At 41.0% G+C, this 101,425-nt stretch overlaps 5 protein-coding genes across 7 annotated transcripts in view; 2 read left to right on the top strand and 3 right to left on the bottom strand.

The window, feature by feature from the left end:
- Positions 1-7,899, top strand: part of LOC122780052 (scavenger receptor cysteine-rich domain-containing group B protein) — an 11,873-nt gene extending 3,974 nt beyond the window's left edge. Inside the window, exons 4-12 of the mRNA XM_044042824.1 lie at positions 924-962; positions 2,463-2,756; positions 2,875-2,940; positions 4,812-5,126; positions 5,538-5,600; positions 5,876-5,941; positions 6,047-6,361; positions 7,007-7,105; positions 7,203-7,899. Coding sequence (XP_043898759.1) covers positions 924-962; positions 2,463-2,756; positions 2,875-2,940; positions 4,812-5,126; positions 5,538-5,600; positions 5,876-5,941; positions 6,047-6,361; positions 7,007-7,105; positions 7,203-7,519 — 1,574 coding nt within the window. The 3' untranslated portion in view covers positions 7,520-7,899. The remainder of the gene's footprint in view (positions 1-923; positions 963-2,462; positions 2,757-2,874; positions 2,941-4,811; positions 5,127-5,537; positions 5,601-5,875; positions 5,942-6,046; positions 6,362-7,006; positions 7,106-7,202) is intronic.
- Positions 7,900-14,603: 6,704 nt separating this feature from the next.
- On the top strand, positions 14,604-27,395 carry ywhag1 (3-monooxygenase/tryptophan 5-monooxygenase activation protein, gamma polypeptide 1). The gene is made up of 2 exons (XM_044042825.1): positions 14,604-14,867; positions 25,281-27,395. Exons 1-2 carry the CDS (start codon positions 14,781-14,783, stop codon positions 25,935-25,937), a joined length of 744 nt encoding a protein of 247 aa, XP_043898760.1. The 5' UTR covers positions 14,604-14,780; the 3' UTR covers positions 25,938-27,395.
- A 9,038-nt stretch (positions 27,396-36,433) lies between these two features.
- Positions 36,434-41,374, bottom strand: hspb1 (heat shock protein, alpha-crystallin-related, 1). The gene is made up of 3 exons (XM_044041610.1): positions 40,873-41,374; positions 37,326-37,389; positions 36,434-36,923 (listed from the first exon to the last, which is right to left on the bottom strand). Exons 1-3 carry the CDS (start codon positions 41,258-41,260, stop codon positions 36,767-36,769), a joined length of 609 nt encoding a protein of 202 aa, XP_043897545.1. The 5' UTR covers positions 41,261-41,374; the 3' UTR covers positions 36,434-36,766.
- Positions 41,375-45,471: 4,097 nt separating this feature from the next.
- Positions 45,472-81,021, bottom strand: srrm3 (serine/arginine repetitive matrix 3). Of its 2 annotated transcripts, none has more exons than XM_044041608.1 (13): positions 80,716-81,021; positions 70,044-70,145; positions 64,786-64,878; positions 64,273-64,353; positions 63,722-63,790; positions 60,142-60,177; positions 59,826-59,876; positions 59,042-59,149; positions 57,382-57,544; positions 48,916-49,214; positions 48,571-48,822; positions 47,831-47,956; positions 45,472-46,336 (listed from the first exon to the last, which is right to left on the bottom strand). In XM_044041608.1, exons 1-13 carry the CDS (start codon positions 81,012-81,014, stop codon positions 46,081-46,083), a joined length of 1,935 nt encoding a protein of 644 aa, XP_043897543.1. In that variant the 5' UTR covers positions 81,015-81,021; the 3' UTR covers positions 45,472-46,080. The 2 variants fall into 2 exon arrangements, with proteins under 2 accessions (XP_043897543.1, XP_043897544.1); XM_044041609.1 differs by having other exon boundaries at positions 64,822-64,878.
- An 8,810-nt stretch (positions 81,022-89,831) lies between these two features.
- On the bottom strand, positions 89,832-96,434 carry micu2 (mitochondrial calcium uptake 2). 2 transcript variants are annotated; one of them, XM_044042942.1, is made up of 12 exons: positions 96,186-96,433; positions 95,107-95,236; positions 94,004-94,035; positions 93,831-93,906; positions 93,434-93,481; positions 93,186-93,268; positions 92,543-92,596; positions 91,897-91,994; positions 91,387-91,558; positions 91,191-91,299; positions 90,946-91,103; positions 89,832-90,330 (listed from the first exon to the last, which is right to left on the bottom strand). In XM_044042942.1, the coding sequence occupies exons 1-12, from the start codon at positions 96,384-96,386 to the stop codon at positions 90,229-90,231; spliced, it is 1,263 nt and encodes a 420-aa protein (XP_043898877.1). In that variant the 5' UTR covers positions 96,387-96,433; the 3' UTR covers positions 89,832-90,228. The 2 variants fall into 2 exon arrangements, with proteins under 2 accessions (XP_043898877.1, XP_043898876.1); XM_044042941.1 differs by having other exon boundaries at positions 90,946-91,299; positions 96,186-96,434.
- Between the last annotated feature and the right edge of the window lie 4,991 nt (positions 96,435-101,425).

Here is a 101,425-nt window from a genome sequence, read left to right as displayed (position 1 = left end):
TTCCCACAACATAAACCAGAGCACAAGCTGCGGGACACACAGTGAACAGGTATAAGAACAAGCCCGGGAGCTAAAACAGGTAGTTTTTCTGTGCATACAGTGAACATGTTTTGCTGTCCCAAACAAAAGGGACAAGTCTGTGAAATGACCTACGCTGGATGTGATGGCTAACAAAAAAACAAAAAAAGACAAATACAATGTCTTTGTAAGTAGTTGATACCTGAGACATTAGTCTTCAGGCATCAGAACATTCTCTATACAGGCCCAGAAACTTCTCAGGGCGATGTGGGTCAGGTTGAAACCTGATAGGTATGACGCAGAGCCAATTTGGTCATTTGTGCAAAAACTCACATATATAAACAAATAATGTTTGAAAAGAAAACTGTCATTTTAAATCGTTAAAAGGAAAGAACCAATTTTTGAAGGTACTTGGGTCATGAACCAAAATCCCTTTACATACTTAAATGAAAGCCATATAAAAAGTCTCTTTTAAGTTGAATCTCTATCTGTTTATCATATTTCTTTCAATCCTTCTGTCATTTACCTTTTATTTATTTATTTGTATGCTTGTCTTATCCTCTGTTTTACTTTGGTTTATTTCTACTTATTCACTTATTATCAGGATGTATGATCAATTCTAGCCTTAAGCCTTAAGTGCTTAACAGATAAAGATTGATTGATTGATTGATTGATAAGCATGCATTGCATTATTCCAATAAATGTCTTTCCAGCCTTTCCAACAAAAAATAAAGAAACAAGCTAACATATTTTAGTTGTAGCTGATGCAGAGAATAATCTTACCACGCCTCCTGTTGTGGATTCAGTCTTCAGTGTCTAGGGTTACAGGGAAATACAGTACATAGTATTTATAGAACCTATGGAACACCAAGATCTTCCATTTCATCCCCTCCCTTCTGTTTCAGACCATGGCGGGCAAACCTCAACTGGTACGCAATATCAAGGTAGGACTACGCCACACAGCCGCCGGCATAATGTCCTGACACCTATATGTTCACTTTAAACAAAATCTGCATCCAGGTCACACGATGGTAACATATCAGTGGCAGGCTGTGTGTCAGTAAAGGAGAGTACAGAGAACAGATCAGTGCCTGGGGCTCTTAAAACAAGGCCACTTTCTCCAATTCCAAAAACCCCCCTCTCACGCATGGAAAACTGTTGTGAACTTAAGAGTGCAGGGGCCCACATTGAAATCTGAAAATCCTCCGAGGTCCACACCCAAACTATAAATCACGTCATCAACACACGACACAAGGATCAATCCTTTAATAATCAGTCCACTTTAATTAATATTGAACGAGTGCAAATTGTGAAATGTTGGGCCTGTATTCTGAGCGGCTGACACTGGATACTCACACGTAAAATGTCACAATATTAAACCCAACATCAGCACGAAGAAGCCTTTAAAACCCACAAACACTGAGCGTATCGCAGACGACACAAAAGCACTTTGCATTACCGTAATTACGCGACGGTTTATGCTATCGGAAACTGTTTCCGAAAGCTGAGAAGTTGCAAGTCATTGGTGTGGTCATTACGGTCATTTCACTTGCACTGTTGCAGGAAGCTGGAGAAACAGCGTCTTTGTCACCAGAGAGGAGAGAGTTGGAAAAACGCCTGTGCATAGTTTGCATTTTTTGGCCTGTTTTTGGACAGTGAGACAAAGACTCAATCAAATGTTATTTTAAATATGTGTTGCACCATTCAAATTACAAATTTAATGTGCAAAATCTGGTGTTCTTGTGCTTTTTTCCTGAATAAAACTAAATATTATTAACATGCAGTAAAATGTAAATAACTGCCAGATATCGAAAGTTATTCTGGAAAAATGGGCAAAAGCACTTAGTCACAGGACATTTTCTGGCCCTTTTATGGTTAAAATAAGGAAAAAAGTCAAGACAGACATTTTGAGGCTTAGGTGTTAAAGCGGCCGTGTCAAACTCTAGTTGGACGGACCAGTAAAAAAACAGTATAATAACCTATAAAGAACTAAATCTGTCCCTTTGTTTTACATTTAATGAAGCATCTTTTTACATATGACAAACAACTGGAAATAAGATGAAAAGTAAGTGCACTTTCAACAATATTATGCCTAAGTTAACTGTTTACACATGTGCATTACAACTTACAGATCACAGTAGATCTACAAAGGCACAAAACATTTAGTCACAGGTATCTGGAACTGTATAGTATAGTACATAACATTATGATTAGATTCACAATTTCATCCTGCAAGTTGGATCAGACCCTCTGGTCGGGCCAGTTCTGGCCTGTGGGCCATATGTTTGACACCCCTGTGTTAAAGGGTTAACAGGCACAACAGCACAGATCAGCCGAACATGCCGAAACTCATCACCACACTCAGAGTCAGTTGTGTGGAGTAAAATGAATCTGAAAGAGAGAAGGTCTGATTGATACTGTATGCTTCTTTTTTCCCTCCAAAGTACGACTGGTGAACGGAGAGACCAGGTGTCAGGGAAGACTGGAGGTGCTTTACAATGGCCAGTGGGGCACAGTATGTGACGATGAGTGGGACATTGTGAATGCTAAAGTGGTATGTCAGCAGCTGCACTGTGGAATGGCAGTGCATGGTAAGAGTTTCGGACAAGGCAAAGGCTCCATCCTGCTGGATAACGTGAAATGCAAGGGGAATGAAATGGCCCTCAGCGAGTGCAGAAATGTTGGCTGGGGCAACCACAACTGTTACCACTTTGAGGATGTGAGCGTTACCTGCAAAGGTAAGGGCCTTTATACGACTTCTTGTTGTTGCTGAAGTAGGTGTGGTTCTGCTTTCCATTCCCATTTTATTTCATGTCATTTGAGTTGTTGCTTCTTTTTTTTTTATTTTGCTGCCAGAACCAACGAATATGGCTGGAAGAGGCTTTGGCAATTACACTTCCCCGACCTCTCAGAGCTCTTTACGTGAGTGGCCCCTACTTTCACATCTATCTAGGCAAACACACCAAGATCCACCTGTAACAATAATGACTACAAGGCTAAACAAGCTCCTGTCTCCTTGACCTCTATGCTGGCGTCCTCTACATCTATACATTTTTTTAAATGTATTTATTTTATGCAATGAAGACAAACTCTATTTACATCTAAATAGCATGTGCATATTATATATATATATATATATATATATATATATATATATATATACATACACACATATATATGTATATATACACACATACATATATATATATATATACACACATATATATATATATATTTTTTTGTTGTTGTTTAAAAAAAAGTTGTCAAGTATTTAGCATGATCTAGCCTTACACTTGAACAATAACACAGCTCTATTAATACTGGAGCGGAACCTTAATTAATGTTACTGGTAAATCCTGTGTTTGTCCTACTATTTCATTTAAAGAAATATCTGCTGTAAAAAACATCTATTATGCCAGGTTTATTCAAGACATGCTTGAGCATTACATACACATGTTGCATGGGTTAAACTCATTGACAGCTCGCTAATATATAAGACCAGCTTTAAGTCAAATTCCAATGATTATAGAATTTGACAGACAGAAAAAACAACAGAGCTGGAGGTGCCTAAAACTTTTACACAGTACCGTATTTATATATACGTTATATAGCATATACAGTAGTCCAAATGATCAAGCTAACCACAGCATGCATTTTGTGTTTTACAAAATGCAAACAAATAAACTCTTTTAAAGGGATGGTTCACACAGTTGAGTGTTCCAAAAACATGGAACACAAGGAATAACAGATTTTAGCCACTGAACAAAAAAAAGACTTGTCAATTTTAGTCAGGGGCCTCAAAGTGGCAGTACATATAAAAAAAAATTATAAATGGCATATTGATGATATGAGCTCATAACATCCACCGCAACTGTTGCTTTTGCCAATAAAAGTTGGGCTTTTTTTTTTTTACTTGACACTCTAAATTGACCCAGTGGGTTGAGGAAGGTCATGAAGGTCATCCGGTGTAAAAAATCTCAGCCACATGATTTGGCATGACACATGCAAATTTTAGACTACATCAAAGGGATTTTCTTTGGCGGAATGGAAAGAAATCTTTTGTACATTCAAAGAAAAACATGCCTCAGGCACACTCTTGAATTCCAGCCCCCCCACCCCCTTTGTTGTGTTCACACTATTGTTTTTCTTTTAAATTTGGTTAACAAGTGATTTTTTTTAAATGACCGCCCTCATGAAATCCACTGGGAATGCAAATTCCAGATTAAGGATTGAACACCTAAGAGTTTCTTTTGAGGGTGTGTTGTGTAAGCCAAGGCATACAGTGACAATATCTGTGTCTAATGACATGTCAGATGTTTTCTGAGCCCAAGTACGTACTGTACAGGCCCACACCCTTCTCCATTATCTGTATTAGCGTCTTCATTTACACTTCCGTTCACACACAAATCCTACAGTTACTGTTCCATAGTGTCCAAGTCAAAACCTTAGCGATGCAACGAACAACTATGTTCATTATCGATTACTCTGTCTATTGATCGAGTACATGTTTGGTCAGAAAATGTTGAAAAATGTTTGATCTGTGTTTACCAAACCTGGAAAGGACGATGTTCTTGAATGTTTTGTTTTGTCGACAAACCAAAATTATTCAGTTTTTAATGATTTCTTTGTTACATGAAGCAAAGAAACCACAACATATTTACATGTAAGAAGCTGTGGATAATAATCGAAAGAAAAAAAAACACTCGTACAGATTACTAAATGAATCATCTATTATTTTGATAACGATAACTAAATTTCAAAACTTTTCAAAATCTGACTTGCTCTCGGTGTAGGTGATGGCAGCATCAGACTGGTGGATGGAAAACATGCCTGCGAGGGCCGAGTAGAGATCTACTACCGTGGAAAATGGGGAACAGTGTGTGACGATATGTGGAGCCTCAAAAATGCCATGGTGGTGTGCAAACAGCTGGGATGCGGCGATGCCATCTCTGCACACACCAACGCCTACTTTAAACGAGGGACCGGCCCGATACACCTGGACAATGTTGATTGCAAGGGACATGAGTTGGAGCTGAGCACGTGCGAGAGCGGAGGCTGGAAGGTTCACAACTGTGGCCATCACGAGGACGCTGGAGTCACCTGCCATGGTACGCTGATCTCATTGTCACTGCATGGTGACGATTGTAAATCGACATCATTATTATCATCACAAATGTACCATGCTACTAGTTTCTGCACTGAAAACCACAAATGTCAATTTCATGGAGGCGGGAAGGGAAAATTCAATTCAAGGGATCACCAAAGACAGAGGGAGTCATTTTCAAGCAACAGTAAATGTCTGTGTTTGGGTTAAAGTCAATAATATAACCTTTAAAGTGTATTCAAAAATTAAGTGAAAGTGGGAATGTTGCCTAAGTAGTTGTTGAGAACTGTAGAACACCAAACACGAGGACGTGAATGCATGTTTGACAATTTCAAGACTTCTCTGAGATAAAAATGACAGTAGAAGTTCTGATGTAGATATAAAATGTGCTCATTTTCATTTCTGTCCACTTGAGGCTTCAGCACTCCGGAGGATCCTGTTTCCACTGAATACCAGACGGAAACATATACCACTGAAGGTAAACGACCACACAGTACAGCAAACGCAAATCATCATCAATCTAATCATTTCCTCCATTGAATCTTCATGTTCTTCCACTGTATAAATATATTTTTTTTAAGGAAATGATGTGTAGTTTAGCCAAATGACCATGAAACCTCAATTGTCTTTAGCTGTGTTGTAGCACAATGCCACAAATCACAGTGGTGGAGCAGCTCCATTGTCATCATAAACAGATACTGTGATGCCCTAAGTCGCCAAGTAATGTTGTCATGTGTGACATCTTTCCTCTAGCAACAGAAAGTACTTCAGTCACCACGTCACCAACCACAAAGTCTGTAACCAGAACCACCAAAGCAGGTACCGGCACCTACAAAACTACAGACTATAAATTAAAACCTGTTAACCTGTGTATATTTTATATAGAAATACTGCAGTGGTGTTTTAATCAATCTATTCCGACAGCTCCACCACCTGTTCGTTTAATGGACGGAGACCATCGCTGTATGGGTCGTGTAGAGGTCCAATACAAAAATGAGTGGAGGACAGTGTGCGATGATAACTGGAATATACTCAACGCCAAGGTCGTGTGTAGACAGCTTGGCTGTGGAAAAGCTATAGCAGCCATGCCCGGTCCAGTCTTCAGCCAAGGTTCTGGACAAATCTTGATGGACAATGTGGATTGCAGGGGCAATGAAAGGGCGATAACAGACTGCGACTTCCCGGGGTGGGGTCTACACAACTGTGGACATCCTGAGGATGCTGGTGTTATCTGTGAAGGTAAGACTTAAATGCAATGCCAGGCTCTTTTTAATCGTTTTAATCTGCACCTCAAGGTGGAGAGGTCTGTTTTAGCCAAGGACGATGCAGCGGAGGTTTGCAATGAGAGGATGTTCTTTATTTTCCGTGTCGATATTTACATGGAAAATCAAACACTGACACGAGTTAAAACAAAACAATGCAAAAAACCCAGAACAACAGCATACGCCTTCGTTTAAATAGCTCCCTTAACTGAGATTGGAGGTCTACCACCACATTGGTGTGTCTGCTCACTTCCCCAGTCTCCCGCTGTTGACAGAATATGGCTTACAGACACTGCCGCGTGTCACGTGATCGGCGTCACATGAGGTTGAGACGCTAAGTCATAGCATCACATGCTTTCAGCAGGTAGTTTGAATGGGCAAATGGCATATAACATGTGTGGGACAAGTAGTGCTATTAGCATTGCATTACAAAACCATTACCAAATCATGAGCCCTTGCAAAGTGCACTCTCTCCTTAAGGGAACCAAGTAAAAGCCTTCCTATATTGATCAGCAGGATAATTATAAAAGAGCCTGGCTAATGCCTCTGCGATGTTTCCTGGTATTTCCTGAGTATGCTCAGGGCACTAAAGGATCACTGCTTTTCTCCCTGCTCCCCTTAGAGAGTGAAAGCACAACTCCTAGATCACCCACCACGGTTACTGTAGGAGAGACTGAGGTCATAACCTATGGCCAACCCATGGGGAGGTCAACTGGTGAAGGTATAGCCCAAATACGTCACACGTCATTAAACACAAAATCGGCCAATTTGATATAAAATCACAGTGAATTTATGTGACTTTTCTTTCTTTTCTCAAGGAATGCTGAGACTGGTGGGTGGCCGGGACCGGTGTGAGGGTCGGGTGGAGATGTACCTGAATTATGCTTGGGGAACGGTGTGCGATGATGCGTGGGACCAGCGTGACGCTCAGGTGGTGTGTCGCCAGATGGGCTGTGGCGAAGTCTTAGAGGTCTGGAACGAGGCTTTCTTTGGTCAAGGGACAGGAGCAATCCTGCTGGACAATCTGAAGTGCATAGGCACAGAGGAGTCTCTGCTGCAGTGCTCTCATATCGGAAGGGATGTGCACAACTGTGACCACAGTGAAGATGCTGGAGTCACCTGCTCACTGTTATGATTTCAGTTTAACCACCATGGGTAGGAGGTTGTTGTATCAACTTATAGGACTTGTGTGCATAATGTAAATAACAGCTTTCAACCTGGTGTAGGAATACTCCTCCTCCACCACCACCACCATGATTACATATTATGACTATCTATGCCTATTAAGCACTTTATAAATAAATATATGACATAAAATACAATGTACACTGTTTGTATTTGATAACCTGAGAAAAGCAAACCTTTAAAAGCCTGAATGTCTTTCTTCTCCCATTATTTTTACATTTTCTACTTCAGACCCCAACTTCATAACAGATACAACAAATATACATATGGGGAAGAATGCAATAAAATAAAACATTGTTTAGTCACTGTCTGCATGTAATTGTTCAGCACCTGTGCCAGCAATGCAGTGACGGGTAGAGTGATACTCCTACACGTCACTGGGTGGCAGTCGGGAGCAAATTGTCACCAGTTCGAATCCCAGTTCAACTGAGGGCACTTCTGTTAGGACTTTGCTTTCAAAACTATGGCAGCTGGGATTGGCTCCAGCCACCTGCGACCCTCATGTGGACGATATAGTGGTAGACAATGAGTGTGAGTACGTGCAAGTTAAGCATACTGGTGTAAACAGTAGTGGGAACACTTGAAACAGTCACCACATATATATATACACATATATGTATATATATATATATATGTATATGTATATATGTATACATATGACCATTAAACAAGCAAAACTCATATCAGCCATTTCAAGTAAAAATGAAAGTTGAATTAATGAGAAGAAAGTCATTTTCAGGAATCAAGGATAAAACATGGGCATCACTGCGGTCCCTGCTTTATACTCTGTAACCCTTCAGTGAATCCTAGAACACATCCGGAGGGTACAAACTTAAATAGGAGACTGGGGATGGAATGGCCCAGCACTCATAGCTTGTGCTTCAGAATCATCCTGAACGCTCGCCATCTCTGAAGCAGATGTCTCAAACTCGTGGTTCGCAGTTTTGTCTTAAATCGATTTCATATGGCCCACCACTCAATTCTCATTATAATTAGCTATTTCACTCTGCTTTTGTTATTTATCGATTCATTTTGTCACATTTTTTTATTGTAAACTAAAATGTAGTTCCAAATAAAAAAACCCAAACACATATTGTGGAATTCTCTGGAATTTTGCCATGAATTTTTATTTAGTTATTGAGATGTTGAGCTCATATTGCGCACCCCTACTGAAGGTTCCTATTTTTCTCTTGACCCCTCCTGACCAGAGCAGACACTCATCGCCTCCCCAGGTCATGGAGTGATGTCTCTCAAGGTCCCAGCCACCTCCTCAGTCACTCATTTAGTAATAAATGAATGATCAATCAATCAATTATTGCAGGTCTATTAGGCAAGAATATTAAAGTTCATGCAGCTCTTTTTGAATGTCCTGCTGATAAGCACAAATCCTTTTAATGGAGCTTTTATAGTGAACAGTTGGAAGGCAGCAGTTGAGCGACATCTTTACTTTTGAAGGGGTCACTGACACAGAGATAATGTGCGTCTCTCAGATATAATTAGTGGACAAGACACTTCTGAAAGACATTATACATCGAAGTAATACCCTTTTTCCTGGTTGAATAAACATATACAGTATATGATTGGTCTTATCTTACTCACCCCATCTCATAGTGACGACAGCAAGCCTCAGTGAAGAGCTCGGCGTAGAACCCCCCATTATTCACGTCTGTCACAGCATTCTCTGCGTCCTTTATTGAAACCATGAAGACGATGCAGCCGAAGAGACGTTTTACTGGCTCTGGATACAAGAAAAAAACATTATGTTCATTTCCTCCATTTCCTTCACTTCTTTCTTCTCCTAAAATCAGAATAATCACATGTATTCATAGTGCTTATATCTCCCACTAAAGGTACTGGGAACAGCCACCTTTGGAACACTTGGATTCATTGTTTAAGCAGCAAAAGTTGTAGCAGCATTAATTATTCTGGATGTTTATTCTTAACGGATTAACTCTTATCTGATTGTGTAAGAATCCTTATTTTGTTTCTACATAAAACTGCTATTTATCTAAATCACGTGAGGATTCAGTTTGGACACAACAAAACTTTAGCTCTAATACAATTATGTGATGATTTTAAAAAGAATGGTTTCAGCTGAAGTATTTTCCCTTAACCCTTAACCCTTAAAGGAAATGCACAAGTGAGAAAGTGGTGGTCATGGTTAAATGAAGACCAGGACGACACGATCTTCAGAATGACTTGCCTCAAAAAAAGTCATCATAGTGCGTCTGCATCTCCATGTCACTGATGGCACCTAGTGGTTATAAGAAAGAATAGGAAAGAATCAAATCATCAGCTGTACAGTTGTCTACAGTAAGGAAAACTTACCAGTTCCAATAATAAACTTGAAATATTTACTTAAATGAAAAAAAATGCACAATTCAGCACAGATCATGATCAAAGTGATAGTGAAAAAACTAACCTAACCTATTATCTCACCTGGTCGAAAGTTGGTTTGGTGTGCAATCTGGAGCAGAGGTCTCTATGTCGACAGGCACCGAAAGAGCAGCTGACTCTGAGGAAAAGGATAAAATGATCATGCTGAGTGTTTGCATTTGATTACACAGCATTCATCGTAAACCAGTTACTTCTCCAGGGTAGTGGAACAAATAAGTTAAGATACAACTGAAAACTGCAGAGAAGATATTTCACTATGGACTCAAACAAGTTATGTGGGCCTGATAATTGCTCAAACCTAGCAGGCTTAAATACATCCCTTCTTACATCGTTTCCCTTTTTGATGTATTCAGCAATGTGGTAAATTGGCAAGTTCATAAGAATATTGTCATTTTGTCTAAGGATCAGGGCCGGCCCAAGCCTTATGGGGCTCCCCTCCCACCACCTCGGAGTAGCCTGTGCTTCATTATTATTGATACACAATGTAACACCAAAGTAAAATAACAAAAATGGCCCAGTATTAATTTGTACTTTTGTATTCAAAGTGAAACCCTAACTGTGGAGATACTAAACTTGAGTAAGAAGAAAAGTTAAGTAAAACATCTCAAGATATAATATGTCAATATGCTACTGGTTCGCTTACACCCTGGGCCACCTCTGTAGAGAATCAATAACCAAATATTCAATGTTCATTTGTTCATTCGTCTTGTGCTTTATCCTCCAAATGAGGGCCGTGGGGCCGCTGAAACTAACATACAAAGAATTACAATAACCCAGCTGAGATGTTATAAAAGCATGGATTAGTGTCTCTAAGACCTTGCGAGGGAGATGGGCCCTCACCTTGGCGATAAGCCTTAGTTGAAAAACTCTTGACTTAACGAGTGTGAATTCTTGGGGCCAGAGGAACCAATGCACCCACATCCACTCGATCGGGGTGACCAAACACTATGACTTCGGTTTTATTTTCATTTAGGTGAAGAAAGTTTAGAGTCATCCATGTTCTGACATCATTAATGAAAAGACTCCCTGTTTCCCCATTTGAGTGGTAGATACATTTGCACATTGTCAGTAAAACAATGGAAAAATACACCATGTTTTTGGGAATATTGATCCCAGAGGCAGCATGTAGATAGTAAGATGGACCCTAAAACAGCCCTGGGGTACACCACAAGTAAGGGGGGCCCTCTCAGACTGGTTTAGTAAGTTAGCTAAATCTTACTTAAAATTAATATATCGTTTCTGCATAACCCCTAACAGGTTTCATTGGTAAGATCGGGGACAGATTGTGAGCACAGATAGAAAAAGCCCCCGCGAGCTCTCGAACATGTGCCCTCTATTGACACCTATATTCTGTGTGCAAAAGACATCATGGTCTCAATGGTCACAAGTTCAACTCCACCCCTGGCTGATTGTACTCAATTCCATTGTAAGTCGCTTTGGATGACATGTAATGTGATGTAACATAAACCAATGGTGCATGACTGGGAGGTCCTATTAAGATAATAAATACATTTAAAAACACAACGTTGTGTGCTGTACATAGAAATAGATGGACAAATTAATAAACATTTTTTTGTTCAAACTAAGGTTGCACCAACAGCAAATTCCTAAAGAAAAAGAAAAGGAAATTGATTTAAAATCTCAAATAAAATAACCAATGTTATTTGGCTGAGGGGTCACTTTTAGATATAAAGGGTGAATAACAAACCGTGGTATATGATCAAGGGGCCCTATTAAGATCTATCAAAGAACATAACCAGAGTTATTTGGGTTCAGGGTTGAAATATCGAGATGAATAACATAGTAGTGGGGCCCCTGGGCCTGATAGGCCCATTCCATAATCCATCCTTGAGGCACTTTTACTTTTACACAATTTACTTTTTTTCCTGTGGGGGCAGCATTGAACCTTTCGGGAGACACAGCCTGCTGGAAATTATTAGAAGAAGAACAGTGACATATTAAAGCAACACCAACTGTTGCCATGACATCAAAGCAACCCATAGGCAGACATGCACACACAGATGGACATTCCTTGAATTCATTATTTCAATTTCTACTGCTTTATCCTCCACATGAGAGGAGTGGGAGCCAGTCCCAGCTGACACAAGGTGAAAGGCAGGGTACACCCCGAACAGATCACCAGATATTCCATATCTAACAAATAATGTGTTCCTGTTGCCTCTAAACCATCATATAATTAAACAATCATTTACATGTCAGTGGCTGTGTGTGCCATTATCTGAAACATGCATGTCTCCTTTCTTTGTAAATCTGGTGAGTCTCCTATTTTAATTTGCTGAAAGGAGACAAGTGTGTGACTGCAGGATGTCTTTCCTCCCAGGAGAGAATCAGACTGAGGTAATTGGCCTGTTTTTCTGCCAGTTTCATGATTTTCAAGCTACATTATTTCCTTCCTTAATTAGTCATTTGGCATTTTTTTTGCTTATACAAAGTGATTTTTTTAGGTTTGTACATGCATGAAGAAATATATAACGGCCAGTTGTAACATAATAAAGCATAACAAAATCAAGTGAACTGATGTGAGCTGGCCACCGTGGCAATATGGGATTATTAGTTTATAGGATTAAGATAAATAAGCAATGAGGTGGCAAAAATAGAAAACGTAGTCAGCAGACAAAATTCTATTATATTCTCTGCTGGTGACATATATATTTATACCAACGTGGTGTTTATACTTCTTAATAATGTTAAACTGTGTGTATGAAAGGTCTTTATTCTATTTGACAATGTTATGTACATGGTTGTTGTAGGTTTCCTCTTAACTGCTGACTGGGGAGCTGCAAACTTTTGTGTCGTTACAGACTCCAAAGCGTATACTTAACTTGAATAACCTGTTTATCTTACATGCTTTTATTGTTATGTGTGAGTGGTCTCAGGAGTGGAATGAGGCCATGTTTATCAGTTATGTGAAGATATAATGCTGCAGGTCTGGAATAATGTCCACTTTTGGCTGTTTCCTTAATTGTGCAAAATACCCGGTCAAGGCATAAGTGAACTAATGACGCTTTCCCATGATACAGTTCTGGCACAACTCGGCTCAATCAGGCACAACGTTTTCCATTACTTCATAGTACCTCTTCGACGGGGTCGTCATAGCATGGCTGCACGGAACTGTGGTGACGGCTATATGCTACACAAACATACAAACTAGTGTACGGGCAAGGGAGTTGTTTTCAGTGTACTGAATGATTAGAATCAAAAGATTTGTTCAACGAATCATTCAGTACTTCCTGCATGACCGGAGAACAGACTCTGTCTGTCACTGAATTGAAATACGGCTGTTGGACGTCATGCTCATTACTGCCAATCAGTGGCCGGCAGTCTGTTGACGTCACATTTTAGTATTGGCTTAGCTCGCTTTGAACCTTGCCAGAGCAGGTACCAAAAAAACACCAGGTACCATGTACTATCGCTGAAAAAAAAAAGTGTGCTAGAACTTCAAGGGCCCCCCTCAAACATTTGCATATATTAAAACAATCTAGATATCATTAGATATATAGTGTTTTTGTTACTTTTTTTGTCTTATTTTGTAGAGGTTTTTTTTAGTGCACATTTGCACATCTGTTCTATGTTTGTAAACCAAAATCATTAAACTGGTTTGCTTGGTTAATTTAAGTTCAGTATCACCACACCCGTGGTATACTTTGCATATAGCAGAACCTGATATACTATACTCGCGTGTCATGGTCCTGTAGTATCCCACTTCACCGTCGGGTGGAATTTTCCGGGGTTTAGATGTGTTTTGGCAAAGTGGGGAGTTAAGTTAATGCTTGATTTTTTCCCTGACTCTGTTTCTGTTTCTAACCCTAATTAAAAGTTATAGAGTTAATATGTGAATATTAAACCTGTAAAACATGTATCCCCTATAAATGAGTGTAAATATAATCTGTCTTCTCTTCAATCTGACATTTTCTTTTGGGATCCATCCATAAAGGGTTAGTTTGACTATCAGATCATCCTACCTGCATACATCTAAATCATTTTCTGATGGGGTAGGTTTTATCATTATATCGTCCTACCTGCATAAATCTATGTGGCAGCATATTCTGATGGGGTAACTTTCATCATAGCATCCTACCTGTATGAGTTTGAACATGCATGGCATCGTTTCCCGGCACTGCACCTTTAATGACTTTAAAAACAATCTTCTTAAAAGCAGAAAACTGAGAAATATAAGAGATAAAAGTACGCTGTATTATTTTCTGATGAGGTAGCACAGATCGATCTATAAATTTAGCCTTCGGTAGGGCGTTTCGACAAAGTAGTATGTATGTCAGAACACCTTTAACATTAACTATTCATTTTCAGGAGCCTTTCCTGCCAACATGGCGAGGTGAGCAAACTGAGTCACGTGACGCCCAGAGCTCTTTATGGAAAATGTGACAAGACACCATCAGCGCCACATAAAAGAGGAACACCATTGTCTTTGATGTCTGAGGTGTGGACCCACCTCTCTCTCCAGACTGTGGGGCCACCGGGCTGCACTGTCACTGCTCTCTCTCTCCGCGCCTCCCCTTGTCTCTCTCTCTCTCTCTCTCTGAGCTGCCTGGATCGTTACATCACTCGATAAGGCCACGCCCACGTGGGTGGTGACACAACAGAGGGAAAGTGGTAGGAGGGGGAGGGGCGTTCCGTCGGCAGGAACATAGACAGCAGGCAGCAGCTGCAGCGAGAGGATCCGCGATCTCCACTCTGCCTTCAAACATTCATATTACCACGTCCAGCTCCCAATAAACACACACACACACACGCAGGACAGCAACGCACAAACATACACTTACACGACTTCTAAAATGGTGGACCGCGAGCAACTGGTGCAGAAAGCCCGGCTGGCCGAGCAGGCAGAGCGGTACGAGGACATGGCAAATGCCATGAAATCGGTAAGTAGGCTCCCTCTGTCTGTCACCAGCTTTGTCTCATGTCGAACATCAAACATGTGTCAATGCTTTAAAATGTGTCAATGCTAATTACGCTAGCATTAGGACAGTGATTTGCAGATTATGGCTCACGGTATTCGGGCGTTATTTTAACGAAAGAGGATGAAGCCACACCAAATCGGTGTATTAAAGTAGTGATTAAAGACGATACTGGTGTGGAAGACACGGCAGTGGGTGTGAGAACTTGGCACTGTAGTATGATTTAGGCAGCATATTTTTTGAACGGGCCTAGCAAAGCCTGCGTTCAGAATTCAGCAGGCATTTCTGAGCAAAGTAAATGTGTAATTACTGGGATATAATAAGGTTCAGTTGACGAGATACGTTCACGGTTAATGTTTTTTTTTTTGTTTTTTTGCTGGCGGTGTGTCGCGGTGGATCGTGGTTGTCTGACATGCGGATTGCTTGATGTTGGGGCGGTGCCTTTGGCCGAGCTCCTCCACAAACGGGCAAGCTGCAGACACAAGACCAGTGCACCGAATAACGCACAGAAACACACACACACACACACACACACTGTCAACGACGCTGATTTTAAATCGTGTGTGTTTTGAGCAAAATGTGTGTTTTTAATTGAGCGTTTTAACGTGTCACGTCGAAAAAGATGCGCAGAGGACGAGCTATGTAGGTGGTACCATGGTGATGATAAAGATGTGGCAGGCTCATGATGGGATGGTCGTGTTCCGGTTTTCGTGATGCTGAGCACTAATACTGAGCAAGCACTGTGTGATCGGTAGTCCTCATGGTTACCAGAGCCCGATACGACCTCATTTATGTGTTTATGTCCAGGTTAGGCATTAAATGGTTAGGGATAAGGTTTTGGCTTGGCTGTCCAAATCAATGCAAGCAAATGCATGGTCCTAACAAGAATAGCTGCGCAAACCTGTGTCTGGGTGTGTGTGTATGTGTTAGCACCTCTTCTCAGCTTGCTGCTGGAGGCACACCGTCCCTCTGTCTTTGCTTCACGCTGCTGGCGCATTGCAAAGAGCGTTGCCGGCTGAAGGTTGATCGCAATCTATTTGCGCAAAGGCAAGAAGAGCGCAAGCTACGAAGCGTTCACCTATCATACGTGGGTGTTGGTGGTTGCCGCACAAGCATAGAGCCTTCCAGAAAGCTCTGTAGCTGTCATATTGCAGCAAATGCCAGGTTCTTTTCTTTTTTTCTCCTTTTTTTTTCTTTTTTGATCCGGGAGTTGTGGCATGACGGACTTGCCTGTGTCAATCAATGCCATGCAGCAACCGCATCCCTGCGTCCTCGACCTCCTCCTGCAGGTTTCCCCACACAGAGGCGTGCCGCAGCATCTGCCAAGATGCAGCACAGGGCCCACCCGTAGTGCACCATTTCACAGACTGCCTTTCATCACAGCTTCACAACGCCTGCATCTTTACTGTATCGTCATTCTGTGGACAAAACCATCACACAGGAATGGTCACTTTGGCAGGGGAGGTGTAGGGATGCTGGGGCGTGTGAGGAGGCCCTCTCTCTTGGCTCCTTTTATTTTAACTCTGGCCTTAATATCATTGTGGAGGCTCAGGTGGTCACTTACAGTGATTTCTATGTGTCAACGTGGAAATCTCTAGTAGCATTACTCAATCTGGTTTTATTTTATTTTCAAATTTTGGTAGGTTTACTCTCGTATTTCCATAATATTCCATATCTATTAATGAACACAGATTTCCTTTCTGTATTTTTGAGGAGTAATGCCTGCCTCTGTGTATAATGAAATATGGAAGTGAAAGATACATCAACTTCACCTCCAGAAACCACCAAGTAAGCTGTCAGTGTCTTTAAAAGGCCTTACTGTATGCAACTGCTCTTTAGGACCAGGATGTAGCAGTTACACTGGAGGGGCCATAGCTCCACCCCTTCCAATTTATGCCTAGTCAGAGAGAACGAGAGAGAGAGATTGAGAGAGAGAGAGCGCGCTGCCCCTCACCCGGCCTGTCTCTCTGCAGCACTGGGCAACGGGTGTGTCTGCTGCCTCGCCCATCATTTGAGGGGAATCCCTTGCCACTGCAGGCATGGTAACCGTGCCAACGGAACCAAATACCCAGGATCACGGAACGTGGCGCTGCACCCATCCTCAGGAGGACTGTAACGCTTCAGAGAACAGGAACCAGGCACGACCACAATGAATGATGATGTTAGCGGGCTGCAGTTAGCACTGTATTTTTACCTCTGCCCTTTTGTACAATTACAGTGAAGAAGATATACAAACGGCATGTTTTGCCATTATTGCTGTTTTTAAAGCATAAATAACTGAATTTTATTGCTTTAAGAGGAACTTGGGAACAGTTATCAGATTCCTTTCACTACTTGTAACTAAACTGGGGGAAAAAAAATCAAGGTTTAAGTCTGTGATCTCATACCAACACTAAGTGAGACTGCCCTTTTATTGTCAGATTTGTCTTCTTCCTGCACTACTGGTCAGTTATGTAATGCGTATAGTGAGTGAGCAGTAATGCAGAGCCAGTTGTGTTACCGTTTTGCCTGTTATCAGTATGATGGTTTCTTGGTGCACACAGTAAATCATTTATACATCCCGCAGATAGAACGTACTGTATGTACTGTACCCATATTGAACCACTTAAGAAAAGAGCATTACTAATCATTTGCTATCCATATAAAAAGATATCAGTGCTATGATATGCACATTTAATGAAACTATTACATCATATACCAGCCACATGGGCACTTGACAGTAACAGTTCACCAGTATCTCCTAAAATATCACAAGTGTTTGTACTTGCTGTAGCCCAGTCACTTCTTACATCTTACTTTCTTTCAGAGAATATTTAAAAAAAAAAACTGCTTCTTAGACAAACCTTTTCCATTTTTTCCATTCACAGATGAAAACATGTATCAACATGTAGTTTATGTTTAACGATACTAATTAATAGTTTTGATAATAGCACTTTTTTGAGCCATCTGCATTTTTTTCAGGTTACATTGAAATTCTGTGAATTAATGGTTTACTAATAATGATAATATGTCTAATTTTTTTGGGATGCTTTACATTTTTAATTAAAGGTTTTTTTTCTCCATTAATGACAACCAAAGTACATATTTGATTACTTAAGTAAATGCAGTACCCATGCATTTCTGCTTTATAACAGTTTGCATCAATGACTGCTAAAACACTGATTTGCTCAGATTACAGAAGGCATCAGTGTCCCTCTCTCTCATTAGCTCTTTTGGCAAAATAACACGGTTTAACTCAAAATGTCTGTGTCTTAGGAAGCGCATGGCACAGAGAGTAGAGCTGCAGCTAACAATTTTTTTCATTATCGATTAATCTGTCGATTATTTTCTTGATTAATCTTTTGGTCCATAAAATATCAGAAAACCTTAAAAAATGTTGATCGGTGTTTGTCAAACCTGGAAAGGATGATGTTCTCAAATGTCTTGTTTTGTCCACAAACCAAAATGATTGACTTTTAATGATTTCTTTGTTATCCAGAGCAAAAAGTTTAAACAATTGATTGAATTTTAATCATAAAAAAAGCTTCAAACCGATTCATCGATTATCAAAATAGTTGTCGATTTAATTCAGTAATCGTTTCAGCTAACAGAGAGCATCACACTTGATGAACTGAAAGCATTATTTAACCATGGTAAAGTTTATTAAAGTGCTTTAGCACACACACCATCAGCTCCATAGTATATACATTTTAAATCCACTCACTTTGCAGCAAACACAGTGTGGATGGGTTTAGGTGCAATTTAGACAAATGATATTCAGGATTGGTCACCATGTAGTTTTATTTCACACCTGGGACCATATTGACAGTAATTTACACTGCACATGTCTGAAAACAGGGGGAAAAAGCAGTAACCATGGTAACAGCCAGGTACAGGGTAACGCAAACTTGCATTCTCTGCACAGTTTGCATTATCTGCGTCAGGCTCAGGTCTGGTTCGAACACCTCAGATTCCCTTCTGGGCTCTGTTGGTACTTGTCGTGTCGTGTTTGGACAAGAAATGTAGCCCTAAGCATCAGTAGTGTGAAATGAGAACAAAGTGATCATTTTGTTTACAGAAAGTCACAACCTGTACACCTGAAGTGTCAGAAACAACACCACCCTCCATCATCAAATTGTGTCTGGTCATCCATTATCAATACATTATCTATGATGCTCATTGTCGTAGTACGGTTACAGCCCACACACCATCTGGAGTAAAAGGTACTGTTCTCAGTCGAAATGCTAGCCTGACTCAGGTAATTACCATTCCAAACTGTACCATACTGAACTGTACCACTATCAAAACACATATGTGATAATATCGCAGGCCCCCAACCCCCAATTAAGTTTGCCATGCACTGAACCTGGGGAAAAAATTGGAATTCTTTCTAATAGGTCTCCATCAATTTTATTAATCAACTATTTTGATAATCGATTCATTGGTTTGAGTGATATTTTAATAATAAAAAAAAAGCTTTCTGATTTTTCACCAGCTTAAATGTGAATATTTTCTGGTTTCTTTGCTCCATATAACCAAGAAATCATTACAACTGAATAATTTTAGTTGGAGGACAAAACAAGACATTTGAGAACATTTGATTAATCAATTATGAAAATAATTGTTAGTTGCAGCCCTAGTTTCCAACTAAAGTGCCATATAATTGTGGTTTAATTGCTCAAAACCTGTAAATCATATGAATATCTAATTATCCAACAGCCTATATTTAAATCAATTTGAAATAAGCCGTTAATAAATCAGATCGTAAACAGATTAGTTCAAGTGTTTACCCATGCGTGCACAGTCAAGGATATAGTAAATGCTCTGTATCTGTGCCAGTAGTGAGTGATCCTGCAGGGCCCACAGGACCCAGAACAAGTGTGGGTGGGAAAGAGTGATCATCATTTCTCACTGCAAGACTGCAGAAATGTTATATAGAATAATATGCCAGGCTGTTACTGTTTGTTGTAATAGTAATATAGCTATTATTATACCGTAATAAACGTAGTTGTCCTCTATGTCAATTTGAAATAACCAGAAAAACTCCCATCAGTGCTTCAATGGTTTGAATCGCCAGGTAACACTAATTCATAATGTATTCAATCAGCCATAATTAAAACACTGATATATTTACTGCCATGAACTTTTATTAACACATAACACATAATTCTAAGGAAACCAGGAAAAGAAACAAAGCTGTGCTTCTAAAAGCCAGTGTTTCTCTCTCGTATGCACACCCGTGTACACAATCCTAGTGAGTGATAGAGCCTGAGTGACAGGTGCACATGGGCCCAGCCGGCAGCACGAGGAGTTCTGAAGGGGCAAACCCTCTGTTGTTGCTTTTTTGTCTTCGCTGTGCAAGATTAATGTATAGAAAAAGAGAAAAGTCTCAATCAGCTGTTTTTACATGCCTCCCCCTGCTAATTTTGCCCGAAAGACTACTTTTGGCTTCTCCCTTAAGGGGTCGCCACAGGGGAGCATCTGCCTGAAATTATGGATTCACAATTTTAAACAGTGTATTTTATTTCCGTGTTCTTTTGTAAGCACTCTAACTGATAGAAATGGACGTGTATTGTGTTGTGTGCAGGGATGAACCCCATCTCCACAGGAATGGGTGAGAGTGGCATGGTGCATCTTATTGGATGAAGCTTTAAAATTACACTATTTTTATACTCGCACAATGTGCCTATTATATGATAGGGAGTTTTTTTAGTCTGACACCTTTACTGAGATTTATTTTAGAAACAATCAGTGTACCAAACTAGGGAATGGGGTTATAGCCCCAGAAAAATGTTCTTCCTGTTCTAGTTCATCATCATCATCATCTTATAGTTTTTCTTGTCCTGGAGTAATAGGGTGCATCAAAACTTTTGTTTCTTTATTTCTCAGTCCACCTTTATTTCCCTGAGTCCACCTAATGTCATCTCAGGACACTCCAGGGTTTCCTGAGATTTATCTTGACTCAGTGATGAGTCACAAAGGCACTAGGAGAGTTACCCACCATTTCCACCTACATACAATGTAAGAGCCGTATATTTGCAGCAATATGTGCACAACCAGCCTTTTACTGTACCTTATTATCTCGAAGTTTTGTAAAGTTTTAAATGATGCCTGCGACTTGGTAGTCGGCACTGCCCTCTAGAGGGACTATTGCATAAATGTCCATGTAGTATGTAGGGCAGTGACGGAGATCACATTTGGGATGGACTGACGTAAAACTGACAAATGGAGTATAAATGGGCCTTTAGTCATGACATAAAATGCGTCATTGTGCAGAAAGGTCAGCACAGACACACAACTAAAAAGTGTTGTACTGGAAAACAGAGAGGGTCATGCGGAGCTGATAGGCTTCATCAGTATTGTGTCTACTCCTTTGGCGATATGGCAAGCCAATGCATTTTCTTTCACAATTCAAGGAGCAAAGTATCACTTGTCACTACATTTATTGTTCATAGAAGAATGGCTCAAGTTGCTGCTTGATAGCTGCTTTGTTGGGAATTGCATGCACCTGAATGAGCTTATTATCTAGAATGTATGAAAAGAGCAGTTTCCTGAAAACAGGTGTGACACTCGACGTGACACTCGGCTGCGGCCCTGAGACACTCGGGTTTCTCAGAAGTTACTCACTTATCTTAGGACGTTTTAGGATCTAGGATTCTTAGTTTTGATTTTTATTCAGCTAACGTGGCTTCATATTTTAATTCACAGAACTGTTATTATTCATTATTATTCATTCCACTATCTATTACGAATATCGCACTCATACACTGCCTTGTGTATCCATCCTTTTTTTATTATTGCTAAACCAGTCAGTCCCATTCACACCACCAGTGACGTCAGTTAATCCATGGCGCCTTTGTGCTCTGCTGCCAGAAAGAGAGTCAGCATGATGGATGGAGGGGGTTTCCACATCAGGTTAAGAGGCTGGGAAGTAATGACAAATGAGCAAAGAGAAGACGGAAGGAAGGAGTGGAACAGGAAGAAAATTGGGAAGCTTTTGGGGGTGTGGCAAACCTTATGTGAATGCTAACCTATTAAATGTAAATGGGGGATGGATGTATACTTGGAGGGCACTGAGTTCTAACGCACTCACTGTCTCTCCTCCGGATATCAACGGTCACACAGAGAGTAGAAGTTATTGATTGTCCTGACCGGCCTTTGTTTTCCAACACTCAGTTGTTTGGAAGTTTGACTGCCTTGTGTTAACTTGGGATGAGTCACGAGAGAGCAGGCGCAATTGATGAGCTCTATGAGGAGGACAGAGCTCTATTGTCATCCCTGCACCACAGCTTCTGTCAGAGGCTTTCTGCTCACCCTGCAGCCCTCTGAAACAATGGGATGTTTTTTACTGACTTCTCTGTTGCTCCTGTTACAAACTCCTGGTTGCATTTGCTGTAGCTCAGATCCCCGTTCAGGCTAATTGTATGCATTATGTAATTGGGTGACATTTCCTTGTTTGCTAGTACAGAGGTTAGCTATGACTAAATTTTATAACATTTTGTGTAGAACCACGCCTTGGTGTACAAGCACAAACCTCCTCCACCCTGCTGAAGGCTCTCTACAACACGAGTCACTAACCTTTGAGACTGAGAGCTACCCGAAGGATATAGAGGGCTACCATGTTCTTGCATTTTACCATTTGATTTATGAATATTATACACTTATCAGAATCAGAAATGTACGTTTAGCATTTGAAATAATGACCAAAAAAAACAGTTATTTGAAAAATCACACTTGTTATCTCAAAACTAGAGACAGTCTTTTCTGTCTCAGTCAGATCTAGGGCTGCAACTAATGATTGTTCTCATGATCCATTAATCTGTCGATTATTGTCTTGATTAATTGAATACTTTGGTCCGTTAAATGTCACAAAATGTTGAAAAAATGTTTCCCAAACCTCAAAATGGTATTCTCAAATGTCTTGTGTTGTCCATAAACTAAAATCATTCAGTTTTAATGATTTATTTGTTATATAGACAAAGAAGCCAGAACATATTCACATTTAAGAAGCAGAACATTCAGTTATCTTGTTTTAATTGTTAAAAAAATATTGAAAACAACGATTAATTTAGTAATCATTGGCCATTAAAACACTCATAATGTTTTTTTGCATCTTAAACGGGGAAGAAGATGCGTGGTTCATCATTTTAATTCAAAGAAAGGGTGAAGCACACTGATGGTGTGGCTGTTAAAGCCAAAGGTTTGGGGAAATAAAATTGCAGCTCGGGATAGTTCTACAAAACAAATTATTTAAAGTGTTGCCTTGTGTGGGGAACATGAAATTCCACTGTAATTTTCATTGCAAGGCACCTTCCTGCCATTTAGTTAAGTACAGAGGCATATTTAAAAAGTGTATATATTACAGAAGTGCGCATGACAACAGGTCAGTGACACAGTTGTCAGGCACCACACACAGTGTGGTCAAACGGTTGCTTGTGAGGCACAAAATGTGAAGTAGCTTGACCAGTGTAGCAGCTTTCCCCATATCATCAGCCATGTCAGCGTCCTACTGTCTACGTTCTACGTTTCTACTGTCTCCAGCAGAAATAACACGGAGCTCACAAACAAAGCAGATTTTGCAGTCACCATGGAAACAGGAGATCGCTTCCCTTGTACAGTGCAAATAATCCTTCAGATGAATAGTTCCACTGCTGTTAAAATCTACATGATGATTTTGCGCATTATCACTGAGCACATAGAAGTGAAGATGGGTGGAGAAGTGTGTGAGGCGTCATGAGATAAGGACATAATTAGTCATATAGTTTGTGTCAATAGCTGACGAGCCTACAGTGACCGTGATACACTGACGGGTCCGAGGATTTAACGCTCCACCCTGCTCGTGTCCTTTATGTGATAACAATCAGAATTGCGCCACCATGCAGTGCGGCTGTGTATGGACAATGTTTGTTTTGGGAGGAAAGAACTTAACACTAAGTGTCTCTTTTAAACTAGTGTGACCCCAGGTCACAGCATTTTTTTTTTACCACTAGGAAGCTAATACTTATAATTTAATAATAATTTTTGGGGAAAGCATTCATAGTTTCTTGAAGTATTTCCTGAACTACTTGCCTCTGCATTTTTCATTATGAAAAAAAAACCAATATCCACAGTTGATTGAATGATGTCCAGTAGCACAAAAATGAACTGAACTTTTCCAGGGTGAAAAAAAGTGTTCCTTCAGTTCACTCTGAAATCAAAGAATAAAGCACATAAATAATATAATATTCTTGAGAGACAGTAATCATGGGTTTTTCAATCCATTTTTTAACTAATTCAGTAGCTGAATAACAAAGCCAACAAATTCAAAATTTGGTTCAGAAACTTCCTCAGAATACTTTTGCTGAAATTCTCTACACATGCTCTCCTCCTGCTTTTACTTTCTGTCCACTTCATCCAAACCACCTCCAGTTGGCGTAGCAACTGACTTTGTTGTTGTAGCTAACAGGATTAGTCATCAGGTTATGTAGGAAGTGAAGCAAAACTTAGAGATTAAAGCTGTGAGTTTTAAAAAATCCATAAAATAAAAAATAAAAAATAAAAAAATAAAAGTACATTTTTATTTACCTTTTTGTAAGTTCAACACTTACACAGTATTTAATGCACTGATTGTATTTTTTTAACAGATTTAAATAAAGTGTCTAGAAATGATATACAGCATGTATCAAACACACGTCGTTTTATATATTTGAGTAAAAGCATTGAGAGGAGCAGTTTCATGTGACTGGCTGGGGCGGGGCCCCCCGTTCATGGAACTAAAATCTGTCCGCTGGCGTTACACGCAGAAAAGGTCTGTAAAGATGCGTCTGCTGCACAGTCCCCGAGGGGCATAAAGGATTAAATCCTCCGGTCAGACACGGGCCTGACAACACAAAACAAAAGCAGGCTTTCAGACCTTTACAACAGCCTATCAGGAGTGACCTCAGAGGATGATGTCAGTGTGCTAGGGGGCGTGTCTTAGCCTCCTGAGTGCAATGACTGTTGTCTTGAGTTGGTTAGTTAGTTAGTTAGTTAGTTAGTTAGTAGACTTAGTTTGCAGTCATCTGTGGCAGAGTTTTAGATTTGTATTATCTTGAAAAGAGAGAACAGGAGACATCTTAATGTTTTTGTAGGGATTCAAATTTATTTATTTGTTGCCTGTGGGAGACTGTGTGGCCTTGGAGGTTTGTGCTCTCCGAGTGCTTTCTCTAGTTTAGTTCTGTAGCATTTGATTATTGTACCTTGACATGAATGGACTATACAACCGTTTTTATATGGATAGTTGACTTTATAGCATGTTTTGTATGCATTAATTATCCTGTTAGCTTGCTGTTGAATCTTTACTCATTATACATAAACAGCACAGTTGATGTAACGACATGAATTGCTAATGCCTGCATATTTTGATGATTTTTTTTTTAGGTCACAGGGCTGAACGAACCACTATCCAATGAGGAGAGGAACCTGCTCTCCGTGGCCTACAAGAACGTGGTCGGGGCGAGGCGCTCATCCTGGCGTGTCATCTCTAGCATTGAGCAGAAGACGACGTCCGATGGCAATGAGAAGAAGATCGAGATGGTGCGGGGCTACCGGGAAAAGATTGAGAAGGAGCTGGAGGGCGTGTGCCAGGACGTGCTCAACCTGCTCGACAACTTCCTGATTAAAAATTGCGACGAAACGCAGCACGAGAGCAAGGTGTTCTACCTGAAGATGAAGGGCGACTACTACCGCTACCTGGCCGAGGTGGCCACAGGGGAGAAGAGAGCCGGGGTGGTGGAGTCCTCCGAGAAGTCCTACAACGAGGCCCACGAGATCAGCAAGGAGCACATGCAGCCCACCCACCCCATCCGCCTGGGCCTGGCTCTCAATTACTCAGTCTTCTACTACGAGATCCAGAACGCCCCCGAGCAGGCGTGCCACCTGGCCAAAACCGCCTTTGATGATGCCATCGCAGAGCTGGACACCCTCAACGAGGACTCCTACAAAGACTCCACTCTCATCATGCAGCTGCTACGAGACAACTTGACGCTGTGGACGAGCGACCAGCAGGATGACGAGGGAGGAGAGGGCAACAATTAAAGAGTCCAAAACCTCATTCTGCCAAAACACAACACGCGCGCTCACAAATGATGACAAAATCAAAATAGTTCAAAACGAGTTCCTAGAAATTGAAAAATAAAAAATGGGAGGGTGGGATTGGGTGGTGGAACATCAGTGGCCAATTTAGCTGATGGTACTAACATGGCTGCTGTTCTTTATTTTTCCAGTTAATAGTGAAAAAAAGAATTAGGAGGGAAGACAATTTTTGTTTGACAAATAACCTACAATTAAAAAAAAAAGAAAAAAAAAAGTATCAAACCCCTCCGCGATAGCCTCTGCAGCATTTGCCAAAACACCATTTTAGAAGCAAGAGGTACGTCATTCAGCACAGTGTGAGTGTTAGATAATGATAATACCTTCACACTGGCGGAGACTGGTCTTATCGCGCAAATGAAGCTGAGCTGTCTTATTGTATTTGCTGAGGGGGAGGAGCAGTCAGAAATTAGGTTCCAGTGCTTGAGCAACAAGAAAATTAGAGTTACCTTGAATGTCATGGCCTTGTTAGCGAGAGAGGGAGAGCAAGCGGGATGGGCTTTGAGGGTGTCAAACTTCAATACGTAATAATACATACGTACGGGGCATCTTAAGTTATGATCGCTGAGTGAGGTTGTATCTGTTATTGAAGAGAACATAAAAAAATAAACATTTGTTTGCTTTGTGTCAGGTATGTGTCCAGCTCAGTCACACAGTCATACTGTAACTAAAAATACAAATTCATGACGTTAGTGCAGCTTGTCCCTCTCATGTGCTGATGTGCTTTATTGAATAAATTAACTGTTTTTGGACACCCAATTCCTATTTGTCAGTATTGTTGTTACTATAGCAACCTCTATTGGGTCTTTTTTGCTTATAGGAATGATTTGATTGACGAAAAATCTGGATAGCAAAAATGGAAATTTGAACAAATGTGACGATTGGAAATTATGAAATAGTTAAAAAAGAAAGAAAAGTCCACCCTTATTCTCCAGTTATGCTATCTTCATAACAAGCAGTAGGATCTCTGAAATGGCACGTGTAAACCACAGACTTGATTCGTGAACCAAGATAGAGCACATGCAATGTTAAGTGGAAGCTCTAAAAGCAGATTTGAGGTTTGTGGATTTATTTTGTCTTCAGTTTCTTCTTGGTCGAGAAATGCACTTGCCTATTATACTGTTTCTTCAGTGTAAGATGATAACTGCTCCAATATTCTCCATAATACAATATTGTGCATGCTGGTGATGTATTTATACAGTAGCTTCAATTGATTAACTTATACTGTAGATGTTATGTATTCATATGAACATGGAATTACTAGAATTTAATCAGATTATTTTCTATTTATTTCTTTTTATTGCGATTGTCAGCTAGTTTATTTTAATCTGTGTTTACTCCATTTGCTGAAGTACGCTATACCAAAACAGTGATTGTTAACAATAAATTGATCTGTTACAGACATCACGATGGTGACATGCAATTCTTGGCAAGGGTGAATATAAAGTGATAAATATTTCTGACAGTGGGAGTTTCAAGTGTTTTATTAGTTATGCATCACTTAATGAGAGTCAAACGGATAAATAGGATAAATAAGCAGTTAAACACTGCAAAGATGATCCAAGTTTTAAGTTACATACAGTTACTACAGTATAGTGGACCCATTAGTTTGCAGTGGAACACAATTCTTACTTCTGCTAACTAGGACCTAACACATCATATAAGCAGCAGTTAAGAGAAAGATCCACATGTGTGCTACATTTAGGAGGAGATCGTGTTAAACTGCTTCAAAATGAAAATCATTTCATTTCTGCATCCTTGCAGAATGCTTTAGGCAAGGGTCACGCTTTAGAGAGGCTGCCATGGTTTCTCCAGCAGCCCCAAAAAAACATTTTGAGTTTTGAAACAAAGAGAGAAGAATGGCTCCACATGAACCTGATGCAGAAGCCAACGGAGGAGGAGGAGGAGGAGGAATTGGCAGAGAGTCAAAGTGCTGGCATCGTTTCTGATATGCAAAGGCAACGTAGATCCCTGATGTGCTTGGGAAAGGTAGGGGTGGGTGGAGAGTGCTTTGTTGCAGGCTCACACACTTAGACGTCACTAATTATTACACATTTGCCCTTCAAACAAAACTAGAAGTATCATCAGCAACCTCTCATTTTACCAACTAACAGTAAACCCAACCCCAGCCTGCATATCTCTGAGTAACTTTGAAAACCTGGAGAGAACATGCACACTGCACACAACAAGACTGCTGGATTCAAAACCAGGAGTACTATAAAAAATGACAGCAAATGAACACAACACTTATAAAACACTTGAGGGAAGCATTTACCCCCTCTGCACACATCCACTCAATCTAATTACTCTCTAAAGAGCAGCTCCTTAAACTGATAGCATGCAAATTGAAGGAGATGTGTTTACCTGCAGGTTCATGAACAGTGAAATGATATAATTAGACTAATCGGAATCGGACAAACTTCTTGTTGCTTAGGACAGTGGCACTCTAAAACTTTTTTATGCGAAGTACCGGCTGAGAAAGTATTGAGCCCTCAAAATGACACCACTATCGCCGTTATGTCGACGTTAACGTTAAAATACAGTGGTGTAAATGGGCCGAGTGAAGGACTTGGTCACAGGAGGCAGATTTATTCCCAATAAAATACTTTGCTCTCTCATCTCTCCTCTTCATCACATATCCTTCATTCACTTGGTATTAGATTAAGATGGAGCAAGAGATACAGTGACTCTATTATTATTTACTTTAAAGTACCATGGGCTGAGAAAAATGAAAGATTTCAAAAGTATACACAGTATTGCAGGTAGGATCAGTCCATTAAACTCTTGCATCAGACATAAAACAATGACAGGACAAAGACAACCTCACTATGATGAATTGAAGTCAGTCAGTCAATAGAGCTCTGGTAGTTGACGTCACCCAATCCCATCATGCAACATTCACATATAACCATAACAACTCCATTGCTGAGAAGCTGCAGGAGACAGGCAGGCACATGCTCAGTGAAAACATGGCTGATTTTAGCTTTCAAAAACACCATCTCTGCCAGCTCTAGTTTATGACGTGTCAAGGGTACGTTTTCCCACTTTCTCTCACAATTACAGTCTTTACTGATAGGAAACTGAATTTGATGTCACTTTTTTGTATCATTAACTTTCCTGAACCAAAGTCCACAGAGAGAATCAGTATTTTTCACTCGCAGGAGTCGTCGACGCCCTCTGTGATATTATGTTTACCTCATATACAGTAACACCTGAACTATCACCTTAAGACAGGAGTCTCAAACTTCACTGACCTGGGGGGCCTATGGGTCTCTAGTCTGGTCAGGAGGGGGCTGGTCAACAGAAAAAAAAGTCTCATATTTTGAGAAAGAAAAAAAAAATCACAGTATTCCATCACGTGTAGTTCAAATTTTTTATTTTTTTTTTGAACTACATCTAGTTTATAATAAAAAAACAACATATGTATGATGCAAAGATTCATCTATAAATAACAAAAGTGGACAGAAATGAAAATGTTATTAAATTATAATGATATTGAGGGGCTGAGGAGCCGCAAGTTTGGTACATCTGCCAAGAACAGTACGTATACAATATATAGCGGACCATAAATGACATTATAAAAATAAAAGAATGAATTAATGCATAGAGAAATAAAAAAAGAGAATGAATAAGTGGAAGAAATAAATGAATAAATGAAAGTTGGCCATAAAAAAACATTGATACATTTCTTCAATGTATATCTTTTTTTTCTAAATGAATTTATTTATTAATTCATTTACGTCTTCATTAATTCATTATTTTATTTCTTTATTTATTCATTCACTTGTTTTGGTCTTATTGTGTCATTTACGGTCCTCCATACTATAGTGAGATTCAACTCCAAACTCTCTGTAACAAGTTGAAATAATCTAATCTGAACCCTCCTGTGAAGACAGGAGTCAGCCAAAGATGATCATGATTCATTACTGTTTTAAAAGATGAAACGATTAAATGAAATTCCATAACTGGTCGTGTGGTTCGTGTGATTGTGAAACCAAAGTAAAATATCTCACAGAACTTGTTGCTGTGCCACACCCTGTGTGAGTGTCACGCAGTCTTATCTTAAGCTCTTGTTTCGTGTTTATTACTGTCAGACTTTGGTCCCTGTTCCTACTGTCGTAACGGCCTATCAGCAGGCCTTATCAATGAGCACAGTGTATTCAGTCACATCGGCGGTCGAGTGGTAAATATTCAACAAGGGAACGTCCCCATTGTTTCAGAGCATACACGTTTCTGACAAATCTTATAAGAAATGACAGTTGACCACATGCAGGGATCAGCCACCGCCGTCATTAGTGACGCATCATTTGACAGGTGACAACGGCCATGTTTCACTCACTGAGGGCTGGTGTTTGAGTGTTTGGCACGTACACAAGACACTGATTTACAACATGGGTGGAACATGATTCAGGCTAATAAACCACCAAGTAAACATAGCCAGCAACTACAGAGCTCTAATATCTTCTTCTTTTGGCTTCACCCCCACAGCGGATCATCTGCCTCTATCTTGCCCTGTCCGTCCCTCATGTCCTCTCTTTCACAACATCTATGAACCTTCTCTGTGCCCGTCCTCTTTTCCGCTCCATCTTCAACATCCTTTGTGTGATATAATCACATATCCCTCCTCCTCTGCACGTGACCAAACCATCTCAACCTTGACTCTCTGGCTTTATTTCCATAACCATTCAACCGGAGCTGTCCCTTGAAAATATTTCTAATCCTAATCCTCCATCCTGGTCACTCCCAATGAAAATATCATTATAGCACTACCACCTCCTGATATCTTATATCATATAAAATGCCACCGTAGAAAGTCAACAGTACAAAAGAATTCACATTTGTGAACATCTTCATTTTCAATGTACAGTGGTTCATTTATAAACACAAATGCCCTAAACTAACCTTATCCTCAGACTTCATCACGACCAGACTTATTTGTCCATCACAACTACTAGAAAATCAGTCCAAAAGGTTCATGTTTTCAGGGCCATCTACAGTAACTCCCTATTTGGACAGGATTAGCCTTACATGCAGAGGTGAGGTAAAATAATCATTACCAGAGCTTCTCAGTGACTTTAGTCCCTTCTGTCAGACTGTGACATGTTTGCCATTAATCATTACCGTTGATGTAAGATCGGAAGAAAAGGTCCGGAGAAATAGGTAATACTAATTCCTTTGCAAACAGACCAGCAGTAAATATGAGTGTAAATAATTCTGTCATATCCTGTTTACAAGTAGTTCTCTGTGGATGTTCATGGAGCATGGAGGGTTCTTGAAGACGACAGCAGGATTTCTGACTGCTTTAGTTAAGTATAGTAAGTAACTATAAGTTACGTACACACCTCGCTATACATGACCAAACACAGTATTATATTGTACATTTTATTGTGACAGTGGTGTGTAAATCGATTTCCTCCTCCCACTTGTGGTAGTTTTACTGAGATTTCTTATCCAGTGTGAATTGGTCATTAATATTACACATGTCCTGTGGTAAAATGACATTACTCCAGCTAATCCCATCTTTTATCACCAGTTAAGATAAAGTATGGTGCCTTTGCTAACCACGTTGCTTTTCTTAGTAAAATGAGTAAAATGTCTGTATACAAGAAGAAACACTGATTGTACAATAATTAGCAATATTTATGTTGATGACGATCTAAATAACATTTATGATTTTCCGACTGAGGAGCTCGTCTCATCTCGGCCGCGTGGAGTGGATGAGGGAGCGTCCAATCAGCGGCCTGGTTGCCAATAGTGCTTCACATGAGGCGGTTCCCTGGTTATAGCTTGTGAATTGATGGGGACTGGCATGAATAATTTAGGCCTGCATTACACTGGAAGGAAATGGTGACTCATGGAAGAGGAAAAGCTGAAATGCTAAGTGGTTTTTAGAGACTGCTGCCTTGTGTTAACCCAATGTCTGTGTGGCTTCCATGAATAGTACACAGCCGCTCCTCTGTAGCCGATATGAGCCCTGGATATATCATGTGCTCACATACACGACACCCGCGTTCAGAATACATACTCTCAGACTTTCACCACACACAAATAGATCAAGCTAATGGCGGCTAATAAGTTAGTTTGTCACCACAGGTCTGGAACCATAGAGGGGAAAATCAGCACTGGTCCGTGTCTGTTATCTACGCTGTGTAACTATACAACGAGCTGGAGGCTCGCTGCATAGCAGAGCACTCTATAAATAGATCTCCCCTGCAGCTTGCCAGTCAAGAGTAGAGTTAGTATGTGCATTAGTGGGCTGGCACGCAACATGAACTGGCTCCAAGTTGACAGGAAGGAAGGAAAAGAAGGGATAAAGAAAAAAAAAGTGGCTTTAATCCAGAGAGATATTTACAGATTTACAAGAAGACCTGGCTTCATACGTGACATACAGCTGAGCCGTGTATTGATTGCACCACAGCCCACAGCTACTGATTGTTGATGTGATGTTCACATGCTGATCCTGGCCTAGTTCATCAGTTTATCCTGAATCTATAGTGCCGTCAAAAGTAATGGAGAGTAATCGATTACTAAATTAACTATTTTGATAAACAGTTTGAGTGTTACTGTCCAGGGTGTACCCCGCCTATCGCCCTATGTCAGCTGAGATTGGCACAGCGCCCCCGTGACCCTCATGTGGAGGATAAAGCGGTAGAAAGTGGATGGATGGAGTGTATTTTTTTTAATTATCTGATTTTATTAGCTAATCCTTTGATTTATGGACATTTCTGACATTTCATGGACCAAGCAATTAAGAAAATAATTGTCACATTCATGGATTATGAAGACCAAATGTAAAGTTATATCAGTTTGGTTCCCAAATGTTTTCTGCTGGGCCCTCTTAGGCAGATGAAACATGTTAAGGCCCCCCAACCAAAGCCATACCCCTAACCTTAAACATACCTCAACAATTCACATTTTCATCCTAACTTTAACTACAGCCTTAGACATGACATTTTCATTAGAACTAGGTTTGGGTCTCAGTGTGGGACTGGCAAGGTTTGGTGTTGATACCAAAGATCATCCTGAAAAGGTGCCAAAGCAAGTACACACCCAAAATTACAAACACTCTGAGCAGGGTGTTAAGTGTGCAGTCCAGCTTTAGGGCATGTTCAACTCTCATTTTGCTAGATACACAGCACGTCTAGACACGCATTGCTATTTAAGTGGCAAATGCAGGAAACTGCAGCAGTGAACGATTCTCTGCTGAGGAGATGGATCAAGAACCCTTCACTGAGTGGCAGGTATGTGGTCGTGTCCTTGGCTGGTGAACCCACTGTCTTTTAATCCTCTGTCCCATCAACAACTTACGGACGTGTATTGCATTCACCTAAAATAATTTTTTCCGGGTCTTTTTTAATGAGTTTTTTTTTTCACGGTCTGTTTTTACAAGATTTTTTTTTCCAGAAAAAAAAAACAAAAAAACTTGGTAACACAGAGTGTACATACAGAGTGTACATGTATCGTGAACCCACCTATGTGGACACATTTAGTGCAACGTTTAAATCAGCATGAAGGAGAGCGAGTGGAAGCAGGAAGACACTTTTCATTAGAATAAAAAAACATACCTGCTACTCCTTTCACAAATGTATCCCACATTTGCGAGCAGTGCAGCTGCCTCATTTGCATGCATCATTGACCTTGCCCCCTTGTTATTACTCCACCCCTTAGGGGGTGCACCCCACAGTTTGGGCACCACTGGCTTATATAATTAAGGTTTCTATATTGCGAGCCAACATAACATAAGCCTGTTTCTGAGTTGTGCATTTTCAGTGCGTTACTAGGTGACAGAAACAGTCATTTGAGTTTATTGAAATCCTGTCGAACCACTGTCCTGCATGTTCCTCTCATCTTTCCCTGCTCCAGCACACCTGATTTCAATGAATGGCTCGTTATCAGGCTTCTGCAGAGCTTGATAACGAGCTGATCATTTGAATCAGGTGTGTTGAGAAACACTGTTAAATAAAAATGACAATGTAGAAAGAAACCACTATTGTATTTCCTTGACTTACCTTTTTTCTTTTTTCACTATAGGAGCCATCGCCATTGTCTTGCGTGCATCTTTGACTTTGTCTGGTTCCATTTGAAGTCTGAAGAAGAAAACATTATCCATTGTGAGATGTAAATACATTTTAGTCAGAAACTAGAGCAAAATACAGTTTTGTGTGATAATTCACTCTCTCCAGACATTTATTGTAACGTTAATCATGACAAAACCAAACATTTCACACACTGAGTTGTTCATTAAAATGATTTTACTTACTTCAGCTCCTTCCTGGGTCTGTGTTTATCCAATAACAGAAAGTGGCTGATTGATGTAGGAGTGTGTTCCAAACAGTTCTGGACACTTCGAACCTCATTTCTGGGGCTCACTCCTGCTTCAAGTTCCCCTGCTGCTCAGCCTGGGACTTTAAAATACCATGTGTGGCCACAAGGAGGCACTATGGTCGCTTTAAACAGAGAGTTGCAGACAGCAGCATGCACCAACGTTGTTATACAGCAGGGGTGTCAATGAGTAAAATAATAGCATAATGAATTTATTTAGTTGAATTTAATGAATCTTTTCACAAAACATATTATGAAAAACCTGAAAATATTATGTTTAAGTTGACACATGTTTACACATGTGCATTACAACTTACAGATTACAGTGGATCTACAAAGGTACAAAACACTTCCAGTATTTCACTTATGATTATACAGCAATAACATCTGGGCTCAGTTGACCTGTAATTAATGTTACATTAAGTACTGAAATATTCTGCTCAAGTAAAGGTACCACTATTTTGAATGTATTTCAGTATAAGTAAAAGTACTGTTCTAAAATATAGTGTGTGGAGAAAAAACAACAACATTTTATGTTTAGATATCTAAATAGTGTTAAAGCCCACATAGACCGGAAGCTCCAATTAACGCTGCGTTTGTGTGTGTGTGTATCTGCGTCATTACCTCGTTTATGAAACCCTAAAGTTTCAGAACAACAGTTCAGCCACTGCTGAGAAAATAGTGTTGTATTGTTTTCCTGGGCTCTGCAAAGCGGATCGGCACTTCCTTAATTTGATGTCGTCATCAGAAATCCTCACCACTCCTCTCACCACCGTAGCACCTCCTGGTGCGGCACTAGTCCGGGCACATCCGGTTGCGTACATTCAACCGCAGAAGAAGAAGAACTACTCTCGTTGTAGCTGCTGAGATGCAGAGCATCCACCGTGCCAGAGGGGGAGCTGTGTATCTGAGAGCTGGCCTATCTATTACATCACTTCCAGGTACCTGGCCAATCACAGGACAGTGGGAAAGCTCTCGTTGGCTGGCCAATCACAACACAGTCCACATTCTAGGGGTGTGGTTTTGGTCTGAAACAGCGCAGCTGACGAGAGCGTCAGTGAGGAGATATTTTGATCGGCTCGTTTGCAGCGATTAGGAGGTTTTTAATCATGAAAACAAGTTAATATATGTAAGTAGACCTCCATAACTAACATATATGTGTGATACAAGCATTCATTTTAAAACCCAAAGTCACCAAACCGGTTTACTTGTTTAATTCAATTTCAATTTCATGAAAGTGCAGATTTATACTAAATTACTAAAATACTTTGATTTTATTTGCCTCTGAGGTAAAAAAACAACAAAATCCCCCCAAAATGGCACAAGTAAATAACGCAATAGTCAAACAGTGGGTACTCTAACACACACACACAAATAATTGACTTTAAAAAAAGAAGAAAAGAAATACTAATAAAAGTCACAACATAGCTTCATTTTAAGCCAACTATAAATCCCCCACACCTTTTAGCCTCTGCCTCATCTGTCGTGTTCTCACTCTCACAAAGTAAAGGACATTTTCATCAAAAATGCACAAATACATCAACAGAAACATTCTTTATTAAGCAGTTTAACACAGTGCAGCTCAACGTGGGGGATGCTCCATTTCCTCGTACCCGTGGACTAGGGCAGCAACAGTTCATCAGTTCATCACTTATTCATTAATGAATGAATTGCAGACTTGTAAATCATGTATTTGGTCTATTTCTCAGATTTGTTCCTCCTTAAATGATGTCGTCATATGGTTTATGGACAGGACATTTGAGGACATCATCATTTTGATGTCTCGGAACCATATTCTGAACTCAACAACTTATCATAGCAATTTTGTGTTGTAAATGATAAATGACGAATGTAAGACGAGTTCAATGATCAAATGCTTTCATTTTTCACTTCATATGCATTTTCTTAATGTCACACTAAATGTTTACCACAATTCATTTTTTGTCCCTTCCAGCCACCATTACAGGTCCCTTATTCTTACTCATTGGACCTTAAACAAATGGAGCTGAATCAGGTTGCCTCTTCCACAGAGAGGAAGACCACTGACATGTCATGTCACCAGAATACAAAGAAGAACATTTGTAGCTTACAAAAAGAATAAAAAGAGACTCGAGACCCGGTGTGTTTACTGTTCTTTATTTGGTTAACTGAATAGTTCAACTTCCAAAGGCAACTGTAGATGGAACAGTCTATTTCCAGTCGGGGGGAGGGGGGGCACATAGAAAAAAACACTTGATGGTATGATCCCTGCCGTCATTGTCCACTTTGCTCTTGTCTTTAGTTTGTGAAGGCAGCATGGAGGTGATGTGAGGAAGGTGTGGTGGAGAGAAAGGAGGCAAAGCTCAAGTGTGCAAAGACGTGTTTACACAGTGCTGGGTTTAACTCATCACCTCAGACAGAGGGGGAGGCCAGGGTAATCCCTCGTTCTTTCATCTCCACCCCGCTCTTTCCTCCTACTTCTTCACCACACCACCTTTGTTGTCCACAGTGACGGGTATCGTAATCTCTGACGACTCGATGGCTGGTTTGATCAAAGGAGCCTCGACAGTGAGCACGCCCTCGGGAGACAGAGAGGAGACCACCTGCTCGACGTTAGCGGAGGACGGGAGGCTGGAAGAAAGAGGAGGACGCACAGTTAGGACACAGAGGAAATGTTGGAAAATGCACAGTGTAAGGCCTCTGGTGAATGATGCGTGTTGTGGCCCCTGGATGGCAGCAGAGCACTGAAGCTACAAACTCAGACAGAGGAAGAGGAGGAAGAAGAGGAAGAAGAGGAGGCTGCTGCTGCTTTTCAGAGCATGAAATTCATCCTTCTGCAGACCAGGCCGATCAAACACCAAAGCAGCAAAGCCATGATAGGGGAATGAGGCCTGAGAGAGTCCACCAAACAGCCACAGCAGCAAACCCATTTTTATTAGGAAAATCTGTTTGTGAGCGAGTTGAACAGCAGAGAATATGATTGCAATAAAAAGTCATAATTATTTATTGGTTTTTTTAGATGGAATAACTTACGTGTATTTCCTGGTGAAGCTTCTGGACACAAAGCCATGCTCGTCTTTCCTCTCCTCGTGCTTGCCTGAGGACACAAGCAACACTGTTTACTTTATCTGAAGTATGAGCTCACTTTAAAAAGCTCTAAATAAAGTGTTATAATGTAAGAAGAAATACTTTCTGTTTGTAAGATGCATAAACAATATGCCACTGGGAAAATAAATAAATGGTGTTGAGCAAATGTATTTACACTCTAATCAATACTTTTACAACTCTTACACTAACTACGATAATAATGAGCAGTCGTGACTTTATTGCTTAATTGTTTTAAAAAAAATAAGAATAGTAAAACATAATCAGTCATTCTTCTGGTTTTCTTGTTTAATTCAAAAATAACCCTACTAAAAAAATGCTAATTAATACCAGGACACTTTTGCGATTACTGCCCTCTAAGGATATAAAAAAACAAGAGTGACACTGGTGTGGTGTAAATACAGTAACACAACTATAATTAATGCAATTAATTATACAGCCCTGCACATTTTTGGTGACAAACACTTGCACAGCCACACTCGAGTCCCCACACTCTCTGACCCTGCAGATTTAGAAGGTGCAGAGGTGTTGTTCTCTCTCAGATCGCTCGGTTCATCAGAACATTATTATGCTGAAAGGTTTATGAAGCTAAGGACGCTTTCCTCGAGTCTCATTCTTCACATAGATTTGCCCCAATAAACAGTCCAGTACAATCACCACCTTATATTTAGCCAGAGACAGGAGCCGTTTTAATGTTAGCTCAGAGGCTGGTGACGGGGGTAGAGGCCTCTTTTGTGGTGGTATTTTTATCTTGCACGGCCACCAAAGATCCCGGCAGTCTTAATCCCGTCCCATCAGTCTCTCAAGGGCTCAGATTGCTCGACTGTAATGCTGGAAAAATCGCCGTGCGTCCAGCTCTACAGAAATACATTTGTTATGACAACGTGTTGATAAAGTTTCTTCCCACAGGACGGCCACAAAATTACACAGCCATTGTCAGTGAGAGTCCGGCACATTTTCAGTTTTCAACACGACGGGTCATTGGTGTCGGAATAGACATGAGATTAAAACTGTATTGCAAATGAAATGTAACTTGTACCCTTCAAGCGTTACCTTCTTAGAAAAGTAACTGTAAGACGTCCTTATGTTGTAGTGGCAACTGTGCTGTATGTCATCCCTCACATGCACGTGCATATCATGGCCAGGGTTCCCACAGTTCCTTGAAAGTTTGTGAATTGGAAAAGAAAATTTCCAGGCCCTGGAAAGTTTTTGAAAACCCTAAAAAGACATGGGTCATCTAAAGTGCTTGAATTTTGTGCAAGAAAGAAGTTAAGTTGATATTTAGGTAAATGTCTCCCACGGCCTTGTTTGTTATGACGCCACCTATTGCTTCACGCATGGAGACTTACGTAAAACAACCGTTGAGTCCTAGTTACTAGCGGTGTTGTGAACACTTTACATTGATTCCATGCAGGACAATGAGCAAGTAACGCTAAGCAACAGAGAGCAAATGACGTGATGCCTGGGAAATGCAAATTCCAAGATCTCTGAGTCACCAAATGAAAGATCCCAAGGACAATCACTTGGCCAGATGCAGGGCGTGCTGCAAATCAATAAAAGTGGACGCCACGGGCGAAGCAGCGCTTACAATTCCCTTTTCAATTGCCCTCCCATCTTAAGCTGTGTTGGCACATTCAGTCCTTGAGGGAATTGATCCTGGAATGTGGGAACCCCCAGACGGCAGCTGTCATGCAGTGCAAAGTATAGAAGTCTCAGTCCTGTGTGTCATTTTCTTATGTGATATTCTTGTACTATTGACCAAAAATAATAGTTGACTCCACTGTGCATATGTGGAGTCATGCAACCACAGCACCCAGCTCAGTGGATGAGTGAAATGGTGCAAATTCCAGAATAAAAAAAAAAATAAAAAAAAATTAGCAGAAAAGATAATTAAAGATACAATATGCAACATCTCTGCATTGCAATATCTAAAAATCACAACACCAATGTTATATATTTACTTTAAACCCATAAAGATCCATTTAAATTACTATTTAATTGCATTGTTGTCTTTACCGGTCTCTCCTGGGGCAAACTTGCTATGAAACATCAGAGTGAAGAAGTTGTCTTTTGTCATTACTGGATCACGATACTTTATTGCCACTTGCTGCACTTTTGGAGCTCTGGCATCACAACAACACAACAGTGCATCCCATGATCCTATACACTGATTCCTGAAATCAAGCGTTGCTATTGTTTAGACCCACAGTGGCATAAATTAGGTACCGTGCATTTGAATTGTGCTCATTAACTCATCTGGTCATGTCTTACAGTCTTACATAAAGAGCGAACATCATAACCCGTTACCGCCGGCACAGAAAAGACATGAGCTGACAAATTCCACTCGGACTGAATCGCAGGCTTTGTTTGTCTTTGTTGTCCCCTGCGTGTCCGGCCTCTCACCGGTGAGACAGTCAGTGATAGACAGTGTGTCCCTGAACCCTGCGCCTGGACGTGATCCAGCAATCCTTTTAAAGCAGCAAGACACACGGGGAGAGTGAGGGCACAGAGGCCCAAAGTGACTCGGAGAGAAAAGAGCTTGAGGTTTCAGAGAGCTGAGTCATTACACCATCTATTCCACACCTCCATGTTTGCAGCTTTTGCTTTGCTTCACAAGCAACGACAATAAAATAACAAAAAAAAAACCAAATACATTTCACGTTGAGAATTTTTTTTTTTTACTGTGAGCTGCTGTAAGAGTCGACTCCCACACATTGAATTGTTTTGCACAGACTCTAGGCATGCATCCAAACGCCTCCCGCCCTCCGATGAACTGGATCCCACATCAAAAAGGATGTTGTGCAACTCTGCAGCGATGCATCTGCCGTGTATCTTTGACTTGGTCAAAACACAGTACACCTAAGTGCCCTATGTTATTACCGTCATCACCTCGGATATTTCATTTAATTTTATATCATAATAACATATAAAGTGGGCACTGCAGTCCAAATTCAAAACACTTTGTCTTCTAACGTTAGCATCTGTCTTCAAATTCTGATTCCAGAATTGTGATGTGCCACTAGTTGTGTTATTGGTGGGTGGAACAACATAATCATAAACTCAAAACGTTACTTCAAATCGGTGAAATAGTGGCTGCACACAATAGCATGAAGTTAGCATCCCATTCTGTGTGGGAGGGGTGGGCGCTCTGAGCATGTGCCACAGCTCCCATCTACCAGCTTAAACATGGAAACAACACAAGAAGAAGAAAGCGGTGACAAAAACGCGGTGAAATTCAGACCAATACACTTTCTGGACTAACAAGATGCATTTTATTTTATGCTCCGTTATATTAATTTAACACGTTTCCACAAGTGCAATTTGCATTACTGTAATTACACGACGGGAAATTGCAACCGTTTCTGAAATCTGACAAGTTGCACGACAAAGCTAACATGTGGTTATTATGGTAATTTCACTCGTGCTCTTTCAGGACACTGGCGGAGGAGAGAGTGGGAAGAACACCTGTACTCACCAGTGATCTCCACCACACCATCCTTGGTCTTCACCACCAGCTCCTCAGGGGAGAACTGATTGACATCCAGCGACACCTTCCAGCTGTCTTGGGTCTGCTTGACCTCCGACACGCCGCTGCTCACCTGGCGGGAAAGGGCACGTGCCTGATGGGCCATCAAGGCACCAGGATACATCATGGGGCTGTGGGGCATCATGACGCCCATGTCTGGGGCCAGGATGGGGGGCCGCATGTACCCCGGCCAGTGGGTGCCCTGGAATGCGGCGATGTCCTCCGGCGCGGCCGGCATGCCGAAGGCCTGGTCAAATATGCGGCTGTGGTGCCAGTCACGGAAAGGGTCCCAGCTCGGGGTGCGGAGCATCGTGAACGGAATCCGTCTCTCGGCCATGGCTGCTGTGTTTAGGGCTTGTTGTTGTTGCTGTGATAAAGAGCTGCTGACTTTGGCCTGTTTGAAAATGTTTCTCCAGTGTGGCGTCTGCCTCTCAGCTGGGCTTTTATACACACACAGAAGCCACCACCCTGTCATCAGAGTTGAGAGTCCTCCCCTCTGACTCGGGGCCCTCACATCTCTCAGCCCCCCCTCCCAACACCATTATAGAAGCTACTCGAATGTCTATTTGTGGCAGGCGAAGCACATGAATGGAATCTAACAGGAAGGCCCTCCCTCCCTCTGTAACAGCTGTACTGTTAAACCTGCCCTCTCTCTCACTCTCACACACACACACACACACACACACACACGCTCTGGACATCAGAAACTGCCAGAACAATCTGAGAGGCTGTTGAAAAGTCTTCCAAGCACATGCAGCCTCAGACTGAACATGCTATTTCTGACATGGCCCTGCACGGGGTCCAATATAGGCTATGACGTGACAGATTTATCATCAGCCACATATTAGTTCAACTGGTGAATGACAACTTGGGCCATGAATGCAAAAGTAACACAACATCATAAAAGTTATTTAAAAACCAAAACACTGAAGGCATGACAACGATTCCCCAGTATTTAAGAGTGACCCTGTAACCACTCATTGGTCTACATGTGACTTAGATGTTCAGGTGATAAATTCAGATTGTTCCTTTTTCCATTTGAAAACTCCCTGCACTGAAGTATCTATCGAGAAGATCTGCAATTTTCAGCTATAACTTCAATAATCACTGACTTCCCATGTGGTTGTTTTGTGACTTACGTGTTGAAAACATTGCACTGTGTTGAGATTTACACAGGAGACACAGGTTTACCATATAAGGCAGCAGCAGAGTGAGCAGCTCCTCTGTTTGCAGCCGCTACTGTGCGACTCTGCATCACGGGTAGATTATAAAAGCGATCAGTGACAAACACATAACAATAAACTAGTCCCATGTAGGGAGAAATATAACTCCAAAAGATATTCCCGGTGTAGATTACGACAGAAATAATACATTACAATGAGGAAACTCCTCCAGATATTTGTTTATCAAGACGCCGCACATTTTTGAATAAAGTGAGTTTAAAGTAGTTCTACCTGAAGTTTAATGCATCATCCATCAGAGAAAGGCCAAGTGAGAGACTCAAGTAGATGCTGGAGATCATTCAAACATATTCACAGAGACACTGAGAACAACAGAGGAGGAAAATACGCAGGTGGGCGGGGTTAATTGACCACAGGTGAAACTCATTAAGAGAAACGACAGGAAGTGACACAGACACTTCACAGATGTGTTCTCCACCGTCATCTTGGGGCCTAAGACTTTGATATTCATGATGATATTTCACAGAATTTCAAATGAAAAGTGCTTTCTTTTTTGCAATAATGACATTAATAGTGAAACCAGGGAATGCGGCTCTTAATTAGATTAGATGAAGTAGGCACTGCTTTCATTTTCAGGGGAATATAATGCCGTCGTTGGATGAAGAATATAGATGGATGGACTTTTTCAGGATGTTTAAGAACATTTAAGAATGTGGTCTGGTGTAGTCAAGGTGACTGATCTTTATAATGAGAAGAAACTAATCATTGTCATTCAAAGAACTAAGAAAATAGTGATATAAAACCCTCAGACGACGAGGGACTAGTATCATTTGTCTGTAGATAACTATTCTAAAGGTGAATAAGACACAGGAGGTAGAATCGGAGGCTTGTTCTTTAACTCAAACAGTTAACTAAGTAGTTAAGAAGACTTGATATCATTCCATCCTGACATGAAATGTAGGCACCAGAAGGGGTCTCTGTTCCACCATATGTGGGAATGTCCACAGCTACTTTTCGAGGTTTCCTCTTCTACCCCCAATGACGTTGTGATTTCAAACAACATACAGTCCTTGCACCAGGTTTGGTTTATGGAGGCTAAAAGAGGATTCACCTGCTCGCGGATGAAACGAGATGCTTCTCTGAAACTCTTACAAAATGATGGATGTATTGGTGGTCTGATTTAATAAGGCTGTGCTTGCTCTTGAGGAGGTCTATTTTTTGAATCATACGAAACGTGAGGCGCCGATGTCTGCCACCAACCCCAGTCTCTGATTAGATTGTTACCTGCACCCTATGAACTGTGGGTAATTCCCTCAGGCAGTGGAAAGTGGCCATAAAGTGCTCAAAATGGCCACTAGAGCGCTCTCGCACACTCTCACACACACACACACACTCATCTTGTTTAAAACAAAACACAATGGACTAGAAATTGTCCACAGAAAGGTTATAATTAAACAGATTAAGATTTAATTATTTGCCAGCGCAATTCAGAAATATAAATAAAACATATCTATATGAAATATATGATATGTTTGAATAAACTACGACGACTACTAAACTGACTTTCCCCACAAAAGGAACGAGCGCAGAAGAACTTTTGTTTCCCCATGTGTTTGTGTTTATTGTCAGGTCGAGTAACTTGAACATTACAAAGAAAGACGTGTAGAACCAAAGGTCTAATGTTATACCCGGAATAAATGAACAGGTTTGCAGAGTATTACACTTGTAGGGAATCACACTGGGAATAAAACACTGCGTGAGACTGGGCGAATGTTAAGGAAGACTGAGGGTGATCCCTGATTGTTTTGCCAGTTTGTTTAAAGTACCACTGAAGCTAGAGACAGTGAGGAGGCGCTATAGAGTCGCTGTTACGGAAGCAGCATTTTTTTACCCCATATTTAACCACCTTTAGCAGGAACACAGTACATCTGACAATAGGGACCAGTGTCAACATTCAGTTTCTGGGAAAATATCTTCATCCCCAAAAAGTCCCAACTTTCTGAAAGTTCTGGAACATTTTGAGTGGAGCTTGCAGCATTAGAAAGGAAATGCCTGATTATGCTCCAGCACTGGCGAGTAAAATGTTAATTACGATTAAAGTTCAGCATTTCATGTTTCACTTTGTTACAAATGCTTTTTTTTTTTTTTTCTCCTGCAGCAGGGTTAGCAGCAGCATGATTTAAGTCTCCATGTTTTCTATCGTTGTAGTGTTGCTATGACGCAGTTTTGTATTAATCAAACCATTTTCTTGTGGGCATTTGTCGCTCACATCATCAGGTTATTTGCTTAATCTGGTCTTTGGACGCAGGTAGCAACACAAAAGAAAACAGAAACCTTTTAGTTCCTTGAAAAAAAAGTCCTGGGGACTTTAACTTCCCTAAACATTTGGTCACAACATGGTTATATATATATATATATATATATATATATATATATATATACATATATATATACATATATATATATACATATATCCTCATTTTTCAAGCTGGTAACCAAGGGAAACACAGTGTGACCCATTTTTAAAAGGGGTTAGAGTGTGTAGTGGTGGTGAAACATACAGTATGGAGGAATCATGGACCATCCTCTCCACACATGATGTGAGATATTTTAGTTCTACTTCAGACTGACATCTCGCTTCTAATTAGAGGACGTGGCTTGCTTTAAAATAAAACACTACAGTAGGTCATGGGTGCCATAGTGGTAGTGGTGGTGGTGGGAGTGACGGCAGATGGAGACTCAAGTTCCACTGGCTAAAAATCAGAGTAAACATGATGCAGCAAATCTAGACGATGCTGCTGCTGCTGCCGCTGCTGCTGCTGCTGTTTGCTAAAGTGAATGAGAGACAGACTGTGTCTGTGTGAAACATGGTAAAACACCTGCAGCAATCTCATCCTCAAAGCACATCCCCGCTGCTTTACAACAAAAAATAAGAAATACATTAAATAATTCATAAATAGCCCGATAAATAAAACAAATAAATACAATAGATTCATAAATAGCCGTGGTCAATTCAACATGAGTGCATGGAGAATTTTTGCAGACAGTTTTCCTGTACAGTACCGTACAGAAGCCTGACCTACAGGCTACATACACACACACACACTCACACACGTGTGTGCACGCACATACACTCACGCACACACACACAGGATTATCAGAATAAACATAATAATTTAAATAGGGAAATAGGGGTAAAAGTACATAATACAAGTTTTTCGTTTGCAGGACTGTGAGCGCACACACCTTCATTTCCAGAGTTTCTCTCCTACGAGCAGCAAGACTCTGCTGATGCATCATGCGAAACAAAACCTCCTCAAAACTATATGGAATATACAGTGCATAGTTTACAAAGCCGGAACTTATATCTATACAGACAAACCTATACAGTACAATTTTCATCATAAAAAAGACCCCTTTTTTCTTTTGCTTTTTTTTCGTTGCTTCCAATTCATTCGCTGTCTTTTCTTTTGTTCTTTTCTTTTTGTTCTGTTGATCTGTGTGCTTCGGTGAAATGAAAGTCTTTGGGGGAGATGAGTACATGATGGGGAGAGTACAGTAAGCCATCTTTATGTCTTCTACTCAGCTCCTAGTTTTAGGATATAGATGTATATATACTGTATATTGATAAAGAATGAAGTTTCATTTTGGTTGTTTTGTGGCAGAAGAGAAAGGACGTGCTAACATACAGCAATATTTGTTCTTTGGGCTCCACCAAATCAATGTATGATAACCGATAATATGAACAGTGACACCTAATTTATAGTAATGTGCTCTGTTAAATAAGCTTCTCCTCTTTGATCCACGGCTCTGTGTAAGAGAGGGATAATAGTCGCAGGTCAAGGACTCGGGAGTCTCGGACTGAGCAGACACTGTCGAGAGCTTGTGAAAGGTATAGAGTAACTGGTGTGGAGTAAAGTCAGTTAAACTCGAGCTGCTTATCTGTTTGCTTTTGTTTTCCCTCCTTGCAGAGTGTTCAGAAGCCGGGGCTGTCGTAGCTGCTGCGGCTGTAGTAACTGTGGTGACTGCGGGAGTGGCTCCTGCTGCGGCTCCAGCTCCGGCTGCGGCTGCGACTCCAGCTGCGGCTCCTGCTCTGGCTGCGGTTGTGACTGCGGCTCCGGCTGCGGCTGTAGCTGCTGTAGCTGCGGCTGCGGCTGGACCGCGACGGGCTGCTGTCGGAGCTGGACGAGGAAGGACTGGGCCGGTAGTACGGGATCGGCCGCTTTCGAGCACTGGGGGATAAAAGAGGGAGGGGACACACTGTCAACGTTTACGTCAGACCAAGGCGACAAGTTTGAGGAGTTAGTGTCAGTGTGATCTGAAACTTATGTTAAATGATAGTTAATGTCAATCACGTGATGCATTAAGACTACATTTGTTTGCTCAGTGCAGAGACGGTTACTGAGGTGAGAGATCAGTACAGGATCTGAAAGGTAGTGACACACACACATAACCAGAGGAATTGTGGTTAGGCTCAAGGTTATTATAGTAAACAAAAACGAATAAAACAACTAAAAACTAAAATTGAAAAATTTCCGTTAACTGAAATAAAAATAAAACAATAACTAACTGAAACTGTTTACAAAACCAACAAAAACTAACTTTGTCTTTGTAAATGTATTTCACACATAAGCCTTTTGGGTTCATATGAAGTCTATTTATTTGTATTTTTAGTTTATTTTAAAGTTAAAACATGTTTTTTTTGTTGTGCTTTATTGTTTTATTTGGATCTATCTCTTTTTTAATTTTCTTTTTCTTTTATTTCTTTTATTGTCTAGCCCCTTACCGTAACCTTGACCATCACAACTAAATGTCTGATCCTGAATTAAACCCAAATGTGACCCTAACCCTAAAACTCCGTCTTAAACCCCGAAAAGCCCTTTAAAGATGTGAGGACCAGCCAAAATGTTCCTCACTCCCCATGGGTTACACAACTGTGCACACACATACAAGCAGACGCACACACACAGAGCACAGAAAAGTATATTGTTAGTTTAAGCTTTAGCTCAGACTGCCACTCAACAAGTGCTTCCTGAAAGGTAAATAAGCGGTTAGCTGCAGAAAGAACCTCTTCTTCTCAGTGGAGGCCAACGACACCCAGAAAGAAATCAGCAGTGTGAGGAGAGCCAAGTGCCATCAAGGTTTAGCTGATGTGTTTCCACCTGGTCCCTGCAGCTTCTGCAGTAAGTGTGGATCAGCTTTAATACACCTTGATAGCACTTTCATCTCCGTATCCCTGTGTTACCTGGTTAGTGCATAATCACAGAGGGATGCAGCGTTAGGACAGGTGTAAATATCAGGGAAGAGATGAAGGAGTAGAGAGAGAGCGAGAGAGAGGAGGACAGGTTTACTCAAGGGAACCTTTCGCTGTTCAGCCACGTTTCAGGAGTCAAGACTACAGGGGTCCTGCTGCGCAGCAACTGTTACCACGGTAACGAGCCTGCGGCAGCTCAGTTCGGCAGCATCCCGTTGTCCTGGCGTCAGGACCTTTAAGACTGAAGTGAAAGATGACAAGGCAGACGTGTTTCACCCATGTCTGTTCACACACGTATGAGAAAGTACAGCTGACAAGGAAAACTTTTTTATCTACTAAACACAAACATGTCAAGCACAACAATCAAACACAGTATTTAAGCGTCGACTCATCTGTGGAGGAGGAGGGAAGACGCAAGCTTTGTTAAACATTAAAAGGCATTATATTCAGATTATATTCAACATAATATTACCTGGTGATCCTGCGAGCTTCCATGAAGCTGGGCGAGTCTCTTCTCCTTTTGCGAATGGGCGAGTAGCTGCGCGAGCGGCGGCGAGCCCGGCTGTCGGTGTCGGAGCGGTTGGGACTGTCCCTCTCTCTGCACAACAAGCATGTGCATCAGGACAAAGAGAACAAAAAAGCAGTGAGTGAGTGAGAGAGACAGAGTGATGTTTCTGTGCATAAGAGAGGTGAAGAGTGGGTGAAGTGTCACGGCTGACGTGTGACAGAAGGATAGCAGCATAAGTGAAAGTGAAGGTCTATAGGAAGGTAGTGAGGCCTGCTATGTAAGGCTTGGAGAGACACTGGCACAGACAAGATGCTTAGATTTTCACTGGGGGGTGACCGGGATATAGGAGGGACAGGCCACATGGTTGGTGTAGTGGTTGTTTGGTGTAGTGGTTGTGGCCCTGTGGATAGACTGGCAAAATGTCAGTCAAAATGACACAGCCCCACCCGTTACCCTCATGTGGAGGATAAAGTGGTAGAAGATGGATGGATGGAATATTGGAGGGACAGCTCAGGTTAAACAGTTTGGGTGTAAAGTAAGGAGAGTCATGGTTGAGATGGTTCGGTCACGTGCCGAGTAGGGACATTTGATTATATTGGACAAGGCATGTTGAAGACGCAGGAGGAGGAAGACCATGGATGCTGTGAAGGAGGACATGACAGATGGTGTTACAGGAGAGGAAGAGGAGGAGGGCGATGTTTCACCTGGAGTTGTTTTGTCGATTGTGAGGGGACTTGGCCTTGCTTGGGCCTCTGTCTCTGGATGCCGAGTGTGAGGACGAGCGGCCGCTGCTCCAGGAGCTGCTGCGTTGTCGGAGGTTGGCTTTGCTCCGAGACTCCTCTTTTTTCCGGGCTGATGTGTGCGAGTGTCGCCCTGGAGATGCCGACGGGCTCCGATGGTGCGCCTGACCACGGCTGGTGCGGTGGTGACGCTTGGAGGAGTGGCCTCCTTTCGTCCTGATGTAAGTGACAGAAAACGCAGAGTAATTATCTCAAGCAGCTCGGCTGAAGTCGACTTACCCAGCTATGATAAGTTTCATGAAAGCTCACTTTTTCTGGTGACGGGAGTTCCTCCCTCTGTGAGTGTGGTTGTGCAGGGAGTGGGCTGAGTCACTGCTGTGAGCCGGGGAGTGGGAGCTCTTGTTCTGGCCTCTCTGGCTCCCTCTCCTCCCTGTCGTCTGGGAAACGGAGCTCCCTACAGCTGCATTCCTGCTGTCCACACTCCCAGCCTCTCCTGCTGCACACGTTGGTCCCGTTTGGCTCCTGCTGGGGGCGCTGTGGAGCTTGTGCTCTCTCAGCAGAGTACTGGACTGGATGCTTGCAGAGGCAGCAGTCAACAGATGGAGCTTCTGTAGAGAAATGATGACCAACAAAGGGGGGAAAAAAAGAAAAAAGAAAAAGGACAAAAGGAGCATTAGAGAGTTTTCAGGTTGGTGACTGATAGCTACGGTGTACTTGCCAAAAGAAGGTAAACATCTAAAAGAAAAAGAGCTAGGTTTTCTCCATATGGCTTATAGATAGTCCTCTATGGTGCAGCGCATGCAATACTTGGCATGCAAAACCATAATGAGTTGAAGAAAACATAATCGCAAAAACAAACAAACAAAAAAAACTAAGAGGAGAAGGAAGAGAGGGAGAAAAAGAAAAGAAAAACTGTGACCCAAATAAGTTAAAGAGCAGAGGCAGAGAGTACAGAGCTACAGATTGTGTAGAGAAGAAAAAGAGGACTTCTTCAGTTATTTTAGTAATGATTTAAAAGAAAAAAGAAAAGAAAAAAGAACAGAAAGAGAAGACAACTTGACAGAACATCACAGAAATGGAAGGAACAAAATAAAGATCACAATTATTGAATCAATCGAATCAAATAAATCTTCTGCTACTCAAATTTCTCTGTCTGGATTTTTTTCCTGAAGACATTTGCTGAGATGTGAACAGCGACCCATTTTCTTTGTTTTTTTTTTGTTTTTTTTAAATGGTTACTCTTGATTTACTCCCTTCTGGTTAACATCCACTTACCAATAAAGTGGTATTCCCTCCTTTAGTAGGTAAGGTATGAAGAAAAGGGAAAAGTGGGGCAACATAAGTGCATCATTAGATTCACAAAATGCAAGAGAAAAAGACACAAAACCCTTCCCTGCCAGTGACTCATGAAACAATGCATGGACATCAATGGAAAAGAACTCAAAAGCAAAGAGGAAAACCACAATGTGCAGGGGAGTCCCTCACACAGAGAGTCAATCCTCCACGCGCGCTCATGGTCCTGAACATCAGAGAGCAACTGGCCTGCGAGAGTTAAAGGTTTATTCCGTTTCCCCTTTTTCTCTCTCCATAGAATCTACAACAGGTAGAACACGTTTACAGGACGATGACCTGAGCTTTTACCTGCTCACGGCCTCCTTCATACAAGACACTGGAGTTCCCCACTAATGTAGTTCCTCGGACTTGGTTTGTTACGGAGACTGACTCTCGGTTTTCAGCCACATTTTCTGGCAACCGCGGGGTGTTATTTTGGGGAGAGGTTGACTCACGCAAGAACCTTAAAAAGTACTGAACTGATTAAACAATAACAATATGGTTTATTTTAGTTTTATTACTAAACTTGGTTGAATTGAAACTTGTTTTTAAATAACATTTGTACTGAGAGGAAAAAGGCTGGCAGTATTCTGTATTCATGCACTGTCAATAAATCCAAAGAAAGACTAGCTATAACTAACAATCCCACGTTTTCTGTGTGTTGTGTGTCCTCTGTATGCTCTTTTCTGTCTGTGTTTTCATATTGTTGTTGTCGTCGTTCCTTTGCCCGAGTAAAATGTCCTTCAACAAATATGTTATATTTATTTGATATAGTTCATAGTTGTGTTGTTTAAAACACACACCATTGTGCCCCGAGTGCCGGGTTCCTCCATTACGATGAACGCATACTCTTTTAATTTGTGGCAACATAAGGTTTGTCCTTGTTCTATTAATACTAGAGAACCAAATGTGTGTTCAGTTTACTATTATTCACTATACTAATACAACATCGAGAGATAACTTTGCCTGAGACTGTGAAATATCTCATCCACCTCGGATTTCCATGTAGGTTTTTAAATGGCAAATTAAATTTAGTAGATATGTTGATATTACCCTCTGGATAACTTTCATCTTGAGTAATTTTATTATTAATAACAATAATAATAATGATTGTTATTATTATTATTATTATTATTATTATAATTATCATTTTATTCTATTTAGTTTAAACCAATGTGTGGTTTATCTTCAAATCTCTGCAAAAGTAATGAAAGTAATGTATTGTACAACACAGCTGTAACTAGGGCTGAACAATGAATACGTTCCATATTTAAAATACAAAATGCAATTAGTGAACAATAATTGAATCCTTCTATCTTTGATTGTTCTGTGCCAATTTAAGAAAATGCAACTTGTAAATGTTAGAAACAATTCAAAGACTGAATATTGTAGTTAGTATTCAGGTGGCATCTCATTTGCTAACTCTCCATCGTTGTTTACAATCTACGACAGTAAATATTGGGGTGGAGTGGCTCAGTGGTTAAGACCGGTACCCTATGTGCGAAAAACATCATGGTCGCAATGGTCGCAAGTTCGATTCCACCCCTCGCTGACTGTAATCAATTCCATTGTAAGTCGCTTTGGATAAAAAGCGTCTGCTAAATGACATGTAATGTAATGAACTGAAGGTGCCCTTCCTGACACGACCCTCCCATTTATCCGGGCTTAGGCCCAAGCCACAATGAGAACACTGGATGTGTCCCCCCTGGGACTCAAACCGGCAACCTTTTGGTCACAAGCCAAGTTCTCTTACCTGCTTGGTTATGGGCTGCCCCACAAATCCAATTAAGATGAGACATTTTACCTGAATGGTTCAGCCCCAGCTTTTGTAACTGAAACTAACCAAAGTATTGTCAGACGAATAAGATTGATTGGCTTTGGTCTTTGCAAGAGATTTGTTGACAGTAAGGAAACACAGAGTAATGCCAGCCATAGTATTTAAACTATGTACAGTTTGAAGCATTTAACATATAGAACTTTGTTGAAGTGAATAAGTTTAGATACCGAAAAATGAGCCACAGTTATATGCTGCTCATTCCGAGCAGGTCATGAGGAAACATTGTGTTTTAAATGACAGCATATATTTAGCTGGCACTTCCACGTCAATTATCATGTGCTACTTGGACTGGTTTTTGACCGAAGGTACAGCAAATAAAACACCTACTGATCCTGGCAGAGAGGAGCCCCCCTCTGCTCTAGTGAAGACGCCTGTGTGCTGATATAATAAGACACACACAACCACTGGTGCTTATGACATTTTGTTAGAAACAGTCGTGGAAATCAATATGGTCAAAATCATATGAAGGATGTACTAATTCACCAACAGACAGAGAGATGCTGGACAAACAGAAATGCATTATACCAAAAAACAGAAAGAAAGCAAAAAAGTGGACCTGGAAGATAGAGCGGGATATTGGACTTCAGAATGAAGTTAAGGAGGAAAGAGAAAAACCAGAGCTCTATGTAATCCAATCTTTAAAGAGTGAAATCATAACTGATGAAGTGAAATTAATTTGGTTAGAGACCATTGGTAAATAACATAAAGAGAAAAGATAGAATGATAGCGAAAGAGAGAGAGAGAGAGAAACATTGACGTCACTCAGGCTAGGGTGCTTGTCACATTCTCATCTGCATAAAGATCACGTGCGTAGGCAAAGCATTACCTACCTTCCATTTCAATCAGTGACACGTATGCAATATCAACAGAAACAAGGAAAGAAAGAAAAAAGGAAAAAAAAAGGAGAAAGGAATGTTCTCCGCAGCGAAATGGGAAAAAGACAATGACCTCTTTTAGTATCAAAGCTACTTATTTTAGTCCAGAGACTAAGGAGAACTAAACAAACCGAAAAGCATAAAGAAACAAAAATCCACATGGAATTGAAAAAAAAAAATGAAATCAACGTGAAATCAGAAACAAAGGATGAATCTAAAAGCTACATGATTTGATTTGTCTTTTTCGCTTGAACAAATGCAGCCATATTTGTGTCAAAACAGGGTGGGGATGGAGGGTGGGTAAGCGAGTCGAGATAATTGTCATATTTGTGGACATCCATGTCGAGCTGAAAGGAGGAGGAGGAGGAGGAGGAGGTGGGTGTTGGTGGAGCATGCAGAGCTGGCAGATATGAAAGAAAAATGTCAGGACAACAAGAAGTGAGAGACGCGAGTCACACAGGACACAGATGACCAGGGAGGAGAGGAGGAGACAAGGGTAGAAGAGTGTCAGGGGGGTGGGGACAGTGACTGCTACAATGGACGACTGAGAGAGTAATGTCATTTGAAAGGGACCCAGTCTCATTTTGGCCTGGATCTTCTTCAGCAGCAGCAATTCTGCATTCTGTATGATTTTTTTTTTGGATGTCAGCCCAACTTCCTTCAAAGCAATGTTTGTCTTACTCATCAGGATAAACAGAGTTGTGGTGGAGGAGGGGGGGGAGGTGTGGTTATATGAGGTACTGACACATAGTCGGCAAGGACTGAGCTGCACTGAGCACCACATTCTGGCCCCCAGAATTGAAAACCAGTAGAAGGAAAGGAGAAGATGAAAGCTCACTGTGAGTCAGTACGTTTACGTGCACAGTTTAACTGAGCTAAGGCCTTAGTCCGACTAAGACAGGCAATTGGACGACTTGCAGAGTCTGATTTCCTGTTTCAACACTTTCCAGTTGACATTTATGTCACAGAAACATCGTGTTAATCCTGATCCAAGTTAGATCGAGCATGACTCTTGTGTTTTTTGAAGAAAGACGTAGCCGCCGGATGAATTCTGGCCTGAAATGTTGGTTGAAGTCTGTCTCCAGTCCGACTAAGCTTAATCAGACTATGAACCGCATTATCCAGGTATGTTAGTCCCACTAAGACTAACTCGATTTTAGTCAGACTACCGTGTTTACATGACATTAAGGAAAATCAAATTATTATCTTAGTCCAACTAAAACAGGACACGCATGTAAACGCACCGACTGACTCATGGCTGCCAGCAAGGATACTCCCAAAAACAGATTTTGGGCACTTAACAAAAAATCTAGCTGCTCTAGAATTTCTTAACTAATTTATCTTGCAATTAGACAGCATTTCCTGACTGGAAAGTGAAGGTTATGGTACTTTGTAACACTCTCCACACCAAAGTCCACAGAGAAGTTCAGATATTTTACCCCACGACACAAAGGAAATTCACCGCTGCCACCACCAGTAACTTCAAATGTGTTATTTTGCGACTTTCAGTTTATGATTTCATAAGTTTACCAGCAGAGTAGATGTGAGGTGCAAATCCCGATTTTTGTCTCTGGGCTTTGGTGTGAAACAGTTTGCAGTTTTTAAACCTTAGTGTTCATTTGGAAAAAACGCTGTCTAATGATAATATTAAGTGGTGCATAAAATCTATTGTTGTCTCCTTTTTTTACTGGGATCAAATGTCCTTGTCTCGGACTGGTTTATAGCACAGGATCATTCATTCACACAGCAATAACTATGTGTCAGTACCTTATACAACAACACTTCAGAAAAAAACATCATTTTGAGGAGCTCTGTCAGATCTGCTGTTTAAACTCTCAAAGAGAAGGGAGGGCACTTGCATTCAAAATGGATTGGGTCCCTTTGAAATAACATTTGTGTTCATAAAAGTGTGAGTTGTCCTCGTTATTTTCAAGAGAGTCCGTGTACTTATGTCTCAAGTGTTTGAATACATCCTTAATTAATGAGCAAGAGGATGACTTGTCCTGGTTGGGACTGTCTCAACAACTGAGTGGGAGACAGTCTCGGATGCTTCCCATAAAAAGGCTTTACCAAACACTGCATTTTTTAAATCATTTTTAAACAGTTTTTTGTACTTACAACATATTTTTAAACTAATTCCATCTTTCTTGATGCTGCTTCGCTTTTCCCCCACAGAGTTGAGCTCTGAATGGAATGTTTGCACCGCAAAGGATCTGAGCTGGATTATTTGTGTTTACTTCAGTGACTGAAAAACCCCCACAAGCAACCAATACTAGAAAAGAAGAAGAAGGGCTTTTTCTTTCTACTATTTCTGCCTGCTGACAAGTTTGTCCTGATGTTGTGCCTCCGATGTTGTTCAGGCAAATACACATCTGCTTAACTTAACTTAACTTAACCACCTCCACTTAAGAACAGTGCATATCTGCTCCTCAAGCTTTTCTCTGGGAAGCATCCAGGACTGTGTCTCCTGCAGAGGGTGAGACAGTCTCAAATAGGCCTTGAGGGAAAACTAACATGTACACACACTGTGATTAATGATAGAAAACCAGAGCTGCTACACAGAATATCTGCTAAACCACACAACTGCTGCAATAACATCAGACTTCACTTAGATCCAGGATTTACCACACATACTGTAACCAGCGTCTTGTGAAAGGATGTCAGCTTGAGGACAGTTTCTAAGCCTTTGGAGGAGATTAAATCTAGTCAGGGGGTAGCAGCATCATCTTAAATACTACACAGATTAAAAAAAAGAGAGCCAATTAAAATGCTCTTCTTTTTACTGAATCCCGTCTGAACAGAGAACATTATTCTTCTGACATCCCTTGCCATTCTCCACTGGTCTTAACAGACAGAGTAGAAACAGAGCGTCAGAGATAGAAGATACACCGCCACCTATAGGGGTAACATGCATGTCGACATGGTAAAGTAAAAACGGTAGGAAGGAGCTTGTGTTTTAACCCCCCTGGTGTTTTAGCAGGAGCTGTTTGATTGTTGTTGCCTGTAGGAGAAGAGGATCTATCACTGAGCAGAGCATGTGCTTGAGAAGAAAGACAACGGTATTAACAAAAAGAAACCAGTGCACGTACCCAGTTTAACCTACTTGGTCCAGTTCCAAAGCATTTGAGTGCTTTTTATATAAACGAGACAGAAAGATTTGGGCATTTATTCATGGGTAAATACCACGTAAATCAATAAGGAAAAATAAGATACAGGAATGACAAAGAAAGGAGAGAGGGAGAGAGAGAGAGAGAGAAAGAGGGAGAGCGATCAGATGACAGCTCGTAGACACATGCAAGGATTAGAAAATAGGAGACATCAAGTCATTGGAGGGAGTGTCTACAGGATGTTTGCATTTTAGTATTAGTTTTTTGTTTCACAGGTGATCCCTTTGCTGTCATGTATTTCATTTTTATCTTATACATACATAATAATAAGCTATAGTATGGACGACTAGACCAAGGGAAGGTCAGGCCTTTTAAATAAAAATAATCAGATACTAACAAGGCACAGTTCATGAGTAATCCATAACACCGTAGGCTTTATGTGCATATTGTGAATTGGTTGTTTTATTTTTTGAGAACAAAACTAAAGAAAAGGCCCATTCCATTCATCCATTCATCCATTCATTCATTCACAGCATGAATGGTGTTATGGAGAATGCTAACGTGGCATTCGTAGGTCAGCTAACAGGAAGTCATGGAAGCTGTGACTGCAGTATTGTTATTTTTCATTGTGTAATGCATTAGGGATTTTAATGATATCTAATGACATTTAGGACTGGCAGGTCTACATTGCCGTCTCAACACAGAAATGCAATGTGCTGCTGAACATTCATCTCTGTTGCCTTTTGTTACATATTACAGAACAAAATGAAATTGAAATGTGTGATTTTTCTAAAAGGAAAAATCTATATCTAAAATCTAAAAGGAAGGAGGCTTCAGATCCAGTTGTGTACTCCATTTCACTTTCCTGTTTGATTTGTTCTTATTTAGGGACTTTAAACGTTCTATACAGCTCAGCAGAAATGGCTGATACCTGGTATGGTGAACTGCACCTTGTTTATATGTTGAACTGCATTTAAGCAAACTTGAATATAATCTTTTTAAGTCACTGACACATGAAGCTTTCAGTGGGAGCAAATGTTTGAGGTTGTCATACCTGTTCTTCTATTCTTGGCTTAGTGTTTTCTGTTATTATTATTTCTTGTGTGTTATGTTGCAGCAGGCACCCGCTCAGATGAAACAACAGTCGTTTTGCTCATTCATTTGGAAACATTGTGTGACTTTGTGTGAAAGTGTGTGGCTGCTATTTCCACTCTACGTGCGGGTTTACTAATGCTATGCAGTGACTCTGAGGATGTGTGCAGAACAGAGACACTAGAACCTTGGTTGTCTTTGCTCCCTCCCTCTGTTGCCGGTAAACAACAAGAACAAACAAAAAAAACAAGATGGCAGAGGTGTCAAAGAGAGCCACAAATAAAAGCAGCAAGAGCAGCACGGTTTATACAGGACAGAGCTGCCTTTAACACATCATAAATAATATTAGTAATGATTAAAAAAAAACTATCCTTGGAATTGCTGATGAAAGAGCAAAAAAACCTTTCAGTATCAACGTTGGGAATTTTCAACCAAACACAAAAGAGAGAGATCAAACTGATTTGAAGACTGTGGTGAATACCATTGCAGTGGGTAGGTGGGGAGTGGGAGCAAAATAGATGAGATTACATACATCGCTCCCTTTCTCGCCATCAGCGTGGCTGAGTCTGCCGGCCTTGCCGTTGCGGCTTCGCTGGGTGTGGTCCCCGTTGTGCCACGTGGTGAGGCTGTGGGGACCAGTGGACAGCGAGGTCCCGGACACCTTTGGACCATCAGCCTTGTGCTTGGAGTTTAGTCTGAAAGAGCAGAGCCGCACGGCAAAAACGAGAGATGAAGCGCGAAAATCTTGCTGAGGAACAATGCTGTAACTCTGTGTCATAAACCCCTAAATATAAGGCTGGATTGGCTGGATTGTCGTCTCTAGTTAGCTGTAGGTGACTGCACCTGTGATAGTTAAGTGGAAGGAGTTTCCTAAAAAGATTGTCCCTTGTCCTTCAGATGTTTCTGAGGATGATAATGTTTGCTTTCTGGCCATGGAAGACACATGGTTTGAAAGAGGAGTGAAGGATGCTATCTAACTGGGAGAAACCATCACTCAGCCACCTACAATGCTGTCCTGAGCTCTCAGCCACACACAGAACAACAGTAATGAAGTCCAACACCCACATGATAGCACACTCTGTCTCTTGGATGACCCTCGTTCACCTTCACCTTGACTCAGGTGAAACCAACAACCTGAAACTGCGTCAGAAGGTGAACGATCGGCCATTGTTCACCTTAAGCTTGCTCCACACTGGAGGGTTTTCACATCAGACTTGATTTTAAAAACATGACAGACCACAGACGCAACGAGACAGCAAGGACTAGACGATCCAGTCAAGACACAGGACCGCACGCATGCTGTTTAATTCAGCGATTTCATGGAGGAGATTAGAGGGATTTGGGATCTCAAAGAAACGTGAGCTCAGAATATAAACAGACATGTAGGCGGACTGTCAGTGTTGTCAGTTAATGGCTGTTGTGTGTGCAATGTTCTGTGCTGAGAAATGCAAAAAACTGTGGATGAAGTCATGGCTGAGAAGAGTGAATGTGGAAAATATAGAGAATAATAAGCTCTCCTGTGGTTTTTTTTAGACCTGGTATTTAATTTGGTGTAATAATAAACTGGAGTACCATTAAAGCTTTTGCTTTAGTCTTTAACTATTAATTCGTGTTTTCATAAAACTTAATTGCAGGTGTTTATTTTATTTAATTACATTTACTCTATATTATTGACTTGTAATTTATATTATATTTATAATTTATTGCATGTGTTTAAGTGCGTTTTTTTCTACCTCAAAATATCCTGATTTCATTTAAGAGGGTAATATTTGGCAGATTACACCTCAGTTTGTACTTTTATGGGTTTTTTTTTTATCACCAGCCACCACTGAATTAGAAGCTTCAGGGATTAGTTGCCATTAATCAACAGGCTATATTGCTATGTATTAAAATATTAATTATTAGTTTCATTGTGAATTTGAATCATCCTGCATTATCTGGAGTGTATCTGTGCGAGACGTGTTTCATGAGGTCACGGTGACCTTGACGTACGATGTACGAGAAAGAGACAGAAAAATTCTGAGCAACTGGTTAAGTTTAGGGCTAAGATTTGAATCATGGTAAGGTTAAGGTCAGGGATGACGCTTTAATTAGGCTGTCCGAATAAATGGAAGTCAATGCAAGTCCCGGAGAGGAAAGCTTCGCAAACCAGAGAGAGCGAGTGTGTGTGTGCGTGTATCAAGTGATCATACCTCGCAGGAGATTTGGAGGTGCTGCGAGTGGAGGACAGGGAGGCGCTACGGGAACTGCAACAGCTGCCTTGGCGCTGTGAACTCCTACCCGGGGTTTCACCAGGGGACCTGATGGATGAAACACACACCACACACACACAAAGCAATACACACACACACACCACACACACACACACACACACAGCAATACACACACACACCACACACACACAAAGCAATACACACACACACACCACACACACACACACACACACACACACACACACATACAGTAATGTAAATGTATATATGCATGAAACACAGACACCACAGCACGCTCAATTGTCAATCCATGAAAATGTAAAACAGTTCATGTACCGCCACACACTTTCAATATATATTCTAATTAAGACAGGGAGCAATATATTACAGTGAAATTGTGTTGAACTTGCACATAATACATAAAGAGGAGATGCACTCTGTGCTTTCCACTTGTTAACATTCTCTGTGAGTCTGGGCCAGCGATAATAGCTGTAAAATACCAATATAAATTTATGAGACTGCATGTGGGGCCTATTATACCCATTGTTCGTGAGTGAGGTGACTGTTTGTTTGTTGTGTACGGAGGACAAACTGTGCTATAATTATCCCTCACACACAGCATACTGAATTTGCACAGAGCATCCAGTTTCACGAATAATTAATGTGAGGCGTTGTTTAATTGTGAAAAGCAAAAAATGCTGCCGCTGTGGCAGCTCAGCATTATCATGTAAATGGCATCACAGGGATTCACTGTGAGTCTCACCTCTTTTTCTGCTTAGTCTTGTCTTTGTGTTTGTTCTTCGGGCTGCCCGATCTGGAAACAAAATGTCACGTGTGAAGATAATGAAGCCGCAAACGTTAAAGCAATGGAAATTACCCTTTGTAAAAACAGAAATCACTGTACCTGCCCATATGGACTGCATTGTCTTTTGAGCAAACAGTACTCAATAATGCAGAAAATAAAATGACACACACACACACACACACACACACTCCACTTTGCCTTGATTCACACCATCATGACAGTGAGCAGAGTAGAACACGTTTGGCTCTGCTGTTTTTCATTTTGTCATACACACCTGTATCTCCTCTTCTTCCTGGAGCCAGACGCAGATCTGCAAAAAAACACAAACACCACAATCATTGCAATGCCGCTATCATGACAGCTGCAGCGCTGACATGCTGTGATATCCTGGAGAACAGCTCGATGAAGCAGCCTCGCTGAGGAAATATGGATATACAGAACGTCTCACCTTCCACCTAGAAATAATACATTTATCGCACATCAGTGCATGTTCTGTAGTTGGTGGTGGTCTCTGGAAATACAAGGTGGTAATGATTGTTTTTTTTCTCTGTCGGTTTGTAAACAGCATAACTCAGAAGGTAAATTATGGATATGGAGGACATTTTATGGGGTTATGGGTTATGGCCCAAGAAATGACTGTGGTGGTGATACAGATGCAGGTGTGTGACTTATCTAAAGGTCCAGTCTGTATTATTTAGGAGGGCTTATTGACAGAGATTGAATATACTGCCCATAAGTGTACTTTAAAATATTCATTTGTGGCCTGTGCATCTGCCATCTTGTGCCAGCATATTTCTACAGCAGCCCAAAAAGGACAAAGCTGCCAGATTCATCCATCCATCCATCCATTATCTACAGCTTTATCCTCCCCCGGAGGGTCGCGCGGGGTGCTGTGCCAATCTCTGCAGACATAGGGCGATAGACGGGGTCACACCCTGGACAGTTCGCCAGTCCATCACAGGGCCATATATAGAGACAAACAACCATTCACTCACACATTGACACCTATGGTCAATTTAGAGTGTCCAATTTACCTAATCCCACCCAATTTTTTTATTATTACTTTGTTTAACCTTTATTTACGTCACTAATTATTACACTACATTACTGCACCTTTTTAATTGTTAACCTGGTGGAATGCTGACAATCTAGGAAAATCTAATCTGTGCTTCTTTATTTATATCTATTATTTTTTTTATCATATTTTCTAATTTCCACACAGAAAATACAGACATCAATAAACTTCACATTCAGACGAGCTAAATTTAACAGCAGTGTCTGTACTTGATAACAATTCATATTCTAGCCGTCGCCATTTGCTCTGAAATATCTGTGAGTAGTTGATGTCTCTGAAAACGGAAAGCAATGTAAGTCAAATACAATTAGAACATGAACAAGAACATGAGAGCACAGGGGTCGCGTATTTTCGTGTGCCAACTAAGAAATTGGAATATTTCAGCATGTATTTCAGCACGTTTAATGAGCGCGAACGCTTGGCTTGGAAACTAATCTGTATCACATGCATCTGAGCAAAGATGTCTCCAGGCAGCTATTCCACAGGTGATGGATTTCAAGCTTTATGTTAAACAATTTCTGATTGTAGAAGATGCTGCGTTTGGTGATAGGTTTCCTTATGAAGAGTGAAATGACGTGTACACTGGCCATTCCTCAGTCCTCAGCCACTGATACATCACCTTTATATCACTTTTACCCTCATGCAGTTTCCATGGTGATTAGTCCAACTAGTCTGTGAGAGTTGTTGCTATTTTCCTGAAGAGCCCTAATCTCTCCCTGTTGTGTTACACACCTACAGCATGCGGCATGGAGTGGGAGGACGCGGCAGCACAGAGATGTGTGTGGATCTACTTAAAGGGAGGCAATAAAGCTGTCACAGTAATGCATGTGGCTGATGTGTGACTCAGAGATGTGGCCCCAGTGGCAACCCCATGTTTCCTCAGTGGAGGGAATCATCTGGAGATGGAGGGTATAAGAAGTGGTGTTTCGGAGAGCTGGTTATTCTTCTCTTCTTTGACGCACCCTGCCTCAACACATCAAATGGGGGGCGGCCTGACCTGATCTGTTCTCATAAGTGAGCTGTATACATTCACTGCATTTGTACGATAATATAAACAAAATATTGTGTCAACCCGAGAAAAACTCTAAAATCCACGTGAACACGTTGGCCAGACTGGAAATGCACTGAAATTTCCCACAGTCACACTAACACAGCCATTTAATGGGGTTGGGAGTCAAATGACTGTGTATTTGTTCAAGTGAACTCAAACTGTCCTGGGCCCTTTTCATTTTCATTTGCATGGTTCCCAACTCCGAAGAAGCAACAGCGACATCCAGACCAGTGCATTTGTGACTGACAAAGAGATTGAGTTTATGCTCCGTTAGCTCTTAGAATTAAAGTGGAAGTGGAAAGTGGAACCTCCATCGCCCATAGTGACCTAGTTTTTTAAACCCCGCTACTCCGCGAATCACACATAAACGCTCTTTTTCCTCCTGTATGAAGTGCTGTTTATCTTTCTTTAAAGCATAACTAAACCCCAAAACCACTTATTCAGGTGTATATGGGTATCTAGTTTTTATCTATCTGATAAAAATACGTCTGTGAACTTTTTGTGGGCACTTCTTGGTGTTTCCAGCAATTTTTGAAAATGCCTTATTTGAAAATCTCAAAATGACAGCTTCGCGTTTTTAGAGATTCTCAACAGCAAAGAAAAACATTGTTTACATGTTTGTGCCGTTTCTGTCTGCATGTGGTCTTAATCAGAATTGTGTGGACTCATCTGACAATGGTTTGACTGTAAAAGACATGTGATGTAAAAGGTCAACTGGAAAAAGGCGGATACAACCAAGTTACCAAGGGACAAATTACCACCTGGCGAGTGAAGTCTCACACTTTTTTAGTCAATAAATTGATTCCACAGTCCAACAGTCCAATTAAACGGCATAGTCAAGCTACTCGACTTATCTGTGCATGAACATGGACTGAGTTTTAGTACAGGGTGTCTCTGTGTGGGGACTAATCTATACATTATTCATCTAAATAAAGAAAAGAAAAAAACAATACCTGCAATGCAGAGAATCTTCAGTGGAATGTCGGCAGGGGTGTGTGTGGATGTGGTGGTGGGGGGAGCATGAGGGGGACTTGGATGGGAGTTGGGCAGCGCAGTGATACTCTGCAATTAGGTGAGAGGCTCATTCTTCTTGTGTCATGCACCCCCATACAGGCTGGATTATTAGAGCAACACATTTAGCCCCCCCGAGTCAGGCAGAGAACGAGGAACAGTAGAGGAGGAAGAAATCTACACATTTTTATTGTCGTTATGATATCCCAAGGCTTTGCATGGGTATCGGCTTCTGAGACCCTATTCTTTCTCTTTCTCTTATGGTCTGTCGACTCCCTATTTATTATTTCCCTTCTTCCATTTTCTTTCATCTATATGATTTTCTTATCTGTCTTTTATTCCTTCATTTCCTTATCCTTCATATTTCTCCCTTTTACTTTACTCATTTTTTGTCTGTTTTGTTCTTACTTTTTTATTACCTCTTCCGTTTGTAAACAATTTGGGGGAGAAGTACTATTGTATATTTTTTTTCCTTTCCCTTGTTTTTCCGTTCATTGTTTCCTGATTTATTTTGTACTCAAATGGTGCCTAGGCATGTCTGTGTATCTACTGTATGTATATATATATATATATATATGTATATATATATATATATTTACATATATATATATATGTATATATATATATATATATATATATATATACATATATATATATATATATATATATATATAGGGTCAATCGTCCTACCTTTGGCACGCACAAACACACACTCACCTGTCTCGCTTGTGTTTCTTCCCACTCTTTTTCTTCTTCTCTCTGCGTGTGGGCGAGGAGCTGCCAAACCTATTGATGGAGAAAGAGGCCAACACTTATTTATTTATTCGCCTGTGTCACATTTACAAAAAAAATGAAGCTTGAGATTGCTGCTAAAATTCTGGCTGGCACTTGTGTCTGTCATTTCATGCCATCTCAGTCTTGTGAGAGTAAAACAGCTGATCCCCACAAAAGGTTCCCTCTGTCCCCAGCTCTATTCATCCCACTGCCTTTCTCCTCTTATGTACTTCCTTCACACACCTTTTTAGTCTCACCCCCCCTTCTTTTACTGACCTTGTCAAAAGAAAGTGCAAGATAAGACCATGCTTTGTTAATCACTCGTTACAGAGTTTTTTTCTCCCCCCTCTCCACAGCAGCACTATGTGCCGGCACCTTTGCAATATTCACGACAAAATAATTGGAATTCAGTTTGACAAAACCACAGGATAATTATTCTTTCAAAGACAAAAATGTGTGTGTGTGTGTGTGTGTGTGTGGGCGTTTCCATTCACCTGCTCCTTCTGCGGCCAGATTTCTTCTTCTTCCTTTTCTTTGGGCGAGGGGAAGGTGAGCTGCTCGATTTCCTCTTCACTCTGAATTGGCCACATGAAAGAGAGGGAGTGTGAGAGCTACATTACAAGTATGATAATAATTGATTTAAGTTGTGATTATAGTTAATTGCTGCTGTGGCAACAGCGAGTGTATATTTTCTCATTTCCTACGTTCACTCTGCCATAACACACATTGTTGGCGCGATGTGTCTCACAATGGAAAAAGGAAATCACTTTGAGGAAATTACACGTAATCTCGCCTGTGAAGTGACACATGCAGAAAGTACAATGCAAATTGTGTTCCTCTCTTTATCTAATTGTGCCTGCTATTACTGGATGCCTGATATCAGCTGTACGTATAGGAGATACTATCAAAAGGAAACACACACAGTGTGAAGGCGATAATAGACGGCTGATTTACTGTAATTCATCATTTCGAGAAGTGATGTGTGCTGAAATGCACGCTTTCTTCACCTGCTGTAATCACGACCACACTCTCCGTCTTCATACCTTGTCAACTCAGGATCGTCTTCGTACTCGTCAGACGGATAATGCAGGTGGTTGACCCTGAAAACACAAGAGGTAAGAGATGAGAAGTGTGTGTGTTAGTGTGTGTGTTCTTTGTACTGTAATACTTTCTCAAAAGTGACCTCAGTAGTACCAGAACATTTCAGTAAAAAGTGTTAGTGGAGCTAAAGATGAAAAGCTGGAAATCACTCGAGTCAAATACAATGTATAAATACAATGTAGTACTGGATATTGCATGTAGTTTTATACTACACTACACTACTTACTTTCTTATTGAGATTGTACCTGTTGTGTTCAATTCAAATTGACAACCTTTCACTCTCACCCTCACACCTTTGGTCAACATACGAAAAATCACAAACGTGATTTCACCTAGAGCATGTTCACAACTATAAAAGCATGAATGAATTGTTCACAATAGTTTCACTCACATCTTACTTCCCATCCTGAACATAACTATATTAAATATTTTAACTCACAAAAACATTTGAACAAGTGAGATGTTCCCCAAACATGAGCTTTGATTGAACATCACTTCATAAATTACATACTTTTGTGCATTTCTCTAAATTCTACAATAAGTTAAATGTTTTCCAGACTTTCACAAGACTTTCACATAAAATTCCACACTTTTCAAGGTCAAGGGATTTTAAGACCTGCGTAATATTACAAAATTAAAAGTTACTGAAATGTCAGCTTGGACGTTTCCAATAAGTAGGTAAGTCTGTTACCACACTAAACACATCCAGCATTGTAAGACGGGTTAGTTTTGCTTGTGTTGTTGCAATAATAATCCTAGCAGACAATTTAGACTTCCCATCAATCACACACTGAACTTTTTTGTGACTGAAATGTTAAATCTTTCCTCAACACAGCTGTGAGAGTCAGTGTCATCACTCCTCGCTGTCTGACTGCTCAGCTTGTGAGGCTTATATCTTCCAGCTTATTTGTCACACGTACTGCATTAGATATACAGACAGATGGCAGCCGCCTCCTTCATAATCCTCATTGCCAAACTGCCCCCTTATGTGACCTCCTCTGCTCCACCAGATATGACCTTTCTGCCTTGAAATAATAATAATAAATCTTCTAATCGTCATGCAGTTCCATTTCTGTGACCTTTAAAAGTATTGTTCCAAACTCAGCAGGCCATTCTTTGGCTTTCTGGTGTTGAAAATAACATTTATGTGGCAATGAGGAGGTTGAAGAGCAACACAAAAACAAGTCAACAAAGCAAAGGATAACGGATCTCAAACACATAATGAAGAATATCAGGGCAAAATGAACATCTCAGCAGGATAGACAGGAGCAATGATGCAGAAGAAAAGACATAAGAAATGATGTAAAGTATCTGGAAGGGCTGCGAGGAGGAGGAGGAGACGAGGAAACGTGGCCTTTAATTGGCTGAGCACCGCTGGGCACAGCAGGGAAGCCAAGAGCCAGCGAAACCACCTCACTTCCCAATGACAGGCTGTTCTGCACATATGAACAACACACACACATTTGAAGTTAACTGACAAAAACAACAGTATCCGACAACAGAATCAGTTCTATTGGCAACCAGTTGTGACAAAGTTCATACTGTATAAAAGTTACAAACTTCAAAAAGTTTGTGTGAAAATTGGTTGGATGGCATTCAGTTTAAAGCTGCCCTCAGTGACTTCCTGTCACTAAGCAAAGACTGTAGATCGGTGATATCCGTCACAATTAACACAGATTTTAACATTGACATCAGCTTAAATACACTGCTGAGCTGATGACACTATAAGAAGGAAAATATCCAATATTAAAAAATTGTAATTTACTATATCATACCATCAGAGACGCCCCCCGCAACCCTCATGTGGAGGATAAAGCGGTAGAAGATGGATGGATGGATACCATCAGAGATGATTCCTTGATGCCTCTGCCTCCTCTAAAATTTCAAAAAGGTCAACATGTACTGCTGTGTTGTGATATTGTATAACAGTTTGCTTTTTAACTGCTGTGTCCCTGTTGGGCCACACATGAAGCACACTGCCGGAAAAAAGAGAAATTAACAACTGAAACTGAATCGAGTGGTCCCCTTATGCTTGGTCATTAGCGGTAAATTAACTAATTCTCCATTGTGTCTCTAATCTCTTAATTGATGCTGTGCTCCAATATGTTGGAGACATCTGTCCAGGGTACTTGTGATGAAGACAGTGAATGTCATTCTGCTTAATGACGCCTCGGTGAGGCAAGATGTTCACTAATTCAGCCTCCGTCTCTGGGACCTGGCGGTGATGGACAAAGGCCGAGACCCTCCTCAGGGCTGTGGCACAAAGTAGTGCAGCTCGTTTGTGTCCTCGCTCAGACAGCCACACAGAAAGGCTTGGATATATTTCTGTACAGAGTCATGATGGATTATTACTGGAGGAGTGAGGTGGTCTGACTGAATGTGCCTCAAACAGGCAAATCCTGTTTTTTGTGTGTGTGGTCGTTCTAATATGAAGCACTGACAAGAATTTTAAGCTCTCTTCTCTGGTTATAAGAAAAAAACCTTGAATTTCTATTTGCCCACATACAAGACGTCAATTTAACTATTTCTATTAAAACTAAATCTGCTCCAGAATGAGGACGGCTTGTCATTAGATACTGAACAGCAGTGTAAAGCCTAGGGTCAGCTTCTCCGTGGATCCTGCTCTGATCCAACAGCCTTGTGTGCGAGAGCCTGAATATCACTCGAGAGGCTTTACACGCTGCATTCCCTCTCTCACTCTTTGTTTGTGCTTCCATTCATTCTGCAGGAAATCAATGTGAGACGTTGCTGAATGTGAACACAGCTATGACCCATCCATGCTTACTGCTGGCTGTTAATTGTTAGTGTGTAGGAGCATTAGGCCACAGCTGTTTGTTTTACTACAGAAGAGACTAAATGATCTCTGCAGTTGGGAGCAGGGAAAAACCGGCCCAAGCACTCCCAAGACATTGGGTATCGGCAAAAAGTCCTACGTCACGCATCCCTAATCCACGTAAAACCTGCAGTGACTAAACTCAAATACATTGAAGGTGTGTTCATAGCACAGTTTTATATAATAGCCTAATTTAATTGTGTATTGTGATGGTTAAATGGCTTGTTGTAGGGAGATAGGCGACTATCTCCAATACCCCTACTGTCTGTTAGTGGAAAACCAGACTGGCAAGATCAGAGCCACCGACCCAGAATCAGGAGGTCTCATAGTCTTGGGTCTCATGAGAGGTACCTGGTGGAGGCAGCGAGAGGCAGCGTAAACATTGGACTGGCTGGGGGAGGAAGGTTGGGGAGCGTCAGCAGTGAGTTTTTAACAGTGAGGATAAAGCGGCAGAAAATGGATGGATATTTATGGTGGTGTCGTAAAAAAACTATATACTCTAAAACTGTAGGGTTAGCTCTGGAGAGAAAATGGCAAAAAAAGTGACCAGTCTTGCAAAGTTCTGCTTTAAGCAGAGTGACACAGGAGAAGACTTCAGAGAGGTCTCTCATTCAGGCTCGGTGTGTGTGTGTGTGTGTATAAGAGAGAGAGTAGAGGAGCAGTGGGGATACAGAGTGAGGAGGAGTGGGGGAATAACAACCCTGCAAATTATAACCTTCTTCAATTTTCCACATCAAGGCCTTTCTGCAGAGGGAAAGTTCCAGGCGAGTTCTGGAAAATCCTAAATTGACCTGACTTGTAAGTGCCCCTGAGAGTGAAATGCCAGGAAAAGCCAAACAAACAAACAAAGCTTTCCGTGTCTTTGTAATTGACTTTCTTCGCACCATAAATGTTTATTACTTTCATCCTACTGTACACAGTCACCCTCCACAGCTCCCTCCTCAGCAGTTTAGTTAAATGTCAGACACCGGGGCTGAGGTGCAGAGGAGGGAGAGTCATTAGTCCCGCCGTCTGGGAGACGGGAAGCGTCATCATCATTAGCCGTCATTAGTTCACAGACAGCGGGTCACATCACCACAAACCACACTGTCAGTCACACACACACACACACACACAGACAGTGTGACGGACTGACTCAGGGAGACCACCACACCCACATCCTGCTGTTTCTCAAGTTTTTCAGGCCTGAAGCAGTCGCTCGTGTGACTGAGTGAGTGAGCGAGTGAGTGGGAGAGAGATCGCGATGTGCATTCATTCATTCTGATCCTCATCATTCCATCTGTGCTAATCTCACATGAGACTCCCCCCCTCCTCCCTCCTCACGCTCAAAGTTACACTGTGGCTTGACACCAGACAAATTGACAATTATCGTGGCAATCCTCACCTCAGTGGCTTCCAGCAGAGTTAGGGATAAACTTTAAAAATGCCACTGATTATTTTCAGAGCGCACAGTTTAACAACACCCCGTGAATTCGGAGAGAGGCATTAGCAGAGCAAAAAGCCAAGGATTTAAACGAAAATTTATTGCACCTTTGCAATTGCGGTGCATGGTCTTTGCAAGTGCCTGAAGACATTAGCAGAGTGGCAAAGCCATTTCTCAGGCCTACCCTCAGAATCAATTTCTGTTTGCATTTGTTATTTATTGCTGTCTGGCTTTATTAGACTTATTTGTGTACAAAGGCATTTTGTAATTAATAAATATGGCTTCCTTACTAAATTCACAGAAACATATGTACGAGGTTAGCAGAGAGAGATGAGGTGAATCACTATGATAATGTACACTAAACATTGCACAGGTTATCTGCCCTTCACAGTGTACAATCAGTTATTTTAAGTCAGAAGTTTTTTCTTTCAACTCAGGATCCTCCATTAAATGTACAGCCGGAAAACTAATGAAGTGACATTTTTATAAATTATTAAATAAATTATATCAAGATTTTTGTCAATATCTTTCAAATTAACTTGAACCCATTCTGTCCAAATTCTACGGGTATCTCTACAGAGACATTATAATGACTTTATTAATTCAGTTTAGTCCACCTCTGATCATTTCTAACCTTCATTTCCACCTGGACCGCGACAGACTTTTTTTTATTCTGTGCTTCTTATATAAAAATTGGATTTAAATACAAACCATGTTTTAATATTTGATTGATTGAGATGAATGTGGCTATTATGGTAACGTATCACGGTGACAGATTCTGATTAAATACACAACATGTACAAAAAATAAATTAGGACGTACAATGCGAGGCTAAGCCTTTATTGAGACCCAGGAGTAAATTCACAAGCGTAAAATGCATAGAATATAAATGAGTTGAGATGACTTACACTGGCTGTGTGTTGGAGCCCTCTCTGGTGATGACGCCCTCTTTGTCCATCAGCATTTGCCTGAATGTGCTCACTTTCTGTCGGATCTCGTCCTCTGTGTATCTGAGGAAGAGCATACGGTACAAAAATAGTTAGGGAAGACACACGGTGGTGAGTTTTTGTCAGTGCTGTGTGAAGAGACTGTGTGAAAACCTATGAAAATACTGTCAACTGATAAATGTCAGTTCAAAATCCAAAGACTGACCGTCCTCTCATCATAAATTAGACACAGCCAAATGATGTATATTCTGATGACTCACTGGTATCTGGCCCTGAGCCCAGTGGGCTACTTGTTCAGGGCTGGACTGGTCATACAGTATAACTTGCCTGAGTTGAGAGGAAGTGAAGGGGCAGTGTGAGGAGCTTCCGTTAAGCTGACACAAACAGAATACAGCAGAGTGCTGCAGTGGCACATAAACAAAATAAGTGTCTCTGCCACACTGTGGAATATATCCTAATTGGAATTTTTCATTTCAAGGGCATCAAGGTTGTTGGCGGGTGCAAAAGTTGAGCGCCACGGCAATCAGTTGTACTTAAATTCATTCTGATCTAACGCTGCGAATGAAACGAACGGCGGGCGCAACACAAACTTGTTTATGCATTACATGCTCCCAGCGTGTGAATAAAACAGCAGCTTTTGACCACACGCATAACACTGCAGGCTGTAACATCACAGCGGGGGGGGGGGTAATAATTTAATTCCTGTCTGAACAAGAACAACAAAGACAATGAAGTCACCGAGGTGATCCCCCTGATTTCATTCACATCCTGTGCTGGCTGTGGTAATGAGCTGTAATCAGCGACGGCAGCACAGGAACATGAAGGCACAGAGGAAGATGGAGGGGAGAGGCTAAAGACAAAGAATTAATAAAGTGTGGCCAAGAGTTATGCAGAAACACTTTTTATTGTATAATCTACTGATTCTATATCAGCATCAACAACAAGAGCTGTATGTTGAGCAAACAATTATGTGTTATATTGCAGTTTCACATCTAAGCAAGAAAGTAGTTTCACAGAGTTTCCAACTTTGTATTCAACTTTCAGTGCAGCCCATGACAAGAAAGTTATTACCCCACAAATTGAACCTCACAAGCTGCTCTAAGAAAGAAAATGCTGAAACAATTGATCCCAAATCTGCATGACAGACTGTACGGTAAGTATAAATTATGAAACACCATTGAGAAGCAAAGCATGCCGCTTACTAAGATCAACTTAACGGAACTTTTCTAAATTTCATTCTTCGCATGACTTTTAAAATTACTAATGTCACAGGTTTCGTGGGAGCCAAACTTTAGTCTGCCCTCTAGTGGACAGAAGACACAACAACCACATATTCACATGTAACAATAACAATAATAATGTTTGGCCATGTCATTTATCTTCCTGTTCGGTACATGACAACGTCACCTCACATACATGAACACTTCATGCAACATGCAAACTGTCTGTCACTCAGTGACTGAAACACAGACTCCTCCATGACAAGATAATCTCAATCCCAGCCTCTTCAGCAGCTCATGGCTCAGGACCAACTCTGTAGGCTGGATAGTAAATTCACCGCTGGCTCATTTCCGCATGAAAATGGCATTAGTCTGAAGGGTGTTTATTTTGCTCAGATTAAATATAGCCACCAATATCATGTCTTCTGTGCAGGCTGCTATCAGCACATTGAAGGTGCAGAGAATAAGATTAGGAGAAGTGTGATAGAAAGCTGTAACACCTGGAAGACGGCCCAAGAGAGGAGAAGCCATCCGGTGTGACAGCACCATCAGGTCCCACTGTAAGGCAGTCTCTCAGCCCCAGTGGCTGTCAACGCAGCACAATGGAGGCCACAAACACACACTTTATATTCAGGGATTTTTTTATCCATGATGCAGGAACCACATACATCTTATTATCTTCTTCCTGACAAGACTCGGGCAGGCCGTGTGCACTTTCAGCTGTCTGCTGTGAACTGAAGAGGAGTTTACAATAGGTAAAAGGATGAGAAGGCACAGAAAGGATACCGGCTGTGAAAATGGATGCATTCTGGCCAAACATGCGCCATGACTGTGGGGCTTTCTCTCTCGCATTGTGCTGATGATGGCGAATGTGTTAGTGCCTGCAGCTATCTCTGTTGACACCGCATATAAAGTGAGAAAAGAGGGGTGAGAGCCTGTGGGTCTTAAGCTCCCTCCTCTTTCTGCTCCCCTCAGTTTTTTATTATTTTTTTTTTTATCTGTCGAGAGTGTGTATGGCCAGTTTTGGCACTGCTTTCATGGGGTGTAGAAATAAGGGCCACAAAATATCCACGACAGCACCTGAATGCCTGCATGAACCTGATGAAAAGGGAACAGGTTAAACCGCTGAGATAAAATTCTATGAAAAAAAAAGAAAAAAGAAGGAAGAAAAATACGTTAATGCGAGACTGACAACTTTTTTTTGTGATCAATCTTTAAAAACCCATAATGGGCTTTGAATCATTCTCTGTTAACATGGTCATATACTGGAAGTCTGTCAGAAGCTCTTAGAAAAAAGCACACAAAAGCAACACTTCTCGCCTCTGCACATTTAATTAGCACTTATTTCTGCTGTAAAGGTAGCTGCTTTCTACCCATGATGCACCACCTGCTCAGGCCTGCACACGGTGCAGAGGAGGGGCTGAGTGGTCCAATTTACCTAATCCCCAAATCTGCATGGTTTTGGACTGTGGGAGGAACATGCAAACTCCATGCAGAAAGGCCCTTGTTCCAACTGAACCCAGGTCTTCTTGCTGCCACCACCGACATCTAATCAATTCCTTTGCCATAACCTGCATCTTTAGAAATTCCAGCAAAATCCATTCTTAACTTTTATGCCGGTCACACACAAACACAGCCAATAACAAATCTTCCTTGCTGGAGGTAATGAATGCTGTGCAGGGACACTTGTATATTTTCATTTGTGCATGCCAAGTGAAAGCCATTTAGCCCAGGCCCATTGCCTACAGCACGTCCCCAAGATTTGGACAGCGAGAGGCAGGAGACATTGATCAGAGCGAGGGGCTCCACGCCACACCAGCCATGAAAAATCACCTCAATTAAAGAACTTGATTGGAGTAATTAGACAGCTCCGAGCACCCACACAATTCGCCCATTAAGTCGTGATCCGCAAAAATGAATAGCTGTGGCCCAGCTTAAGCTGATAGTCCTCGATTTGATGAGGACGTGTCTGTGTGGGGCTGCGTGTGGGCGTCTGCTCCTTTGTGTTGGTGTGTGTGCCAGCGATGTCTCTGCATTCGGTGTCTGAAGAGCCTTTCTTTCCCGCACAAGTCATCCCCAGGCGCCGCTGTACACCTCTGAAACTCTACAGCCATCAATCACATGACAAACAGTACAGAGGTAGTTAGTTAGGAAGATTGAATGGTGCTGGGAACACAGCAAGGCAAAACTGAACACCTCCACATTTCTATTTCAGGGGCAGAATTAAAAAAAGACCCATTGAGTGCAGCTGCCACAGGACTTTAACTCTAGTAGAGAGGATTTTCAGCTGATGCTCTCTGGAGCCATAGAGAGCTGGTACCAGGCTCTATCTGGCCTGGTACCAGATAGAGCAGACATGGAATAGCAAAGAAGGAGTCCTTATTGCCCTTTTTCACCTCTATCACAGAGACCAGATAAACGGTTGGAGCACAACAATCTGCCACAGCAGTTTCTGATTGTGCGTCTTTTCTGCAAAAGACATGTATAAACAGCATTTGAAGCTGATTTGTCTGGACGGGGTCTTCTGTATCTCCCTGGGAGCCCCCCTCCAGTGACAGTGTGTAAAATGGGTGATTGTTCCTGAGATTCTTTCCTCTCCAGATTACAGTCTTATAGGACACAGGCTTATCGTCTCGAGCTTGCAGGAAAATCAGAGCAGTGATGGCCTTAGAGCCTCTGATCCCAGCTACTGGCATGTCCTGCAATTTAAAGTGTCGCAGCAGATGTTATTCATGCAATACTGTGGCACTCTGGGCTAAAACAGCTGCAAATTGGCTCCCATGCTATCTCGCTCCTCTTTGACTGAATTTACCATAAACTGTCTAAATCCACATCCCTCTGTTGTTGTTGTTGTGTTTTGTGCTCATGCCTCTTTACTTGACTTTAAAATAACACATATGTAGATTGCAATACGAACCTGCACATCTCATTTCTCTGCTCGGTGGAGCCGAACAATACCTCCTCTCCCCACCTAATTTAAAAAGCTCTTACGTGGGGGGGGGTTGGAAACACACACACACAGTCATTATGGCTCACAGAAACAGAGACTGAATCAAGCAATTCTCAAGCTCGATATCGCTCACAGAATAATGTTATCATGAAATATGCCCACAGTTGTGGGTCATAATTTTGTGACATCTGATGGTGAGACAAAAGAGAAGACTCCTCCCCTTTGTTTGTGAAGTAAATTGGGAAATGCACACCTGTCTGTTCGGGATGCTGTAGAACAAGTGGCGGGACAAAATGGCAGCCTCTGTAAAGCAAGGTCCTTGGCTAAAGAACGTTTATTTTAAGTTTTTTAATGAAAAACAACCAAATATATGTATAAATGTTAAGTTAGTTTTATCATAACATCTGCTGGAGTTTTCTCAGTGATCTGCTCAATAAAACCTGCCAGAAGAAAAGCCTAATTACAGTGTAAAACCAGGATATGTAAAGTTTTGTGGGCAAATCAGGATAAATAATTACAATTAAACATTTGATTGTCAGTAATACAGAGAATAGACTAAGTAATTAATCAAAATTTTATTACCCATAAACCCCAGCCACAGGAAATGGACAGTTGCAGCAAAACAAGACCAAAGAATCATCATCCTCAGTGTTTATGCTTGTGTTCATTCATCATTGTTCCATGGTTGGATGATATAATATATTCAGCATTAATGTGCTACATTACATTGATATCACCTGAAACAAATAAAGCTGTCGGCTCTATTGTTAGACTTTGTTCAGTGCCATCATCGTAATTGGGGGGATTTTAAGCTGCTAAGTTGCTATGGTGATGTGGGCCTTTCATGACACGAGAAGAGGTACTTTAGTCGAGTTGGAAGTCGGTGGTTAGATGTGAGGAAATATTTATCGCTGACATTGTTTCACACTGACACGAGTGACAGCCTCGCGGCGACACATTCTGCCTCCGTTTGTGATCAAAGTCATAAGTGGATCATATCTGCAGCGGCACACAGCCAAGACAAGGACAGCGCATTCACTACTTTATTTTTTCTCTACCATTTCAGCTCGAATGGTGGATGTGATGTGTCCTTCGTAAAAGATGTAACACGTTAAATCACTTTGTTCCTCCAAAAAGTAATATATTACTGTAACGTATGTATAGTGCACAACAAATATATTAGACCACCAACCAAAGCCAGAGCTGCCCTAAATTAACAGCATTGGTAATCATCGAAATCATTTTTATGTTTCTGTAAAGGTTAATACACCAGTATGTAAGAGCTCTTTCACTGAAATTATGACATTTTTAATGCTAAAACAATTATTATTGTTATCCAAGAATTTTCAAATGTACTGTTTTACAAAACAGACTGAAAACATTATTATTTCTTGATTAAGATGTCAAATTAAAGTTATTTACTTGCATCCCTGATGAGAAAAATTAGTTTCAGTGAATAAATGTTATGCTTGATTAATTTCTGACTACTCAGAGAAGTCAAAGTTGGGTATAAAAAAGGTGACTTTGTCGAATAAACAATGACATTTTCCCGCTAAAAAATATTTGTTTTCTTGTTTTTATGACAGGTGTGTCCCCTGCCACCGCTCTAGCATGATCGTCTATGGAGACAGTGGTGGGTCTCATTACTGGAGGTGATCAAACAGGAGGTGCAGAATCTTGTTGTGTGGTGCATAGTAAACAATCTTATGCTCAACACTAGCAAAATAAAAGAGATGGTGATGGAATTCAGGAGGCAGAGAGGAGATGATCAACAGTGACTACGACCTAACGTGGACCTCCAACACCTCGGCCGTGGTTAAGATGGCTTAACAGGACAGAGACAGGATCCGTGATAGAAAGTGAGCTGGTGTACTGCAGCGCGGCACGGAACACTGGTACTGTGGGGGTGATGAGGACAGCTCAGAGAATCATTGGCTGACCTCCCGCCACCCCTGTAAGACGTCGTCTTCAACCTTCTGCCCTCTCTATTAGGTGTCGGACAAACTGCTTAAAGAACAATTTTTAATTCATGTATTTTTTATTCACTCTACTTGCAAAGTGTGCAATTAGAGTGTGAACAGTGCTATATGTGCCTCTTTTTTTTACTGCTATAAGTCTTGTTTTTCTTTCTCTCTTTTCATTTTACTACATTTTCATTTTATTTTCAAGTGCACTGATGAGACTTGAGACTTGAAGTTGCAAGGTAGTTTGAGGAACTAACACTGCATGAACCAAAGGATAGATCTATGACGAGCTGCACTTACATGTAAACCCTCTTTCCACAACATATTTTAATTGTAATTAAACTGCACCACTGTTGTGAGTGAAGACAGTGTTTCAATTTAACATGTTTTCTTAATCTCTGATGACTAATCAGGATCATTTTATGAAGTAATACAGCAAGTATATGCTGACACAAACACATTTATACATAAACAAACCCTCCTAAATTAGTTAGTATGGCCATAGTGTGTCTGTCATTATACCATCTTCTCCACGAGCTACTCTCCTGTTACTCCTCTAACAGATCATGCCTCATGCTCTTCCAGACTGATTTCATGTATAAATGGCCTGACACGTGTAACCTACAGCCCAGCTAACATGCAGAAAAGGGCAATGTTCCCTGCAGCAAGAGAACACTCAATGCACCAATGCTGCCAGGTCTTGAATAGCGAAATGAACAGATTCCTTTAATTGCAGAAGCCATCTAATTGGCTCCCCGGGTGAGGCCATCACTCATGACAGACTATTTATCCTGGTCTTATCTCTGGAGAAGAGCATGACTGGATTGGGGGGGATGTGTGTAAAGGGAAAAAAAAAAAAAGAAAGGAGGGATTGTCTGCAGTGCTGCAGGGTTAGAGAAGGAGGCAGCTGTCCAAACCTCCCCCAAGCCTAATCCTTCACAGAGAGCCTCAGTTAGGGCGGAACCTCTCAAGTGACGATGAGGCAGAAGCCTTAGTCTTAAATCCATGAAAAAAAAAATTAATTGTGTCTAATGTCTGGCATTGCTGTCTGTCTCGAACGCTGTGCTTCACCCCCCCCCCCGGCTCTATCCCTTAATCCTGCACACATGCACACACTGTCATTTAAAGAGGCACATTAGAAATTGGAGAGGCAGGATGAGCTCTGCTGAGCCAAGCTTGCAAATGAGATTCTCCTTCTATTATAGCTTAACAAGATGAGTTGAGACCGTCCACGGCTACGACTCTCGGGCCGAGTGGTCGCTGTCCTTCAAGTGTGACCGTCTGCCAACCGAGCCCATGCAGTGTGAGGAGCTGAGAAGAGCTGGACACTGTAGGCGTCTGGGCCCCTTGTATTCTGTCATCATTAGCCAAGCTGCTGACATTGTTCCACTAGACATCATGGCTCTCTTACATGGCTCTCAAACCAGGGACAACGTGTCTACTCAAGTCCAGGAGATGAGAGGACCTTTACAGATGGCTCCAGTGGACTCCCACAGCTGCGTCAGCCTGCTGTAGCTGCACTGTTACTGCCATTTACCTGAGAAACGAGTCAAGCATGCGTCTCTCTTATCTGACCTTGACAACAGCAAAAAGCCCCAATCAGGGTTCCCACAAGTCCTTAAAATCCTTGAAAGTTTGTGAATTTAAAAAAATAATAAAGTAAATTACCCTATATAGACATGGACATAGACATAGCCGTGTTGTGGACACTGCACGCTATCTCTCTCCGCTGTTGACGATCTGAGCGTGCTGCAAATCAATAAAAGTGGACACCGTGGGTGAAGCAGCTCTTACAAGTTGCCCTACCATCTTAAGTTGTGTCAGCACCTCCTTGGATTTGAATGAATTGGTCCTGGAAAGTCCTTGAAAGGTCCTCGAATTTGAAGGTGTGGGAACCCTGTCCAATGAGCTTGCTCTTTATTCAATTCATTCACCATTCCTAAGTGAGAAGTCAATCCAATGACACTGTATAACAATGACAAAACACGGCATCATAGAGCTTGTCACTGGCAGGTCGCCTGCAGGGTCTTGTTATTTGAGCAGAGGAGTAAACTATAGTGTGTTGCCAGTTATTTTTTGGGACACATTTCACAAACAACTACAAACCAGCTAATTGAGGACTTCCTGTCCAAGTGGGCATGCCCCCAATGAGAAAGGTTGATTTATGGGTGAGAATAAGGTTATGGTTAAGTAAGGCATGAATGCGCCGGTATAATTGTGGAGCATTTAGCACAATAATGAAAAAAGACTTTTACTGTGGCAACTGGAAAAATGCTGATAAAAAAGAATGTGTTGCTGCAACAGATTATGACTCAAAATGGCTGCTACTGATCTATGAAACTCCATATCTGTGTTTGAACCCAGATGATGGCACATGTCATTTTTATATAGGATGCTACAAAGCTACATGCTGGTGGTGGCCATATTTCTTTTTAAATGTATTTATATATTTTTTTGCATTTTACAGATAGAATTCCAGCGTGCTGTTTTTCCTGTCAGTGCTGCCTCCTGCCGTCAGCTCGGGCGCTACTAATGTAGAAACCTCTGACCCACATATAGTCACCTCTCTCCTTTTACCCGACAGTGCAGTTCCTTCCCACATTTCCCGTTTCTCCAACCATGTCATGCCAGTGCTAACAGTCCAGTGAGGAGGACATGTTCCTTTTTCGGGGGTTGCTAATTGTGAACACTGCCAATTATATTATCTGGGGCAGCTGGCCAAGCAGGAAGTACCAAAGCCTCTGCCAAAACACTCCCCACAGAGCTCTTCACTTAACACTGAGCTGCTTCCTGTGCTGAGGAAGTCAGTATTTTAAGACAACAGCAAACTCCCACAAGATTTCAGTTTAATTTGTGCCAGGTGTGTTCGATCTTCACCTCGTCATACAATAATGCTATGTTTATTTTTAACAGGAGTAATAATAATAAAAGAAAAAAAGATTCAGCATTTCAATATCACGCGGCTCAAAATAGCCATATGACTACTGCTATGTGTCATTTTCCTCTCCAGCACTGCATGGAAATTACTTTTGGCAGCCAACAGATATGGAATGTAATGTTTTGGTGCAGCCTGTGAACGCAGCACCCCAACAGGTACGTACACCCGTCAAAGTAGAATTCTCGACTACACACCCTGTAACACACCCTGTAAGGCCACTCTCATTTTCTTGTACACAAACAATAAGGCGTGTTACAGCCTGGACAGATTGCCAGTCCACCACAGGGCCACACATAGAGACAAACCACTTTCACACTCACACCTACGGCCAATTTAGAGTGTCCAATTTACCCAAATGTGCAAGATTTTAAAACTGTCGGAGGAAACCGGAGAACTGCGGAGAAAACCCAAAGCCAAGGATGTCACACAAAACTAAAAAGAAATAGGCTTTGGGCCCTTTCAGATCTGGTATAATGATTGGAATGAAAATATGTCATGTGTTGTTTATGCCGATCGCCATTCAGATCGGTGTCCATATAAACAGTTGATCCGATCATGACTTCCTGGTTTGGTGTCTTATCCAAATAAGTTTCCCTTTTGTTACTCCTATATTTCCATACCAAAAAAAATGAGACAGATGGTGGACAGTGAGGGGACGAGCAGACACGTGCAGTGTTTGTTTACAACAGAAGCTTCTTCTTCTTCTGCCGCTACTTCTGGAGAATGATCATTTAATTTAGCGTTCATGTAAACATGATTTTTAAAAGGTCTCACTGAACGAATGTGTCTGATTTCAACGAGAGAGAGGGAGTGATAAAAGAGGCGAGCAAAGCTAATTGATATGACTCTGTTGTCACATGACACATGACTTGAAAAATAAATCATGTGACGATCTGTGTTAATGTTGTGGCAGTGACTGCAAATAAGTACCAGGTCTGAACCGGGTCTTTAAATGCAGCTGTCTGGAATGAGAGTGTGAGAATGTAATGCATATAGCCGTTTTAGCTGTCATATTATGAAGCACTGAATAGAAAATATTAATGCAGCTGTCAACGACATGTCATCGGTGCAGCACCGCGCTGTCAAAGAGATAATGAAGACACACTTGGAGAAGTTGCCTGCTAATGTGGGAGTCGTGGAGAATAATATGAAGTGGGTGATGTTGCGCTGCGGGTGCATCATGGACCTGCATGAAGAGCCTGAGACAGCTGAGAGTTTTAGCTACAGTGCTGTAAGATAAGATATCAAGAAATGTCAAATTTCACAGTAAATTGCCAAACCACGAGAATAATAATGAGGATATAATGGTTTAAATGCATACAAACTCTGGATTTTTACTTTGGAGGTTGCATCTTGTGTCTGTGCCAACAGGAGCTGACTGACAGAGAAGATAGTTTTCAGTTTTATTGTACTCTTCAATCTACACAGGCCATGTGGCAGCTTGTGTTTCACTGACCCTCTTAACATGCAAGCACTGCCTTTCAGCGTGAAGTCCATTTTCTTCCGTTTTCTGTATCAACAGTGAGTGTGTGTTTCGAGCTGCTAAGTCACAGATACTTACCCCTGCTCCTCCATCATCTCCTGAAGCTCCATACACTTGAGCTCGACCCTCCTCTTCCTCTCATGGTCTAGAATCTCTCTGTGTGGCTTCTTCACCAGGACAGGCTCTGCCTGGGCCTCCTCCTCCTCCTCTTCCTCCTCTGTACCTGGCTGCGCCTCATCGGGTGTAGCTTGTAAGACCGCGGTCGACGCAGGCGGCCCGGATCCTGTAGCTGCTGCCGCTCCTGCTCCGGGAAGAACTGGCTGGGACAGTCCATTTGCACCGTCCTTAGGGGAAGGCACCCTTGCTACATCGTACATGGTTACCGACTCTGTGGAGACACAGACAGAAAAGGATCAGCTAAGAGAAGAGAAGGCCGACATTGGAACAGCAGACTTTTCATGTTAACAATCAGTTATTTCAAATTTTCCTTCATCTTCATTTTAGAAGATTTTGATAGCCAATGATGTATTATGGTGGCGAGAGGGAGTTCTTTTTTTTTTTTATCAGCCACAATGAAAAATTCTGATTCAATTCACATTCAGGAGTAAAAAAGTCTTGACTTTCTCATGAACCTGTAATGCAAATGTTTGGCTTTGCAACTCTGCCAATGTGGGCCAATGACAGCAATGCTCATGCATTCATGCATTTAAGCAAAAAAGCAACATGGATTCACCATCAACCATTCAAACTCATGCTGCGTGGCCACATATCAAGGAGCACATACTGAAGTGACACAAGTTCAAAAATGTGAATTCCCACAAAGGACTCTTCCAATCTAACACTTGAAGCTGTCAACCAAAGGACCATGAATGCTTTTATTTGTTCTCGACTTTCCCGACCTCTCTGTTTCTGGCTCGTTTACCCACGAAATGATGAAGTGGTCATTTCTGCTATAAAAAAAAAGTCACGGTACAAGTGCTGCATGGCCCGGGATCTGATGAAGATGGATCGTCCTGTTAAGACCAGTATAGAACATGTAGAGAGAGTGGGGAGACCTTCAGGTGCCCACGAGACTTGACCGACCAGCCCCTCACCATCAGTCCCTCCTCAGCAACTAATGGCTTCATTTTTCAGAGAGGAGCCCAGCTGTGGCAATTCATCACTGTCACACGTGGAGATGGAACGACACCGAGGCTGGATGGAACAAATCTCCGCAGCTCCATATACATCTCCTGACTTATCTCATCAAAGTGAGAGTGAAAGCAGCTCGACTTGGCTCTCTATTTGAGCTGGTTCTGAGAGTCTCTGAGTGGTTATTAGGGATGTGCTTGTTTTTGAGGTGCTGCGAGCTGGTAAACGAGCCGTGGATGTGTGCGCAGCGACATGGCTCTCGGCTGACGGAACAGGTGGTGGGACAGCAGGGGGGTGTTCTCGCTGAATCCATTACACAGAAAATCAGCACTTGATATTCCATGACAGCCATCGCTCATCTGCACACACTTGGCTGTAGAAGATTCTGTGGAGAAAGGCTCTCATCTATCAAACGTCGGTAGACAGGAACAGTGTAAAGGGCCGATGTGCGAGCCGAGGGGAAAGTCAACATGTTTGCCTAAACCAGGTGGAAGCAGCCATCTTTAACTACACGACAGGACAACAATACTGAATATGAAAAGAGAAATAAAAGAATCCAAGAACACACCAGTCAACCAGACTTCACAGTATTAAAATATCCATCTGTGCAATCATGTCTAAGCTCATTTACCACTCATACATCTCAGATATTGGATAAGTACGACAAAAAAAAAACATGCTGCCATTAATGTAGTGGCATCTCCTCGAAATGCCAGGCACTATGCACTTTAAACATATCACCGCTTTAAAATAACAATCCAAGCCTGATTGGAGACATGTACATGGAACCCTTTTGAAAATCACACAAGAAAAGACCAATCAATTTTGTATTATTTATTTATTTATTATTGTAGTACTGCGAATAAAAATAAAAATCAATCTATCTAAACTGAAAAAAAAAATCATTTTATCTTCAGTAGAGATGGGGAATAACAAGTGTTTTTTTTGTTGTTGCACTGTAAACTAGTGCAGAATGCTGAGGAACTTATATAACACTGTCTCATTTCTCTTTTCTAAGTTCACTATTCGTAATATTCTTCATGTTTATTTAACCTATGCACTTTGGCCAGTGACTTTTAAAGCATGAGCTAGCCTGAATGTTTTGGTCAGAGGGCAGGACTGTGGTTCTGCTCGTTTGTGCTGGACATCATGTCTTGACCACTTGGTCACTTCATGCAGCAAAACCCCATTTTTTTTTAGTAAAAATGGACCCTCCCCTTCCTGTCCAGGCCTTAACTGTATGTGTGGAGTTTGCATGTTCTCCCTGTGTTTGCGTAGGTTTCCTCCCACATGTCCAAAAACATGCAGAAGTTAATTGGACACTCTAAATTGACCTGTCGCCTTATGTGAAAGCCCCTCGACCCTCATGTGGAAGTAGACAATGGATGGACCCTCCCATCGCAAATGAGATTATCCATAATACCAGATGTGGGGCATCAGAAGCCATAGGCCATGTGCCAATCTGTGTTAAAGTGCTGCCGTAAAGAAATCCAGTCATCTCATTACACTAATTTATCGTTCCACAGTCAATCTTTTTAATTGCCAGGCATGGGGCAGGGCACACAAAAACCTGCTCTCTTTCAAGTTAAAACAACTAAATCATTTAATTGTGAAATTGAGAACAAAAAATATAAAAAAAAAAATCAGAGCACAAAGAGAGACTTGTCAGCGGGCTGATAAGGACGCTGAGCACCCAGTTAATTGAGCAAGAGTCCTCCACAGGGACTGAAGGTTATCTGCTATAATAACGGCGGCACCAGCCTCGTCTGCAATTATCTTGAGGGTGTTATAAGACCGTCATGTGCTGATGAACACCGTTGTTAAGTGTCATCATCAGTTATTTTAAATCACAAACAGATCATTTGATAATTAATATTCAATATTCAATTTCATAGCAACGACACTGATTGCTGCCAGAGAGAAAAGAGCCATTAGCTTCACGGCCTCTCTCCACAGACTAACAGGAGATTGTTCCTGTTGTCTGTTTCTAACCTTTGCCCGTGGTTTCCTGCACTGTCGGCTTGATTGGATGCTGCTGCTGCAGAAGTGTCTGCTGTGTTGGCTCTGGAGTCTTCTGCTGACATCACATTCTATACAGCAAAACAAGCCTGCAGTGTGAAATGACAGCCAGTAGATGTGCCCCAGTGCCCCGACACAGAAAAACCAGTATCACGGCCCCTCGTTTGCACCGTTATGTTGTGGTTGTACTATGGGAAAAAAAAAATCTCATTAGCAGGCTTATGTTGCATTAGGCTAATGGGACATTGCACAGAGGCTTGAACCACATCGTCATTAATGTGACTTTTTAAATTTGGTCGGCAGTTGGCATCGACACGTATACGATTAATGTTATCACAAACTGTTATTGATCACTATATTGATGAGGAGACAATTAAGCGATGATGCACTCGGACTGTGTCACTACTTGTGTATTTTATCTGCACATATGGATTAGCTGCATCAGGGGTGGTAGAAAATATGTTTTCGTGAATGTGATAACATAAACATAGAGGAGCGTGTTTTTTTTCCTTAAAAAGCAAGGCCCACTCAGTACATAGCATACGTATGGATGGCCATCTGCACATTCAGTCTTGTAAACATGCAAACACAGCAGATAAATGCACTACAGGAGAGTCTGCACGTTGAATGTGTGAGTTTTTCATTCAAATATACATATTCTTTGCTGTTGTAAATCTATAGTAGATACCATAGATTGCAACTTGCATTTGTAAGCAGAAAAAAAAACCATCCAACATTGATTTCATCTGTAATGCTGATATAACATCAACATGGAAGGCAAAAAATGTCTCTGAAGCTCTGTAAAAATCCAGCTTTGTAGCAAGAATACAATTTATTGCTGTCCTATTTCAAATTAAAATCTATAATGCATTTAATTGCAATTAAAGTGGGAAAACCACAGAAGTACAACAGGACGCAGCATGCTAGGCTTGTTTAGTCAGATTCTATTTCACCTGCTACACTGGAAAGAAAATAAGCAGAAACTTGGCACTGGTCTCCTTGGGTCCCGTGTTACTAAAAGGCAGCTCTCTTCCTCTCTACCCCTGTGCCCCTCTCTCACAGCACAGCAGGTCACTCTGTTTTCACAGCCACAAAGGCTGCAATGATTGGATCTCACTCAGTGGTGGCTGCACCTCATCTGTGATTGAAGGGTGGCAATAACTGGGGGCCTGACCTTCACTGAGATTGGCAGAAGCTGAAAAACATGTCCTGGGTGGCTTTCTTTCAGCGTTTTCTTTCTCCCTTTATATAAAGAGAAATCGTCTGTGTCAAGGTGGGTGTTCTAGATATATGCTGTGTGCACATTTCAGTAAGTCCTGACTACAGTTCTCTGTTTGCCTTCTTTCCTCTGCTTTTCATCACACCTTTCCTACAAAATAATCTGGCCCTTGGCTGGAAGCTCATGTTGTGTTTTTTTAGCACTTTGGCAACCAGGGCGTGTTTAGTTCTACCAAGGTCAGCTGTCTCCATTCCAGACACGTTCGATTGCCGCTCGGTGCTGGGAAACAAGCAGCCGCGACTGTTTTTCTTTTCTTTTTGTTAAATGCAGTTGGATGAAAGGTGCATACAAAATCAGCAGCAAAGATCACAGGAAAGGGAACAGGGATGGAATTGTTTCATGCTAAAACGATGAGTTTTAAATACAAACAAATGTCAAATGAGTCCACAGAGTGCTGATTAAACTCCACACTTACATCTTGTGTCGCCCGGAGACGTTGTGATTGGTTTTAAGTCAAGCCAAAAGGAAGCAATAGGAACATTGTGCTAATAAAGTAAGACAACTGCAAACGGGTATGACTGAAAGCATAAAGGTGCTTCAGAAATTCACTTTCTCAAAACTCAAAAAAACGTTCAATGACCTGTTTTCTGATGAAGGGTACAGCACACAAATAATGTGACATCATTTCTGTCCATGAAGACCAAACAGAGGCAGAATAATAACACCAACATTAACGTTAAACAAAACAATAAAAGTTACTCACAGCAGCTTTAATCTCCCAGCCCAGTCAGTCTTTCATCCATTCATAAAAATGACCACATGATTTGCTTCCACCCTCATACTGGAGGAGCAATGAATTGGACTTCCACCTCACAGTAATAATGCACTATGACTCTGTACAGCAACAGGAATATATATCCAAGCCTTCCTTGTGGCTGTCTGAGAGAGGATAAAAACGAGCTGCACTAGTTTGTGCCACAACCCCGCGGAGAGTCTTGGCCATAGTCCATCACTGCCAGGTCCCAGAGACAGAGGCTGAATTAGGGAACCTCTTGCTTCACCAAGGCGTCATTAAGCAGTGCGACGCTCACCGTCTTCATGTATGCAATGTTTATTTCTATAGCCCTTTAGAACAAAGTGCTTTAGAAAATAAAAGCATTACAATTTAAAACATACAAGTATTATAACAATAAAAAAGAATAAAACTGTCACCACGCAACTGGGTATTAGCCCTTTAACACTGAGTGTATTGCATATGACATGTTTGCGCAAGCGCAGTTTGCATTACCGTAGTTATGTGACAATTTGTGCTATCGGAAAAATTGTAGCAGTTTCTGAAAGCTGAAAAGTTGCAAGTAAAAGCCGACATGCGGTTGTTACAGTCATTTTACTTGCACTGTTGCAGGAAGCTGGCAAAGCAGCGTCAGGACTTGGAGAAACACCTTTACATGTACATTTGTTTTTGCACATTGAGACAAAAACTCAAACAAATGTTATTTTAAACTACAGTGTTTTTTTTTTTAATATAAACAAAAAACACCACTGTTTATATGTAGACGTCAAGCATGAGCTGGTTGGACGAGCACAAATCTCTGCCGTGCTTGTGAACAGTTAAACTTTCTGTTAAATACACTGGGGCGAGGCCATTAAGGGCTTTAAAAACAAACATTACAAGTTTGAAATCAATTCTAAAACACACAGGTAGCCAGTGGAGAGAATAAAGTAAAGTAAAGTGACGTGCTTCCGTCTAGTTGAGTTGCATGTAATTCCTTATTCACTGCAATGCGTCGAAGCTCTGAGGTTTCTGTACATGCAATTTCACAAATCTCAATGGGACCCAATTAAGCACGACAACAGAAACTGATTGAAATTGAGATGTTGGTGTGTTTTCAACAAGCAGCTGTTCTGAATTTGGTGAATTCATGCCCCGGAACAGGCCACCATTCAGCTGAATTTTCAAAAGAAACATGAGATTGGACCGAGAATGCGTTTCTGTAAAGCACTTCACTTACTTTCCTGTTGGTGCTTTGGGAGCTGCGGCACAGAGCCAAATAAGAGCGCAGCTTCCAGTGTGGTTGAGAGAGATTTCTACTCTATCAAGGAAAAAAGAGAGCAGGGAAATACTGCAAGGGCCTGGTTGATACTTGCTTGGTCAAAAATTTAAGCAAAATCTTTTAGAGAACTGGGACTCTCTCAAGAGGTAAAACCTACACTGTCAGATGTGGAGTTACTGGCTAGAACCACTCAGTTCATCATTTAGAAGGTAATAAAATGGGGCGATAACTCACATCCTGAGTTCCACATCCACATCCACATCCACATCATCATCTGACTGAGTGTGGTTATGAGAGAAATACAGATTTAATCTGAGACGGCGGCAGAAAAGGCTTTTCCTAGTGGAGAAACATCAGAGGGAGCCTCCGACAGAGTGTGACAGAAGTAAACCACCGCTGTCCCATTTTCAACACAGAACAAATTCTGTGCATCACCACAGAGGACGACTCTCAGTAAAGCCTCGTTCTCATTCATACCTGAGATTCTTTGCAACCTGAGTGAACCCACTAAAGAAATTAACAACACAAATGGATAATTGCTATGCTAATTGCCAGAGGATGAATGTGCAGAAATGATGCAAAAGTGGGTCTTGTGTTCTCCACTGATGCTGATCGAAGCTAAAGCCAATTAAAACCTGTGTGCACTGCAAAAATCATTTGACCCAGAAGTCAAAGCAGATTAAACAAATTCCCACTGGTAAAAATGCATTTAAACCTATGATTTAAAAGGTTTTTTTTTTGACACGTGGCAATGACGTATAAGAGACACTGACATCTGGGTCTGTCCTGGCTCACAGTCACAGTCGACCTCAGAAGAGGGGTTTTTAAAGTTTGACCCGTCAACAGTGCCTTTTTGAATCTCTCCTTCAGCAGGTTTGCGTTTCCCCCAGCTGACTTTAAAGCACAGCTATGCTGTCAGAGCAGAAACTCATAAACTCCACTGTGTTGCCATGTGCTGGGTCTCTGGGGGAAGATGATCAGCACAGCTTCTGATGTGATTAGAGGGGGTCACTGGCAGGGGAGCGATGGGCACAAGTCTGTATGTCTGAGTTGCCCGGTGCCCCATGTCAGTTCACTGCACACTGCACTATATCTACTCAGCCGAAAACATGGAGCAAATTGTAGGGCATAATATAGGACATTCAGAATGGACATTTAGAAATTCAAGTGCTATATTGTCTCTATTATGTCAAATTAAGCATGGAAACTTTCATGGCAGATTGGGTAGATGATGTTTTACATTTGTGTGTATTTCTGTGTATAACTATGCTGCTTTTGTTGTTTACTGTGTACAAGACGAGTACATTTGAACACAACCCCATCATGTACTGTTATATGACCTGTTAACCTTAATAAAATTTAAGCTCCAAGTTCGGAAAGTTATGTACACAACTTCTAATGTCATAATAATGAGTTCATGAGTTCCACTTGAACACATTAGACAGCAAGTAATGAGCTGTATAGTAGCAGCAAAAAGTAGTTATTTTTTATTTCCAAAGAAACCCCTCTCCTTGGATGGATATAGAAGTAATTTAATGCATCCATAGTGTTACAAGTACACATACATATAAAGTACATGTCTATTTTATTGCTGGTGCAGTATATAAGCATTCATTTAAGGTTAGCATTTTAATTTCGTAAACTAAACAGAAATGTTACCAGTATACCATCATGTCTTCGTACTGAAAACCATCTTGTAAATGCAGGTGACCATCAACACACCACAGAGGAACATCACTTTAAACTCAGGCAGTTTGCGAGATAATTTTAATCTTTGATAACTTTCACCTCAACATGCGTTTGAGAAATGATGCCCTGGTACTGGGGTCTCAGCATACTGCAGATAAAAAAAGACAACCATGTGTTACAAAAGAAGAAGAAAAGTAGTGTACAAAAGAACTGTAGCCTGTATATTAAACAGTACACACCTTATGTTTGCTCTAAAAAGCCATACTGCACATGGTGTCTCTATAAAACTTCAAGCCTAGCCTTCTGCATACACACAAATCTACCACACAGCCACTTTAATTAGAGAAACTCACCCTGTTGTCCCTGAAGTACAGTTTACCTTAAAGTGAGCTGCTCTCATTAAAGATTTAGTCGGAGTTTTCCACTAAATACAAGGTCAACTTAAACCTCCTTTCATATTAGAATACTAAAATGTTTATATCCAAATTAACCCAGTAAAAGGTAATACCATTCCCAACAACAACAACAACAACAACAACTTCATAACTCTTACTCTTTTGCATATTTTATTCTAGTCTCTCATTAATAAATTATTTAGATGATCTGATTGATGGATGAAGTACAATTTACTGAGCGAAGTTTTTAATTGTTTTAAATAAAGGTATAAATTGCAAAAAGAGTAGAAGAAATGATTGTTCACGCACTACTGTATGTCGTCCAAAATTGGTCAAAAAAGTCATACCATAGTATGTCGTCCAAAATCGGTCCAATAAGTCATACCAAGTATGTCGTCCAAAATCGGTCCAAAAAGTCATAGTATAATTTGTCGTCCAAAATCAATCAAAAAAGTCACACCATAGTATGTTGTCCAAAATAGTAGTGATATAGTATGACTTTTTTCACTGATTTTGGACGACATTAGTATGTATACTATGACGTTTTGGGGTGATTTTGGATGACATACTACTATGGTGTCTCTGTGATCTTCACAAGTCATACTCTACTAATAAACTACAAAACATTTATTAGTTCTTTCTTTGTGTTGCTACTAATCAAAAGTGCAGCACGTCACTGAATTTGAATTCATTTTTAAATAAAACTTTATTTGATATTTGAATAAAAAACCCACACCACATATTGACAATACGAACACAATTAGCCCTGAAAAGCACTTAGATGTGTTAACAAGTATAAAAGTGCACAATTAATTTGAAAGTCATCAGTCACTATAATATTAATAGAATAATATTCTAAATCATACATGTATTAACACCATTAACACACCCAAATTTAGCTGAGTATATAGACAATAATTTGCCTCTATGTAAACACATCCCCTACATAAAAAGCAGTGGTATAAATCCTTAGTTTTTTACATATGGTTACATTATAATCTAACTCACGCCACTTGTTTGAGTGTAAAAAACCAGGATGAAGTGTTGGTAAAATTGATCGTCCGTCAGACATTTCTTTAAACACTCAGATGGGACAGCCTGTGTCTCCCAGAGCTTCCCGAGCTCCCTTCAGTGTCTCTCGCTTCACACACTTCCAGTAGCCAGAGAAGCCATTCTGTGGCTGCACCTGAGGGCAGAACAGATCTGATCACCAACACATCCAGCAACAGTGTCATGTAATAAATACCAGGCTCATCACTGAAATGTGTTCACATACATACACTCACGTACCCACTATATATTTGTTATGTATACAATATATGTATGTATATATATATATATATATATATATAAAATTATTTATCAAACCACAACCTGCTGGCACCCATTCAGTTTCATCTGACTTTGCACACCTGTGCTTTCCTCACATATTACACATCATGTCACTCACCCACAACCCACCCACTTTTAATTTGAAGCAGTAGTTTAAATGACCACTCTGCAGGTTTACACTACCGAGTACAGATAAAGGTCACACATGCAAGTTGGAGAAGCAGAGGGGAGTTGCAGTTCAAAGAACACCACAAATATGTCGTCCAAAATGACCCCAAAACGTCATCTAAAAATACATTACAACGTCACATTGTAGTATGTCATCCAAAAACACCTAAAAACGTCATCGTATAGTATGTCATCCAATAATATTATGGTGTACACGTTACAGCAGCTATAGCTATTAAAACACAGGTTCATAAAGTGACTCTTTGGACACTGTTATGTGTCGGTGCTGCATTAAACTCACTTTCAATCCTCGCAGAACTCTGTCATTCATCACACCAAGGAATTCCTTGTGGCTCAGACAGTTGTCTCCGTCAAGATCAAAGAGTTTAAACACGGTGTCCAGGACATTCTCAGACAGATCGTGGCCTGTGGCGATTCTCACTGCTCGCTTAAACTGGGCTGCAATCAGAGGGAGAGAAATGTCATCTACTGTACACAGTGTTGAGGAGGATTCTGCCACGAGCAGAGGAAGAAGAGAGCTATTACCCATTCCGACAGGTCGGTTGGCTTCAGAGACCATTTTCATTGAAAAGGCAAAATCCTCCAGATTGTTGGTGAACAGACAGAAGGCTTTGAACTCGTCAAACGTGATGCTCTGCAAAGCAAAAAACATGCAAGGTTACTATGATGCTTTCTGCAGCATATCTGTGAAAGGAGGAGAAGAGGGTTTTTTTGTTTGCACCTGTCCAGCAGGGATCCTCTTCCTCATGTTTTCCCAGTACACGTCATTGTCTTCTTCGTTGGTATAGTGCAGCAGCCACTCTGCAAAGTCCTCTCTCCGCATGGTGTCCATGCCTTTGGAGAACTGTAGGAACTCCATCTCCTGGACTTCAGCCTGCAGGTCCACCATGAACCTGAGAGACAAAGTGTTTTTATAGAAATGTGATATGTTCAGTGTTTCAGCAGTGTTGAAACAGTGCTAAAACAAATAAAGCCCGCTTTAGCAGAGGCCTATTACCTTCAGCCACCTCCACTTAAAACAAAGCAAAACCATATATGTCATAATGTTGTGCTTTCTTTTGTGTCTGATCTTTTTAAAGGTTTTTTTTCTGCTGTGACTTTGCAAAGTGAGACATGCAAATGTACAGAAACTGTGAGAACGAATTAAACTAAATAACTAAAATGTCACACAGTCATTAATATCAATGCACCACTAATGATTATCACTCATAACTTGTGGCCATTTATTCACCTGTGGAACTCCTTGTACTGCAACTTATTTTCTCCCTTCTTCCCAAAGAAATAGGCCTGTAGTGTTGTGTTCACTCCGTCGCCTTCCTCTGCTGGTTTCTGTGTATACACCATGCATCACGTAAAGTTAGTATTGTAGGCTTCAAAGTAAATCATGAGAAAGTGTATTTTTAACCGTTAGTGCTCACAATAAATTGCTGTGGGAATAATACACAACTCCTTATATGGACATCCTTGTGTGTGTGTTGATAGGTCACACATTCAGGCTTTACAATATGCGTTTTTTCGTCTTCTTATGTGTTGTTGAGTCAAAGTTAGGATTCATTTTATATCACATTTTCAAGTAGTGATATAAAGCAGTGATAATTGTCACAAAATATACCGTTTATTCTTTTATTTTTGTTCAAAAAACAAGCCAGCCGAACTCGACGTATTTCACCAATTCAATCTGATTTTAAACATTGTGAGTACTTTCTGTTCAGGTGTGTTTATGTAGTTGCAGAAAATCTGGATATAAGACACTCTATATTGCACATTCCTATAGGCTCTCTCTCTATATATATATACTGTACATTTTTACATAGTAATGGGAAAAAGCAGCTTAAATGCTCTGTGTTCTAAAGGGTTAAGAGACTGTAAATACCCACCTCTGTGCTGTCCTTGTGAGCTCTTGCTTTACTTTTCCTAATCACTTTCTTGAGCTTAAGCAGCAAAAAAAGAAAAGGACAAACGCTGTTAACAGAGACACTTTCGATTATTTTCTTAATGAATGAATTCCAAAATGTGAACACATATCCGTCTACTCTTAACTAGCACAAAAAAAAACTTCATTTAACAAGAGAAACAAATGAGCAAATGAGAGTGCATGCACTTCGATCGAACACTTTAACGCCTGTGCGCCAAGTCACAACACGAAAAATACGACAAAAGATGCATGACGTGTCAACATGCAGTCTACTAGTCCAGGCATGATCGAGACTAAACACACACGTCTTCTTGTCAGCGCAGAGGACGAGTCTGGTCGGACAAGATGCAGAAATTGTAATTGACCTTTAAGTAAATGAAACCGAGGAGCTGATTCTGCTCTGCAAAGACATCAAAGATGAGACAAACAGTGCAGCTGTCCCTCACCTTCACACGGCTCTCTCTGTGTCTCCATACTTACTGAGGCAGCGTTAACGGTGGAAACATTTTTGAAAATTAACTTCACACACACACACAGACATGGGAACAAACAGATTCCTTCTATTGTTTCGACGCTAAATTGTCCTGATATGTCCGAGGCCTTACCTTGAGGAACTCCTTTTTGTCTACGTGCTCATTGCCGTCGACGTCGAGCATTTTGAAAGCTATGCGGAATCCAGTGTGAGGCTCTGCAACACGAATGCAATGAAACTGAGTTGGTTTTTGTGGGGTGGGAGAACTTCAAATGAATCAATAAACTTTGCAAATCAAGGGTCAGGAAGAGCCTACAAGGGCCCGCAGGGAATTAACTAATCTCTGCAAACACAGATTTGGGGGATGTACAAGTGACTCACTGATGAGGATGGTCAGCAAGAACAGATACTCTGTGTAGGAGATCAGACCTGCAAATACAAAGCAAATGTACAGAGAATGTAAAGAGTCTCTGCCAACACCTGAAACACTGTATTCTGCAGTGTTAAGGTAAAAAAATGACTACTACTTGCAAATCTGTAGTATTAAGATGGGAAAAGTGCTACATAAATACAGACGGTTTAGCATTATACTGTGGAAAAGATGTTGAAAAGAAATAATATTCAAATATATACAGGTGTGCATTTTCATGTCATACATAATAAAATTATCCATGAATAGGAAATAAAATCTACCCCACCCAAAAAGCTGAAACCAGAAATCAGTTCCATCTGAAGCTTACGCGCATCAACTCCCCTCTGACGACAGAATCTGACTTACCGTTGTCTCCTAAGCTTCTGAACAGATCGTTACCGCCGCACGCTCTAGAGGCCGCAATCAACATCTTATCGACTTCCTGTTAAGACGGCAACAGGGAAAAAGACGACAGCAACCTTTAGCCCAATCTACAGACTGAGTTCTGCGTGTGCAGTGAAAGGGAGAAGCAAACATACCTGCGGTGTTAGGGTTTTCTTCTGCAGCTTTCCTAAATGACCACAAACAGAAACGTTTGGTCACAAATACAATAAAAAAAAAACACAGAAATTAATAATAGCAGGAGTTACATAAAAATGTATTTAGATGCACTTGTGTTTTTGCCTGATACACAACACAACCAACAGCTTGTGATATGAACCCAAAGAAAATAAAACACCTTACTTCTGTATTTGTGAGATTAGTAGGCCTTCACTTTCCTTATCAGTAGATTAAAATGTGTTATTTTGTGACTTAGGTGTTTGAAATTCTTTGGTCGCATGTCTATCTAAGTGACAGAAACATTAGAAATGAAGCAGCAGTAGACAAGCAACTTCCATAAGCTAAAAACAGATTTCTCTATGGACTTTGGTGCTGGGGAATAATCGGATCACAAAGTGGTGAAAAGAAGGAGAGATGAGATAAAGCAGCCTTAAGATAGCACACACTTAGTCTTTTATTAAGTGGCTAAAATCTAGATTTCCTGGTCTCCCTGCTGACACTGACACTGGCAGCATGCCTGTCTGCCTTCAACAGGTTTTAGGTATAATAAGAATTATAGCCTCACACAACCATGCTTTAAAAAACAAGAACTATCCCTCTAATGGGTCAAACAAGGTGGTGTGTTTTACATGTTGATATGATTCAAAAGCCATTAAATATTCTTACATTGTGTGTGGAATTGTAGTGAGATAAACTAAAAAAGTTATGTGAAGAGTAACACGTATGATAGTATGGGGACCTTTTTATTTACTATTTTGAACATACAAATCTGGAAGGCCTAGTGCAACTCGCATGTGTATGCGATCTGTATGGGGGGTTCGAGTTGGACGCTGGGGATTACTAGATATACGAGTAACATTTGTCGTTGTTGTTTGTTTATTTCTAGTTAATAATGTATGTATCCATTTTGTGTTGTATTGTCTTTGTTGTAATAATGTAACTTGTTCAAAAAAGCAATAGAGAAAATGTTGAAAAAGAGTGCCTCAGTGTTCTTGGACTCCCGTCTTGTATCAGACACACGGTAAGAAGAATGTTGTTGTAAACTACTGTCAGTACATGGAGAGAACAGAGCGCAGCTTACGGTCCACATTCTCCAGCATGACAGAGAACAGGAAGTCTCTGGGAGTCATGTACGGCTCCTGCTCGTAGACCACAGAGGCAAATCTGATGAAGCGCAGTCTTCTCGCAGAGAGGTGAGGAACAGCAGGTTCCTGCAGCAGCACAGAAGCATAACACACACACACACACAAACATAAACCGCACATCATTGTACAAAATGAACACAAAGTGTTTATTAATATAAAATGTTTTTCATTTTTAAAAACTTTACTTAGCATATTGTTGATTTTCTTATAATTGGCTGGTTTTCCATTTTTCCTCCATCAATACAAAAATGTGACCATTTAATAACAAGGGATACATAAAATTGCTATACTTATATAAACATTTATCAAACAACAGCCAAGATTTCTCTTTCCAAAACTGCCTTCTATGTCTGCACTGTAATGCCCTTCTATATTCTTATTAAAATAACGTATAACATTTTAAATACAAGAAACAGGCGATCAATAAACATCACATCACACAAAAATGAATCTGCTGACCGATCAATCAGTCTGCATCATTATATAAAATGATCTTAATCAGGTCTTATTATTTTTGATTTTATCATAGTGTCATGCAGATTAAGTGCTCAACCATCATGGGTTTAAAATATACTAATAGTGAGGTTGCAGCAGTCCACAAAACAAATCATTCAATGATTACATTGCATGCCATCAAGAACAGATAAATCAAAACAAAGTGTCTTTGTAACTCTTGTTTTTAAATAAATAAATAAATAAATCTGCTTACGATGTTCCTGTACGTAACACTAAGATTTTTGTCTTTTTATTTAAACTATAAGTCACATATGGTGAACAGCAGAAACGTTTCCGAATTTAAAATTGGTCAAATCATTTCACTGAAGTTTGGAAATGACTCTTATAAACAGCCGTCAGTGAGCAGCCGCTAGGGGGCGTTACTGTTGATACTGTTGTTGAAGTGTTCACGCCCGATTTTGTTTTGCATACCAACACACAACTCTCAGTATAAACATGACACGTCCAGTCTGTGTGAGTTATTTATGTTGTGTCATGTTATGTTTATGTCTGTACTTACCTTTTCTTTCTCGGCGTGAACGGCGAAGGACGGAGTCCTGTAGTTTGTGTGATAGTGGTAATAACACAGGAGGCCACTTCCTATGACCCCGGCTCCTACGACACCAGGGGCGACAGTGCGGCGCAGAGCGACTCCTTTCAGAGTCCGAGGAGTCTTGAAACCGCTCCTCAGCGCCGCAGCGATCTTTCCCCAGCTGGCCATTTTCAGGAAGCTTGCTCATTAGCTAGTGCTGGCTCAAAGGCTTCCGTAGCTGCGCATGTTGGAGGAGCCCCGCCCCTACGAGACTACTGCACAGAGCTGAGCGCTCACGTCACGTGACCGCCTCACTCGCCTTCGTCATGGATGTGTTTCATTTATTTCTAAACAAATGTCCATATTAATATAGGAAAATGTTTCTAAAAACATTTGCAGTCGAATTTGGATCAGTGACAGTAAAGAATACATACAGTATATTATGCATATATGTATATATATATATATATATACACATTTCTGAAAAAAATAAAATGAAAGTCATCACAGAGACACAGACTGTAGTCTACAATTTGTCCACATCCTCAACATTTAGTTTTATAGTTTTCCTTGGAAACTTTTGACAGCTCTGACTGCACACAAACATCATGTTTAAAGGGATAGTTCAGATTGTTTGCACCATATTAGGAACAGCTTTACTGATTTATTTCACTGTTTCACTGGATCTACAGCTCTTGTGCACTGTGACGTAAAAATGCAGGTTTTCTCTCTGGACTTTGGTCAAGGAGTGAGCAGTTCAGAAAGCAACAGATAATTTCAGTCACAAAAGGCTGTGAGTGTTTCCCAATCCTGGTCCTCAGTGACTCATTACCCTACATGTTTTAGACCTAATTCAAATGGTCTGCTCATCATCAAGATCTGCAAAAGCCTGATAATTAACCAATTCATTCGAATCAGGTGTGTTAAAACATGCAGGGCAGTGGTCCCTGAGGACCAGGATTGGGAAACAATGCATGTTAAGTGGTTGAAAATCTGCCCAGAGACCTACGAGGGTTTTTACTCCAAGTAAAGGCTCAGTCAGGAATATGCCCAGGCACAGAGAAAGATGTGTCTTTGTATGTGTAAAGATCAGCAAGAAGTCATCAGAAAAGTAAAAAAAATAAATAATTATATATATATGTAAGGTTCAAATGCAGACTCAGTAGCAAAAGGAATGAACACAGCAGGCAGCTCCTCAAAGCTCATCACATTTTTCTCAGGCAGCATCCACCATCTTTTTTTTTTTTTCCTCTTCTGTCATCCAACTGTCTCATATATCACAGCGGCTCCTCCTCCTTCAGTACACAGTGTCCAAGGACTGAGGGCAGGCTCTGAGTGAACTCTGCCCTGCCCTCTCCTGCTGCAGCGTGAATCACACCCAGGAGTTGCAGGATGTGCTACAGAGTGCAGCCACACTGTGGACGAGAGCCACGGCTTTGGGGTTGAACGGCAGAAAGATGGCAGAACTTGAAATGAGACAAAAAAAAATCTTTTGAAAAACAAATATGAGGTTAGACCTGCAGGAAGTGGTCTCAGTGTGTCCTCAAATCGTCAACATTTATGTCCAGCACATACCCAATTTTTATGGGCCAAATAATATTAACAGCTTGTCAATTGAAAGGGAAAATGGCTTTAATTGGTGTTATTTTCTTCCCTATTTAAAAATAACCAGATCACACTCAGCTGCAGAGGAGCAGCGTGTAAAAATTAAATGCATCTACGGGTGAAGCAGCCGAGTGAATATCTTTTGCCTCATGCTCCCCATCCAAGTCTTAATGAGAAAATAGGCTGACGTTCAGGTTTGTCCATTCTGGGCTTCAAGCAGGGCACATTTCATGGAAACACTCTGATGGGGTAACTCATTCCAAAGTAACAGAAACAATAGTTCTTAATTTTCTCAATTTGACTTATCTGAGGCATCTATCGAAGCTACAAAGGGCGGAAAAAAAGACAATGGCAAAATGGAGGGATGAAGCGATTTTATGAGACAAAACTATATTTCATTTCTCATCAGACAGATGTTATTCAATTCAAATGAACAAATAATATTCCCAATGTACATTCTTCAAACACAGATCAAGTTGTGCAACGTTTGTGCAGTATACAGTTATGGGTGGATGTTGTGATTATAGAATGGACCCTGCATCGCCACTGCTCTTTACATTATGCATGGGGCTGGTGTGCATCACAAAAGTTGCATGTTTATTTATTTTTAAAGGCATCATTTGTGTCTGTTCACGTCATTTACCATAATAAAGTATTCAAATACAGCATCAAGGTGTTTGTGTTGCACCAGTGACTTCACATCACAGAACTAGTGTTTGGTCAGGGACTCTGGTGTCTCAGTCCTTCTGTGTTGTGACAGTAATACTGCACTTTTCTCAGTTAAGAGTATCATCAACTCGCTCGAGCTACTACTAGTTTACAATTCAAGATGGCTGCTTTGTGCATCAATGGCAAAAGGAAGCTGTATACTCCGAAACCCTTTCTTAGGTCCATCTCATTATCTGCCTTTGTAAGTTCTCTGGAAACTGGAATGCACTTAACTTGGGTGTGACGTCATTGTTTGTTCAGACTTCACAGGCAGTGGAATGCAATATATATCGAGGAGAAACATTTTAACACAACATTTGATCTATTTAGGAGCCAGATCTCCACAAAGGTCATTCTCACCTAGTGGAACGGCTCGGTTTGCTGCGGTACAGTATGTATTTTTTTGCATTTCCATTTGAAATAAGTACCAAAACAACCGGCCTCAACTGTTCCATTTTTGGTACCCTTCCCTTACTAGGGTAAAATGGTACGGTGTGGGTAGAGCTAGACAGCCAACTGATGGGCGACAAATGTCAAACCCTCGTCACTGGTGTTTCTTAAAAACTCGCATTCTATTCCCATACAAAGCTTGACGTCTTGTTGAGACAAAAAACTGAGCAGGTAAAAAAGAGCTGCTGGACGTCCTCCATTGTAGTGTCGCATTCAATGCTGTCGTTCATTGATCGCACTGTGTATCTCACTGACACAGCTCACACCCCGCCTACTGTTCTTAGTCGATACGTAAGCCTGACCCAGGGCTGTCATACTGTAACCAAACTGGAAACTTGCTTGAGTTTATGCACAATTTAGCGCTCCAAGAAAACTGGACTGTCTGACTGACACTGACACAGTATGAATGGAACATGTACAGGCATGCGTAAATGCAAAGCTGCTCTTCCCGGATGTAGAACGTAGTAAGTACGGCTGTTTGATGGTGAATAAATAAATGTCCTCCCTTGTTGACAGCAGCTTTAACCAGTGTTGACACCTCATCATGACAATGTCCTTTCAGTAAAAGGTCATGGACACCGAGACAGAAGCAGTTCAAAAATGATCAGCCACACTTTCTTGATTAAACTAATGTTAGTGTCGGTGAACACGTACGTGTGTGTGTGTGTGTGTGAGACCAGCGTGTGTGTGTGTCCACATCAACTCCCAAGTAAATTTTGCATCAGCAAGGTTGGAGGTTTATTTAATGTCATAGCAGCAAAGTTGTCATGTAAAGTAACAAAGACATACACACTTGTAAGACCATCAAATGAAACAGTTTGCACAATATTATTTTTCTTCAGTCACAGTTTATGCTGCCTATTTCATGTCAACTGTTATTAACTGTTATAAGACAGTGTGTGTGTGTGTGTGTGTGGGGGGGGTCCCTTGCGTTTCACAAAAGTGATGAGAAGCAATGACTTAAAACGCACATGGTGATGGGGGATAAATATTCGACCATGAGCAACGATTGAGAACAATTACAGCCACATGAAAATACTCAAGCTCTCGTTTCAGTGATAGAAAAAAATCGGTATTGCGATGACAGACTCTCTCTGTCAGACGGCTGCAGAGTCGGATGAAATGTCATTGGTTGAAACAGCCAAAATGCTCTCTTCCTCCGAGCTGCTCTCTTTTCATCAAACGGCATGACATGGCACATGTGAAAAGACAAACAATGGGCTCACAAAAAACATCGTAACACACTGTGGCTTATTTGCTCTCGCCCAACCCGATCTGAAGGCAGCAGCGACGCAGACAGACGCGACAACACTGTCACGACAATCGAGTTGGTCCAATTCAAACACTGCTGACTCTCTGAATATGAATTGGGTGCTTTAATTGAAAGGATTTCAAGGTGTTTTTTTTGTTTTTTTTCCACATATTTTGATGTGCAATATGAGAGGATGAATCACCTGTGTTTCACTACACTAGACATGTATATTTTCCTCTTTTCTCAGTGTTAACTGTCCTTATATATGTAAATATAAGAAACAACGAGGGGGATTAAAGCCTGTTCATCACTGAGTTTAACTTTAATCACCAATATATTCAATTATCCAGAGGAGCATGTACTGTAAGTGACTAGTTCCTGTTGGTAATACGTAAGACACCTCTCACAGACACACTGACTACTCAATCAGCTAAATGTACTATATTTAAGTTCTTACAGGGGCGGCTCCTCAAATCTGATTAATAAATATACACATATATAAAAATACAACAAGCATACCTACAGTATGTCCCTGCTCTTCCCTGGTAAAACATTGTAACATTACTAGATACTGTGTACTTATATACACTATGATAAGTTAATAGTGACTCCTAATTTGCATAATTTTTCATTTAAATGTGATAGACATTAATATATTGGAGTGATGATTGTTTGTTGTTTTTTGTTATTCGTGGATTAATAGAAATATTTAATTTTACCCATTTTCGGTTCAGAGTATTGTTTTATTTAGAGCACAGGATTGATTGGTATACATACAAAGATAGATATATACATTTCATGACTTGACTCATGACAGTATTACATTTAACTTGCCTTTGGTGGAGAGGTTTCCAATCAGTTTTGTGTTTCAAATGACAAGACACAGGGACAGAGACGTTTTCACTCAGCAAACTGCTTCAGGGTCGTACAGGTTTGGGCGCCACCCACTCGGTGGCGACGGAACATTTCACAGCTGAAATCAGTACATTCTGAGGAAAATAAATTGCAATAATACAGTACAAACAGCAGAGGGGCCATTTGGCTTCTAAATGTCTGTCACAGATCAAAGAGTAGTCAGTACTCTGGTACAGTCCCCACCACCACCCCACCCCCTCAATCTCATGCGTACTGTGGACAGAAGACAACTCTACTTTGTCAGACTTATCTCTGGAGTTTTGTGAAGTGGCCCATGATAATAAAATACATTTCCTCC

The sequence above is a fragment of the Solea senegalensis genome, linkage group LG13 (genome assembly GCF_019176455.1).
Source record: "Solea senegalensis isolate Sse05_10M linkage group LG13, IFAPA_SoseM_1, whole genome shotgun sequence".
Lineage (NCBI taxonomy): Eukaryota > Metazoa > Chordata > Actinopteri > Pleuronectiformes > Soleidae > Solea > Solea senegalensis.
Note: the sequence above shows the minus strand (reverse complement) of the source record. Positions and strands in the feature narration are given on the sequence as shown.

Bases quoted from the DNA above. Each gene is read 5' to 3' on its own strand.
- ywhag1 (XM_044042825.1), top strand. From the start codon at position 14,781: ATGGTGGACCGCGAGCAACTGGTGCAGAAAGCCCGGCTGGCCGAGCAG. The intron at 14,868-25,280 runs GTAAGTAGGCTC...TTTTTTTTTTAG, and splicing joins TGGCAAATGCCATGAAATCG to GTCACAGGGCTGAACGAACC.
- hspb1 (XM_044041610.1), bottom strand. From the start codon at position 41,260: ATGGCCGAGAGACGGATTCCGTTCACGATGCTCCGCACCCCGAGCTGG. The intron at 37,390-40,872 runs GTGAGTACAGGT...TTGTGTCCTCAG, and splicing joins TGGTGTGGTGGAGATCACTG to GCAAGCACGAGGAGAGGAAA. The intron at 36,924-37,325 runs GTAAGTTATTCC...TCTTTCTTCCAG, and splicing joins AGCTTCACCAGGAAATACAC to CCTCCCGTCCTCCGCTAACG.
- srrm3 (XM_044041608.1), bottom strand. From the start codon at position 81,014: ATGTACGATGTAGCAAGGGTGCCTTCCCCTAAGGACGGTGCAAATGGA. The intron at 64,879-70,043 runs GTAAGTCATCTC...TTGTGTTTTCAG, and splicing joins GGCTCCAACACACAGCCAGT to GGTCAACCACCTGCATTATC. The intron at 46,337-47,830 runs GTAATATTATGT...TTTATCCCCCAG, and splicing joins GAAGCTCGCAGGATCACCAG to TGCTCGAAAGCGGCCGATCC.
- micu2 (XM_044042941.1), bottom strand. From the start codon at position 96,386: ATGGCCAGCTGGGGAAAGATCGCTGCGGCGCTGAGGAGCGGTTTCAAG. The intron at 94,036-95,106 runs GTAAGCTGCGCT...GTGGTCATTTAG, and splicing joins CATGCTGGAGAATGTGGACC to GAAAGCTGCAGAAGAAAACC. The intron at 92,597-93,185 runs GTAAGGCCTCGG...TTGCTGCTTAAG, and splicing joins ACAAAAAGGAGTTCCTCAAG to CTCAAGAAAGTGATTAGGAA.